General features: G+C 36.6%; 2 protein-coding genes and 1 long non-coding RNA gene across 5 annotated transcripts; 1 reads left to right on the forward strand and 2 right to left on the reverse strand.

Moving 5' to 3' along the window:
• Window positions 1-2,244: 2,244 nt before the first annotated feature.
• Window positions 2,245-59,986, forward strand: FAM171B (family with sequence similarity 171 member B). The gene is made up of 8 exons (XM_037523679.2): window positions 2,245-2,567; window positions 38,535-38,768; window positions 42,037-42,129; window positions 44,166-44,324; window positions 47,274-47,444; window positions 50,111-50,227; window positions 55,069-55,192; window positions 55,429-59,986. The coding sequence occupies exons 1-8, from the start codon at window positions 2,345-2,347 to the stop codon at window positions 56,765-56,767; spliced, it is 2,460 nt and encodes an 819-aa protein (XP_037379576.1). The 5' UTR covers window positions 2,245-2,344; the 3' UTR covers window positions 56,768-59,986.
• Window positions 36,864-71,421, reverse strand: LOC119256013 (uncharacterized). Of its 3 annotated transcripts, none has more exons than XR_005127606.2 (6): window positions 71,069-71,421; window positions 51,355-51,520; window positions 50,099-50,221; window positions 46,184-46,235; window positions 40,803-40,869; window positions 36,864-37,976 (listed from the first exon to the last, which is right to left on the reverse strand). It is a non-coding gene; the product is annotated as an uncharacterized LOC119256013 (long non-coding RNA). The 3 variants fall into 3 exon arrangements; XR_005127604.2 differs by lacking the exon at window positions 71,069-71,421 and adding an exon at window positions 64,183-64,254; XR_005127605.2 differs by lacking the exon at window positions 71,069-71,421 and adding an exon at window positions 64,083-64,176.
• A 2,881-nt stretch (window positions 71,422-74,302) lies between these two features.
• ZSWIM2 (zinc finger SWIM-type containing 2) lies at window positions 74,303-95,766 on the reverse strand. Its single transcript, XM_037521865.2, has 9 exons — window positions 95,527-95,766; window positions 93,652-93,728; window positions 91,748-91,788; window positions 82,373-82,583; window positions 80,769-81,020; window positions 79,917-80,001; window positions 78,678-78,790; window positions 78,260-78,413; window positions 74,303-77,343 (listed from the first exon to the last, which is right to left on the reverse strand). Exons 1-9 carry the CDS (start codon window positions 95,689-95,691, stop codon window positions 76,576-76,578), a joined length of 1,866 nt encoding a protein of 621 aa, XP_037377762.1. The 5' UTR covers window positions 95,692-95,766; the 3' UTR covers window positions 74,303-76,575.
• Between the last annotated feature and the right edge of the window lie 48,413 nt (window positions 95,767-144,179).

The following is a 144,179-nucleotide window of genomic DNA, read 5'->3' on the forward strand; positions in this document are numbered from 1 at the left end:
TTGCACAGTACTTTGAGAAGTCACTTCTATGCCAAGAGAATACAACTAAATACCTCGCAGTTCACCTTCTCTGCAATCTGTGTTATCCTTTGTAAGGTTACACGAGTTAATCAGGCTTTTTATGCCACTGGCCTCTGTGACTCACCTGTGGCCTTAATCATGTTAACGCAGAAGCCTCATGGGAGTGGGGCACGAGTGCCTGGTTGTGGACACCTGGAAAATGGGTGCGTGTACATGTGCAGGTGTGCACACCTGTTCCTAGGAGGAAGGGAATAAAAAGGCAGCAAGAGGGCGGCTCAAGGTGCTGTCTTCCTGCTGGCCTGTTTCCCTTGCTTACTATTAAAACCTGTGAAGATGGTGCCAAGGGCTCCACAGTTCCCTTTTCAACTGTTAGAACTGATGGTGACCTTCCCTTGCCTGAGATAGTTGCAAACCACCCTTTAATCTTCATGACATTTGTTGGGTAAGGAAAAATGTCAGGCTTTTCTGCCCTCCCGCCATCAGGACAGATGATGGATCCTTGTGGTCCTGAATGCATGCCTGATGGCGGGCACCTGGAATAGGGTGTGGGCATAGGTAGATGGGATTCACCTGGGCTAAGACTGGGCTTTTAAGGGCGGCGTCACGGGGACGCCAGCATCAGCAGCAGAAGCCGAGCAGAAGCCGAGAGAGGGCCGGAGAGCCCAGAGTGAAGAGCTGCGGGAGACTGGGAGGCCTGTCAACTTCCTGGCCCCCCCAGCATCTCTGCCTGCCGTGTACCTGGTAATCCCAATAAAAACCTGAAAAACCACTGAGGACTCTGACTCCTCCTTTACCCGGTCTGCTAGATCCTAGAAAACCTGCTCAGTGGTCATTCCTGCCCCTACAACATTATAGGCAGTTGCCCAAGATCTCAGTCTGACAATTTGAGTGTCATACTAAATATGCCCATAGTTCTCTCTGCTCCCCACCCAATCAACCAACCATCTCTGTTGATTCTATCCCTAAATACTAACTATCCCACTTATTTTCCTCTCCTTTACAAGTGTGTAAGCTTTGGGCATTTATCTCCTTGTGGGCTTTTGCAAACACCTCTAAATTGGTGTGTTATTCAATCTATCCTGAAAATCCATCTTCCATAATAGAAAAGTGATCCTCTTAAAATGCAGTCTGGTAGCAAGTCATTGCTTCATAATCACTTGCAGTATATATTTCAACTTCCTTATATAGCATCTGAGATTATTAACAGGATATCATATATAAACTGCCTGAACAGTGCCTGGCATACAGTCAGTACTACGGAAGTGTTTGCTAATTTTAAAAAAAAAGACCTGATCTCCACTTTCCTTTCAATCTAAAACTCGCTGTCTTATTCATTGCGGTTTTCTGAGCACTCTGTGCTACCAAACACCGCTGGCTTTTACATACACACACACACACACTTTCTACATCATGATCTGGTTTGCTGCTTTCTGTGTGGAACTCATTTTTCTTTCACCCCCTTTTGTATATCACAGTCAATTTTCTCCCATTCAGTGCAACCTTTCACATTGTGGTGTTCCTTCAGTTGCAATCACCACACCGGATTTTAATTTATATTCCTCTGCTCTAACAGGTAGCAGCTCCTTGAATGCAGGGGTTGTGTCTTATTTCAAGCACCTGACTAAATACTGGCAGCAGTTAGCATCTGGTATAAACTCAAACTATTTTTGAACAAATGAAAAGTGTATGCTGCAATTAGACAAAATGTGATTAATAATTCACACACATAAGTGTGCATATAGCCACTTGAGCAGAAGAAATTTTAGTAAAAACTGGAAAGCTGCTCTTTAATTTCTAGCTAACCAGTCATGGCTGTAAGACAGCAAGGTCTGCATACATGGTTTGAGTGATTTGGCATTTGACCCGTTGGTGTCAAATTGAACCTTATTGAGCAATTCATGGACCACCTACGCTTTCACACTGGAGTCAGGTGGGGGGAATTCCGTTCCACTTTCAGCCAACTCCCAGGACCTCGGTAGGGGCCGAAGAGTCCCAGAGGCTTTCTTTTCTCTCTCATCCTCGGAAGCCCCGTCCGGCACAGCGCCCAGCACTTAGTGGAGCCTCCCCTCGCAGCAGCTGGCGGTGGTTGATCGTCCCCGGGCCCCGCGCGGGGTTGGTCCCGCCCCGAGCATCACGTGCAGGAGGCTGCTGGCTCCCCCCTCCCCCAGGGCCCCCGCCCCAGCCTCCTCCTCCCGGTGAGGGTGTGCGAGGCGGACCGCGCGAGGGGGAGCGAGCGAGCGGGCGCTGCCGGAGCCCGCAGCCCCGGCGCAGGCTGCCGCCCGGAGCCCCGCAATATGCCGCCGCGGCCCTGTGGCTCTCGGCCATGGCGAGGCTCAGCCGGCGCGTCCCTTGCACCCTGCTCCTCGGCCTGGCCGCGGTGCTGCTGAAGGCACGGCTGGTTCCCGCGGCCGCCAGAGCCGAGCTCAGCCGCTCGGATCTCAGCCTCATCCAGCAGCAGCAGCAGCAGCAGCAGCAACGGCAGCGGGAGGAGGCAGAGGAGGAGAGGCCAGAGGTGCCCGGGGCATCCTCCACCGTCTCGGCTCCAGGTAGGTCCCGCCGCCCGGCCCGGCCTTCCCATTTTTTCTGCCGTTCTCCCCTGGCATCGCTTCCTCCCTTTCCCCCAGTCACATCGCTTCCCGTTGCCTGTTTCTGCCCATGCCCAGCTCCCCACACTGCTTGCCCAGGACTCAGCTTTGGTTTCTGAATTCTGCCCTTTGGGGGGTGAGCTTTCTAGAAAACACAGACAACTGCAGTGGGTGGGAGGAGTCGGGAGGGACAGGGGTAAATGCTGCCTTCTCCTTTCCTGCCTCAGTTCTTCCCTTTGCCCGGGGAATGACTGTACACACGCACGCGCGCACACACACACACACACACACACACACACACACACACACACACACGGTTCTCAAATCCCTTCAGCATTCTGTTCTCGATCTTTTCCTCCCCTAGACACCGAAAAATCTTGCAATAAACACCCACACAACCCTTTCACCATCTTGCCTCTCCTGCTCTATTTAAATTTAGACCGGGGGGAAGAAATCTTGATTTATTATTCATTTCTATCTCTTCATATCCTGGAGAGGGTTTAAGGCATTTTATAAGAATGTCTGATAGAATGAAAAAGACAAAATGAACTAGGAGTTTGTAACTGAAGGAAGGAGAGAAAGGAAAGGGTGACAGATAAGATAAAGTCTGTAGTGATGTTAGTTAGTTCTGCAAAAGCCTGACCCCAGAGAGGGGAATTTACTTGTTTGTAAGACTTAATGAGGCTCATTCTTGACACTATTTAGTGAGGGTGAGGCTATAACCTTTAGTATGTGTAGCTGAAACAGTCCTTCAGGTCCTGCCTCATTCCCCCTCCCAATTCAAACACTGCCAGCAAGCAAAAAAGCTGGATTATCCTTTTTAATAGCCTCTCCCCACCCCCCACCTCTTCCCTCCCTACAGTAGATACTGACTCTCTTTGGGGAAAAAAAAATCCGTTTTCTGGTTAGTGGGCTGAGGTTTCTGCAAAACCAAAGTGAATTATGTTTTCGATTTAACATCCTGCCTGAAAACATAGACACGGTGTTGAAAATGAGATTTTTAAAGAGTGGAATCAGCAGCTTATTTTGTACTGCTTGCTCATCATCAAAGAGCAATACTCGAGCATGCCAGCTGCGATGCATGACACAGTCAGGATGATTTAATTTATCAGAGTGCTCTGAGCATAGGATGAAATCACCAAAGTGTGCAGGAAAGCATGTGTTTCTGACTCCCTCTTAAACCAATTAACAAGACTCAAGTGTAGCTAAAAGTCCTGAAAGGTTTGCAGTGTGTAGTGTTTTTACACCTACCTTTTTACAACGGTACGTGCTAAAAACATAGAGCAGGTGAGGCTGCTGTTAGACCTGCTCTTTGCTAAACTTAAGGCATTAGAGATAGAGTGATTAAGAGCCCACCTTCATTATGAGAGGGATTTCTAAATTAACTATGAAACAAATGTAGGAGAGTTTTGGTTTGCAATATATTTTGATTTCTTTCAGGAATATTCATTAAATGGTCTAGAGGGCTATGATATTATATATAGGTTGTGATGAACAGCTGGAATAATATAATCTTTGTATTCTAGTACACACATCAACATATTTATGAGGGAATGTTTTTGGAAAGGGTGGTTATTTAGGAAACGAGCAGATTTTGTCTTCCTTACCTATTAATCAAGATAAAGGAACTACTGTCCACTAGATCAGCCTAGAGCCTGAAAAAAACATGAGCACTCCTGCTTTCCCTCAAAAACTCTGGCTCCCTGAGCCAATGGCAAGAAAAGACCAATTTATTATTTTACTTACTGTAATTTTGAGTTGTATAAGGAAACACAACCTCTAAACTAAGTTAAAATAATCCTTTTTGTGCATTGCGATCTCTAGATTGAAGTGGTCTTCCTGCTTCAGTCTTTATTTCTCTACTGTCTGTTCTCCCCACATAGCCACTGATCTTTTTAAAAACATTATATAGGACCATTTCTGCTCACAGCGCTCTTAAGGCTTCTCATCTCCCTCACACTAGAAGGCCAGATCCTAAAAATGGCCTGCAAAAGCCTAGATCCTTTGTAACCCCTCCCCCTCTCATCACTGGCCCTCTCTCTTCTGTAGCCGTGCTGACTTTGTTTCTTCAGTTTGCAAGTGGGTCTGGCATGGGGCTTTGCACTTGCCAACTTCTTTACATGAAATTTTGGAACTTAACTATCTTCAGGTTTGCTTCAAATGTCACTGTAACAGAGGCTGTCTTAAATAGCAATCTGCAAGTCCTTTCACACTGATCCTCTCCGCCTTATCCTCAGCCTTTCTATAGAAGCCTGACTCCCCTTACTAGAATGAATGCTTTCTGTGGTCTGAACTTTGTTTCGTTCCCTGCTACGTTTCTGGTACCCAGAAGAGTACCTGGTATGTACAGGTGCACAGAGGGTTGATGAATGAACAAATGAATGTTGGCATTCATGATCTTTTTTACCTTTTGAGTATTTACTGTTTTAAATCTAATGAAATTCTTCATTGGAATTGAGCAGAGGATATATGTAAAATAAAGATAGGTTAGTAGAAATATTTGTAAGTAGAGGCTATAAAGTGTATACATTTTGAACCTTTGATTTTTGTTAATTTTAGTGTTTATGAGACTGTAGTGAGCTAATCAATACCAATACTTGAGTCCACTTACTGGGTTCTGTCAAGATTCTTTACTCCAATGTGTAATCCTCTTATGACCTAGTAGGTTATTAATTTATCTTTTAATAGCTGTGATTGAATCTAATTTCATTCTTTGCCTCTGTAAAGTATTTTGATTCTTTGGACATGAATGAAACTACAGGACTTTTCTCAGGCAAAATTTAAAAAATTAAGACCTGTTTAGGGACTGGTATACAACTGAGCTTTATTATTAGTTCATAGAGAAAATAACCATTGATCTTGTTTAACATTCTTTGGATTTTATGATTCTGAACATTGGTCTTTTTGTACTGCTGAAAAAAAAAAGAGAGGCAAAAGTCAAACAAGGTATTAAAAATTCAGGATGTAAATAAAACAATTTCCAGTTCTCATTAATTTATAAAACATCATCTTTAGAGGTCAGAGCTACTAAAGACTAAGGTTGAGATCTGTCATATCAGTTTTCTCCAGTGTATATAGCAGGTCAGATTTCTCTATCTGCACCAATATTTGTTAGAAATAAATATTTTGAGTGGCCAGGGAAGAATTAATTTGGGGTGTTGGTGGTAACTGAGACAATGATATCATATTCACTCTGATGTCCAATTAGATGAATGCATGCTGGGGGTCGGGAGGGGAGCTGAAGAAAATAACAAGCTCTGTTTCAAAATCTCCATGTGAAACGCAGATGCAGGGCTCTCCATGAATTTTTATAAATGTCTTCTGTATATAGAGAAAGATTCTTAAGAGGCATATATCCATGGTATAAAAATTTTTTATTGTACATTTCACTGATATATATTTTTGGACTATACATACATATGTATATATGTGTAAATATTTATATTTGGGAAATAATAGATATGTAGAAATTAAATAGAATAGTATTTTAAAAAAGCCCGTACTTACCATTACCAACTTTAACAATGACTAAATTCACTTATTCCTATACCTGTTATCTCTATGTGGGATTTTTCTGGAGGGGTTGAAGGAAAAATGTACACATGTACCTTAACTGTTTCAACAAATGGATATACCCAGTAACTTTCAAGCTTATCAAGATATAGAATATTTATGTCACCCTAGTAAGTTCCTTCATAACCCTTCTCCCATGCAATCCCTGCTCTTTACCCAGAGACAGCTACTGTTAAGATTATTTTCATCATAGATTAATTTTGAATTTTCTAGAACTTCATAAAATAGAATCATATATCATGTACTTTTTTGTGTCTGGCTTCTTTGGCTCAGTCAAATTTCCATAGGTTTCATTCATGTTCTGTAGTTTATTATTTTTATTGCTGAACAGTATTCCATTGTATGAATTACTGAAATTTGGTTTATTACTTCTGTTGATGGATATTTGGATTATGTCCAGTTTTAGCTATTGTAAATGAAGCTGCTACTTTCTTATACAAATCTTTGTGTGGACACATCTTCATAGCTCTTCAGTAAGTGCCTAGGAGAGGAGTTGCTGGGCTAATAGTTATGATTTTGAAGATTTTTTTAAAAATACTATACAGCTGGAACCTCAATACAGTTTAATTAAAAATAATAAAATTCAACATAAAATATTACTCTCTACTTTGTATTAATTCAGGTAACGTGATTAAAACAAACCTGATGGAAATTTCCCATCCATAAAACTTTTTAATTTTATTTCTGTTCAATGAATTTGAAAGTCAATAAGATAAGTGTGATTAGATATCAACTGTTTTATCTAAAGCTTTGAGGTCATATGCCCAAATGAAATGATTATGATTTCTTTCCAGGATTTTAATAACCAAGGGGAGCTATTTCTTGGTGTTGATTACAGGTTGAAAACACATGCCGTTGTTTTGAATTTGAGTCCAATGTGTTTTAGTGGTGATTTTTTAATATTCTTAATGATTGAATAGAAACTACCAAATATTTTTCTGAAACTGAAGTCTTCCTCCTCAGCCTCCCTGGTGGCACAAGGGGTTAAGATGCAACCTATGAAACTGTCCGCAGCCACTGCAGCATAAGTTCGGTCCCCAGCCAGGGAGCAACCCACATGGCACAGCAGACCTCTTCTGACTTGCCCACTGCTCCCCTCAGCAGTGTATTTCTGTTGACCTGCCTGTTCTGCTCCCCACTCTGTCTCTGGTGAATCCTTTCACCTCCCACACCTCTGGCCTGTACTACAGTTCTTGTATGCATAAATAAATAAATCTTTTAAAAAGTCTTCCTCCTAAATATATCAATATTGAACTTGCATCTCCTTCAACTTTGTTTGTCTAGATTAGCTGCAGTATTATTGTCATTCATTCACTTGGTTTAGTTCTACTTAGTTTCATGTATCTTAATTTCCTTTTGTCCAAATTTCCCTAACTATGAAATGGGTACAGTATATTTTGTCTGCTATCGGTAGCAAGTATGCTTTGAAAAATTCTGGAAAATTCTGAAACTATGAAAGCTATGGTTTGTAGTGAAATACCCAAAACTGACAAAAGCAGCTTGTTTGCTTCGAAGATTCTGTTTGGAGAAGTTTCTTTAATTGACCTTTTATGTAAGTATGATCCACACACCTAAGACATAGTGAATCTGTGCCTTTTAAATTCTTTTTCTTTTATGACTGCCGTCAGGACCAGGCAGTATTTTTAAATGCTTGGTATCTGTGAGTGCAAAGCCAGCTCACTTGAACTGAAATGAGTGATTCTGAGTGCCTTTTCATGTAGGATGGAGGGTGTCCAGGAAATGGTAATTGCTTCCCATCATTACTATCATGTAATGTATTAAGCTTCTCTGAAACTTCGAGTTGATAATGCCTGTTAAGCTCTCTGTGATAAGGTTCTATGTCTTGTACAGAATTCTAGATTTAAAATTAATTTCATTTATATGTGAGTGGGATTTCAATTCTATTTAATGTGCTTTTTTCTCAAGTTGGTCTCTATATCATAACAATTTAGGGGATAATTTAACATTTGCCTTAAGCATTTGCCAGCATGATCAGTTATTATACTTCAGATTTTTTCCTATTCAGTAAAGAAATATTATTTATTAGCATATATTTTTACTTTTTTAGCTCTGCAGAAATGTAAAACAGTTACATACCCAAGCCAATAAATACCAATTCTTATTTATGCACCAAAAAGCTAGCTGGATTTTAAGTGTCCTGATCACCAGGTGCAAGCTTGTGGAAATGTCCAGCCTTAACCCAGGATTCATCCTGTGTAGCCCCTGGCTTATCTGTGGGATAAGTACTCCAGAGATGTTGTAGAATTCTGTATCTTTTGGACTTTCTGAAAAATAAAACCAAAGTCCATTAGTTCATTCCCACTTATTCACTCCTTTGCTTTTTTTGTAGTAGAAATATGACACAGAAACAGGATGAATAGATGCATGATTTTATTTTTCTAATGCTTTAACTATAACCAGGAATTGAATAGAAGCTGCAAAGGTCCTGAATTTTATGACTGATTAAATTTTGCGATCAATTCTACCCTTGTGTGCCCTCCTATGATTTTGGAAAGCATGGAAATTAAGCTGTCAAATATGGATCTGTATGGCCAAGTGGTTGTTTCTTCAAAACACTAAGCATGCTGCTAAGGTTCTTTCATATCTGCATGAGTAGGATTTATTTACAAATGTCTGGGTGGCTAAAACAAGATTACCAAAAGATTGTCCATATACTGTAAAAGTGAATAGAAGTAGGTTATCTTTTTTGTGTAAGAGGAAACCTATCACCAAGAATATGGGCATAGTAGGATTAATTTATTTTATGAAGTAAAATGAATCATGAATGTTTCAAATGTGAGTCTCATGAAAACATCAGCTATAACTAATTTGTATACCTGAAATTAAGAAAAATCTATGTACTTCTATGAATTTAAATGAACTGGTATAGGTCAAATATTTGCACTTAAAAACAAATACCTTCTTTTCATAGAATAAGTACTCCCTAAAGCATATTATATAATGTATTTGTGCTTTTAGATTCTGGATTTTTAGCAAAAAGACTTGATTTGATATTTTTTTGAAATTTCACTGTTTCTTTTTATTACTCTCATTTATAATCTTAAGAGAAATCACATAATGCATAACATGCAAAAATATTTTTCTTAAAAAATATTTTGTGTAGTGTATAAAGCAGCTTATCTGATCCAGTACTATTTATGTAAGCAATGTCTAATATCAATTAAAATATGTAGTAATTTAAAAACAAGTTTTTACTCCACAGATTATGATAAAGCTTCTTGGAATGGTAGGTTCTTGGAACTAGAAAGAGATAGAAATGACTTCCAAAGTGCTTTGCTCTTATATGCTTGGAAAGTGTATGACATAACCTGAAATACATCCACATCTTAAAAGAAATCATGTTATTACCTAGTAGTTACAAGGTCTGATAAAACTACTGAGGATAATATGATGATTTCCTTCATAGCAAACATGATTAATATGAATGAGCTTCTTTTGTAATTTAAACTTACCTAATTTATGTTTGTGAATCAAAAGTCAAAAGAATGTGTACTTTAAAAATTGCTTCTGTGCCATAATATTTCATATAGAGAAGAAATCTGTGAATCAGTAGTTTGGGAAATGTAGGCTGTAAAGCTATAGGAGGAAGACTTGGGAGACTCGGGAGAAAGGGAGCAAGAATATAACTTGCTGTGATGAGTATAGAGTGTTATTATGGGGGAGGAAAGTACTCACGGTGGTGACTGGTGACGCCTTCCCCCTTATGTGTCAGACACTCACTACCCTGTATACCCAGAAAGGCAGAAATTCTCTGGAGAACATGGGAGGGTGTAGGTGATACATAAGCACCCTGAAATTATACAGTCTGGAATTATCCAGTACCAGAGCATGTGTAAAATTTTCAAAGGACTCCTTGACCCCCAAAAGGTTAAGAAAACCTGCCTCATTAATTACGACTTGGACTCAGAAAGAAAAGAACAAAGGTAACATTCAGACTCAAATACCATTTTTGTGTTTTCTTAACAAGTGAGAATTTTGTTATTGTGCACATGTGATGGGTAAAATTAGTAAGCATGACAACAGCATAACTGCCAGAAGGTTTTAACCCTTAAAAGAGCTGATTGCTTAGGATGCAGGTAGCCTGGTTAGTTCTTTTAGCCTTTTGCTTCTGCATTCTGTGTAGAATGGTTACTGATATGCAACAAATATCTTTTGATAAATCACATGACTTTGAATTATTTTGTTATATCTAGCTCTCATGATCTAATAATCTGTGGGATACCTTATACTTCAAAATACCCTCTGTTCATAAATCTTTGGCAGTCAACCCAGAAATTCTCTGCTTCTTGGCTCTTGGCTATTCCACTGAAAGATGGGGTCACAGAGATTAAGTTAAAATCTTAATAAGGGCTGTGATGACTTTGTGAGTCATCTAATCCCCCAGGCCTGATTATAAACCTCAATCAGTCTTAACAGATGAGGGCCTATCATAGTTGTTTTTAATTCCTAAGGAAGGCATTATAAAAACCTAAGTCTCTCCCCACCTGCTGAAACAAGTATTCATCTTTGTTCTTTAAACTGTTTGGGGGGTCCAAGTAGTAATTTTAGCATATAGCAATGTAAGTCTGTTACTGAACTTGATATTTTCATCACCAGTGCTGTACCAAGCTTTCAGTATTAATCTCCCAACTTGGTGAAACCCATTATTTGCCTTACTCACTTTTTGAATTCACAGCTCGTTGGTTTCACAAACTGATTATATTGGAAGTGCTAGATGCTACAACAAGTGAATACCAGAGTGAAGAGTTTCTTTCTTTATCTTGCACAATCATTCACTTGAAAATCCAAATGGAGAAATTTGTATTTTGACACATTCTGATGTTCCAAAGATAAATAATAACATGTGTTGAGACTTGGAAAGCTGCAGCTTCAGAGAACAGCATGGGGCACAGACATGGAGGTAAAAAAGATATGGGCACCCCTGACAAGTTCAAGTCTTATTATGACTGTCTTGCTTCCTCACATAAGCACTGACTCACAGCCTGGAACTCTGTGCAGGGATGGGGAATGCAGCTGATCCCGTATCCAGTAGCTTCTACATGGATAGCTAAGACAAAGGTAGATGAAAAGATAGTGGTCCAATCTACTCCTTTTCTTTCCTATCAATACTCCTCATTAACAAAACAGTATCAAGTCTATAACTCTTGAATAATTTGCTATGTAAGGACTGTATCTGAAACTTAAGTAACAATGCTAAATCCAAAACATGTTTGATATTCTAATATATAGCCAGTAAATTTAAGTATATTCTCTCTCTCCCCTGTCACAGGGTGATCTCATCTACTGCACATGGCTTTAAATACCATCTATATGCTAAGACATCCCAGAGACACCAATTATTTTGACATCTTTATGTGGATATATCACAAGCATCTCAGTTTAACATGTCTAAAAGCAGACTCTAGATTTCCTATTGTACCTTCTAGAATAAAAAAACAAATCTTTTAACTGTGGTCCAGTGCTGTCAGTGCTGTGTATTACATGCCCAGAATTCAACTTCTTATAACTGGAAGTTTTTACCTTTTGACTATTCTCTCATCACTCATCCCTACTGTTGCTAAGAACCAATAAAGAGCTCTCCTGACCAACAAAGGAGAAAAAGGATGCTGTCCTTGCCACTTCCTCCACATTGATTTAATCCCCAACCCCTATCAAGACTGTCTCCTAAGTATTCCCCATTTGTTAACTTTTTTCCATCTTCACTGCCCATACTCTAGCTCAGGTTACCTTTGCTTTAGTTCAGGTCAGCATCTTAACTGGCCTCCTGATGTCCATTCTTGACGTTGAAAAGTTCAAAATGTCCATTCTTGATGTTCATACTCCAAGGATCAACCATGGGGGGCAACTCCTCCCTCCCCGCCCCATAGTGATTATTTTATTTTTAGGTACAAATCTTCCCATGATATTGAGAACCAAGTCAAAGTCCTGCCATGACTGATAAGGCTTTGCATGATTTCCCCCTTGAGTCTCAGATCTAATTTCTCTTCCACTTCATGACCACACTCCAGTTTTCTGTACCTTGAGTGTGACAGGTTTTATACCTCTGGGCCTTGCACAGCTTGTGTCTCCGCTTGCCACACTTCCTTGATCCAACACACACACACATACCAGTTACCTTCCTTACTGTATTCAGATATTAGCTTAAATTCCACTTATTTTTGACTTTCCATTCTGAGCTGGGTTGCCATGTGTTGTGCTCTCACGGGCATCTCCACCTTGCTCAGGTGTGAGACCCCCGCGTCTGGGCACCCCTTCTACATTTGTTTTCTCATCTAGTTTGGATGGTAGATGATGCCAGATCCAATAACTGTTTCGTTTGGGACTGCATTTCTATATAAACATTTGTTGAATGAAAAAATTAATAAAAATGTGCCCATATAGATACATGTAATTGAGTATCTTTTTTCATCCCTGTGCTTGAGATGTACACCTGAAAAGGGTACTATCTAGAAGAAAGACTGAAGGTCTTTTGGAGTGAAATGGCCAAAGCATACAGGTTTTGGATCAAGAGCAACACTGGCTTTAAAAAGTAGCAAGAAGGGAAAATGGGTATTTATTTGAATTCAGAATAACACGTGCGTATATTTATGGGACTGGAGATAATGTACAAGATTTGGTTAGTTCCTGATTTCATTCCTTTTTTCTTTTTCTAAACAAAACTCACTGAGCATCTACTTCTCAGGGATTTCATCATCACTGATTGCAGAGAACACCCAGTGGGGACATAAAGAACAGAAATGATAAGTGTGATAAGCTCCTCTAATTTAGAGGGGTTTATGGGATACTGTGGAGACAGGTTTGGGGTAAAGTAATTTAGCCTGTTTACCAGAGGCAAGCACACTAAAATGAGTTTCATAGTGATGTAGAAAAGTGGAAGGAAATAATTTATTTTTTCATTAGATTTATTTCTCTATTTCTGTGATTGTAGTTCCTCCCCCTTTATCTTTAGTATTCCCAGAATTCATCTTATTTCCTACTTTTGTGGTTCATCTTTCCAAAAGAAAAAGATAATGTGGTTTCTTCCACAGTGCCCACATTCCTTGAAGAGACCACACTGATGATGCACCGTCTTTATTAAATAAAGGAATTGAAATCAGTGTTTAAACATAAGCCTCATTTCTGTCCCTTTGGATTCACTGAGCTAATAGTTGGCACTTTTGGCCTGCTCATTGATTTGTAACAGAAATGCTTTCCCTGCCATTCAAACAGGGGTGCTACCACCTTGACCAGCCATGCTGCTCGTTGACACGTCAGTCCTTGACGTGAGCGCTCGAGCCGGCTGTGCCTGGATGGCCCCTGGAGCGTGTGTCTCCCATCTGGCAGTCTGCTGGGTATTTCCCCATTTATCATGAAAACAACTCATCTTCCTTCTTTCTCTTTCAGAAATCCCACATTTCATTTCCACACACCACCACAAGACTGAATTGTTTCAAATGGAATTTTTAATGATTGTGGTTGGAACATCTTAACTGAGACTTTTAAAAAATGTTTGCACATAGCCATTGCCTGGATTTCTGCTAAATCTGAGAAGTTTATGAAAGCTACTAGGAATTGTATGTATTTATGAAATTTTTCTCCATTAAGGTTAATCTAGAGTTGTATTCACAGCAGGAAGCCCTTTAGTTGAAAGTTATGGGCAAAACATGAGAAAGGATATCACATTTACTTTAATCTATAGACACGGATGTATTTTTGTGCATTCAGATGAAGTGCTCTTACCATTTAAAAAGCACCCTGTCAGTGTAGCTTTTGAATTTTTTTTAATCCCAGAATTTCTGTAAATCTTCCAAGCGAGGGTAACTGAGACACAGGAACAGGTGGCTTAACAGGGCAGCATATGGCTGGCTCCGGCTGTTCTCCCTCGGGCTCCATCCCCAGTGTGTCTGCCCCTCTGTTCTCAGGGTGCTTGTGTACTACGTTGTCTGTTTGGACTTCCAGAGAGCAAGGAGATTATACCACATACACCATTCAGAATGTGATTTGTATTTACAGGGAAGAGCGAATATGCAAATCTATTTATTGAAAGACTGTCTTATCCCATCAGATCCACTCCCCTTTAGACCTCATCTGTTTTAATCCTTTCATTATCTGTCTGGGAGAACCTGCAATCATGAGTCGGTTTTCTTGCTCTCCCACAGTCACCTGTCGCTGCCTGGGTTCTTATCCATATCCCACACAGTGCCTTTAGTGTCCATTCCTTTTGTTTTATTGTCACCCACACTTTTTCCTGTCCTCCAACCCCATCTGTTTGGACTGTACAGAAATCTCCCATTAGATTTCCTTGTTGTTTTCCTCTGCCTAATTTCAACCATGCCGTAATACTTGATGTATCTTCCTGAAATACTGCTTTTTATTATTAAAATTTGAGATTTTCTTTTGGGAACTCTATGTTCCTTCAACCTTTATAATAAATACTTTGAAATATACTAAAACATTGACACTGCAGTGACTATCCATATAAGCCACCAACATGCAGCAATTTTTAAAATTGTCATATTTGCTTTATTTCCACTATTTACACACAGTATTTCAGAAGCAATTGAAACTTAGTTGTATGCCTCCTGACTTTTCATCCCTAAAAGCAACTCTTAGGGGCCTCCCTAGTGGCTCAAGGAGTTAAGCACAGCACTAAAGCTATCTGCAGCCTCTGCAGCATGAATTTGATCCCCAGGCAGCCAGGGAGCTACCCACATGGTGCAGCAGACCTCTCTTGTCTCTCCTGCTGCTCCCCTCAGCAGTGTATTTTAGTCATTCTGCCTGTTCTGTTCCCTACTCTGTCTCTGGTGGATATTCTCACCCCCTGTACCTCTGGCCTGTATCCCAGTTCTTGTATGCATAAATAAATAAATCTTTTAAAAAAAGCAGTTCTTAAAATCTGCATGCTTCTCAAAATCTGGGTAGTTTTTAATGATACTTACTTGAAATGGTAAAACAATTTTTAACAGCTTTTAAATGAGCCATAAGTAGATATCAGAACTTTCAGTTATGAATGATCAACGACTCTTGCAGATTACATGCAGCAAGTTGTAAGGTTTCACTTTGTTTAGCTTGTTATATTTGTGTAAATAACATTTATGTTACACATTCACCAGGTTGTGATAATACTAAGTTTTATCTAGAGGTAATATTTCAGCTACTCTATTCTCCAAAGTGGGAGATTCTGCCAATCTTTCAATATTTTTTTCTTTATTTCCTACCAACCTTGGATCATTTCCCATTGGTCAACTCTTCACATCTACTTTCTAGGGTGGATGTATTTTGAATTTTCTCTCTGGTACCATTTTTCCCCTTTTGCTTATGCGGCTTTCATCCATCCATTTTTGATGGTGGAAATGGTAAGATGTAAAACCCGAAGAGCTGTCATTAATCTTTCTCCCCAACATTGCAGAAAGCCAGCCAGCCTTTGGACAGAAGGATGAAACCAATATACAGATACAGTTTCTGGTTCCAGTCAGTCCGAGGATCCCACTAGATAATTAACATCCCTGTCGTTTGCTTGTATGACTTCTACTTGTTTTCCATGAGTTGACAAATTCCTATGTTTTTTTCCTCAGCAAATTCTGGTTGGATTCCCTTCAACCAAAAAGTCTAATGTTATTTCCTACACTAAGTCCTAGTTCCAAGCAAATTTTCTCTCCCCATCAGCACTGTCCTACCTCTACTGTATCTCTTAATTCCAGCAGAAACCAACTTAGCTCACTTCTCCATGAAGTTTTTGCAGTCCTCATTTTTCTCTTACTAGTTCCCTTATAAGGTGATTAAGTACTTGAAAACATGGTATTTAAAATCAGTCTCTACTTGTTTCTGGAGTTCCTTTAGAGCATAAATATATTTACTCTCTCATTTTACATCCCAGAATGCCTAATATTCAGTAAGTGCTCAATAAAAGTGTGTTGATTCATCACAGGCTATGATATTACATATTAAGAGAACTATCTAAGGAACTAAGTATCTTTTATTTACTCCTTATGCCTATCACAGACTGGACACACAGTAGATACTCCAAAATTCATGTTTATTAAAAAGCATTCTTATTTGAGTTCAGGGCAAATGCTGATGGTATTAAATGAATTGGGAGATAATGAACTGAATATTATATGATGCCTTCACATTGAGAGCTGTAAGGTAGTCAAAATACACAGAAGTACAGTTTTTAACCTTGAGCTACTTTTTAGAGTAATTTTCATTCCCCTTCCTATATTTTTGTTTCCATTTTGACTTTTACTTTTTTTTTTTTAAATCTCTTATTAACACTTAGTTTTTGTCACTTTTTGGTCCTTGACGGTAACCTCGTGCCTCTCACTCCCCCTTCCCTTCTTTTCTCACTTTCATTTTTCCCCTTTCCAGTGCTAATTTAGATGTCCTTAGGATTCTATTGAGATAGGCCTTTTTTTTTTTAAATTTTTTTTTTTATAGAGGCATGTTATTTATTTATTTATTTGTTTGTTTGTTTATACATGCACTGGGTACAGTCAGAAGCGCGGGAGGGTGAGAGAATTCACCAGAGCCAGAGTGGGGAGCAGAGCAGGCAGAAGGACCGAAGTACACTGCTGAGGGGAGCAGCGGGCAGCAGGAGAGGTCTGCGCGCCATGTGGGACCCTCCTCCGGTGGCTGGGGAGCAGCCGGGGATCAAACCGGCACCGCAGAGATCGCAGGCAGCTTTGCAACCCAGCGCTCAACCACTGCGCCACCGGGGAGGGAGATAGGCCTCTTTTTTACCTCCTCAATATACTGCCCAATGATCTTTGACTTATAAAAACAAATTTCTAGGTACCTCCCTGGTGGTGCAGGGGTTTAAAAGACGGTGCTATCAAGCTATCCCCAGCCACTAAGACCTGAGTTCCATCCCTGGCCAGAGAGGTGACCCACACATGGCCAGCAGACTTCTGTCTTGCCCACTGTTCCTCTCAGCCGTGTATTTCAGTAGATCTGCCTGTTCTGCTCTCCACTCTGTCTTTGGTGAATCCTCGCACCCCCACACCTCTGGCCTACACCCCAGTTCTTGTACACATAAATAAATGAATCTATAAAATAAAAAAGACCCCCCAAAACAAATTTCTAATCTACATTGCAAAGAAGTACATGTAATTGATCAGTCTTCAGTAATTATCAAATAGAAGTTTTATTTGCCATAAAGTAATAGAGAGCAGTCATTAAAAACTAGTGACCTGCTGAATGTTAGCTCATCATTGTCATGTTGAAAAGGAAAGGCTTTGGTGAATTTGTGACATGGAAGAAGTGGAGTGTGGCTGCCCTGGAGGGAGTGAGAGGCGAGGGCTGGTGGATGGGGTTATTAAAGGCCAGGATGGAGTTGTATAGGGTGGCAGGGCTCAGGTATGGCTGGTTATGGGAGAGAATCATTTTTGTGTGCTTACACAACTGTGGTTACTAACTTTACCAGAAAAGGAATTGTTCTAGGATCCTGTGGTTTGGTGGCTAGAACATGGACCATGGAGTTTGGCTAACTGGAGTTCAAAACCTGTTTTGCCTTTTTTGGGGGTGTACTCTTGGGCAAACTTAGAGGTACTGAGACTTACCTGGCCAAAGTGTTGTTAAGGATTAGAACTGATATATGGGTAAGTCCTAGAACTTAACAGCTACTTCTCAGTTACTGTTTTTATTAGAAGTAATGTTTAGTCAATGAAATATTTCAAAAGTATGAGTATTCTGTCTTGATTTATATTCTATGATACCATGTTAATAAGGGCTGAATAGGTAGAAAAGGTAACATGTCAGTTTTACATATCAGCTTTCTAGTAAATGAAGCCGGGTTTGTTTTCCTTGTATTCCCTGTAAGTTGACTAAAAGTGTATACCTGTTTTGTTGTAAGAAGTATTAAACCATATTGTGGAATTAAATTACTGTTTTTCTTTTAAAACCACTTAGAAACAGGGCCTCCCCGGTGGCGCAGCGGTTGAGCGCTGGGTTGCGAAGCTGCCCGCAGCCTTTGTAGCATGGGTTCAATCCCCAGCTGCTCCCCGGCCACCGGAGGAGGGTCCCGCATGGCCCGCAGACCTCTCCCGCCGCCCTCTGCTCCCCTCAGCAGTGTACTTCGGTCCTTCTGCCTGCTCTGCTCCCCGCTCTGGCGAATTCTCTCACCCTCCCATGCTTCTGACTGTACCCAGTGCATGTATAAATAAATAAATAAATCTTTAAAAAAAAAAAAAAACAGATCTATTAAAAAAAAAAAACCACTTAGAAACAACATTGTCTTTGGAATATTACCTAAAATAAGCAGACTAGTAAGAAAAATACACTTGAAAATCCAAAATCAGAATGAGTTATTAATCTGAGCTTCAAGATTTCTCATATTTATTCTTTGTGTTTTGCTGAGAAGACAGATTGGCTGCTAAAGGCTGAATTCATACAGTAGTTTAATCATTTTTTTCTGTCTAGAAAATTTTAACATGAACTATGATATTCACAGAATACAAATATGCCAAATAATACTGGCTGTGATCCTTTTGGAAAACTTCGTATCGCAAGAATAAGGTTTCTTTATACCAAAAAAAAAATAATAAAAGAAAAAAAGAAAGGAAAAACAACCAATAAGGCCGTTTTGCAGCTCTCCACTGCTAGTCTTGGCATTGTGCTGAGGAATACAATTTGTCCATTAAAATGGTGTCTCTTGAAACATTGTCTTTAGCAAAGAATCTTGTTACAATGCAGATGAAGTACTGCTTATTTTTGAACACATCTCAGAGGAGTAGTAAATTGTTTCTTTCTAGCACTGTGGTTACTACTCTCCAGCAGAGAAGGGCATTCACAATCTAATGGAGGCAGCTAATTGATTATCATATTGATTAATTCTACAAGATAACTGTTCTGTGAATCCAAGGCCCATTGAGTTCTCACATTGGCATGGCATTTGTATCCAGCCAGTTTAAAATTTTCTCATGTTGACAATATTCACAAGCGAAAAACATTTTACAAAGTTTTCATTAAAAGATGTGATGAAAGAATGGAAGAGAATGAATACTACACATTAAAAGTTCAGAAATTATTTGCCATTCATTCTTATTTTGTATGTAGGAGGCAGAACTGTGAAAGCCAAATAGAATTATTTTGTATGTAGGAGGCAGAACTGTGAAAGCCAAATAGAATTCATCAGTAGTTTAATAAAATTTCCTAGTCATGATATGGGTTGTGCCCAAATGAAAGTAATAAAACAGACAAAGGTTCAGAAAGTTGGTAGGACAAAAATAAATCAGAGCAGGTAGGTAGCTTAGGGATTAGTTTTAGTCCTAAAATAAAGGATTCAGGCATGTCAAACGGATCATTTCTGCTCTGTACTTCTACAGCTAACAAATAACAGGCAGGTAGTATCAACCTGGGGCTTATGTTACAAGTCACAGTAATGACTTCCTGATGCTGGATTGATGGATAAATGTTTTCTCTTGATTGATTAGATGGAGTTGATTGCAGGTTATTTCAAAGACTGCGAAGGCAGCTGTGCAAGTTAATGGTCAGCTAGCTAAGAGATCTGACTTCTTACTCAGTTCTTAACATATGAAAGCTATGCTGTTCTTCAGGCTTTGTCAGAAGAGAAAGCACTTGATTTATCTTTTAAAAAGGTTTTTAAAGTGTTTTTTGTAGAAATTTAGAAAAATATACTTCAGAGATGGTAATTTCTTTTATCTGTAAAATCCAATAATTAAAAATTACATAGAATATACTGAAATTCTAACATGGAAAATTATTCAAGCATCCAAATACATGGGCATGTAGTATAACACTCAAATACAATATGACAAGCGCAGGCGAACATTTACTATGAAGAGTCTGACTTTTTGAAGGGACTTTGGGGCGTATATTTTCTGATCTCAAGATACTCAAAGCTTATAAGGTGGTGAGAGCATGAAGAAAGATATGGTAATATGCTCCATTAATTTAGAGGTGCTGGGGAACACGAGGGATGGGAAGACAAACTTTCAGTTACTAAGTAGGGATTGATTTCCCAGCTGTTTATGGATTAATTACCTGCTTTTATATCCTCAGTTTTAGAGGCTACATAAAAGGGAATGACTGGAAAGGTAGGAGAAGAATGTATTATTGTTGATTGTCTCTAAATGGAAGGGTCTGGAGAACATAAAGTAGGAAACAGACATGAAGATTTTGGTTTGTATTTTTATATTTACGGACATACTGATCATAGGAATATATTCACCCACTTCTGTTTATTCAAGTATCCTAATTGTGAAAGACTGCAAACTGATGGAAATAGTCTATATGTGATGAACACCTATATACTTGTCACTAAAATTAATCAAATATTAATGTTTTGCTCTTTGGCATATATTTTTCTCTCCCTCTATTTTTATAAAAATGAAAGCTAAAATCAAGTCCATTCCATCCCCTTTCCCTCACCGCACACAATTAATCCCTATCTTGAAATTGGTGTCTATCTTCCTGTTTTAAAAATTGTATGTACATACATATTATATATATCCTTTTATGGTTTGATTTGTTTCAATATGTTTGGGGGATTTTCCTTATAGATACATTTACATCACATTAATTTCTGCATAATCTAGTGTATAAATAAATGAGGTGCCCCATTGGGCAATTAGGTTTTATCTAGTGTTATGCTGTGTGGTGATGGTGTATGGTGTGTATAGTTGGGTGTATGTAGTTTATTCAAGCTTCATGAAGAAAAATGGAATTGCTGAGTTATGTTATATACATTTTCAATGTTTTTAGGTCTGTCCAAATTGCTTTTAAAAGTGGTTGTACAGTTTGCATTTTCCTAGTTACAGATACGTGTCCAATATTTTTTCATTTTCCTCTTGCACTTTTCAGTCAGTTGCCATTTTGTATGCATTGCCTGGTGTTTATTTCCACTTATTTTGTAGTTGTTTGCATCCTATGAAAGGTTGTCTTTGTAGTTTGTAAGATTCCTTTTTCTAGCTCTTGATTTGTCTTTTAATAAGGTTTTTAAAGTGTCTTTTGTGGAAATTTTGTGTTTTAATGTAACAGCATTTATTAATCATTACATTTGTATCTCTGCTTTAAGAATTCTTTCCTTAATTTCATAAGATAATTTAAAAATCTGTATTGAATTTGGAGTTTTTCTCTTCATGTGTGTTTAATCTTTCTGAAATTTATTTTTGCGTTAGGTGTGAGGTAGAGGTATATTGTGAAATAATGTGTATCTTTCAAAAATCCTTCAAAACCTACATATATTAGATTTTTTTCAAGAAATATTGGAAACTGTTCAAAACACCTATGCTTTTCATTTAGTATTTAAAGTTATTTGTATTGGTGAATCATCAATTTAAATATGCATTTTATCCTCTTAAATTACTTTACAAACTAAAAATGCTTCCAAAGCATTCAAAATTAGAATGTTCCATAAGGAAAAATGTCATTCATACTTACTATTGGTGTGGAGGATGCAGTACTAGGCTTAGAAGAATGAAGCAAAATTATTTACAAATGTGGGAAATACTGTGCTCAGTATTTGCTAATGCCTAAACAGCTGAGACCGCCACTTGAGTACCTGAAACAAAGAAAATGCTGAATTTATTGCTTACTCAATGATAAGGAGAGCTATGATGGTCAGGTATGTATTTTTTGCTTAGTAGAACTAGAAACTGACCCTACATAGGTTTTGGGGAGGAAGCTTTGAGTTTAGGGATTGAGGACTTTCAGAGATGGTGGTGGGACAACATTAGCAAGAGAAAATGGTTTCTCAGGTGAGGCTGTTTGCTGTTTGGGTTGACTGAGAGGTGGTGCTGCTTAAGTGAGTTTATTGCTGATTGGTTGATGCTCGGGAGTATCAGTCACTGATTGGTTGACTTAGAGTTGTGTTCCCTGAGAAAAGTTATCAATGATTGATTAGTTAAACGAGTTCAGACCAGATTTGTGGTTCCAGGGCTAACGTGATTCAGCTGGCTTAAAACCTGTTCTTGTGGCTACTTGTTACCATGGTTACAGACCAGCCTCTCTCAGGAATGGGGGACTTTTTATTCTTGCTGTATAATTTATTTTCAGAGTTGACTACTTAAGAAATTTTGTCATTATATAATTTATGCAGAGACGCTTGTAGTCAGATTTGGGGGTAGAAAGAAAGCAATGTCAGTTCTGTAATAAATTTGCCTTTACCTCTACAGCTTCTGGCATTGCTTGAGATAGGGAAAATAATTAAATACAAGTCCATCGAATATTCTTAAATACACCTTAATGACTAATGTTACATCATTGATACTCAGTTTTTCTACTTGAGAGACAATGTTTTAATAATGTTTTAAAGAACACCATACTGTCTCCACCACTTTCTACAGTGAGATCTTGAAGTTCTTTTTTGAATCCAATTTACTCATTTTTAAATTGGGAAAAATTATTCTTAAAATGGGTAAGAGAATGAAGATGCGTTAATATATACAAGACACTTAGAACAGTAGACTAAAGTGATAATATACACCCCAGTGTTCACTTCTTGTGTAGTAAATGTCAAATACATAAAATTTCTTATTTGAACTAAACTTTTCTATCCAGTTATTCCTGCTCAGTTAACTGAATAGCAAATTGCATGATTAATATCTTTGCCTCACAGAAATAAAAACATCAAGTTTTTCTTCTAATTGGTAACTCAAAATTGTGCATCATCTATCAAAATTAGATCTAAGAGCTTTTAGTTACCCTATTCCATATTAATTCATTTGTCATTCATACAAATAGATTTAGAATTCATATTTCCACTTTTATATAATCATTAAATATGATTAAAGTATATATTACATATAATAGTATGCATAAAAATGTAACCGTTTCTGAGCCAAAGAAGGTGATGAGTAAATAGAAGTGTGACATATGCTCCCAGGGAACCAGGTGCTTTACCTCATGCCTAGTCAATATTTAGTAAATGTTTACTCAAGTGAATTTAATCAATACCTGGCCATATCAATGTATTGGCTGTCTGCTAATTGCAGATGGTATCACATTTATGCTGTGCTATTTCACGCTGTGCGGATGCTTCATCCACTCAATTTTCATGTAACACCTGAATTTCTATTTACTGGTCAGTATTCTTTTCAGGCATCTAGTTAATCTACATTTTTCTGGAGTGTCAGAGAAGCATTAGAGAAAATGCTGAGACTTGTTCTATTTAAATATAACCACTTTCCCTGCAGGGTAAGTCTTATCTACTACAGAATGCTGACAGGAGGATTCAAGCCTTCTCTAGGAAACATGCTGAAGCGTGTGTCTGGCAGGTTCTAAATAAGTTCCATTTTCCTCTTCATTGATTTAAACATACTTTGCATGTAGAATGAACCAGGAAATAAGACTTCTATAAAAGGGAAAATGGATGTTATATTAAGTCACTTTATTTTGCAATAAATAAGATCTCTGAATTCACCGATACAGTCTCCAAACAACACAATAGTGTATGTTAGGCCCTTTGTCAGCCTATTGTTATGTATTTAATTTTCTTCCTAAGAGTGTGAAGAATTTAATTTTCTACCAAGAAGTGTGAAGAAAAAAAATTTAAAAAACAACTAGTAAACATTAGGACTGGAAAGGTAAGTTAAAAGAAAATAGAATGATTTCAAAGATTTACTGAACATTCTTTTCATGTTAACTCCCTGGGGAGACGGGAGCAGTCAGGTTGATACATCAGCTGCAGTAAAATAAAATATGAATCCTCTCCTGTTGACAGTATAAATTGGTATCATATTCTGGAAACCATTTTAGCAATACATGTCAAGAAGTGTTAAACAATTTGTAATTTGGACCTGTTTCTCCTTCTAAGGAAAATAGTTGAAAATTCAGATGAAGATGTGTTACATGGATTTTAATTAAAACATTTGCAAATGTGAAAAATCAGAAATGACTAAACATAATGTAATAGGAGAATAGCTGTGTAACACGAATACATGTTCACATACAGTCTTAATCAGAAAATGGAACATATAACATTTTTTATTGGTTTCTTTTTTCCTTCCTAGCTGTAATACATGCTCATTGCAGTAAGTCACATTATACATCCAATTGATAATAGTTAACACTGACAATTTTGTGAACTTCTTTCCCACCTTACTTTGTGCTTACATAAACATAAACAGTTATACACAGACACACAATACGTTCTTAATTTTGTTAAGTCTGTTATGTTTAGTATGCTTTTTTTTTTAAAGATTTATTGACTGATTGATTGATTTATACATACAAGCACTGGGTACAGTCAGAGGCGCGGGAGGGTGAGAGAATTCACCAGAGCGGGGAGCAGAGCAAGCAGAAGGACCGAAGTACACTGCTGAGAGGAGCAGTGGGCGGCAGGAGAGGTCTGCGCGCCATGTGGGACCTTCCTCCGGTGGCCGGGGAGCAGCCGGGGATCGAACCGGCACTGCAGAGACTGCGGGCAGCTTCACAGCCCAGCTCTCAACCGCTGCGCCACTGGGGAGGCCCCCTGTTTAGTATGCTTTTTATAGTGCTGGATAGAATCCAGGTTACTTCTGAGAAACTGGATTAGGAAATATTTTTATTTTCTCTATTTGCTAATATCAAATTATATATATATAGAACATTAAAAACTAATGAAAAAATGCTAAATGGACTCAAACCATGAGTTATCCAAATACCAGGTATCTATATATGAGAATGAAGAAATAAATGACTAGAAAGTGGCAGCTATCAGTGATTAAAAAAGCACTTAACAATTAGTATCCATAGATGTGTAGCCACCAAGATTAGGTTTGTTTCCTGTCAGCATCTGACATTGCTCATTCTCTGCCCTGTTCATGCTTCTAGGGATGTGGCACCCAGGGGCCATGGGCAAGCCATAGGATAAATGTGTGCCCGTTTCAATCAAAGATAAGCAATTCTTTTATATTAAAAGAAACAGAACCACTGGACTAAAGAGGATGTCTGTAGGTTGTGTCCCTACTTCTTTGGGATAGACTTATTTTTCATCCTAAGTCAGTGGTCCTCAGCCCTGGCTGTGCATCACAATCATCTGGGACCTTTTAAATGCCATTCCCTGGTACCCATTCTTCACTGGACTGGGGTGGCATCCCAGTTGATTTCAGTGTCCACAGGTTGAGAACTGTTGTCCTAGGCCAACAAAGTTGAACATACTGGAAAAAGTCACAATAGTAACCCATTATGAAAACTGATCATTTTTATAATATTTTCAGTTAAAACTTATTCACGCAATCACTCGTGTTCTGAAAACAAGTGTTTACAATAGCAATTATTTTTCAAAATGGTTTCTAGGAATATTCTTAAGACAATAAAGTGAATAGTCACTTTTTAGAAAGATACACATCTGTGTTCACAGTCTTATTTCTTAATATTAAGTAGAATAATATAGTTATCTGAACTTTCAGACACTTCATATGTACTTTTCTTGAGAATATCGCTCTTTTGATTCATGTATCTATTTGAAAGCTAATTTCTTTGACTCACTGTGATTACTATAAACATTGCATATAGTGGGTATTTAATAAAAGTAAGGTAACTGCCCAAAAAAACAGGTATCCAAACTTTCTTGGTCACAGTTCCTTTAGTGTCTCAGTAATAATGATTATTATTATTAAGGCAACATTGGTTTACAACACTATGATTCAGAGGTATCAGATCACACCCTTCAGGTATATGCTCCTCACACCACACCAAAGGCACCATTGTCTTCCACCAGAGTTCATCATACCTCCTCCCCACTCAACTTTCCCTCATCCATATCCCATTCTGGTACCCTCAGGTCTACAGTCAGATTTCTAGTGTTTGTTACTGGTTTAGTTTTATCTGACATTTTGTTTTTTCTTCCCTCTATATTCCACATGTATGTGACACCATTTTGTATAGGTCTTTTCTCCTTCAGACTTATTTTGCTTAGCATAATCCCTTCCAGATCTGTCCAGGTTTTTGTAATGGCAAGAGCTTATTTTTTTGTTTTTTCAGTAGCTCAGTAGTACGCCATTGTGTGTGTATATATTACATCTTCATTTGTCCTTGGGCACTGAAGTTGTTTCCATAACTTGGGTATTGTAAATAGTGCTTGAGAAAGTCCCCATGGAATAAAATGGAAATTTTTTAGTAAAAAACTACATATTTGCTAACACTTAGTGGGGTATATTTGTATATTAGATACTTGGGATGAGATTGGGTATTGCCTTTGTCATTTCCTATTCAACATTCATTTTTATGCAGTGCACATTTTTTTATCAGAGCAATCACTGAACAGCCAACTTAAAGATAAAATGTCATTGATTTGATTGTAGAATATTAAATCATGGACTCTCTTGAGTTTGTCTGGTGTCCAACAGGTATTAGTATCATTGTACTAGCATGAAAATTTTAAATATCTTTTGGCATTCCTTTGAGTTGGCTGTCACCTTCAGTAGCTTTGAGCATAGATTAGGTACTGGCCTCATATGTCAGGCTTTTGAAATATTTCTATTTTAGGTACTACAAGGGATTTGTTTTACTGTTTATGGCTTATTATGTTGTTGCTTTAGATATTTAATTGCTAAGCCTCTGCGTACACTGTAGGAGAAAACTAGTCACACTATTTCTTTGAAGCATTAACATGTGGACTATTAAAAACAGGTACTTAAAACTAATTAATTAAATTCAAGGAACTGTATCAAGTACTCTGTAGTACTATATCCTTTGATTTTGAGATGTTGTTGAAATTTGAATGCATCTTGGAAGCAATAATAAAGAAAATGCCCTGCTACAGTGTAGATACACTACTAGGCTGCCTTGCTGATAGGTTTGAAGATGACTATTTTTCTGCACAGGTTTCTTGGCAGGTGATAGAGGCTGCTGGCCTTTCCAGTTGGTACAGACAGCAGATAAAAGCCCACAAAAAGCCCACCAAAACCCTACAATAAAGCATGTTCTGGAGAAATATAACATGGACTCAGGCAATAAATTCTGTTACTCCAGGTCCCCTGGCATAGAGTTGTGTAGCTCAAAATAGTAATCACACTTTATAATTATTTGCTCTTTGGGGATATTACATCACTTCTAGAAAGCTGATGGGAAATAACCAGTTTTTGCACACAACACTAATGATAAAGGACTGATGACAAAAATCTACAAAGAGCTGATGAGACTCAACAAAAACAAATAAAATAATCCTGTCAAAAATGGGCAGAAGAGCTAAAAAGAAACTTCTCTGAAGAGGAAATGCAAATGGCCAGCAGGCATATGAAAAAATGTTCAGCATCACTTGTAATCAGGGAAATGCAAATCAAAACTACAATGGGATACCATCTTACACCAGTGAGAATGGCACATATAAAAAAAAAAAAAACTAGCAACAATAAATGTTGGCGAGGGTGTGGAGAAAAAGGAACTCTTCTGCACTGTTGGTGGGAGTGCAAACTAGTCCAACCAATATGGAGAGCTGTGTGGAGATTTCTTGACCTACTAAACATAGAGCTTCCATATGATCCAGCAATTCCACTCCTAGGTATTTACCCAAAGGACACAGAAGCATCAATTCCAAAGAGCACCTGCACCCCTATGTTATAGCAGCACAATTTACAATAGCGAAGCTTTGGAAACAACCCAAATGCCCAAAAATAGATGACTGGATCAAGAAGATGTGGTACATATACACCATGGAATATTACTCAGCATTCAAAAAAGATAAACACATGAATTTGCAGCAACATGGATGGCGCTGGAAGGGATCATGCTCAGCAAAATAAGCCAGAAAGAAAAAGAAAAATACCGGATGGTCTCACTCATAGCAGGAATCTAGAAAACTTAAATAAGGGACCAGGAAAATGAATAACTATAAGAAAGAAAATATCAAAATCAAACCACTATGAACTAGAGACACTCTATGGGGGGTGGGGGTGGGGAAAGGAAGGATTGGGGTCAAAATAAGGGGATTGTAATTGTATGGGGAATATAAAAATAAAAGTTAAATAAAAAATAAAAATTAAAAATTAAAAGTCAATGGTACTACAAAAAAAAGAAAACTGGGGGAAATAGTTTGGGGAGATAATTGTGGGGGGACATTTCAGTTTGTAAATTCTTTTCATTATTTTGATATGTAAATAACAGTAGCTTGATTCCCATTTTGATCTGGATGATATAGTCTTCTCTAGACTTCATGCATCAATTATACTAAATTGGGAATACTGAGGAACACTGTGTTGTTACGTTGCAAAAGATGCTAGAGTAGTCTTGTCCAATTCAAGTAATTCACACTTAATTCATTGCCAAGGGGGAATTGTATCTTTGCAACACATCTCATCTGATTTCCATTGTTCCATTCATGACAGGAAACCATGACATCAATGACTGCAGGGTCTCCAAATATCTTATTCTTTCTCCCACATATCATCAATGTATTTGAAATGTATAGAGTTGCCATAGGAACCTGGCCTAGGATCCACATAACCAATAGGGTCTATCAAGAATTCCCACCAAAACAGGTTATAAAGGAAGCCCCAAATCCTTCCTGTGCAGACCTTCCTGTCTTGCCCACTGCTTTTCTTAGCAGTGTATTCCAATAAATCTGCCTTTTCTGCTCACTGTCTCTGGTGAATTCTTTCACTCCCCCATCCCACCCACCCCTGCCTCTAGCCCTACCCTGATCTCTCTCCCTTCAACACTTGCCTCACTAGGTTGTATGGTTCTTCTGTTGCTCCATGCTCACTGCCTTTGTATGTACAATTCACTCCTGAACAATACAGGCTTGACTGCATGGGTTCCCTTACATGTGGATTTTCTATAAACAACTGATATAAACTTGAAAGTACCAATAAATCAAGTCTAGTACTGTAAATGTATCTTTTCTTCCTTAAGATTTTAACATTTTCTTCTCTCTACTTTACTATTTTTTGTAAGAAAACAGTATATAATACATATAACGTACAAAATATGTGTAAGGGTAAAGCTTCCAGTCAATAGCAGACTACACTATTTAAAGTTATGTTTTGCAGTAGTCGGGGGGGTCATCACCCCAACCCTGAATTGTTCAAAGGTCAACTGTGATGCACTTAATAAATGTATATTGAGCAAATTTAGGTGAGTGAATAACTATAGGTGGTTCTAACCCAGGATGTGAAATTGGAAAGAAATACAAAAGTCAGGACGATAAATGCTTGTGGAGTGAGCTCGATCAGGTTGATTTATTGCTGCTGAGGACAAGAGTCCTTTGGGTAGGCAAGAAAGAACTGAGGCCAAATACTAATGGTTCATCCCTCTCATTTGTTCCCTATTGAGTTGTCTGCAGTGTGTTCCTTTATAAGTTGTAAGGACTCTTTTTATGTTACCCATTTCATTAGTTGTGATGAATCACATTCACTTAAGCCCCTAGTTTTAATGGAAAAGACGTGTATTTTATTTTTATTTTTCATCTTGCAGACTATATCCTTATTCTATCTCTTTAGTTTCATCCTAGAATTAACAGTTCCCTCTAATTTTAAATAACTCTGCTGGTTTTGCTCTAAACAGTTTTTTTCCTCCTAAACTCTAATGTCAATGAGAATATTGGACTAAGTCTACTGCTTAAGCAATTTGAAAAGACTTTTTTATTTTGCTGAAGTTTTTAAAAAATTCAGCATGCTTTTTTGCTCCTTGAAAAGAGGAAATTGTTTTAAAGATTAAACTGTGGAAGCTCTTTCCACTCTGCTTTAAGGAAGGCAGAATAATATGGTGCTTTCTCTTTGAACCTCTGTTTTTGTTCTCACCCTTTTCTAAATGTTCAGCCCTCCTTTCTAATTAAATAGGGAAATTGTGCTGCTGGCCTGGGGGAGAAAAAGTTGTAAAACTTCTTTGTTGGTAATTTTTTGTAATAGTAAAAGCAAAGGTTTTAATTAAATCTTTGCTGTAATGCAGCTGCTTTATATTTAGCAGGCTTTGCTACTGATTTTCCTGTCAGCATTTCCAAGGTAAATATTCTTAGGAAGAGTTAAACGTTATATTCAATTTCAAAAGTAAAAAGGAATCTTTATATTTATTGTTGTAATTATTTTAAATATCACTGGCAACTATGGGGTTAAGCTAAAAATGTTACCACACACTGGGGCTGGAAAGCTGGATGTAAATTCCAGTGAGCTCTGTGGAAAACCTGTAATTATCATTCTTTCCCCCTGGTGCTTATCCACTCTGATCTTATCTCTTTCCCTGCTTTCTCTACTTCTCTGTCCTTTCTCCTTTTTTTCCTACTCCTCCTCTTCCTCCCTTTCTTCTCCACCTCTCTTCTATTCATCTAGAATCCATGTGCTAAACTCCCTACTAAACTTGTGTGAAACACAGCCTTTGTTTGAAAACATTGGTTGTCAACACCATCTCTCTTGGAGAAGACAAATACACACATGAGTAAAACATACACAGACAATAAATAGCTTGTGCTTTTAGACTACTCAGCAGAGAAGATCTCATCTGACTGGGATAAGGGCAAATTTATTTGCTGGGGGTGGAGGGCGGGAAGAGTAACATCTGAGCAGAACTTTATTTATTTATTTATCTATTTATTTATTTGCTTATTTTTAATTATTTATTTATACAAGCACTGTGTACTGTCAAAAGCGCAGGAGGGTGAGAGAATTCACCAGAGCCAGAGCGGGGAGCAGAACAGGCAGAAGGACCGAAGTACACTGCTGAGGGGAGCAGCGGGCGGCAGGAGAGGTCTGCTGGGACCCTTGCCTGGTGGCCGGGGATCAAACCAGCGCTGCAGAGGCTGCAGGCAGCTTCGCAACCCACTGTTCAACCGCTGTACCACCGGGAGATCCAGGAGTCGAACTTTAAAGGATGGATTAGATTTTTATTTTTTTAAGAAATATTCTTTTTTTTAAAAAAAGATTTATTTATACAAGAACTGGGGTACAGGTCAGATGTGCAGGAGAGTGAGAGGATTCACCAGAGATGGAGCAGGGAACAGAACAGGCAGATTGACTGAAATACACTGCTGAGGGGAGCCGTGGGGAGACAGGAGAGGTCTGCTGCGCCATGTGGGTATCTTCCTGGCCAGGATCGAACCCGTGCTGCGGAGGCTGCAGACAGCTTCACAGCGCTGCGCTCAACCGCCTGCGCGACCAGGGAGGCCCAAGGATGGATTAGATTTTGACAGGGATGAGAAAAAGGATGAGCTAGACAAAGGAAATGAGAATGTAGCAGTTAAGTGAGCTGGCCTTGGATAGTGACCAGTGACCCATTTACCTGATGTTATAGAGGAGAGGTTTGCAGATTTTTTTCTGTAAAGTGCCAGAGAGTAAATATTTGTCATTGTAGGCCATACGGCCTATTATACAACTGTCAGTTCTGCTGGTATAGCAGAAGCAGCCATAGGCAATACATAAATGAATAATGAGGCCGTGGTCCAATAGCACACTATTTCAGGAACACCTGTTGGGTCAGACGTGGTCTGCATTCTGTAGCTTGCCAGTTCCTGATGGAGTATGAAAATGGGAAGTAGGCTGGAAAGGGAAGTGGTGGAATGCCAGGCTAAAGAGTTGGGAATTAATATTCTCTTTAGTAAACCGTCATTGCTATGTCTCTATAAACATTTTAAATATAAACACATTTAAGTATAGAACCATATGTCATCTATTTATTTCTTAAGATATTTGTATAGCTAGTTCTACACTGATTTCTGTGACTGAATATTTTGCATGAAAATGGAAGATGTGGCGTGAAGGAGGTCTCTGAATGACCCAAGGAAAGCCTGATTTGGGTAGTAGAAGTTTGGCATCTTTTGTGTTTTCATCAAAAAAGTTTCTGCTGTAGTGGACAAAAAGTCAAATGATGTGAAACAGAGATTTAATGCACAGGTTCTTTGGAAGTCTAAACTCAAATAATGGACATTTTTCCTATTCAAAAAATAATACCATTCTAATAAATATATTAGATCCATACTTTTTGATACTTTTTTTAAAACAAATTTATTGAGGGAAGACTGACACAAAAAGTACTATATATTTTTAATGTATACAGTTTGATGCTTTCATGAGTTTGACTATATTAGGTTCTAAATATAAGTGAGATCATACATTATTTGTCTTATGTTTCTGGTTTATTTCACTTAGCATGATGTCCTCCTGGTCCATCCATGTTGTAAATAGCAGAAATCCCTTTTATAAAGGCTGAATAATATTCCATTATATGTATGTACTACATTTTCTTTATTCATCCATTGATGGACATTTGGGGTTGTTGTAATATCTATTGAGACTACTGCTGTAATTAACATGAAGTACAGCTGACTCTCTTTGAGATTGCTATAATCTCTGAGATTATAGGAATCAGTACTGGAAATACATATTTCCAAATTTCTGCATAATTTCATAGATGACTACAGACTCTTTCTCTTGCCTATATTTCAGTATTGATTTTTCAAAAACTTCCTTTATAGTGCTATCAGATAACTCTATAGTATTATTTTTTCCCTTGTTCTTCCCTTAGAATATACTTCCTCAAAGCAAGATTGTTATTAATGTTCGTAGCCCCAATTCCTAGCTAGTTCATTACTAGTCAAAAGTAAGCAGTTGGTAAACATTTGTTGGATGAATTAATGTAGTGAACACTTCTAGTTGTTCCAACCAGCTATTTCATTCCACCATATTTTTGCGCTCTTCCTTTTCTAGGTCTCATTATAATGTATAAATCTCAGTTTGAAATTTATTTCATTGTTATTACAGTTTTTAAATTCTGTGATCTGCCTATAAAAGTTCTTATACCTAACTGTTTTTATTTTGTTATATTTTTTAAATACTTCATTTTATTTGGGTATTTTTGCTGTTGAAAAGTCCAAAGACTGTCAAAAATTTTAATTTTTCAAAATGTTTAGTATGGTTTTTTTATACTTTATTTGTAAAGTGGATTGAAAATTGTATATAAAATGAAATTATTGTACATGCTTGAAACAAAGGAAGAGTAGGTTAGTTTCTGTACTGTCAAAATGTGAAAATAAGGGGACTTCTCCATAGGCACAATTGTAACTGACATAAAAATAACAACAGAGTAGTATGATGCCAAATGCTCTCCAAAGGAAGTGGGGTTGTAATTTATCAGCCCACCTACTTCTAGATGTCATCCAAATTAAGAGCAGTATTTGTCTCCTATAGCAAAACCATGTTTTTTGAAGAACATTTCCTTATTTTTAGAAATTTAGTGATTCTCACTACTCAACAATGCTTCTAATCATGTGCTAAATAGTTAAATTTTTCTCAGCCATCTCAGGACCTTACTTATTGATGTGTATTTTATTTTTACTTGTTTCAACATTTGGATTATATGTTTCCTTTGGGTGCAGTTGAAATCACTTGATATTAAACCATTTTTAAACCAATGGTGACATGTTGAAAAGAAGATTATGTGGGCAAGACATAATTATTATAATTAAGTGACAGAGAAATAATGTGGGCATGGAAAGCTGAAAATTAACACTGGAGTAGAGTAGGCAGGTTGTGGAGACAAAAGCACTTGTGCTTGAAAATCATACATTTAATCCCAGAATCTGCCCAGTCTAAATGCCAAAGGATTTTTGTTGGAGGAGAGAAGTAGTAAGGGAGATTGTTAAGGACATGCATTTCCTGGCTGCCAGTACTGTTTGCCTGAACAAACTGTTGACATCACAGGAGTCAGAAGCATTCTGTTTGTCACGGGCAGGTAATAATTATAACTTTTCCTTTTATTTTGAGGAAAAAGAATTGTTCATTTTCTAATTGCTGTGACCAGGCTTTCAGCTTAATTGAGAACTTTGTTGTTTTGTTTTTAATGCATTTTGCTATGATTTGCACTGGGACTAGAAAAATCAGGTTAAGGGAAAGGAGGGACAAGAAGCTCAGGGGGTCCACAAATGAGCACTGCCTCTGCAGCATTGTTTGGTGGGGAATAAACTAGCAAATATGATGAAAACCAAATACCTGTGGCTCATCAATGACAATGTGTGGAGTAAAACACATGGGACTTGGAATGAGATGAACTTGTCTTTTTATTTCTGACTTTACGCTATTACCTCTGTAATTTTAGCCTTCATGTCTCTGCCTTAATATGAGTGAAATGTCTTGCAGGTTTATTTGAGGATGAAATTGAAAACACATGTCAACTTTCTAGCACTAGGCCTGGGGTATATGTGTATATCACACAAATATCATTAGGCGTTGTTTTTCGTTTTTCCAGCTTGAGATAGAGGGGACCCTGCTGGTCAGGCCTATGTTATGTCCTCAGTTTCCAAAGTGGTCCAGGGTAAAGATGTGTGGGATCTTCTCAGAGAGACACTGATTTTGATCATCATGTGGCCTTTGTAAATCTTTTTCTGAATTTGATGCTTACTTTCTCATCAAATTTTTTGTATTACCATCAATATCACATATGAAAGGATAAACTCATCCATTCTGAATTAGAAAAAATGAATGAACTCAACTTTAGAATGTCAGGAGGCTTTAGTGGGTCTTTTGGCAATAGTACTTTTTATAAGGATGGAACAGAGGAATAGAGAGAAGTGTTTTTATTTATGAATTTAGCTTAAGATCATATACATTGGAATGTGTCTATAAATCCAAAAGCTCTGGGAATTCCTGAAATGTTTGGAAAAACTGAATTAATAAAGATTCCCTATTGTGTCCTACTCCTAAATATGCTATTGAAGGAGCTATTATAGGTACATCTGGTTTAATAAGACCCATTATCGAATTTTAATAGACAATTTTCATTCCCGTTTAGCGGTATACAATACTTCCTTTCATATGGTTTATCATATTGTTGAAACACAGCCTTATCCTTCTGTTACAAAAGATAGCCTATTAAATATCCTGTATTTACACTTGTATCCTATATCATTTAAGATGGTTGCTTTGCAAGCAAGCACCAAAATTCTCTGTGGTTATAAGAAATAGACTTTGGGAAGGGATAGTGATAGAGCTCACAGATCCTTTGGTCAGGCTGTGCAATCCTGTTTCTGGAAGGAGCGGGGGCAGGGAAGTGCTGGAAATCCCAGTGGATAAGTAGCTCAGGGACCTTCTGAGATGATTCAGCTCCAGTCGCTGTGAACTTCTGTATCCTTTATTCACATTTCCAGCTCTTGCCTGACCAACCTGCATGAATCAGGTGCTTTATGCCTGAGGCTCAGTAAATTTTGTCTACAAGATTCGTGGTCAGGCAGCTGTGGGAATATTTTGAATTGAGCAGCAGCTAGCTACTTGTCCCTACACATAATAGTTTTTTACTCGGTGGGCCTATTAAAGTACATTTGGTTTAGGGACGGATCATGTGACCTAGGTTATAGCGTTTTTATTTTTTTAACCTTGGAGTTTACATTTCCCATTTGAGTTTGAGACCATGCCTTGACTTGATTGTGTTTGTGTGTGGACACTTTTAAACTGATGTTACATAACACCTTAAGTTTTCAATGATAATTGCAATCATGCATTCTTTGAATTAATTTCAGCAATGTGACAGACTCCACGACACTGTTACACGAAACAAGGACAGTTTTGGAGTCATTCACAGATGCACTTGAGGCTAGACAGCGCCTGTGACTGAGGCTTTGGGCAGTTTACATAACTTGTTTGAGTCCTCGAAAGCCTTCATTGGTAAAATAAATTTGATATTGTATATTTTACAAAGCTTTATGGAGATTTTTTTTATACATAGTGTTTGATACCAGGTAGTTACATTGTTTTTTTATTTTAAATCGTTGCAAACATGATTCTACTTATTCTGGATTGCAGTTGCAATAATTGGCAGAAGTGAGGTCATGACAGAAAAATACTTAATTAGAAGAACAGTTGGAGTTAAGGCCCAAGGCATAGTTGATCTTTTAGTACCAGATATTCTTGAATTTTTCAGTTGAAAGAAATGATAGTCATAACTACCCAAAAACAAATTAACCTTCCACAAGTTTGTCTATCATTGAACTAAAAAAAAAAAAGCAGAGGTGTGGATAAAAGTTATCTATATTTTGCCTCAGAATCTCTTTTCCATATTTACACTTGAGTATATATGAGTTTTTTTTATACATTGGCATTTTTATAGACAGATTAATGGAATCTCATTTTAAGATATGACTGACCAGAATATTATTCTCTATTTTCTCTTTTCCGTAATTCTTCACATCTCCACACTCTAAAACTGGAACTAGAGTTGTTTTTAAGAGTATAATCAGGCAGTTGCAGCACAACAGCTTAAGAGGCCAAGCTTTGGAGGAGCAATGACCCAAATTTGTGTTTCCTTAAGCTATTGTGGGTTGGCAGGGCTGATTTGCAAGCATGTGTAATCCTGAGTCACCAATATAGAAAATGAAGAAAACAACAGTATCTGTTTAATGAGGATATTTTGAAAAAGAAATGGAATGATGCATTTAAAAATTAACCCTCAACATTTTAATTTTTAAATTTTCTGGTGAGAGTGTAATGGGTATAATTTCTTTTTTGCTGAAGTAACATTGTACTATTTCAGGTGTTCATCATTGGGAATCAACACGTGTATATTCGACATTAAGGTCACCATCAAAAGGTCAACTCTATCCTTCAGCACCATATCATTGTCCCCCTTTTTCTAATTACCCACTTTCTTCCCCTTTCTTTTCTGGTAGCCAGTGATTGGTCTTATAATCCAAAAATTTTGTATTATTGAGTTCATCTGTTTTCTCTGTATACCACATATGAGTGAAATCATAAGGTGTTTGTCATTTTCTGATTTATTTACTAATCATAATTCCTTTTAGGTCCACTCATGTTGTACAAATGGCAGAATTTCTTTTTAATAGCTGCATAGTATTCCATTGTATATATGTACCATATCTTAAATTTTTTTACTGAGGTATCATTGGTTTGTCAGTGTTGTGGAAGTATAGGATTGCCCCCATTAGGTGTAATCACTACAGTGTACCCACTACCAAAGCACTGTATTTCTCCAGCAGAGTCCATTGTGTGCTTTCCCCCTCCTGTTTTCCTCTCCCACCCCAAGTCTCAGTTCTATGGCCGTCTTTCAAGAGTTGGTTTGAAAGTTTGTTTTTGTCTTACCCTTTGTTTGGTTTCTCTATATTTTACATATAAGTACACCATCTGTACAGCACATCTTTATTCGTCAGTCAATGGACACTTAGGTGGCTTTCAATGGCTGGTTACTATATATAGTTCAATACATTTTAGTTCATATTATGGTTATAATTAGCATATTAAAGAAAATACATTATGCTTATTTTTAGATTCTTGAAAGGATCAGAAAACGAAGTTCTTGATTTTATCTTCCCTGGGACTAGGCAATTATTACCGTAGTTCTAGTTGTACTAAATATGTCTGTTATGGTACAAAAGCAATTTCATTAACAGTATTAGATAAAGCATAATAATAATTTAGTAGCAATATGTAAGGCTCAATCAATGTGCTGACTGGGATTTTTTAGCTGACACAGTTCTTAGTGTATGATTTTGAGTAAAACCGGGTTCATGCCAATACACAGCATCATTAGTCTTTATGTGCTATTTCTTAGCAATGGACCTAGTATTTGTGGCGTTGTCTCCAATTGTGGAGTGATAGTTTTTATTAATGATATTAAGGAAAAACCACACACTATTCTGGGTATGCAATTTGCATTATTTCATCTTACTACCTCAAAGTAGTTACTATTCTCCCAGTTTACAAATGAGAAAGTGAACTTTGAGCAGTGAGAAACTTAAGGCCACATGTCTAGGAAATGGCAGAGATGGATCTTGACTGACTCCAAAGTCCATTCACTATGGAAAGCAGCATCTTTGGCAAAGGTCAGTTGTGATACAGGCTTTGCAAAGCACTTTCATGGTAGCAACACGTTTCATGGTAGTAACACGACATCCCATTAGCAAGTTCACGAACACAGTGCAAAGATCTGTAAGGATAGAAGTTTAAGTTGAAACAAGCTAGAATGCTTATGTTCCACAGTATTAGTATTTTTTTTAATAGATAATACATTTTGATATTTTGCCCTTTGGAACTGAAACACCTGCTGCTTTCCAGATGGCAGAAAAAAATAAAGGAGCTAGCCATGGTGAAACTGCATTTTATTCTGAGAACTTTGACATTTGGTATTTTGAATACCTTAAATCTATATAACTTCAACACATTAGAATTAGTGAGGCAAAGTAAAAAATAAATTTTCCTGGAGAGACAACCTGTCTTTCTGTTACCGTTTTCCTTTACTGTTCTAATTGGAAGAACAAATGGAATAATAATGTTGGGCCTTAATAATAATGAATTCAATTCAGTTTTAGAAAGAATAATGAATCATTGGAATGTTTTTATCTCTCCTTACTATTCATTTATGCATATGCATTTCCTACATTTATCAAGTTTTGTACTGCCATTCAGATGTCTGAATGACATTTTAAAGTACAGTGACACATGCATTTTAGGATCCAATATAATTGCTGGCATTTTTTTCTTGCAGTGTCTGTCTTTACACTGAAAGTCCAGGTCAACGACATCATCAGCCGTCAGTACCTGAGTCAAGCAGTTGTAGAAGTGTTTGTAAACTACACGAAGACAAATTCCACGGTAACTAAAAACAATGGCGCAGTGTTGATAAGAGTACCCTATAAGTTAGGACTCAGCTTAACCATTATTGCTTACAAGGATGGCTACGTGTTGACACCTCTGCCTTGGAAGACTGGAAGAATGCCAAGTAAGCACTTAAATTGCTTTGTCTTACTAAATTTACATGATTTTCCTCTGCTTTGGGGCTTTCTTTTTCTGATAATTAAAAATGAAAATGCCTATTTGAAGCCAATAGAAGGAGGTTAGTTAGAAAGAGTGCTGCCAGTTTGAAGAAGACATGAAGTTAAGTTTTTCTTTGACAGAGGCTTGAGGCAATCCTGAGCAAGTTTTTCTCTGGTATACAACTTGTCTGCAGGTGGGTGAGGGGCTTCTGTGCTTGAAGAGTCAGAAGCAGAGTAGATGAGGCAAATAATTTAGATTATGTTCCATCTAATAAGGCAGTTATTAAAGATTCTTTAGCACAATAAATGTAGGCTGTTTAGAAACAATTTACTTATCAATGTACAATGAATATGCCAACAGCAGGGCTCAAATGGACTCAGGGAGACTCACTATGAAGCTGTGGTTGAAAAAGATGGGGTAATTAAGATATACTGAAGAATTGGTAATTATTGTGGTAATCATTTCACTATTTGTATACAAATTAACACAGTTTACATCTTAAACTTAAATGAGGTTCTATGTCAGTTATATCTCAGTAAAGCTGGGGGAGAAAGGGAACGGATAGGATTTAGTGTTACTACTTGGATATTGGGGAAGATGGGCCAATGGTATAAACCAGTATGTGTTCTTAAGTACCAGAAGTAATAAGTAATTAGGAAAAAGTGAAAAGAGAACTCTCTTAGGACAACAAAAACAAATTGTAGGGAAATTTTAAAAAAGTTAAACAACAGTGTGGGAGGAAATAAAACTACCAGATGCTACTGATACACCTAAAAAAATCCAAAGAAAATAAAACCTTGGATAACTGGTTTCTAACAAAAAGCATTATGCTTTTTGTTAGAAAGCCTGAATATAGTAAAGATTTCATTAAGTTTTTTTTTTTTTTTTTTTTTTTTGACAAACTTAACAGATGAATGTGTAAAAGTAGCTGGGAATCTTGTTTTAAAGAATATTTGCTACAGTTTGTTATTCCACATAGCTATTTTGTAGCTTCAATTGAAAACTGTGGTACTGTATATAATCTGTACTGTGGTACAAACCAGAGGCTGGTAGGTATATAAATGAAATCTGTGATAAGGCACCAACAGAAATAATTGAGAAAGACTAAACATTCATTAAATAGTATTGGGATATATATATTTTGAACTATTTGGAGTACATTAATTTGGATCCAGATTTCAAAACATTGTTCAAATGTGGAAAATCAAGTATGTAAAATCAAATATTAAATAAGAAAATAAATTCTCTGTTCTTTGAATTAAGACTTTTAAACTTAAAGGCACTAAAAGATGTCATACAAGGTAGATTTGAAGATGTTAAAAAGCAACTCGTATATCAAAACATAAATTAAGAGCAAATGAAGGTAGGAAAATACATTAAATAGGGGTGAACCTTAACATACAATACAAATTAGTGAGAAAGTCCTGCCTAAATAAGGTAAATAGACAAAGTAAGACCTACCAGTTTTCAAACTAGGAACCACAAATGACTAGTAAATAAGACAAAATGTTTTATTTAAAAGTTTGCACATCTAGGAAATTTTTAAAAAGTGAATTCATTTTGGACTAAGGGTGAGGTAAGATCAGTATCCTCAAACTATGTTGGAAGATCAAATCAGTGAAATTATCTTAATTTTGAAATGTCAGTCTCCATAACTTCTTACCCAGTATTTCCCCTGCTAGATCTGTCCTAAAAATAGACATACAAAAAGTGGACAGATATTTGTACCCCGGGATATTGATTCAAATATTTTGTAATACTAATGAATATAGAAACAACCTAAATATACAATATTAGTATAGTGGCTAAATAAATCTTTATACTTGAGGAGTGAACTATGTGAACTTGGATTATGTTATGAAGTGTTTCCATTGATGGATATAAAGTCACAGTATTAAGTGAAAAAAGCAGGTTAAAATATTGAGTATACAATATCATATTTGCTACTTAAAAATCATGGAAAAATCTAAGAGAGCTACTGAAATATGAGTGTTCTTACCTGTGGTGAGATTGTGATCATTTTCTCATCTTTCTGTATTTCTCAACTTTTCCACTTAAGTTAGAGACTTTTTTCAGTGAAAAGAAATCAGAGTGTAAGTTTTAGTGAAATTCAAAAGCTTCTCAAGTTTAATAGCCTTAAAAAGCTGTCAAGGCTAAATTTTAATTACCCAAATAAGGGATCGTGCCCTAATTATAGCCTTCTCAAGGTCCCGGCTACCAACTCCTCTAGTAAGTCCATTATACAGTCCAAATGTTAATACACTCAGAGTTGAAATTATACTTTTCAGTAGTTCTCTTTTCCTATTTAGGAAAAGTGTATTTTATTTTACATCCACCCATACATGAAATACTTGTATTTTGCCCTCCCTTTTTTTGTATTCCTTCACAGCTCTTTGAAATATCACAATATGCCCAAGCAAACATGTTTTATCCTCACAAATGATTTAGGGATCTGATGTCATTTCTATCTATTCTAAATATTACATCAGAGAGAGAGCTCAGATGAGGGGTATGAGCTCTGCAGACCTTTGCAGAATGGGTAAACTTATTCAATGTGTTCTTGCTTATAAAATGGATATTTTCCCAGTTTTTTACTCTTGATCTTGATGCAATTTATCCTTTAAGTGAGCTGCACTTACTCCCCCAGCAGTTGTTTCAGGGGCCTATCCTTGTAGGGAGGCCTAGTTTACTGTGTTACTTGTAAAAGTTGCCTATGGGCATTCTCTGTGTTAAACCTCTTCTTCTTCTGACAAGTCATAAGTCTGGTGGCCATACTGTATGAAAAGCATCGCATTCCTATATGGAAAGTTAAAGACGTGAATGTAGTCTATAAGTGAACCTTAAATTGTAGAGCCAAAAAAAATTTTTTTTAATTATAAGATGGAAATTATTAATTATATAGAGAAAATAAAGTGGTTTAATCATTTAGCTTGGTCATATGTATCTGAGGTAGGAGTACCTCAGTAGTTACCTTGGTACAAATTGTTACATGAAATAGAAAAAGATTAGTTAAATAATGATACCCAGCCTTTCTTTTCTCACTTAAATTGAGTGACCTTATTTTTTTCCCTTTTCATTGTATTTTAGATTCTTTGTTTTGCTTTCTCCATCACCCGGGTGGTTTTTTTTTTTTTTTTACCACTTCTTAGGACCTGCTGGAACAGAACTATATTTGTCTCAGTTTTTCTTTCCCCACATTTGATAAAATTTTCTAATTGTGCTGTATTTCACAGTATATTCATCAGTTACACTTTCACTGTTCCCGCAAAACCAAGCAAATATATGGCTGTTTGAAGACACTGTTTTAATTACTGGAAAATTAGCTGGTAAGTACATTCAAAGTGATTATTATATAATTCTACTTCTTTACTAATCATTCTGGAAAAATCTAAGTTGATCAGGGATGATTGTACTGAATATAAATTGACTTGAAATGATGATTCTTATTTTACTAGTGAGCTACAGTATATAGAATTTTGTGCAACAAGAATCATCATTTGCTGTTGCAGTCCTCCAAATGGCACATTTAACTTTTGGAGGTATTGGACAAAGTGTCTGAACTTTTCAATATCACACTCTCTCCCTTGAGCTTCAGTAGCTAGTGAGATTGGGAAAAGGACTGAACAGATCTCATTTGGACATGCTAATTCCTGCCTTTGGCACTAATCTTGCTGCCTGTGTGGGAAAGGGATGGAACTGAGTAGTTAAGTATTTGTTGAGCAAACATGACCTTTCCCACTTGCATGTCCCAAGGGGGAGAATACAAAAGACTGTTTTGAGCCTGTTTCAAGCTGTAACCTCCAGTTCTACTTTACCAATGAAGAGAACCTTGATCTTTACCTTGTCTCCTCACCTCTCAACTAGTCCTTAGAGGAAACCCGAGCACTTTGTGACTCTCATAGCACATTAGAGAAAAACTCTAAATGACAATTTCATTCTCCCTCATTGGGAAATTGATATTTAGTAGTAAAGCATAATAGGAATGACTGGTAAGGGCAGAAAAATCCTCACAATCTCCATTAAGAGTCAAAGTTAAAAGAATTGTGAGACTTTTCTTACAGAAAATATTGATTGCTTAAAATATTAAAAATGAAAACTGACACTTTGGAAAAAATTAAACTAGAGTTGGGCTTACTAATATTAATTTATTGAATGAGACAATATAGCTCTTGTTCTTGAAATGCTGAGACACTTAGCAGAATTTTGAGTCACTGAGTTTGCTGGTGCATGGCAGAATGAGTGGATGTGAAATGGTCTAGAGGATGAAAAAGAAATAGGAACTATATACATGCAGAGATCTACATTTTACGTTGTTGGGGCCTTAGTGAAATCAGGGTCTCCATAGTTCCTTTTGGTGATTGTTTTGTTTCGATACATTCATATTCCTTAATGGTCTCATCAAATTCCATTTACAAACTATAATTTGTGCTGGAATACACAAATGGATTCATGTGTACATGTCCATATGCCACCCCTCTTCTGGATAGTAGCATATGGTCAGTCTTATTAAATTCTTAGATCATTTCCTTTTACTTCCCCAAGAGTTGAGCCATTGGTAAAGGCTAAGCAGGGAAGGATGGATGTTTGAAGAAAATACATTTCTTAGAAAATACACATCCTCACTTCCATAAAATGCTAATTTTTCTTCCAAGATTTGATTGGGAAGATGTTCAGTTTGAACAATGAAAATGTATTAGTCCTGTGCAAAAATGTAACTGTGGGGAAAGAAACAGGAGAAATTGCCCATATTCAGGAATGTACAAAACTTTAGATAAGTTCAGCTGGATATTTTGCTTAGTGCATATGTTTTCAGTTGTAAGAAATTTGGGTCTTCAACATAATTATCCCACATAACACTAAGTTGTACATAATGCCTGTAAGTAATCAGAAGGTATCAGACTGTACCTTTAAACAATCAAGCAAGAATAATAAGTTATGTTTTTCTTTATATCCTTCAACTATTTTCCAGGGATGAGAATATTTCATTACTTATTTTCTTGTAACTTTAAAAACCTATACTTTCTTCATGATAGTTTTACATGGTGTTTCTCATGATTTTTTAGTTTAAATGCTTGAAGTTTTGACTGTTTTAATTCCAAAAGGGCAGGATTATTAGGAAAAGGAGAAAGGAAATAATAGGCACCTATCTAGTCATAGGCAGGCAGGAGAACCATGACTTTTGAGTTGTTAAAGGGAGGGTTCTTGTTTATTCAATTCTGAATTTAAACTAATATTTCTAAATATCACTACCAATTCAACTATAACTGCTAATTACAACTATGTCCTTTAAAGCAAAATGTCCTGATTAATGATGCTTTGCTTACATTTTTGTCCATTTGTTAATGAGGTTTCCTTTTTTCAGATGCCAAATCTCAACCAAGTGTTCAGTTTTCAAAAGCCTTAATCAAACTACCTGACAACCATCAGATTAGCAACGTAACAGGCTACCTTACTATTCTACAACAGTTTCTGAAAGTGGACAATTTTCTTTATACAACTGGAATTACTCTCAATAAATCAGGTATTACTGAATTTCTTTCTGAGAAGCAGTATATAAATCATCAAATGCTGTTCAGATAGTTGCTATTATTTTAAGCATTGGAGAATACGTTATTTTTACACAAAATCTGGTTAATTACCCAGTTGATAGAAGTATCTGAGTAGTAATGTTAGGCAAAAATGTTTATAGATTATAGTAAGCAATTGCAAATTTTCTTATATCTTTGCTATTGAGAAAATATATACTGAAAATGTATCTAGATTCAACAGCACTACTACATTTACATGAGGATATCATGACCCAAATGTTTAGAGAATGATAGGATTTTACCTTTAACACACCTAAGAATTATGTTCATAAAAACTCTATACTCTGTATCTCTGCCATTTCTACCACTGATTGCAACATCATTGTTTAAAATCCCTACAGACAATCTAACTTTGGGTTCTAATTTTAAATCTTTTGGGAAATAGCCAGAAATTAAAGTAATAAGGGGATGTAGGTGATTTGGTGAGATAGTATCAGCCACAGGCTTTTTAAAAGTCCTATCAGAGCCCCAGCCAGATGACCTGCACTCTTGTGCGGCAAGCCCGCGTTCCCTCCTGCACGCACCTGTGGCTAGCGCTCACTGACAGGTGAGCGTACATTAATTCTCCAGACTCCTCGAGGAGAACAACTCGAGTCAGATTGTGTCCCCAGTGGGACTGAGCTAGAGTTGCCATGGTGATAATCTGCTCATTAACACATCCTCTCTTCATTTCCTTCCTTCCCGGTCTGTACTTCTCTACTCCGGCAGCAGTAGGTGAGCAAGTGTTTCTTTCAGGGTCTGCTTCTTGAAGCTGCCAGTCTAAGACACTTGCTAAGATTTTCCAGATGTGAGTCAAAATAACATTCACAAGAATGTACCAGTGCCAACTGTTACAAAAATGAAGCTCACATGCACTGGAGTTTTGATGGACCAGATATATTAGGCACAGTGGTAAGGGGTCATAATAGGCTCTGCTTTCCAACATTCCCCTATCTCCTCTTTTTAAGATTGTTCTAGTAAATGTTGGCTGTTCTGCTGAGAATACTAATACTTTAAAAGTTCCAGGGCAGAGCCATCAAGTGGGGATGCCTTTTTATTATGCCCAAATGGTAGCCACTGGCATCATGTTGAGCTCTTGAAATATGGCTAGTTCACTGAGAAACTACATTGCTTATTTCATTTAAGTTACAGCATGCTGCAATTGGCTACTATATTGGATCGCACCATTCTAGACTTCTGTGAATGTGGAAGTATAAATGTTTCCTCCTCAGCTTTCAATCGGCCTTATCCCCATGTGTGGGTCTCATCAGTGAAGCCACTGACTACATAGAGATGGAAATAGGGTTAATCACTTTACAAAACAGTGTGATACAATAGATTACATAATACTGGTGCTAATACTGGATTATTTACCAGTGTTACTAGTGTTCCCTTGTTCATTTTATGGTAGTGTTCAGGAAGTTTACAAAGGCTAAATCTCTCATAGTTGCCTAATAACTGAAGACATACATCAGATATGATCGCAGTGAGGATGTGTCCTTTCCTTGGTCTGCAAAACCTAAACTACTTTCACCTCGCTCTACCCTCCAATTCCATGACCATGCCAAGGTCACTTCTGATTTGGGGGCTTTCAGCTTGATTCTTCTGCCTGGAAAGCTCCTCCCTGAGATCTTTGCATGGCTGGCACCTCATTTGGCCATAGCTCAGACAGCCTTCCTGACCACCCAATTACATTGCCTTGTAGGTTTCTTTTAAAGCACTGATACAGACTGAATACAAGGGGAGAAAAGAACCTTTGTAATAAGGATTGTGAAAAATACATTGCAGCCAATTTGAGAGATCACATACTCACTGTTTTTACTGTCCAGATTACTGTGTGGTACCAGTAGGGATTATGTAATTATCTGTTAAATAAATGAACAAATGATTAATCAGTATATTTTAAAATTATCAAATTATTCAACATCTATAACCATATTTTATTCATTTAAAATAGTCATCTAAAATATTTTTGTATATATTATACAATCAAAAAGTTTTTCTTTTTATTGAGGTAACATTGGCATATACAACATTGTATATGACTTAGGGGAAGAAGTCCATACTTTGTCAGATGTATGTTAGCATTCCACTCCTACCATCCTCTGAGAGTCTCAATTTTACAGTCCAATTTTTAGGGTTTACCTTGATTTAATTTTGTCAGTTCCTTTGCTGATTTTTTCCCCCTCCATATTCCACTTGAGTGAAATCTCCTGATTTATCTCACTTAGCATAACCCCCTCTAGTTCCCACAAATGGAAGCGTTCATCTTTTTTTTTTTATAGTGGAGTAGTTATAAATCAAATCTTTAAAACCTTAGGCGAAATGGCATAGCTAATTCTTCCATGAACTTTCACCCAACTTTCTAAACTTTTAGATATAAGTAGTATATAATAACTGAAGTCTGTTTATATTATTTATTCTATCTTATATTCTTTCTAAAATTAATCAAATATATAGCAAGTCATGTTACTTTAATCATCTAGTAAGTGATTAAAAAGGATTTTGAATTAGAATGCTTTTTTTTTACATTACATTAAGAAATACAACTGGGTCTGGTTGGGAGGATGTGAAATGGTAGAATTTTTACTTGGTATGATACCAATCAGATTTTTTTTTGGTTTTGTAATTTTTTTAAAATAGCATTCAAATGAATCCCAGCGATCTTTAATCAGATAACTCAAAATTAGGTCACGTAGGCTCATATGAATATAACAATGTTACATGATATATAGCCTATATGTATTTGCTATATCTTCAAAATCCTTAATGAGGATCAAGTATCTATTTGATATTAAAATAACCCTGGGTGAAAGAGATATTTAAACCCAAAATAATAATTTATTATGTAACTACAACTTATATTTAATGTATGGTGTTCATACATAAACCTTTTTTTTAAGGTTTTGAAAGCACTGAATTGATCCCTCTGGCTGCAATATGTGTAAAAATATATTCTGGAGGAAAAGAATTAAAGGTAGATGGCTCTATTCAAGTTTCTCTCCCCCTTCTACATACAAATGATATAAGTGCAGGGGACCACATACCTGCCTGGACATTTGATATGGACATGGGTAAGTGAACTAGGTGAAAATATTCTGAATTCTTTTGAATATTTGAGAAATGTTTAAAATGTATGCATTTTTCAAGATATAAGGTTTCTATATTTTAAGAGAGTGTTAAAATGTAACTGATATGTAATACTACAATTTTAAGCACTTTGTCAGTGCCCAGCATTGGTCCCATTTAGATTCACACAACTGGAGAAAATGATGCCAATTTAACATTAAAAATTAGCATTATTGGGCCTCCCAGGTGGCGCAGCGGTTGAGCGCTGGGTTGCGAAGCTGCCTGCAGCCTCTGCAACGCCGGTTCGAACCCTGGCTGCTCCCCGGCCACCGAGGAGGGTCTCACATGGCGTGCAGACCTCTCCTGCCGCCCGCTGCTCCCCTCAGCAGTGTACTTCGGTCCTTCTGCCTGCTCTGCTTCCTGCTCTGGCTCTGGTGAATTCTCTCACCCTCCCGCGCTTCTGACTGTACCCAGTGCATGTATAAAACAAACAAACAAACAAACAAATAAACATGCCTCTATTAAAAAAAAAAAAATTAGCATTATTTAGTCATGTTCCTATGCCTATTCTAGATCCCCTAACATTAAGTAGAAATAAAATGTATTCCTGCTGTTATGGGGTTTGTTTTGATAGGGAATATGAACTTAAAGTACTTATATAAGTCTTGAGTGGGACAGGTTACAGAGCCTAAGTAACATAACAGGATTTGATTTCTCTCCCTGTTGAGACCTCTCCGGGCAAGAAAGCTGCAGGTATGCTAACTTTATACTTGTCCAGTTAAAATTTATATACATTGTCCAGGTATAAAGTCTAAGGGAAAGACATTCTTATCTAACAACTATTGCACAAACTCTTGCACTCAGTGTAGAATGGAGTTTGATACCATCTCAGAACTAACCTTTGTGGCCTGTGAGTGGATTGCAGAGATTTATTTAGGCATTGATGACAAGTTTGAGCCCCCAACTAATCATATGGACAGAGAATAGGGGGCAGTATATCCTTAAAGGAGATTTGGAATGAGATTTCACTGTAACAGGAAGCCAAAAATCCCAACCCAATGCTTACTATGGAAGGTAAGCACTTTTTAAGAAAGAGTGGAAATTAAAAGTGGTAACTGTAAGAGAATTCTCAACATTCTATTTTATGCTCAATATTTCATTGCCAGTCACCAAATGCTAGGGGCATTTTCCCCATACTAAGCAGTTCTGACACCAGCTAGCTAGGTATCCTACAAGTCAATTCAGACATTATCTTCCTGAAATGTCAGATCTGCAGTTAAAGGCTTAGTACCACAGATTACCCCTTGTCCTTAAAAGTCTGTCACCTGTGCTTCTGAATGACTATAAATTGAAGGTTCCCATGATCACCTCCTGGAGTTGGATAATTTGCTAGGACAGTATTATACAAGGATGCAAGTCAGGAACAGCCAATGGAAGTGGTACATAAGCCAAGGTATGGGCTGGATGCATCCGTGCCCTCACCTCTGGCTTTCATTCTCCCAGGACCTCCACATGTTCACCAGTTATATCCTCTGAACTATGTAGGATATAACACCAGTTATATCCTCTGAATTCTATTGAGTTTCATGGTGTAGGTATGAGTGATTAAATCATTGACTTGGTGATTAAACTTAATCTCTTGTTCCTTTATGGAGGTGCTGAGAGTTCAGACCCACTAATCACTTGGTTGGTTTCCCTGGCAACCTGCCTCTTCTCCTTAGGGACTTTCCAAAAATCAGGTGATTAGCAAACTCAGGTGTAGTTGAAAATAGATGTATTACCTTTATAGATGCATACCGCCAAGGGGTTAAAAATGATATATACATATATGCCTATATATACACATCTATACTATATAAAAATACAGACTCACACTAGCATACTAATCCGGACCTAAGTTTCCTAATTTCTTGAGTTATAAAGCTATCTGCACTGAGTCCTGATTGTCACAATTTAAAGAACAGTAGGTTGACTTATTCCCATTAAGTTCCTCTACCTTATTCAAAACATTGTTTTATACACACTTATAAATAGCTTTGTTATGCTGAACTTCAAAAAACTTTTCTCTATGAATGGGATTTTGTTGGATTAGGTAGCATTTTTATTTATTTATTCATTCATTCATTCATTCAAGCACTGGGTATAGTCAGAAGCGCGGAAGGGTGAGAGAATTCACCAGAGCGGGGAGCAGAGCAGGCAAAAGGACCGAAGTACACTGCTGAGGGGAGCAGCGGGCGGCAGGAGAGGTCTGCGCGCCATGTGAGACCCTCCTCCGGTGGCCGGGGAGCGAACCGGCGCTGCAGAGGTTGCAGGCAGTTTCGCAACCCAGCGTTCAACCACTGCGCCACCGGGGAGGCCCTCGGTAGCATTTTTAAAAAGTTTAGTTCTATGTCGTAATATCCTATAACTATTTAATCAAATCCAAGAACATGTGACAAACACTTATTGAATTTCAACACTCAATATGTGCAATTTCAGCATTATTTGAAGAGTCTTGATTTCCCTAAATAAGCCTATATCCTTAGTTTATGATAATGCAACAGTTTTAATACTGTTTGAAAGTCATTAAATACTTTGTAGAACTAAAAATGATACTGTTAGTAAATTATCAACTCTAAAGATACATAAGCTATAATTAACTGAGTGCATTTTCACTTACCTTTCTTTTTAGGTGTCTGGGTAAATCGTGGTCGGGGAATCGTCAAAGACCATAACGGTCATTTAATGTGGACCTATGATGCTCCACATTTGGGCTACTGGATAGCAGCTCCAATTCCAGGAACTAGAGGTATTGTAAAAATGAAACAAATTCAAACAGTCATAGCTGAGTGATATTAACAATCTATATTTTAACCATTGCCACTTACCTGCTCTTACACTGGAAAAACTTCTAGTCTCTTGAACTCAGCTTTACTCCTTTTCATGAGAAAAAATTATTCTATGAACTCTAGTTTCTTTCACCTATGCTGGCTTATGAATATGTGACATTAAAGTTGAATCAAATAGTTTTTTAATGTACTTCATGTTTTCATGAATAAATCCTGCACAGATCATTTAGAGCTTTTAGCTGAATGCTAAATTTTGGGGCATTGTTAAAAAATGTATTAGGATGCAGGGGGTCACAGAATCCCAGGGAAGACTGAAGAATCATTCTGTAAGGCAGGACTCCCAGACGATCGAGTTAGCAGGCCCACTTGATTGTATTTGCAAGGTTCTGCTGCATGATGGCAACCCTTGACAGTTTTTTTTCCACACTGTTCCAGATCATTGCAGGGATGAAGAATTTGGTCCACTCAACCCTGCATCATGTATGCTGGCTTATGAATATGTGACATTAAAGTTGAATCAAATAGTTTTTTAATGTACTTCATGTTTTCATGAATAAATCCTGCACAGATCATTTAGAGCTTTTAGCTGAATGCTAAATTTTGGGGCATTGTTAAAAAATGTATTAGGATGCAGGGGGTCACAGAATCCCAGGGAAGACTGAAGAATCATTCTGTAAGGCAGGACTCCCAGACGATCGAGTTAGCAGGCCCACTTGATTGTATTTGCAAGGTTCTGCTGCATGATGGCAACCCTTGACAGTTTTTTTTCCACACTGTTCCAGATCATTGCAGGGATGAAGAATTTGGTCCACTCAACCCTGCATCATGATATGTTCCCAAGAAAAGACAGGTGAAACCCAAATGAAAAGTAGCCCAAATCCCCAATTTTTCTACTAGTGATGATGTATTGATATTCTAGGAAAAATTAGTACTTCCTTTTCCCCAGATTTACATGGTACCAGATTATCTATATAATTTATACTTAAGGAAATCCTGTGATCATCTGAGTTCTTAAGTGTTAAAATAGCCAAACATACAATGCCTATTGTATCCATTAAATCTCCTTAGAACAAAGAAAGCACCTCACCTGCTGTAGTCTGGACTGGTTGTGATAGTAGGTCCCTGGTGCCTTCTGACCTTTGGGGTGTTCACTGGAATAAATGGAGTCGTGTCTTCACTTTCCCTGCTGCCAGCTTTGCTAAGTCAATATTGTAGCCTTCGAAATCTTGTTTCTTATTTCATCCTCCTTTATCCTGTGGGATTTGTATGTTTACAGAAACAAAACGAGTAAAACCTTTTTCAGTGAAGTTTTGGAAGAATGTTTAAGTTGAAGAAATGTCCTTCTTTCATCTTTAATCATGTGTCAAACAATTCTTTTTGGTTTATCAAGTGTTTTTGCTCCCAACTGAGGGGTCACTATGACCTGGTTATTCTGGTCAGGAGTGGTTCCAGTGCACACCCTGACCGAAGATGGATGACATTTTACATGCATTTCTTTGCAGCATTCTATCAACTCATCTTATTATAAATGTCTTTTAATAACTTGAAGGCCCTCAGTTTTTTCTTTAAAAGCTTTTAAAGAATTTTTTATTTTTTTATTTTTTATTTTTTTTTAAATTTAGCTATTTTTTCCTTTTTTTAAAAAAAATTAATTTATACAAGCACTGGATACAGTCAGAAGCGCGGGAGGATGAGAGAATTCATCAGAGCCAGAGCGGGGAGCAGAGCAGGCAGAAGGACCGAAGTACATTGCTGAGGGGAGCAGCGGGTGGCAGGAGAGGTCTGCGCGCCATGTGGGACCCTCCTCTGGTGGCCAGGGAGCAGCCCGGGATCGAACCTTCGCTGCAGAGGCTGCGGGCAGCTTCTCAACCCAGCGCTCAACCGCTGTGCCACCGGGGAGCCCCAACATTGGAGTTTTTAAACCATGCCAAGAGAAGCCTTTTCAGTGAATTCAAAATTTAGAATTCCCATAGAAAAAGAAATATGAGCCATTAATGAGATATGACCAAATGGAATGTTTTCTATTTGAACTTAGCACTTAGAAGATTATTTATTCAGCAACCTGAGGGTTATACTTTTGTTCTTCCTGATGCAAGATATCATGCAGTCTTGCCAGCTGTCTGGCCTTATCTTATTCGAGATTTGCAACTCCAATGAAATATTGATGAAAAAGAAGAATTAATATTTAATGTACTTCAGCCCAATGTGATCCAAGTTATTTCATTTCTAACCAAAAATAACCTAAGGAGAACATACTTGAGTTTTATAGAGAAGTATACTTTTATTCAGGAATAAGATATTTTTATGATTATAAAAGCTGGAAGTTTTGTTTCGACTTTTATATCAAAAGATTTTGTGTGAATTAGCTATCTTTTAGTGATCCTTTTGAAAAACAGCACATTCTACAATTATGTCAAAGGGATACTGTACTAGAAATATAGATAACACGACTGTAGCTCTGACTTTGATAGTAACTAACTGGGTGAGCTTGAAAGAGGTACTTACCAATCTGAGTATTAATTTTTGTTTTTAATTGCAAGAGTTGGACATAAGGATCCCTAATGTCCCTAAACATTCTTACAGTGAGTTAAGTTACTGTAAAGTCAAAACTGGCCCTAATAGGAGCTAGTTAGTGTCTTACACTGAGTGGCTGACAATTTTTAAATATGCATTTTCAAATATTTGAACAAAATATAAGTTTTAACCTTTCTAATCCTTCTAGGCATGCACAAATACATGCAGATCAATACTTCTTGCTAATGTCATATGTACAGGGCAAACCCAACAGCATTGGCCTATTTTTTCTCATTTAAAAACCATTTTTATTTGTATTAAATATAGATGATAGAGATTTAAAGGTTAAATAGATTCTCAGGGCCCAAATAAAAATAGTTTGTCTACTCAACATCCCAAATACAATTCCTGCTCCCAGAAGTATAACCATTGTCAATACTATTTGGCTGAATCTGCTAGTGTTCGTATCCTAATCTATAAATAACATGCTTTGCTACTTTTAAAACATTAGTTTAGGTATTATTGACTATTGATATTTAATATAGAAATATAAAGCTGTAATAGCTTTTATAGCCCCCTAAAATACTTTATTCAAATTTTTGGTTAAATCAAAGTTTATATTTTTATTAAGATAATTACATTTTCTTTTGTTCTAAATTTGTCTTTCCTGGAGTTAGTAATTACATTCTTCATAATTTTCTGTGAACTTTTGCTATTTATTTCACCCTATAATCCTTTTCCAGCACTGGCCTATTTTAAACATGAGTTTTATCGGTATCCAGTGGAGTGGATTGTTTGCATTTTTCTATTGTAGAAATATATTCATACATTAAGAGAAGTGGAATTTCACCCAGTTATGCTCAAACTTTACTTTGTTGCAGATCTGATTATGAATCTAGAGATTCTGTTCAACTTGACAGCCTCAATCTGTTTTCTCATCACCCTGAATACTTATTAGAATCTAGTTGATACATATATAAGTCTCCTGGTCAGTAATTTTGAACACAATGAAGTCTTAGTATTTTTGAAACAGATCATTCAAGATTAGTTGCCCAATAGCATTCATTTTGTGTGGAATCCTAGGGCATTTTTGGGCAGTAAAACCTATCACAACAACACACACACACTTGTAAAGGATGACAGTGAGTCGACTATACCTGTGCTGGGCATGCTTTTTGGGATCCAGTTACATTAGTGTCTTCTTATGTTAGGGTCCAGGCTGAAGAAGTTTCAATTTTTAATCCTTCAAATCCTAGAATTTTTTGTTTCTTTCTAGTGCTTTTATCCCTGTATACTTTTAAGTCAAATGCAGCTAGTAACATTCAACACCCTACCAATATTCTATCTCAAAACCTCTGTACAAATTTCAAATTTGAACTTTTTCCCACCAAATATTTTGCTACTCCGTAACTCTACTCGCCATTTTTACTGCCCCCTAAAATAATTTTCTCACTACCTGAAACCAGTGTTACAAATTTTAGGTGGTGGTTGTAGCAGCATTGTGTCAATTTCTGTATCAGTAAGCTATTACTGTAGTAACAAACCAACCTGCTATCATAGCAACAAAAAGAGCAAACACCTATTTGCTATTTACATTACTGTTGGGCTTGGCAAGTCAAAATTCAGTTCAACGATTTTTCTTATTCCATAATTTAGACTGGAGGAGTAGCAACTCTCAGAGATATACTATTTACATATCAGGAGGTCTCAGCAAGAGGGCAGTGCCATATCATGCATCTCATTTAGGCGCTCACATTTCACTGGGCAGGGCAAGCCAGTTAATTGGGTAGGTAAATGCCTCCATTAAAAAAGGGAGGTTCTGGGCCTCTCTGGTGGCACAAGGGGTTAAGACGCAACCTATGAAGCTATCCGCAGCTACTGCAGCATGAGTTCGATCCTGGCCAGCCAGGGAGCAGCAACCCACATCACGCAGCAGACCTCTCCTGGCTTGCTCGCTGCTCCCCTCAGCAGTGTAATTTGGTCAATCTGCCTGTTCTGCTCCCCACTCTGTCTCTGGTGAATCCTCTGGCCTGTACCCCCCAGCTCTTGTATGCATAAATAAATCTTTTTTTTAAAAAAAGGAGGTTCCATATTCCCTGTCCCACCTAATAAGTGTGTGTGGGGGTCCTGTCATCTGCCCACTAACAAGCTCACAAGACCTGATATGGGAGGAGAACAAACAAGAGAGTGAGTGTGTGTGTGTGTGTTTATGTTTGGTCTGCCTCACTCATGGTATGAACATTGAGAATTTGATCTAAAATAATTTCTGTTTATATGAACCATTTAGGTTCAGGTATAATTGGAGATTCAAAGGACATAACTGCCTACCACACAGTGTTTCTCACAGCCATACTAGGAGGAACAACAGTCATTGTCATTGGATTTTTTACTGTACTACTTTGTTACTGCAGGTAAGAATATAATGCTTGTGTATAAACACAGAATACTACATATTACGGAATCATGTCAGTAGTTTTGTGTAGTACAAAGTTTAATTACAGAAATCAGTTCACCTTTAAAATATGTAAATTCAAATAATGATAGATATGTTCTAACAGTAACATTGTATGGGATGGTTTTTAAAAAATGAACCCTCTTGATCATAAGCTTTAATCTTTTCTTTCTTTTGGCTTCTCTTTTACTTAAGGGATAAGTGTGGTACTCCACAGAAAAGAGAAAGGAATATCACCAAACTTGAGGTTCTCAAAAGAGATCAAACAACTTCAACAACACACATAAATCACATTAGTTCAGTCAAAGTTGCATTAAAAGCTGAAGAAAAGTCACAGTTATTCAATGCCAAAAGCTCCTCATACAGCCCTCAAAAAAAGGAACCATCAAAGGCAGAAGCAGAAGAAAGAGTTTCCATGGTAAAAACTCGGGACAATTTCAAAATCTACAATGAAGATGTTTCGTTTCTGTCAGTCAATCAAAATAATTACTCAAGAAACGCAACCCAGTCTTTGGAGTCCAATGGAGGGGCCAAACATATTAGCAATACTCTATCTTCATCTCTAGGTGATGCCCAAGAGGAAAAGAGGTACCTCACAGGTAATGAAGAGATCTATGGGCGTTCCCACATTCCTGAACAACTTATGCATATCTACAGCCAGCCCATTGCCATCCTTCAAACATCTGACCTGTTTCCTACTCCAGAGCAGTTACATACTGCTAAGTCAGCTACTTTGCCAAGAAAGGGACAGTTAGTCTATGGTCAGTTGATGGAAACAGTAAACAGAGACACCTTCACACAGACATTGCCCAAAATGCCAATGCATTCTCATACACAGCCCCCTGATGCCAGGGAAGAAAATATCCCACTTGAAGGTCAACAAAGCTTGCCATCCCAAACTACTGCAGATTGGAGCCGGTATTCAAACAGTTTACTAGAATCTGTCTCTGTTCCTGGAACACTAAATGAAGCTGTTGTCATGACCCCCTTTTCATCAGAGCTTCAAGGAATTTCTGAGCAGACCCTTCTAGAACTGTCCAAAGGAAAGCCCTCCCCTCATCCCAGAGCCTGGTTTGTGTCTCTTGATGGGAAACCAGTTGCACAAGTGAGGCATTCCTTCATAGACCTGAAAAGGGGCAAGAGAACCCAGAGTAATGACACTAGTCTAGATTCTGGGGTCGACATGAATGAGCATCACTCTAGCAGGAAACTCGAGAGGGAGAAAACTTTCATCAAAAGTATGCATCAGCCGAAGATCCTTTACTTGGAAGATTTAGACCTGAGCAGCAGTGAGAGTGGAACCACCGTATGCTCTCCTGAGGACCCAGCCTTAAGGCACATCCTTGATGGAGGGAGTGGAGCTATTTTGGAGCACCCTGGGGAAGAGTCCCCAGGAAGAAAAAGCACTATTGAAGATTTTGAAGCCAATATATCCCCCACTAAGAAAAGGAGCAGACCACCACTAGCCAAAAGAGACAGCAAGACTAACATCTGGAAGAAGCGAGAGGAACGCCCACTGATTCCCATAAATTAACTTTAAGTGTGGTTGTTGCTGCTGTGTTGTGCTGTTTATTCTTGCTTCTTGTAAATTGCAGTATGAACTTCCAAAGAAGTTGAGACTGAGCAAATCTCATGGTCCCTGGACATGTCTCGAGCAGAGTAAATAGTAAAATGGTAGTTCAGTAATGAGAGACAAGGCTATAAGAAAAGCTTTTTTTCTGGCCTATTTTCATTATTTTTAGATGATGAATTTGAAGTATCCAAGAGTTCAAAATGTTATGTAGCTCCAAGCCGTTAGTTATCTGAAAATGTTGCTCAGCCAGCCAATTTACCCCTGATTCTTTTGAGAACAGTGAAGTGTATTGCTAAAGTTGCTTCCAAAAATGTTGCCTCTCTTTTGACAAATACCCCTGTAAAACATCTAGAAATGAAACTGTTCTTCAGGCATTATACTCTTGTGATTTAAATGTTATGTTCTTCCCAGCCAGACTTGAAAATAACTTGGTAACTGTTTTGTACTGATGTTTTTAGAGTTCAAAAGCCAAACAAGTTTTTTTCTTTTTGCAATAAACAGTATATGTACCTGTATATTCCCAAATTAAACCCCATGCTCTTAGGGAAATGTCAGTTGTTTCTGCATGTAACCTCACAGAATAAATAAGGTATTAATTTGTTACTTAGAAATCTCAGGAGTGAATGTTCTGATACTGAATTTTTATGTATTCTCTACATAAAAGTACAGTCAATGAAAAAATTTTTTTTAAAAGAACCCACATCTTGAGCTTCAAACTCACTAATAAATATTGGCTAAAATCAGTTTTAAGACATTTCGTCTATCAAAAAAAATCAACTACTAAAAATCAATTTTAACTTGATTTAAATATAAATGAACTCAACTAAAAGTTTCTAGTGTACACCCCAAAACTAAAATATATGATGATAAAGAAAAGAGACATTTAAGTTTTTTTCTAAATGTCAAGAGCAGAAAAGAAATGCTATTTCACTGGGATTCAATAATATCCAGAAGCAATTTTTTTCTGTTGACATTCTTAGAAGATGTTTAAGGGAAATTTCAGTTTTAAAGGAAAAGTAAGTTTTTTCTTAAATCATTTATAGCCTTTGTAACCTTCTGCCTCCCCCCACCCCCAGATTAGGAAGTAATATATCCACATTCTCTTTCTAATCTCACAATTTGTGTCTTGAGCTCTGAATTATCACTCATATGTCCTAAAAATAAATGTTCTTAATTAAAATCCATCCATTTTTTCTTAAAAATTTCATGAAGGCAAATGTCTGAAGTAGCTTCCACTTTCCTTTAAGGGAAAAATGAAGTTAACCTGCTTTATTTCTCATCCCCTATTATTCAACATGGGAGCAACATAGAGATCCAAGTCATGTAAAACCAAAATTAGCCACATTAGCTTTAGTCAAATTATAGGAGGTAATGAAACAACAGTTCTAGTCCCAAGATAGTAGACTTCAGCCAGTTTTTCCCTGTAAACACTTCTGAAACATCTAACCCATCAGTTAACACTCCTACCTTTCTATATTAACCCAAAGAACTTAATCTAGGGCAAAATTTTGCTATTTTACTCCAATCCACACAAGAAGAGAAATGTTTGGGGTAATACATAAATCTACTGTTTTGGGGGGTAGTATTAAGCCCAAAATTAGAGACTGCTTTTTGGACTTTACAGAAAGATGAATTAAAATTGGCATAAATGAAAGTGAGTTGGAAAAGGTTAAGGAGTCAGTACTCTGCTGAAGTGCCTTTGATACAGACTTGCTTTATTAGAAGGACATGATAACATCTTTCTTAAATGTGTGTTTTCTTTCTGTAAAATTAAACAGATGTGCAGTTTTTATTAAATTATTAAAATATACAGACCTAGTGTTTCACGTTGGAACAATGAATTTTGCATGCAAGTAGCATTTATCTTTTGTGGTTTAATTCTTTTTAAAATCTAGTTTATACTGATACATTGTTTATGTTGGAATGAAGTTAGAAACTATATAGTAAAATACTGAACTTCAATATTAAGTGTCTATTTTTCCCACCTTTAAATAAAAATGTTTCATCTCTCTGATTGGTAATTTGGTAATGGAATTCATGCATTGTTGGTAGTGGACCACCTTGGTGTGCCACATATTCATTCTTGTGTAAAGGAAATGAGAAGATGTATCCCCAGGGCTTTTCTAGAAAAATTTTGATTTCAGATAAAACCTTATTTTTTTATACACTGCACATTCTGTTCACAATTGGGAAGTATAGGCAGTTTATCTTTTCTAAACAAAAATGTGTAACTCTCATTTGTGAGTGGTTCACAAAATTCCTGTTAAAAAACCTGAAGCCATCTACTTTTTCTTATCCCAAGCAAAAATAAACCTACACACATTCAAAACTTTCTTAAATTTTTTAAAATTGAAAACCAACACAGTTTTTTGCAAATGTAAACCTAGAGAATTTTGGTCACAAGTTGTTAACATTTGTGGATCCTTTGTATATACTTTGGATATCTTGAAAGCAAAATTATCCCTCAATTAACTGATGGATTCATTTACTAAAGCACAGTTATATGTATTTTTGAATACATATTATGATCTTGAGACTTTATAAAATTCATTTTTATGACATTTATGCAGTTGTATAGGGATTATGCCCTTTTATAATAAACAGTATACCACGAAGGTCACAAATGTTGAGGAATAAAAGCACTTCTTTGCTTTGGCAATCATTTCAGATCACTTTCTGTGTTTGAATCCTCTGGTATTAATACATATTATAGAACTTTAGGGATCAGTGGCTCAAATAGTGTCCCTCAAAATTTTCTAGAAAGGTGAAACAAAGTTACATTCAATTATAGGATGAGTTACTCCTTTCCCCGTTACTAGGATTGTGAAGTTTTGACTATTAATTTCCATCTCAGACCTAGAGTTAACATTTTGCCCTCTTGTTTCCAAGTGTTTCTATCTTTTGTATTCTTCCATCAGAGGAATTTCACATTTCCGTGTATTGCCATTACCATTACTATATTTACTGCTGAAAACTGTAACAATTTGGAAAATTTGTAAAATGTTAAATATAAACCATTAAAGATAATAAAACATCTCTAAAGCTGTATTTGCTGCATTGCTTAATTTGGAATAAACTATAAAAGAGTGATTACATCTAGCAAATATTCAACTATTATTTTCCCTGCTTACACTGACTATAATAAAACCTTTTGAAGACTGTTTAATGAACTTGATTTCTTTGTATTTCATGTTCTCTAAAGTACACATTTTTACCATTAAAGGTATAGACAAATTATTTTTCATTGGATAATGAAAAGATGTGTAGATAATTTAGAAGAACAACATAAATTGCAATGTCCAAAATACCTATATGAGAAAAATGGGAGCTATCCCCTCCTCCACTTAAAAATTTGAATATTAAATGATACAAAGGCTATTTATATTCCAGATTGTTACCCTTCAAGAGTGCTTCTACTAAGTTAGCTGAACATATTTAAGTGCAGACAGTTTGTATTTGGGGGTTTTTGAATATCAAAATCACTACCCCAGCTGCCATGGTTTTAGATATTTTATATAATATGTAAATATAGAGTACTAGAAATACCACTGGCCACGTCTAGTTGGAATTGGAATATGAATTTACTCACAAAGCAGAGATTATTATCCCTATCACTGGTATTGAAACACACTTCTATTTGGTTCCCTGCTGAGTACAATTAGGCAGTGGCTCCCTTTGATTCAGGTCCTGGTCTCCATCTAGCAGAGTCTAGTGTCTTGATAGAAATGGTGCAAACTCTAGAGAAGTCATGCAGACCCAGACCCACATGCAACTAGTGGCAGTGAAAAATAGACTATAAATCATCAGAAACACCTGCTGCTCATCCCAGCCTCATTTTGGAGGGAAATCAAAACTAGAAGACTTAAATGTAAGAAACTACAGGAGAGGTAGTTGGAGTTAGGAGATAGTCTGGTCAGTTTACCAAGAATAATTCACTTATTAATACTTGATAATTGTGACAGCCAATCAGGGAAACTTTCCTTGAGTTACATGCTAGAAAATATTAAAATAGTGAATACCATAGTAGTGATTCATCTTTTGGCCTTTTAATTGGTACATTTATCATAATACATCGTGAAACAATAAGCATTAAATCATTACAGTGTTAGTATTTGGGAAGTATGCCCTGTTGTCTTAGATTTGTTTGCTTCATCAAATTAAATATGTCCTTGACTTGTGTTCTTTCTCTTCTTTTTATTTGGTGCCTTTATTTTGTGATTGTGGATTTCTATTTACTAAGTTAATGAATTTTTTCTTTATAAAAAATAGTGCCAAAAATCGTTTAGCCAAAAATTATCTAGAAATCAGTTTTGCCTGGTAATGTTAAATGTCAAAAAGTCAAAAGCTTGAAAAACATTTTCATTAAATACATATGGAAAGTTTCTTAGGGGAAAGTCATAACTATTTTTTTCTAAAATAGCTAATCTTAGAGATCAGTTTAAAATTATCTATGTGGTTTGTCAAAACATTGCAATAACACTTTTCTCCACTTTGTTATAGTAGATGAAGATCTTGCAGTTTCTGTTAGGAAAGTTCACATGTTGAAAAACATTTTTTTTTCCCTTACAGTGACAAACCTTTCTTAGTTGAACTCTATTTCATGGTTTTTAAAACTACATGCTATGGTTGTAAAAAAAATATTCTACCGTCCTCTAGGGACACCCCAATTTCCCATATGATTTGGTCATTTTTTTCTTCAGGTTGACTAGAAGTTTCATAATTTATATGTTGACTGGTTCTAATCCTTGTAGGCCTTATTAAAACACCAGACAAACTGCCGACAGTGTGATTCAAAACAAACCATGTAATTACATTCCCAGGAGTCTCTGGGCTTATTACACTTGGACAATTTAGTTGAAAACATTCCCTAAATATGATATTAAAAAGCATAATTGTTGCCATTAAGCCATGAGGAATAGATACATCAAAATAATTTTAACTTTATATACCCCCATATATCACTCTGAAAATAGATTTCTAGGTTTTAAATACACTTTTTAAAGCAAATTTATTAAACTTAAACTTATTACTATATCTAACATTCTATAATAGTGTTGTTTTGAAACCATGATTTCTCATTTTATAACTTCTAAAAGATCTGTTTATTAATTGTAGAAATGTGTAATTATTGATATACTTTTATAGATATCTCATTTTTTTCATTTACTGTTTATTACTGAGTGTTTGGTAACTGGGTGACTAGGGGAAGGCATGAGAGTAGATCTGTCATTTTCTGCTAGCTATTCCGGTTTATAAGGACCAGCGGAAGATGTAGGCATTCTCCTGTGCACCTTTGACTCAATCTTGGATTAGGTATTAGGTAATGGGAGATGTTAGATCTGATGAAGGCAATGAAGATTTGGGGAATTCCAGGCAGTTTGAAACTGCAGGTGAAGGTGGGATGTAGGGTGAAAAAAATATTTTCACTGGTGTCATTAATTAGATAATATATAATATAGAAAATAATACAAATATATAAAAATAGCCATTTTATAAATAAACTGATATATATGCATTCAAGTTGACAGAAAAAGATAGTAAATTCAGTGTCTCCTTTAAATTTCATAAATATGATTCTCCCACTTTACATCTCAAGTTGGGTATAAATTCAATTTTTGCCAATAAAAATTTAAATGCAGGGTAATCATTTTATGTTAATTTATTCCCTCAGTAAATTTGATTTTTTCTATATTGTATTTTCACAGTGTAGATATTCAATAAATTTTTTATAATAAATTTTATTTTTATATTCCCCATACAATTGCAACCCCCCATTCTGACCCCAATCCCTCCCCTCCCGCCCCCACCCCCAAAAAGTGTCTCTGGTTCATAGTTTTTTGTTGATTTTGATTTTCACTTTCTTATAGTTATTCATTTTCCTGGTCCCTTATTTAAGTTTTCTAGATTCCTGCTATGAGTGAGACCATCCGGTATTTTTCTTTTTCTTTTTGGCTTATTTCACTGAGCATGATCCCTTCCAGTGCCATCCATGTTGCTGCAAATTGCATGTGTTTATCTTTTTTGAATGCTGAGTAATATTCCATGGTATATATGTACCACATCTTCTTGATCCAGTCATCTATTTTTGGGCATTTGGGCTGTTTCCAAAGCTTAGCTATTGTAAACAGTGCTGCTATAAACATAGGTGTGCAGGTGCTCTTTGGAAGTGATATTCAATAAATTTTTTACAAATAGGAGCAAAATCCAGTATGATTTCAAATTATGGCTCCTGTAAACTGCAATTTCCTCATATGCTTTAAGGATATGAGTGACAGTGCTCACAATAGAAATAATACATCCTTACACGGCTGATAAGAGACTTAAACAAGGTGGTATAGAAAAAAGCATAGGTAGACCAGGCAAATTCTATTGTTCTATGCTACTATCACTGATTAATTTCAAATTAAATTACAAGGGGTAACTCATGAGTCAAACTTATCAACCAATGGTATTATTTCCAATAAAAACTGATTTTTATCACTGCAAACTAACCCCTATATCACTGATAGTCAATATATCAAAGTGTAGCCCCCAAATGCCAGAGTTTTCATTACAAACCCCATTTGCTATGCTTTTTCATGAGGACCACTAATTACCAGGGAAAGAAGAGACCACTACAGATATTGGGGAACGTCACAAGATTAGGATAGTTCTGCTTAACTGCTCTCATAAAGCACTTGCCTACCATAATTCATATTAACTCATAATTCAATAACAGCTCAGTCCTTTAAAATGATTTAGGAATAATCATTAAATACCAATGAAGGAGAGGGTTTTTATAGGCCTACTATCTAGTAATTTATGAATCAAAGGAAAATTGGTTATTTTGAAACATCCCCTACCTTAGTTTTTCCTAAAATTTTGTGAATCTAAACTTATATAATTTTGAAGTTATTATATAATTTCCTTCAGAAAATAATTGTTTCAAGAAATGTTTTGTTCTCATCACTGATATTTTGAATACGTCAACCTTAATATCTGGAGCCCTATTTTAAATGTTGTCAGGTTAGAGAATACTACATACACAGAACAGCAAGCTATAAAACCCACAAAGTCTTGCTTTCTTCACTGTTTCCTTCTCCAGGGAAATGGAGGGGGGCGGATTATCTGAGGTCATAGAGGGCAGTGGTGCTCAGAGAAGAGTAGTGGACATGGTTTTCCCCATGAAGAAACCTTGTCTGTCCAATTTTTCTGTTGTTTTGTTTTCAAATAAACCTCGTCTATGAACTTACTACCAATTACCTTTTTGAAGTTGCAAATATATTCTAAAACTTACAGGAAGATGGACCAAAACACTGAGTAGGGTCTTTCCTGTTGTCCTGAAGAGTTAAGTCCACAGAACAACAAAAGCACACATTTTAAACAATAGAACCCACCGTTGTCAGGCCAAACATTTCTGAAGTTTTCTGAGAGTTGTTCTTTGAGCAGAACTTTTACTAACTCTTCTATCCTCCACCCTTCACCTCACAATGGGAGAGGATGAGGAACACAGGAAGAGAATGTTTATGAGGAGAGTATGTTTATGAATGGATCTATCCCCTCACTTTATCTCCTGTAGTGAAAGAAACACTTTGCTGGTGGCAGTCTCCCAGAAGCATGGGTGGGGAGAACAAGAGAATCACTGGTGAAGTTTGCAATAAGGAGACACAGACCTCTCTTTCCATGACTCAATTACCAGCATATGCTAGTGCAAGTGGGAGAAAAACCACTGGGGGGAATCATAGTGATGCCACCAAGACTGGTTCAAATTTAGCACACATATCTAAGGACTGCCTATGATCTGCTCCTGATAGCAGGGAACCATGTGGGTATACTACACTGTGCTTTTTCTCTAACCTTCTCCAAGTCTCCACTATCTAGGAGTTTGTGCACACATCTGGCTCCCCAGGAATGGGCCCCTGGATGGCCTGGCTCTGATAGACAAAGAACATCCATATGACAACAGTAAACAAAGAACAGATTAGTGGTTACCAGAGGTGGGGGGAAGTGAACAAAATGGGTGAAAGTGGTTAATAGGTGCAAATAACTACTTATAAGTCATGGGGATAATACATATTATGATGACTAAATAATTCTGCATTATACATTTAAAGCTTGCTAATAGAGAAGATCTTAAAAATCTTTGGAACTATGTGTGGTGATAGATGTTAACTAGACTTACTGTGGTGTCATTTAAAATTCAATAAAAATTTTAAAAGCCCAAGGAAATACAGATCATGATACCAGACTAGTTAGCTAAGGTTTTCATGCTATGTCTTGAAGACTTCTCCAAGGCTTCTCCATCCAGGTTTCTTAGATGGTGATAGTTTTAAGAAATCATTCCCCAGACCCTCAACCTTCACAAATGTACTCTTAATATCGGTATGATTGAATACTTGTTAGTTTTCTGCTTCTCCTTTTCTAATCCCTTTTCATTTTACAAGATATTACCATATAAAGGGATAATTTGAGACTTGCTGACTATTTGAATGGATTCTAAAAACGATGTTTCTATGTTCTTGTAACTGCCAAACGTTTGTGAAAATTACAAGTGTGTTACACGTGTTGGTAAAATCTATAAAAAGGTTCTCAACTCCAAATTCAGATAAAAATTACTATTTGTAAGCATGAATAAGCGAATTACTTTTTTGTTTACCTTAGAATACCTGGTGCAGTACACTACATAAGGTTTATAAATACTGAGTAGATTTCCTTACCCCATTTATTGAACAAATGAAAAATATTTAAACCTTGAAATATTCTGTAATATTTTAAGTGAGGTCAAAAGCACATTATCATTTGTCACTATAAAAATGGAAAATCTTGGCTTCAATGTTTTAAATGAATTACATCTAATATCTATAATAAAAATATAATTACATATGCTTTTTAATGCATTTCTTAATGTAATGTTAGATTTAAATTATTACTTTAGCAAGGGCATGATGAATTAAAGTCTTCAGTGTGAATAATTGATTTTTACCTGTAATTAATACTTTCTAATTTGTTTCAACTTTATTATCTCAATTGTAACTTCAAATTAAATTCCAATGGCAGTTTTTATAAAAATAGAATACTGAAATTTGTTTGATACATGAATGCTTAAATCAGCCTTGAGAAAGAAAAGCAAACCTGAAGACATTGCATTTCCTTTTTCCAAAGTTAGGGTTATCAAAACAGTATGTGTTCATATAAAAATAGACACGTAGGTCAGTGGAACAGAGATCCCAGAAATAAACCTGTGGAAAAATTGTCAATTTTTGACAAAGGGGATACATGCAGTAGTCCCCCTTATCTATGGGGAATATACATCAAGACCCCACTGGATGCCTGAACCAAGGTAGTATATATAGGATCTGGTATAGGTTTTTTTGTATAAGTATATACCTATGCTAAGTCAATTTATAAATTAAGCACAGTAGGAGATTAACAACTAATAAAATAGAAGAATTATTATAACATTCCATAATAAAAGTTATGTGAATGCGCTCATTTTTATTGTACACAATATTTCAGACTGTGGGTAAATGAAATAGTGGAAATCACAACTGCAGATAAGGAACTACTGTATACAGCAGCAAAAGCATTATCTCCTCAGTATACTGCTCAGCTATAAAAAAATAAACTCTTGCCTTTTGCAACAACATGGATGGAGCTGGAGAGGATAATACTACGTGAAATAAGTCAGAAGGAGAAAGAAATACTAGATGGTGTCACTTACATGTGGACTATAGAGAAAGAAGTCAAAGGGTAAAAAAAAAACCAAACCAATAACAAGCCCTAGAAAGCTGATGTAGAATTGAGGCTACCGGAGGGGGAGGTGGGAGAGCAGAGTGTGGAGGGGACACAATGGGCTATGATGGAGGACTATGGCTGCACTGATTGTAGGTGTGGTGTGGTAACACATACCTGAAGGGTGTGATACTATATCTCTAAATCATATACAGCATTGTAAGCCAATGCTGCCTCAATAATAAGAAATAAGTATGTATATACAATGAATAAATGGTGTTGATAAACTGAATAGCCACATGCAAAAGAATTGAACTGTTGTCACACACCATACACAAAAATCAGCTCCATATGGACCAAAGACTAGAGTGTAAGACTTGAAACTGCAAAACTAGAAGAAAACATATGGATGAACTACCTGACATCAGTCTTGGCAACTCGTTTTTGGATCTGACACCAAAAGCAGACAACAAAAGCAAAAACAAGACTACATCAAACCAAAAATCAAAACCAATCATCAACAAAGTGAAAAGACAACCTATTGAATGATAGAAAATACTTGCAAATCATATGTAGGATCAGGGGTTAATATCCCAAATGTATCACAACCACAATGACTGTTGTGTTATAATGGCAATCATCAAGAAGAGGCAAGTGTTGGTGAGTATGTGGAAAACCCTTCATAAGGGCTTCCTGTGCACCAATGGTGGGATTCAAAATTGGTGCAGCCACTAGGGCTCAAGAGTAACATGTCATGGTGAATACTGTAAATAATACTGTTTTATATCACTGAAATTTATTGAGAGAATGTAAATACTGTGTGTATATAAATAACACTATATGGGATGATTCTTTTCACAATGTTTATGTATATCAAATCACCACAGTGTACATTTTAAATGTGTATAAAATATAATCTTATTTGTAAATTATATCTCAATAAAGCCAGAAAAAATTAGAAAGTTCATCTTTAGTGCGTTGTGTGAATTACTAGAAATTGTAAAGCTAAATTCACATATGTTACATTAAAGATAGATTCTTTCAGCCCTTTTTTTTCCTAGACAACATTCTTTTCCATTAAATCATGCAATACTCTGGTTAAAGTCTAGAAGAACTCTATGGCTTCTAGGAAACCAGGTGTGATTTTTAAATCATCATTAAAAATTATGAATTCTCTTGGAAAGCTAAAGAACATATGTAGATATTATGCATTTCAGATTTAATTTTAAAACACTTTAAATATCAGACAGAATACTAATTATACAGAGGAAATGTGGGATAATATATTTTAAACCTGTCAAAATAGTCAATAGAAAGTTAAAAACAATACATTGTTTTATATTTTTAGTGCACAATTTCTTAGCAGTTCCCAATCTATAATAAGCAGGAATTATCTATAATAATCTAGTATAATCAGGAACTGTCTTTATTTTTTTAAAAAGCTTTCTTATAACAAAAGAATACAAATTAGTGCTGGTGCTGTTTTCCAAATCCATGTCACACTTATAATAGTTGCATTATTTAAAAAATAACTATTAATATATAATCAGCACTAAAAAAGTTGCTGAAATAATCAGGATAAAAGTATTTTATTATTTTCCTTCAAAATAACTGCATGTATGAAATTTTGTGTTTGAAAACCAACATTAGACTCTTATTCTATTTCCCTCTTTGGTAATAAGCATTTAGAACTTTAGCACTTTTAAATAACTATATAAAAAGATATTAAACACACTGCTATTTATATTTTAAATAATCAGTGATATGGATGTGTGAAACTGAATAATTACTAATTTTAATGGTTTGATGAAGTGTAAAAGTAATTTTATTATTTCTCGCCTACATGTGTTTTTATTCAAATTATAAATGAATGGTGGTATCTTTTAATGACAAAATTTTATTACTTTTTATTTTCTTGAGGTAATATGGGTTTATAATACTATATATTGGAAGAGAGGTATTATAGTCATTATACCTTATCTAATTCAGGTATCACTGAAATTTTCTCTAAGCACACTTGTAGTCCATTATTATTTTTGAAACAAAAGCAACTACTTAAAATATTTAAATTTTCTTCATCACCTTGCTATGTTATACAATAAGAATAATACAGTAGCATCTAACTACTATATTAAAATTGCATCTGAGGCACAATCTGATCTTTAATGTAACATCTCCCAGTCCTGTGTTGTCAGAATGTCAAATATTTGAACAAGCACGCATCTTGGATGTGTGTTTCAATTATGAAACAGATGGCCACCAAACAGTACAATTTATTTCCCAACGGAACAAAATTTCATTCAATGCTTTCCAGTGATTTAAATCTCTGTGCAATGCCAAATTGTCCTTTATAAGAATTGATGTTGCTATTTATAGCTTGAAAAATGCTTCCTCCACCATAGAGAGATCACTCACCCAATGACATTTTAACTTTAAAAAATCATCTTCAAAGAACACATTAAAGGTAGAACTTGTTTCACAGTAGTCATTACTTAGAAAAAAGCATTCCCATCAGTTTTTAATCTTCTAATTGCTTTTGGAAATGTTCCTACAAAAATTACCTCTGAATATTTCAGTAGATGGCTTCTTTAAATAAAATATTTATTACCATATGTACAAGCAAAACACATTCTATATGTAATTAATCATACTAATATTTATGAAGGTATTATAATATTATGAAGGTATGAGTTTAAAACAGAATAATATACTATTACTTCAATTAAAAGGAGAGAAAAAAACAATCATCATACTAGGAGTAAGAAAATATGAAATTTTTTTCCCCTTCTAATTTTGACTCCTCACCTTGAGTGAGACATTAAAACCCTTTTCACTTCATTTTCCTCATTAAAAAAAAAAAATCCTCTCAAAAGTCTTCAGTTCTGATTAAAGCAAAGGGAAATTAAGAGACCACAGAAGGTTTGAATGAAATGTTGGCCTCCTGTCTCCTTCATGTTTTCTCGCTGGTACCTTCTCTTGGCCACCTTCACCAAATTCTCACCATACCTGGAACCTCACGAACCTGCCCCACCTCTTAAATCTCTTCTTCAGGTACTACCTTGTCTGATCCACTTCCCATTTTTTTTTTTTTTTACCTTCCCTGCCTAAGAAATCCTATCTTTATTTTCCAACTCATTTGCTCATTTATTCTATTTTATGAGCCAGATTTTCCCTGTATTTTCTTTTAGTTTAGATTTTGAGTTTCTCATCATTTTTTCCCATGTTCTCCTTTCTCTCAAACTTTCTTGTGCATTTTCCTGTAAGTGCAACTGCTGACCAAAACAGCAACCCTAAGTTTCTCTATGGTTGCACATGGATGACTCCATGCAGTTAAGAATCATCAAACTCAGTGGAAAAGTGGGAGCAAATTCCAGATTGAATTGGGCTGAAGAGAGAATGGTAGGTGAGAACACAAACAGGGGTTACACATATTCAAGAAGGACAATTATGAATGAAAGGAGAGAGATAAATAACTGGAAGGGGATGTTTGATATCAGTTTACAGCCAACAAACTTAAAATGACCTTAAAATTTCCTGAATTTCTATGTTTCACTAGTCAGTCCATTTTCCATTTCTTTAAAGAAAATCAAATTCTTATTTCTTTCCAATGACCTCAAACCTCTATTGTTTCTCACTCTGCTGACCTAGACTGCTACTACACCACCTCCTGCCAGTCAACATTCAACCTTACATAAATCTACAGTCCCTCTCTATCCTCTTTCCTTCTTTCATAGCTACTACAGCTCTATATTCTATTATGGACTATCCTGCCACCTGTGCTCTTGCTCCTTCCCAGGATTGTTGCCTTATTAGTTATCACCCACAACAGCTGTACCTTCAGTGATATTTAAATAAATAAAAAATCCATGAAACAAACATCACCTTCCAGTTATTTATCTTGCTCCTTTCATTCATAATTGTCCTCCTTGAATATGTGTAACCCCTGTTTGTGTTCTCTCTTCAGCCCAATATGGAATTTGCTCCCACTTTTCCACTGAAACTCCTAGCAAAGGTCACTTATGACTTCCCAACTGTTAAGGCAAACTTGCATTTTTTTCTCTTAACTTTACTTCACCAGTCCTTAATAGTTGACTACATTTTCTTTGAGTTTCTCATCATTTCATAACACCACAGATTTCATCCTCCCCCCCAAACATGGCAACCTGTCTTCATAATTCAACACTTCAACAAATATTAAAGAGCAATCACATGTCAATCATTGTATGCTGAGCATATGGGAATAAACAAGAAAACAAGGTCCTTGCCTCCAAATTACCTTACATTTTAAGGGTGGGTTAAGTAATTTCATACAGTATTCAAAAGCATTAAGATAGGTGAACTATTGTTAAATTCTAAATGAGAATATTTCTCTCTTAGCCTCCATTTTCAGTATCCTCTGAGTTTTAAATGTTGGAGCTCTTCAGAGCTATGTCTTCACTCCTTGGTTGATATTTAGCTATCATATAGCTTCCATCTACATGCCTATGACCGCTAAAAGATTTATATTTCACCTTAAACATCTGAGTTATAAACATATATTTAAACACTTACCTCAAGGATACTGGAGGCTCCATTCTGTTGTGGCTAGATGTAACGGCAGGAAGGGACGGAGCAGGTTCTCAATGATTCGACCAGACGGGTGAAGGAGGAGTCCAGGAGCCCTCAGTGGCTTTTGCAGGCTTCTACTGGGATTTACCAGGTACACTGCTGGCAGGGGTGCTTTCTGGGCTCTCCCGCCTTCTCTGGTGGTCTTTGCCTTTCTTTCCGCCTCTCCTTCGCTCACATTCTCTCTGCTTCTCTACTCTACTGGCCTCCCCGAGACACCACCCTTATAAGCCCAGTCTCTCAGCACAGGTGTATCCACTTAGGCAGGCCCACACCCTACTCCAGGTGCCCGCCATCAGGCATGCATTCAGGACGGCAGGGTTCTGTCATCTATCCTAACGGCTGGAGGGCAGAAAAGCCTGATAATCATTTTTACTTACCCTACAATAGACTATGTGGTCCCTCTGTTGCTGTGACTGAGACTGGATGATGCTAGAATTTTTTTTTACTGCTGGGAGTGACATCTTCAATAGTGAAGCACTATTGTCACTGCTGGAAGCGACATCCTTCACGTGTTCTCACTTTTTTTTTTATCGGAAGTCGTCAGGGAGCTCTGACTACAATGGGGTTGGGAGGTGCAGTTTCCCCTCCTATGCCCAGGAACTTTCATATTAGCGCTTTTATCCATACGCCCCCACAAAAAAATCGTTGTAGAGTTCTTTTTCCTCCTTACCCCCTAAACGTTTCTATATCTAATTTTACCCATTTAAAACGATAGTAAACAAAAGACGCCAGAATTGGCGTTCACAGAAGGACCTGCTGTCGTGGCTACCCAGAATGTATTGAGGAGAGAGCCCGCAGCTTTTTGAGTGTCCTTCAGCTGCAGAGCATTACCTAGGCCAAGAGCACGCCCTTCTCGGGCCAGCAGATACTTATGACTGATTGGTGCAGGAGTGTATTATCAAGGCCTTACTGTTCTACTTTTCCCTCTGCCAAATTTGGTTTTGTTTCTCCAGGAAAGGGACTAGATGAGGAGTGATGATGAATAAAGTATCAAAATTTTAAATAAAGGCAGGATTAGGTGCCTTCTTTCCACAGGTATTAATGCCTAATAACTAGCTTGTACAACAAATTTTATTTAAGCATCTGCTTTTTCAGGAATGAACCTACACCTGATTACTGGTGCTTTGGCGCTGGGTTGGTGTGGTAACGTGGTTTGGTAACATTGAAGGGGTGCCTCTGAATTATATGCAGTGTTATAAACAAACATTACCTCAATAAAAAAATACTGCCAAGAAATTACTTGTCTAAAAATCAGAAAAATAAATAACTTATGCCAGCTTAAATTGGAGGGATGTCTGAGAAAGAAGGTGATAAATTGGGACTTGAGAAATCATTGAGCCCAGGTGGCAGTGAGGGCCTTGTTATTGGTAAGTGGAACACAGACTTCCCTGGTATAAGGTGAATTACCATTATTAAAGCCTCTCCACTGGTGAATCATGGCAATATACCACTGGGGGAGGGGATTATGCATTGACTGGCTTAAAATATCAGGTATTTGAGACATACTGGGGAAAGCAACTATAAGGACAATGGGAATGGATGGCTTGCTAAGCTGACTAGTATACCAGAAAAAGATCATGAAAAGCTGAGCGTAATTGAAACATGAAAGCCAACACACTCCTGATATTTAAAAAAAAAAAAAAAAAAGTACTTTCCTGCACAGGAAGGCAAAGGAAGTTAGAACCAGGCATTTATGAAATGGTAGAACTCCAGATAAGGTTCAAAGCCCAATTAAGGCAGGTTATTTGTGACAAAAAGAGGGTCTGGCTGGAAAAAAATGGAGTCCTGACTTTGAATTAGAATATATGAGTGGATGATTCTGAACATCTTGATCCTCACACTCTTCTGAACTTTCTGCATTTCTGGAAATGCAGAAGTGGGCCACTTTTTTTTCTTAAGGGTTTGCCTGCCCACTCCTCTTGCTTGAAGGCAATGTGGAGTCCCCTGCTCACAGACATGTGCCCTCCTTCAGGATTGGCCTTTAGCTTTGGAATGATCCTCAGTCATATAATTAGGGTTAAGTCACAACAACACTCAGCCAGAGATATGCTGGTGCTAATAAAGCCTAATATCCTAATGAAGCTGCAAGCCTGATTCAGTGTGTATTGGAAGTATAGAGGAAAACCTGCTGGTTTGAAATATGAGAGAACTTAATTAAGGAAGAAGAGAAGATTGGTCAGGGGAGTTTATTGACTTAGAAACATTTTGGTGATACTGGATTTAAAAGGTGAGGACTTTGGGTGATGCTGCATGCTCACTACAGAGATGACTCCTTGAGCAGTGTGCCAAGATGAAATACCAAAATGCCACAGTGGACAGTAGACCAAGGGATTGAAAAACCCATAGAAAATGGCATGCTAAAGTGAATATACTTTGTAAGGCTAGGAACACCAACACTATATTATGATGTTCCATTGGGAACACCTGAAACATACACCACTTACCAAAATCATCACTGTCACTAAAGGTTCAGTGGTGGCCTTCTTCTATAACCGAGGACTGATGGGAGAAGAGGATGTTACTACTTGACTAATAGCAATGGGGATCACTGGATCCATATAAAGTCCATTTAAGTACTTAAATGTCAAGCTACAGGTAAATGAAATTATTGTAGCAGCCAGGAGATCTGACTCATGAGGTGAAGATGGTTAACCAAATGGAGTGTCAACTAGGAACAAAACAGATGGGACTCTAACAAAGGTATTCTATTCAGCTGGAACTATCACAAGAAATGAAAGAGGCTATTGTCACAATGCAGTGCCAAGCTGAATGGAGCTGAAGGGAATTATGTCAAGCAAAATCAGTCAGGAAAATACCAGAAAAATACAAAGAAAAATACCAGATAGTGTCTTTTATATGTGCATATAGAGAAACAAAACAAAGGGTAAGATAAAGACAAACTAGTAACAAACCTTAGAAATCTGACTATAGAACTGAGGCTTCCACAAATGGAGAGATGAGAGAGGGAAGGGGTGAGAAAAATGTGAGGAGGGAGCTCAATGGACCACGGTGGTGGGCTATGAATGCTTTGGTGGTGGGTGTGGTATGGGAACAACACAAGAATGGGGAGATTCTATACCTCAAAAAAACAAGCAGTGTCATAAACCAAAAGTTACTCAATTAAAAAAATTGTTAGACACTCAATAGTTAGGTAAATAACAAGGAAAAATGCTAGAAAATATCTTTAAAAATAATGCACATGCTTTAATATTGATTGTGTCAAAGAATTTGGCAATAGTTATGTTACAGATACTAATGTGGCATAACAGAGAATTTATTTTATTTTCATTTGATGTATAAGAAAATGCCTTTAAGGAAATTAAGTAAAAAGAAAACCACCATCAGGATATTACTATAGGTTTACTGTAATTATTAGTACACAAAAAAATGCATAGAGTAAGATAGTGACCCAGTTTCATTCATTTGCATGTGGCAGTCCAGTTTCTCAGCACCATTATGAAGAGATTGCCCTTACTTCATTTTATGCTCTTATCTCCTTTGTCATAAATTCATTCTCCATATATGTGGGGGTTTATTTCTGAGTTCTATTCTGTGTTACTGGTCTGTGTGTCTTCCTTTCCCACAATATCATACTATTTTGACTATTATCACTTTCTAGTTTGAAGTTGGGGAATCTGATACCTCCATTTTTGTCCCCCGCTTCAGGATTTATTAAAAATATTCAAGTTTTTTTAAGTTACACATAAGTTACGATATTTTGGCTCTATTTCTTTGAAGAATGTCATTGGGATTTTAATAGGGATTGCATTGAATCCATATATTGCTTTAGGTAAAATGATCACATGCAAAGGAATGAAACTAGACCACTGTAATACAGCATACACAAAAATTAACTCAAAATGGGCTAAAGACTTAACTATAATACCTGAAACCATAAAGTACATAGAAGAAAATACAGGTGACAAGCTCTTTGACATTAGCCTTAGTCGTGTCTTTGTGATTACAACTCAGTGGCTAAAGAAACAAAAGCAAAAGTAAACATATGGGATTACATCAAATTAAAAAGTTTCTGTATAGTGAAAGAAGTCATTATTAAAATGACAAGCAATTTAATGAATGGGAAAAGATATTTTTAAAGTATGTATCTGGTAAAGGGTTAACATAAAAATACATAGAGTGAATAAAACTCATCTTCATCATCAACAACAACAAAGCAAACCAAATAATAAATGGGCAGAGGATCTGAATAGATGCTTCTTCAAGAGGAATTACAGATGGTCAATAGAAACATGAAAAGAAGTTCAGCATCCATTTTTATTAAGGCAATAGAATTCAAAACAATGAGATATTGCCTCATACTCATGAGAATGACTTTGATCAAAATGACAAGAAACAACAAATGCTGGCAAGGATGCAAAGAGAAAAGAACCCTCACACACTATTGGTGGGGATGTACACTGGTACAGTTATTATGGAAAACAGTATGTATATTCCTCCAAAAGTTAAAAGAAATACCATATGATCCAGTTCTCCCACTACTAAGTATGTAACAGAAAGACAAACAAAAACAACAAAACAAAACCCAAAACATTAGATTAAAGAAATATATGTATCCCTACATTCATTGCAGCATCAAGAGTTGGAAACAATGTAAGTGTGTTAGATGGAGACAGAAGATTTGGCATATACAATACACATAATGGAATACCATTCAGCTATCATTAAAAAAAAATGAAATTCTATCATTTGCAACAATATGGGATGGACTTAAAGTGTGTTATGCTAAGGGAAATGAATCAGATGGAGAAAGACAAATACCATATGATTTCACTCATATTTGATAAACAAATGAACTAACAAAAACAAACAAAAACAAACAGACTACATGAAGAAAACAGTGGTTACCAAACAGGAAGGGGGAAGTGGGGTGGGTAAATTGGATAAAAGGGGCCAACTGTAGAGTAATCACTTTTTGGTAATGAGAATAGTATATACAAATGTTGATATAAAAGTCTGTATACCTGAAACCTATATAATGTCACAAACCAATGTTAAATAAAAAATAAAAGTGAAATATAAAAAACACAGCTATCTAAATAGAATCCCTGCATGTTATATTTTATTGAACAGAATATTTGAAAATAGTTTCTTAAAAGCAAGGAAAATATATTTCTTTAATTTGAAGTTTTTTAATCAATGTAAAATCAGATATAAAAGTTCTACAATTATTCATAATTCATAGCAATTTCAACATACTTATCAAGACACCTAAAGCCTTCAGTCTTATAAGGAATGGGGTCATTTCCTTTAAGTTTAGTTATTCATAGACAAGCAGACAAAATGACAACAGAGAATTCTATATACATTTGTCAAGTGTATAGTCTTCATGTTCTATAAATAAAATATTTTGTGCTCAATATTCAAATGTTTTTTGATATTAGCCAAAGACATATTTTCATAACTGAACTCCTTCCAATATTAAAGCTATCTCAGTAGTTTTTGTATTTAAAGGGTGAGCTACAGGCCTTCTTGACAGATGACAGATGTCTAACCCTCCCCAAACAATTATTACACCTTTTAGCCAAACTAAGATTTGTTGTACCCCAACTGACAATGAGATTTAAATCTTCTGAAAATAATGTATTTGATCGCCTGTTGCCATCTTTTATTTTAGTATCAAGATTGTTTAGTTTGCTATTACTTTTACAGTCTTTGTTCATTTTATGACTTTGACCAGAATGGAATTTTTTATTGATACATGAACTTTCCTTTGCAGTGGGACATGTAACATTCTTGTGATCAATAGAAGGAAGGAATGTTTGAGATGAAATTTTCCCATAGGATCTAGAGGGCAAGTCTTGAAGATACCTGGGGAAATGTTGGCTTATTTTATATTCATAGATTAATTTTCTTGAAATTGAATCTTCTGATTTGATAGAATTTAGTTCATCTATTTTTGTATTTTGATAGGTTTCTGTTGGACTTTGGGGTGTCTTCAACTTTTCAGAATTGCACTGAGGTGTGCAAGGTAAAATCCCATGTCTATTTTGTTTTAAGACTAATTTGGTGCCAGGAATAAATAGTTCTGGTTCCTCCTCTTTTGACAGATGAGTGATATCCATACTTGAGACAGGTGGATGTGAGCGTCCATTCACTGCTTTATCTTTCCAGATTAAAGGATTAAATATAACTTGTCCATCAATAGGGCATGAATTGCATTTGTGGAATAACCAACTGTCAATACATTTCCTATGAAACTTTAAAGAGAAAGTTGTAAGTTAATAGAGATACAATCATCTTGTTTTTGATGTATATTTTCTATGTAAATTTTCATTATTGTGTTACTACAAAAATTATTTAACAAAAATGGAAGGTAATAATAATTTGTCAAGTTTTATGGAAATAATTTGGAGAGGTTCATTTAATAATGTCTTAGTTCTGGACTGATTTCCATCTTCAAGGTTAAAATGAAGTCTTCTATGAATATCATGTTTGTAATTTTGTAATGTTAAAAATGTACTACTTATTCAAGCCATTAATTTCATTGCTGCTTTCTAATGAATGAAAATTATTAAGTAATTTAAAAAATAACCAAGTAGAATTGAAAATGAATTTGATGCTTCTAACATATAAAATAACAAATGACATTCTTGGGAAGAAAACAAACTATTAGATATTTTAAGTAAGTGTGACTCAATCTATACATTATCTTTATTGAAATAACTGCTTCGGAAAAAAACCTACTCACTGACTATATAGTGATCGGTAACATTACACTTTGATTCCAGAGAGGTTATTTGAAATAATGAACTTTGTCAAATTATGCAGTTCTGTGTCATCAAAACAATCACAAAAGTACATTAAAAAGTTAGTATTCTGTAAGCTTTTCCTTTTTTATAGGTAACTGACATAGATAAAAGAATATAACTTAGAGTGCCATTTTATCTTTCCTAGATAGAACATAAGAAAGGAGTCCTGTCCATGGGAACCTATCTTGAGGGGGTAGAGCTATTTTCTCAGCAGTCTTTTCTATAGCTTTTCTATCTATACAGTCCAATCTGAAAATCTCTGCATATAATACAACTAAAAAACGAAAGGCCAGACTTAAATTGTTACTTCATTTGTGAAAACTGCACCTTCAGTGAAAATCAAACTAAAGTGATAGATTTCTACCTTGTGAGCACATGGTAGCAGTCTTGTATATTGGCCAAGACGAAATGCCTTCAAACAAAGTCGACATTGGTAGCCTGGAGCAAGCAGCTTACTATTCTTTGTGATCAGTAAAAGAGGCAGTGATTTTACCACGTGTTTTGGTGTGTAAACCTGGCTGAAGGAGAATAAGCAGAGAGACATAAATATGCATATGCAACTGCAGAACAGGAAGTAATCAAAGGCACAGGTAAAAACTTCAATATAAATAATACAAATGAACACAGTTTCCTTGAACTGAAACCTTATACATTATAAAATGATAAAAAAAAACCCTATTGTATCAATATTGAACAAGACAGATTCAACCTCAATATCAGTTTCAAAAGTATTTAAATATCACAAGTCATACAAGAACTATATATTTTACTGAGAATCTCACCCTTGCTTTTCTTTAAAATGTGGCATCTTTTCTTCTATCTCTTTTTGAATATCTATGCATTTTACAATATCATCTGATCTTTTTTCTAATGATCTCCACTTTTTATTTCTCTTCTGTAATTGCCAAAAAGTAGATGTTACTTTGCAAATAATGGAAATTTTTATTTTGTGGATTAATATTAGTAGACTTCACATCAGTAACAATATAATACACAATAAAGACATCATTTTTAAGTATAGCTGTTATATTAAAAATTTACAAATATTAGTGAGCTAATAGTTACACAACTACCATAATTTCACTTAAAATATTTAAAAATATTAAAAATGATAATTATGAATGTTTGTCTTGTGTAGTAAGTAGAAGGTAGCATTATTATTCAGCACCAGGAGATATTTAATTTTTAAGTGTATACTTCAAATGATTACAATAAAATTCCAGGAATTTCATACTGTTGATGTAAGAAATTTTTAGGCCATAAATGTCAATATGTTATAAGTCATAAGTTATAAGTTGACATAGCTTTTAAAATTTAATTTTCAAGTTTGATGGCTGCAATTCCTATCCATATGATGTACGTACAATGTCATCAGGTTTTTGTTGTGTTGGATTTTATAAATTTCTAGTATGAGAACTGGTTGTCTTGTACTTCTCTATGAAAAGAGTTTTCATAAAAATATAGCCTTGGGTTTTTATTAAAAATTAATCAGCAATAAAAACAAACCAAAACAAACAAACTAATCAACTCTATAAAAGGTAATGGTGGGCCTCCCCGGTGGCGCAGTGGTTGAGCGCTGGGTTGCGAGGCTTCCTGCAGCTTCTGCAGCATCAGTTCGATGCCCCGGCCCCGGGCGAGGGTCCCACATGGTGCGTAGACCTCTCCTGCCGCCCGCTGCTTCCCTCAGCAGTGTACTTCATCAATCTGCTTGCTCTGCTCTCCCCTCTAGCTCTGGTGAATTTTCTCACCCTCCCATGCTTCTGACTGTGCCCAGTGCTTGTATAAATAAATAAATAAATCTTTTTTTAAAAAAAAAAGGTAATGGTTCATGGGTGAGCTGGTGGTGGGAGGACTAAGGTGAGTAACCAAATACTGTATAAAAATGAACAATGTAAAAAAAATGACAACTAATCAGCTCTATTCTAGACTGTTTCCATTCTTAGTATTCTTAGATTTGTTTTACTTATATTTGCAACAGGACAAACATAAACATCATATGAAATTCAGGATGGATACTGTACCTCACGAAAAGTAAATGAATGAGAAAGATGGCAGCAGCTATCAAAACATCGCTGGCATAAGTGATATTCTATACATTCTGTGCACCTAAAAAGCAAAACACCAACATATACCAAAATTTCAGTTATTTTGATGGTTTTAGTGAAGAATTCTTGCAAAATTTCCTGAAAACTATGTAGATATGGCCCAGTCTATCTCAACTTTCAGCTGGTGTTAGCTTCCTATTGCTACCATAACAAATTACAACAAATCTAGCAGTTTGACACAAATTATTATCTTAGTTTTGTAGGACAGAATTTTGATGTGGGTTACACTCAATGGGTTCACAGGGTTGCAGTTCTTATTGGAAGCTTTAGATGCTGTTTATATTCCTTATCTTAGTTTGTGACTTTTTCTTCCATATTCAAAACAATTATTGCAACATTTCTCTGTACCTTTCTTCCTTAGTCACATTTCCCTCTGCCTTGCTTCTCTGCTTCACTCTTCTGGTTAGATTCCTTAAAAGGGAAGCCCTTTTAAGAATAGTTTTGATTATACAGAGCCCATAGAATAGAGAACAATCTCTCTCTATTAAGGTCAGGTGAATAGCAACCTTACCTCCACCTGCAATCTAATTCCCTATTACAGGGAACCTAATATACAGATTCTAGGCATAAGGATGTGGACATACTTGGGAGGGTATTATTTGACCTATCACATCCCTTCCTTGATGTCTTCCTGGAATGTTTTAGCTTTTATTTATCTTTCTCTAAATTCCTATAGGATATACAGCCTATTGGAAGAAAGCAGGCTAACTGCCCAACTACATAAAGTTAAAAAATATATATATTTATAATATTTCTCAAGACACTTACTTATAACATGTCCCCTCAACTGGAAACTGTTTACAGTTATTACAGGGAATTCCAAGGTGTCTGTCTAGTCGCTCTCTTTCAGCTGTAGTCATAAGTTTGCCAGAGTTTTTGAATTCCTCTAAAATTAGTTTTAATGGTGCAAACTCTTTCCTACATAGAGGACATTTTAACATCGATGTGGTCGATATCATGTCTTGATAATTCATTAAGATCTTCATGCATTTTATATGAACACTATTGCCACAGCCAAACCTGTCAAAGATAAATTTCAAGTTTATTGTTTGGACACAACAAAGTTGTATAGATTTATATAAATAAAATTTTCTGTGTTACCAGCTTGATTTCCCATAAAATTTGACTTTGAACTGATTTCCAGATACAGGTTGATTAACATAAATAGTTTTATATTGATCTTCGTTAATTTAGCAATCAAAATTCTAAACTCTCTCCTATTCCAATGAAATAATGGTAAAATACTTTCCATCACTAACATAATTTTCATTTTTCAAAGTGATAGTAAGTATTGTTTTGACAAAAAGGAAAATTTTAACAGTTATTATTTAGAAACAATGCATCACTGAGAAAAGGGATGTCAACTTATTTTCCTAGAAATGATACAGTATGTGATAGAATTCAAAAATAGCTACTGGAATAAATAACGCTGTTGGAAAGAGTTAATAATTTAAATATATACAACAGAAGCAGTCACATGAAAAACTATAATGATAATGAAAATTTTGGCAAATCATCAGGAGAAAAAAATATTCAGTGGCAAATGGTCACATTTTCCAAGTCCAACTTGATAGTCCCTTAAAGGATAATAAGAATATCACACTCTTAACATTGAGCATAAGTAAAATTGTGAATTATTTAGATTTAAAGATGGAATTTTTAAACAATGAGAAGTATTTTTTATCATTTTAAAGTAAGATACTTCTTTCACTTTTTAAAAATAAAATTACTTTCAGGAAATTCTTTCTAACTACTCTAAACTATTCATTTATTCATATGTATAAAACAAACGTGAAAATTATCTTACTTTAATAACTAAAGATAAAAAAGGTAATAAAGAGGAGTTACATTTCAAATATATAAATATAAATATATCCCAGAGGGTCTCCCTGGTGGCACAAGGGGTTAAGCTTCAGCACTATGAACAATCCACAGCCACTGCAGCACGAATTTGATTCCCGGCCAGGGAGGTGACCCACATGGCGCAGCAGACCTCTTCTGACTCTCCTGCTGTATTTCAGTAGATCTGACTGTTCTGCTCCCCACTCTTGTCTCTGGTGAATCCTCTCTCCCACCCCCTTGCACTTCTGGCCTGTAACCCAGTTCTTGTCTGCATAAATAAATAAATCTTAAAAAAAAAAAATATATATATATATATATGTATATATATCCCAGAAGAATTTAGAGTAAGAACAGAACCCCACAGAAACTCTTACAATAGTTATGTCAGGAAACAAAAAGTGGCTAATTATAAATAAACCATAGGTAAAGGTTTCTCTTGTTTCTCTAGCAACATATCTCAAAAGAATCAATTATAAACACATGACAATTTTTTCTTAAATTTTTAAGATTCAAAGAAAAAAACCTGTCACCTGCAAAAAGTGACAGGAAGTTTTTTCTCTAAAAGCACTTCTTGACAAATAGGGCAGATATCCTCTGAACCAATTTCCTTCTGTTTAACACACCCATCTTCTTCAACATGCACATTTTCATCTTTCATTTCACGTTGGGGTGTTTGAAGTCTATGTATCCCCCGAAGTAAGTCGTCAATTTCTCCTTCCACGAGACCTAACTGTAAAGCAGCTAGTGAAAAAATCCCAAAATGTTAACTCAGTGGCAAAATTGGAGATACAGAAATGTAACTTACGTTGCAGGTTAGAATTCTCTTTCAAATATTAGAAAGATGAGTTTGGTTGAATTATTACACTGACATTTACCACTTTTTTGTACGCCTTTCAGAGCCAAAAGTTAAGAAAAAAGTTGAAATTGTCTATTTTTATCTTATTACTGAAAAAAGTCAGTGCAAATAGTGTATTATAAGGAGTTTCGATTAATTATATGATAGCATTCATCCTTGGATTAGTGTTACAATCAACGTTTTGACTTGTTCACTTTTTTATAAGCAGTTTATCAACATGCAAGAGTATTAACAGAAATGGGTACAAATGCATAAAGGGGAAAGAGACTTGTAAGTAGTTAGTACAGTTAATATTTGTTAAATGAATAAGTGAATGAATGGATAATGGAAGAATAAGACTCAATTAATTGTGTTTATTTTCCTGTCTTAGTTTTCATGTTTTTATAAGAGCGTCTTGGTAGCCTAAGCACAATTAGTCTTCCTCAGGACAAGCTATTCAGAAATATATTGTCTGTACTCTTCAGATGTATGTTCTTTGAATTCTGAATTTTCTGCATTTTGCTATCCTGATAAGAAGTTGTGCTTTAAGTGTATATAATTTTTATCAGGGCATTATAAATTCTGTATTCCCTCTTCTATCCCAATGCTCCTTTCCCTATCACTACCCTTAACATGCCATAATCTAAATACCAGCTGTTATTGGTCCTCCTGAGTTCTATTCATCTTATTCATTCTTTAATATAGAGATATCAAGCAGAATTATAACAGTAGAAAAACATTTGCAAAGAGGGACAAGCCTTATATTTATGAAGCGTCTGTAGTTATATTCCAGTAAATAAATAGCAAAATACAACTCACACATGAGTATAAACAGCAAACAAAGCAAAAGAAGAATTTCAATTTAATTAACATTAAATAAAGCGAGTCAAAATAAGAATAAGACGGGGGGGGGGGGGGGAGCGGAGCAACATGGCGGCAAGGAGACGCTGCGAGTAAGATCTCCCATTAAAAAAAGTTAATAGGGAGGAAAAGCGGCAGGTCCCAGTGAGAACCGGGACACGGCGGGATACGGAAGATAAACGGACGACTCCAGCAAACTGCCCGAAGAAGAAAGTTGCCATAAAAGAGGACCAGAAGGGAGGGAAGCGCAGAACCCTGCTCCCCTCTCCCACCCACAGAGGCGGCACTCTCCGACCGCAGAGAGGAGGAAAACAACAAACCAAAACGGCCAACAAGAACAAACGACGCAGCAAGCGGGACTGTGAGTGGAAAGGAACTATTTCAGCCACCACACCCCGTGAACAGGAGCTGTGGAGAACCCTGCAGGATCCGCCGCGGAGGTGAGCTCCGGGCGCCATTGAAGAGAGACCCCGCCCAGGAGGAGACCAGCACCAGCACACAGCCCCGGCCGCCCGGTAAGCCTGCGCGGAAAGCGGCGCGCTGGAAAAACAGACGCGGATCAGGATTGCGCGGGAAAGCGGCGCGGATCGCGCTGAAAAGCAGTGCGGTTGAAAAGCAAACGCGGGTCCGGATCGGATCGCAGCTGCCCAGGTCCCCGCGCCTGCGACCTAGGCTTGCGGGGAGACGCGCGGAGGCCCTCCCCGAGTGAGCAGGAATCAGGCGCCCAGGCAGGGGAGCGGGATTCAAAAGGCGCCATTCCCGCGCCACTGATCTGGGCTACAGCCCGCGTCCTGGAACTGAGGGCTTTGGAACTGAGACCCGGGGCACGAAATTAGGGGCGTGGGTTCCCCACGACGGTGGGGCACAAGGCAGACACAGCACCCCAAAGCCGTTGAGGTGTACCCTACCATCCCTGCTCTGCTCCCTGTCCCACAGGGTGGAAAATCAGCTCCCCAAGGGCTCTAGGAGATATCTCTGGCGCCACCTAGCGACTTGAAGCCACCACAGGCTCCTGAAGGAGCTAGTGGCCAGCTGGGGAGTTAGCCCACGCTGGGCCCCTTCCAAACAAGTAGTCTGAGCCCACAGGGAGAGCGAGCACCCACAGCCGGGGCAGACCAAGCGCGCAGAAGAGTGTGCCTGAGACCGGACGCGCAGGGAGTGTGTCCCACATCACCATTATAGAATAGGGACATTTCTTCAGTAAAGACTACCTGCAGAAGGCTTCCTCAGGAGCCAGAGGTGAGCAGGGGAAGTTCGCCCACGCCAGACCCCCTCTGGCCTGCAGTCCAAGCGCAGAGGGGGAGCAGGAACCCACCGCCGGGGCAGACCAGGCGCACAGGGGAGTGTGTCCCCACATCGGCATTTTAGAACAGGGACCTTTCTCCAGTAAAGACTGCTTGAAACTGACAGATGACTCCTGGAGGAACCAGAGGGGAGCAGAGAAGCCCACCCAAGATGCCGGCCAGTCCCAACAACACAGTGTCCCAACGCATACGGCAAATTAGAAAACAGACAGTAGGGAGGAGAAGAACCACACGCAACCTAGCAACTCTCCAGAGAAAAAGCACACCACAAAAAGAAAACCAGCCCCCAGATTGCAACGACAGTAACTTGGAAGAACTTCTGAGCCTTCCAGAAAGAGAATTTAAAATTGCCGTGATTAAAAAACTGACAGAAGTCATAAAGGAAAACAATGATAAGGGAAAAATAATCAACGATCAGAAGAATGAAATTGAGTCCCTAAAGAGGGAAGTAAAAGAAATGCAGGAGATCAAAGAATTAATGGAAGAACTAAAGAATTCTGGGAAAAGCAATGAAAGCAGAATTGATGAAATGGAAGAACGAATAAGTACTCTTGAAGACACAGAAATAAAAAGAAAACAGAAAAGGAAAGAGAAGTACGAAGGAAAAAGAATGAAGAAAGACTTCGGGAACTATCTGACTCCATGAGGAAAGGAAATATAAGAGTTATAGGAATACCAGAAGGAGAGGAGAGAGAAGTAGGAACAGAGAAAATATTCAAAGAGATAATTGAAGAGAACTTCCCAAACGTGAAGGAGGAGCTGAAAATTGATATACAAGAAGCAAGAAGAACACCAAACTTCCATGACGAAAGGAAAAATACAGCAAGACACATAATAGTAAAGCTCCCAAGAATCCAGGACAAGGAAAAAATAATGAAGCTGGCAAGAGGGAAGAAACAGATAACATTCAAAGGAAAGCCAATCAGGCTGACATCAGACTTCTCCGAAGAAACACTACGGGCAAGGAGAGAGTGGAGGGACATAGTCAACAGACTCCAAGAAAACAGATGCCAACCAAGAATACTCTATCCCGCAAAGCTCTCCTTCCTCTTTGAAGAAAGAATATGGACTTTCCCAGACAAACAGAAACTCCGGAATTTCATTGCAACTAAACCCCCACTCCAAAAAATACTATAAGGAGTCCTAAAGCCAGAACCTCAGAGGGACGAATAACAATGAAAGAAGGCCAAAAAAAAAAAAAGTTATTAAAAGAATAAATAAATAAAATCAAAGGAAAGACAAACACAATGGCAAATACAGATGTTAACATATCAATATTAACTCTAAATGTTAATGGACTAAACTCTTCAATAAAAAGACACAGAGTTGCAGCCTGGATTAAGAAACAAAACCCAACCTTTTGCTGTCTCCAGGAAACACATTTAACTACAAAAGATAAAAATAGGCTCAAAGTTAAAGGATGGAAAACAATCCTACAAGCAAATGGACCAAAAAAGAAAGCAGGAACAGCTATACTTATATCAGATAAAACAGATTTCAACCTCAAAAAGATAAAAAGAGACCCCAATGGTCACTACATTATGATCAAGGGGACAATACTTCAAGAAGAAATAACATTAACATATACTCACCAAACGAAGGAGCACCAAAATATATCAGACAACTGTTGTCCTCTCTGAAAACAGACATCAGAGAAAACACATACGTAGTGGGAGACTTCAACACACCACTATCAACAATGGATAGATCAACAAGACAAAAAATAAGTAAAGAAACCAAAGCTCTAAATAAGGACCTAGAGCAATTGGGCTTAACAGACATCTATAGAACACTAAACCCCCAAAAAACGGAGTACACATTTTTCTCAAGCGCACACGGATCATTCTCCAGGATCGATCACATACTGGGGCACAAGACAAACATCAACAGATACACCAAGATTGAAATCATATCAACCATCTTTTCTGACCATGAAGGCATCAAACTAGAAATAAACCATAAAAAGAAGGCAAGGAACTTTCCTACCTCATGGAGATCAAAAACCACACTAATGGAAGACCACTGGACTAATGAGGAGATGAAAGAAGAAATTAAAAAATTTTTTGAATTGAACGACAAGGAGGACACCAATATCCTAAATGTATGGGATGCAGCAAAAGCAGTAATAAGAGGAAAATATATAGCAATAGAAGCTCACATCAAGAAACAAGAAAGAACTCAAAGAAACAACCTAATCTCGAAGCTCAAAGATCTAGAAAAAGAACAACAAAAAAACCCCAAAACCAGTAGAAGAAAAGAAATAATAAAAACCAAAGCAGAAATAAATGAAATTGAAACTAAAAAAACAATCCAAAAGATCAATGAAACCAAGAGCTGGTTCTTTGAAAAAATCAATAAAATAGACAAACCCCTAGCCAGGCTCACGAAGGAAAAAAGGGAGAAAGCACAAATAAACAGGATCATCAATGAAAGAGGAGAAATCACAATGGACACAGCAGAAATCAAAAGAATAATCAGTAACTACTATGAACAGTTATATGGAAACAAGTTTAACAATCTAGAGGAGATGGACAAATTCCTACAACTCTACAATCACCCAAAGCTAGATAAAGAAGAAATAGAACACCTAAACAGACCAATTACAATTAGCGAAATTGAAATGGTAATCAAAAACCTCCCCAAAAACAAAAGCCCAGGACCTGATGGATTTACAAATGAATTCTACCAAACATTCAGAGATGAATTAGTGCCTACCCTTCACAAACTCTTCCAAAAAATTGAGAAGGAAGGGACAATACCAAACACGTTCTATGAAGCCAACATTACACTAATACCAAAACCGAACAAGGACAACACAAAAAAGGAAAACTACAGGCCAATCTCCCTAATGAACACTGATGCAAAAATCCTCAATAAAACTTTAGCCATCAGAATCCAACAATGTATCCATAAGATAATTCACCACGACCAAGTAGGATTCATTCCAGGGACACAAGGATGGTTTAACATCCGAAAATCAATCAACGTTATCCAACACATCAACAAAAAGAAATATAAAATCCATATGATAATATCAATAGATGCTGAGAAAGCTTTCGACAAAGTGCAACACCCATTCATGATAAAAGCCCTTGAAATTCTTGGGATACAAGGAACATACCTTAACATCATAAAGGCCATCTATGACAAGCCAACAGCCAGTATCATTCTCAATGGTGAAAAGCTGAAAGCAATTCCATTAAGATCTGGAACAAGACAAGGATGTCCACTCTCACCACTGCTTTTCAATATAATACTGGAAGTCCTAGCCAGGGCAATAAGACAAGAGAAAGACATCCAAGGAATCCAAATAGGAAAAGAAGAAGTCAAACTATCACTATTTGCAGACGATATGATATTATACATAGAGAACCCCAAAAACTCCACAGAAAAGCTAATTCAACTCATCAATCAGTTCAGTAAAGTGGCAGGATACAAAATCAACATGCAAAAGTCAGTAGCCTTCCTATACACAAACAATAAATCTGAAGAAGAAGAAATCAAAAAAACCATCCCTTTCGTTATTGAAACAAAAAAAATCAAATATTTGGGAATAAATCTAACAAAAGAGGTAAAGGACCTATACAAAGAAAACTATAAAACACTGTTAAAAGAAATAGAAGAAGACACAAAGAAATGGAGAGATATACCCTGCTCATGGATTGGAAGAATAAACATTATTAAAATGGCCATCCTTCCAAAAGCAATATACAGATTCAATGCTATTCCAATCAAAATTTCAATGTCATTCTTCAAAGAAATAGAACAATTATTGATGAAATTCATATGGAATCACAAAAAACCCCGAATAGCCAAAGCTCTCCTGAAAAAAAGAGAAGGGAATGGAGGCATCACACTCCTAGACTTCAAACTATACTACAAAGCCATAATCATCAAAACTGCATGGTATTGGAACAAGAACAGACATACAGACCAATGGAATCGAATAGAAAATCCAGAAATAAACCCACAGATTTATGGTCAACTAATATTTGACAAAGGAGCAAAGACTATGCATTGGAGCAAAGAAAGTTTGTTCAATAAATGGTGCTGGGAAAACTGGGTCGCTACATGCAAAAGAATGAAGCTTGACCACTACCTCACACCATACACAAAAATCAACTCAAAATGGATTAAAGAACTAGACATAAGACCTGAAACCATAAAATATATAGAAGGAAATATAGGCGAAACACTACGTGATTTGCACATCAAAGACATCTTTACAGACACATCACCCAAAGCAGTGATAGTGAAGGCGAAGATAAACAGCTGGGACTACATCAAATTAAAGAGCTTCTGCACAGCAAAAGAGACAATAACAAAAACAGAGAGAAACCCCACCAACTGGGAGAACATTTTTGCACCCAACACTAATGATAAAGGACTGATCACAAAAATCTGCAAAGAGCTGATGAGACTCAACAACAACAAAGAAAATAATCCAGTCAAAAAATGAGCAGAAGAGCTAAAAAGAAACTTCTTTGAAGAGGAAATGCAAATGGCCAACAGGCATATGAAAAAATGTTCAACATCACTTGTCATCAGGGAAATGCAAATCAAAACTACCATGAGATACCATCTCACACCAGTGAGAATGGCACATATTAAAAAAACTAGCAACAACAAATGTTGGCGAGGGTGTGGAGAAAAAGGAACTCTTCTGCACTGTTGGTGGGAGTGCAAACTTGTCCAACCACTGTGGAAAGCTGTGTGGAGATTTCTGGACCTACTAAACATAGAGCTTCCATATGATCCAGCAATTCCACTCCTAGGTATTTACCCAAAGGACACAGAAACATCAATTCCAAAGAACACCTGCACCCCTATGTTTATAGCAGCACTGTTTACAATAGCTAAGCTTTGGAAACAACCCAAATGCCCAAAAATAGATGACTGGATCAAGAAGATGTGGTACATATATACCATGGAATATTACTCAGCATTCAAAAAAGATAAACACATGCAATTTGCAGCAACATGGATGGCGCTGGAAGGGATCCTGCTCAGCGAAATAAGCCAAAAAGAAAAAGAAAAATACCGGATGGTCTCACTCATAGCAGGAATCTAGAAAACTTAAATAAGGGACCAGGAAAATGAATAACTATAAGAAAGTGAAAATCAAAATCAACAAAAAACTATGAACCAGAGACACTTTTAGGGGGGCAGGGGCGGGAGGGGAGGGATTAGGGTCAGAATGGGGGCGCTGCAATTGTATGGGGAATATAACAATAAAATTTATTATCTAAAAAAAAAAAAGAATAAGACAGACACGGAATAAAAACCTATTGGATGCAATAACAAAATATGTTTTGTTTGCTTTATGTTTTTTTTTTAAAGTTATTTGAAGGCATTTTAGATCTTGCAAGGATTATTAGATGTACAGAAGAATGCAAACAATTTCCTTATTTAATTTACTAAGAATGAAGAATACTATAAACTTTGTATCTGACATTTTTTCCTGCTTTGTGTGACTTAGTTTTCTGCCCCATTATTGTAGGAATATTAGCATTTCAATATATTTCTGTGCATCTTTAATTATTTTCCTTGGGGACTTAAACAGATATTACTCTCTCTCTCATTATATACTTTAAATAATATGGTTAAATATACCTAAAATATGAATTCAAGAAACAAACAAAACTAGCAGAAATTGATAGATTGATAAAATTAACAAAAGTATGTTAATGACCAGTTTGGTAATACCAAAAGATAACAGACACAAAATATTAATACTTAACATTAAAGGCAAGAACAGGTGGCATTTACTAGGCATTGTATTTAGTATTTAGAAGAAATACCTGGTACAAAATCTGTTTTGCTGGGAAACTTCTGTTACATACTAGAAAAACTAATACTCACTATTCAAAAACTGCTATGATTATAATACAATTCCTGAGTAATTATCTCTGTAGTCTTCAAAATTTACTCAGGTTGAAAGGATTCACCAGAGACAGAGTGGGGAGCAGAACAGGCAGATCTACCGAAATACACTGCTGAGGGGAGCAGAAGGCTAGACAAGAGAGGTCTGCTGCACCATGTAAGTCACCTCCCTGGCTGGCTGGGGAATTGAACTCGTGCTACAGTGGCTGGTAATAGCTTGATAGGGCTGTCTTTAACCCCTGCGCCACTAGGGAGGCCCCCCTTCACTTTTATTTTTGTGTGCTCTAGAAGTTACACAACTATACGCCTGACTCTAAAGAAATTAAGTAGTGAGATAAAAACTATTCTTTGAACAAAAATGTATTTGCATGAACATTTCAGTCAATAAACATTTCTGAATAAAGTTATGTGTACTATCAAGTGACTAATTCTGTGATGTAAAAAATTACATTTGCTGTTTTCCTTGCAATTAAAAATTGTCAGATACAGAAACAACCATGAATCTTCATTTGTAACACAAGAGGGATTTTTTTCTAGTAAATAACTGGTCCTTGGTTTCACTTTTTTTTTTTTTTTAAAGATTTATTTATTTATACAAGAACCAGGGTAACAGGCCAGATGCATGGGAGGGTGAGAGGATTCACCAGAGACAGAGCGGGGAACAGAACAGGCAGACTGATGAAATACGCTGCTGAGGGGAGCAGTGGGCAAGACAGGAGAGGTCTGCTTCGCCATGTGGGTAGCTTGCCGGCAGGCCGGGATCGAACCTGCACTGCAGAGGCTGCCGACAGCTTAACTGACTGCACCACCAGGGAGGCCTGGTTTCACCTTTTTAAATTAAGTTGGTTTGAATTTGAAAGTGGCATATAAAGTTAAATTTTTTGTTACATTGGAAAGAATGTTCCAGTTGTTTTGTGTAAATTCACCTATGAATAGTCGTCAGATTGTCTAATTTTAAATTTAGACTCTAAGTAATAAAGTATTAATTTTTTTACCTTCAAATTAATAGAAAGAAAACTTACATTCATGACTCCTTGGAAGCTTGAATTTCTTCAACAAGATCCTATTATTCACAGACAGAAAAACAAAATGCACATTTATTTTTGATATAACCTCAAACAATATAATTTTAATTTTAGAATAGGGATAACATTACAGACTTGATTTTGCTGAAATTATTATGAACAAATTTAAAATTCTCATATGTTTTCTATTATAGTAGCTGACTTACATTTTGAAATACACATGTGAAAAGTATGATAAATGGAAAGAAAAGACATTTTCAGTAAAGAGATGTGCCAGAGAGAAACCATGTATGTTTCAATGAGACGTTAATGAAGGAATTTACATATAGACAACTCTTCTTATAAACTTCCCCAAAAGTTTCTTGCTTATGGAAATGCAGTATTTTTCTGGATAGAATACCAAATGATGTTTTTTTCTATAAATACACCATTTCAATGTATGACAGGAAAAAAAATACTTTTAAATGTCACCAATTAAAACACAATGACTTTTTGAAAATGGGGATATATATTATATTCTTACTTAAATACATTAAGTATATTCAGTATACTAAATACTTGAATTATATTTCCACTTAGATGTTTCATATACTATAAAAAAGTGAGGAGTTATACTACATAAAAATCAGGACAAAATGAAGGCACTTGTCTTGAGGAAGCTAACATAAAACAAAAATGGGACAAACCTATTTTATGTGTAATAATAAAATCATATTGCAAGTTTTGGAAGGACCATATTTATCTTTAATTATGACAAACAACTTATGCTAATAGATACTCAATAAAAACTGATCAAAACAAAGAATAAATAAAAGCACTAGAAATATATTTATATTTTTTTACCATGTAAATTTTTTTTTAAGATTTATTTTTTCATGGCCTCCCTCGTGGCACAATGGGTTAAGCACCTCTGGCCTATACCCCAGTTCTTCTATGCATGAATAAATAATTTTTTTATTATATATTACTTAAAAAAAGATTTATTTATGCATAGAAGAACTGGGGTACAGGCCAGAGGTATGGGGGTGAGAGGATTTACCAAAGACAGAGTGAGGAGCAGAACAGATGGATCTACTGAAATACAGTGCTAAGGGGAGCAGCAGGGGAGAAAGGAGAGGTTTGCTGTACCATATATGGCTAGCTTCCTGGCTGGGGATGGGCAGCTGTAGCGGTGATAGTGCTGAGACTTAAGCTCTATGCCACCAGGGAGATCTAAAATAAATTATATTTCTAAAGCAAAACATTAGAAATATGAGACTCTATTCTCAATTTATTGTTTAATTTTTCCCCTTAAGTATCAATTGCAAGTTTTCTATAATAATAACATTAATGATTTATTGATATAAGTAGAGGTAGATAAAGTGAATTTAAACTAAAGGGAAATAATTTTTGTTTTTCATTTTTGGGGATTTCCTTACAAAACGGTTCTGACACTAGAGGAAAAATTTCAGATTTGACAGTAGTAATCCACTTATTTTATGTTTTTTTATAGTTCTACTTCCATCTTGAAAGATTTATAGTCAAAAACTTTGAAAAGGAAGATACTAAATTTAAAAAATATAACGAACCATGTACTGATCAACGGTGATGTAAATCAGGAAGCTTTTTAGATAAGATTTCATATTTGTGTATAGCAAGAATCTAAAATTTTAATTTTTTCTAATTAAAAAAATTCATCCTCAAAACATGTAAAGGTGGTAGTATACTGGTCCACTTAAACCTTAATTCTTGGAATGAAAAGAAATACCTAAAGATATTTTAATAAACTAAGACTATTTTACCTTTATATTCTCCCATTACCAATTTCTTTAATCTTGCAGAATTCAAACTAAGAAAAAGGCAAAACATATAAAATGCAAAGATGTTTCTTTGTGGAAGATCTTTATTACAAAGCCACTTACCAACATATATGCTTACAAAGCTCCTCTCCTTTCAAAAATGTGGAGCAGTTACAAACATGAGGATTTCCTAGAAAAACCTTTAAAGGAAAAATGTATACTTAACAACAACAATAACAACAACAAACTCCAGTTAAGAGTAACTAAGTTAATGGATAATTGCATTAAATTAGATTTTAAGAGGTAATTTACTTTAGATGACTTCAAAAGTCTGAATATAATCTACTGGGACATCTTAACTTTTGGCACCAGCCTGAGTCACTTCCACATTCTTTGCCCTGGTCAATAATTTGCATTATCAGTTAAGACCTTTTTTTTAAGAACCTACACTCGGGCAGGTGAAAATCTTATATCTGTTGGAGCAGGCGGTTAAGCGCAGCACTGTGAAGCTGTCCGTGGCCTCTGCAGCACTGGTTCGATCCCTGCCGGCTGGCGAGGGTCCCACATGGCGGCAGACCTCTCTTGTCTTGGCCGCTGCTCCCCTCAGCAGTGTGTTTTTCAGTCAGCCTGCCTGTTCTGTTCCCCGCTCTCTTTCTGATGAATCCTCTCACCCTCCCACGCCTCTGGCCTGTACCCTGGTTTTTGTATGCATGAATAAATAAATCTTTTTTTTTTTTTTCTCTTGACACGCTGTCTGGGCATCTTCCTGGCCCGCAGGGAATCGAACCAGCGTTCCAGAGGCTGCAGACAGCTTCACAGCCCTGCGCTCAACCCGCTGCGCCACCGGCGAGGCCTTTCATATTGATTGTTTTGAGGTATATTTGGCATATAACATTAGTTTCACATGTACACCATAATGATTCACTATTTGACATAGTGTGAAATGATCACCACGGCAAGTTTAGTTAACATTCATTATCACATACAGTTAATTTTTTTCTTTACCAATAAGTCTTAAGATCTACCCTCTTAGTATCTTTCAAACATACAATAGAGTATTATAAACTACAGTCACCAAGCTGTACATTAGATCCCATGACTTAAGGAAATCTAAATTTTAAAGCTTAAAATTGGTGTAAATTTCTTTCTGAGAGGAAATTCTGCCTTGAAGTGGAGCTGAAAACCTCTGTGAGGTTGTTCATCTTTGATTTTTGTTTGTTTTATAAATTTGAATTGGTGAGTTTAATTTTATTTAGCAAGTGTAGTAATTTTATTCATCAAGCTTATGTTGGCTAAAACAATTTATTAAATTGAGCAATTGTTGTAATGAAGTAAAAAAAGAATGTTTTCAATAAACTAAGGCTAGCAATTTGTATTCGGTAGTTAAAATGTATGACACTAAGTTAAAATTTTCCTTAGCACCTCCTGGGAGGTGCTAAGGTGAGATTGATGGCTGATTTTTGAGTGCTGAGATTGGGATATCAATTATGAAATATCCGTGGTCCTTCAACAAAAATTTAAAAAATAAGTTTTATGCATTAAAAATCTTTCCGAGGCATCGGCATTTAAAAGTCCTGTTATAACTTCCGAGTAACTAAATAGTAAAGAAAAAAAAAAAACAATTTGTTTAGCAAATATCTAGTTTGAAAACAGATTTTTGGATTTTCATTTCATATTTGAGTCATAGAACTAGTGATAGCTAACAACAGTTCCAAGAACGTACTAAAAGCAAACCATATATTCATATAAAACGTCTCACTTTTTCAAGTTTCAGATCAGTGGCTATCATTTTACAAGAACCCTAAACTCCAACAATGAAACTTTAAAAAACAAAACAAAACACATTTTCCTTTGCAATCTGCACATGTTTGGGGCCATGGGCGCGCTGTGACAACCAAGGGTACGCAATGATTACGAAGGTGGCTACATACGGGGTGGACCTAGGGGGCCCCAGGGGTCGGCGGAGCATTAGGGGAGGCGAGTTGGGGGGGTAGTTACTCGGAAATCCCTGTTCTCCGGCTCCTCCTCCCTCAGCAGGAAGCCGGTGGGGCCGATCTCGCGCAGAAGGTAAATGTTGCTGCTCAGCGCCTGGTCTTGCTGCCAGCTGAGTTGATCGCTCAAGTGTCTTCGCCTTTCAGAGGCTTTACAGCCTCCACGGAGCATCTTGCCTGGTTGCGGGAGAAGGCAGCTCTGCGAAGCTCTCCGCCGCGCCCACCGGTCTCCATAACAACCGCGTGCTAGCCGGTTGCCTCGGAGACGGTGGCTGAGCTGCGTTGTGTCCCGGCGTGCCTTGCGCCGAGCTGGGGCGGGGGATCCAGATGTGGGCGGGTGTGAGTTCCGCAGCCCCCCGCCCTGGAAGCGATGCTCTTGACTGGGGAGTGTTTCTAATAACCACTGACTGAAAGGCACAGTAGTCAACGGCATCCCGTTCCTTTTCCTGGTTCCTCGCGGGCAGAGCTCCAGAATTCTCTGTGATTAGGACAGTTACTCGACCTGGTTATTGGGCTCTGGATGCGAAGATTGTCCTGCTATGATTCATTGTCTTTTTTTTTTTTAAATTTAAATTTTATTTTTATATTCCCCATACAATTGCAACCCCCTTATTTTGACCCCAATCCCTCCCCTCCCCGCCCCCCACTCCCCATAGAGTGTCCCTGGTTCATAGTTGTTTGTTGATTTTGATTTTTACTTTCTTATAGTTATTCTTTTTTCCTGGTCTCTTATTTAAGTTTTCTAGATTCCTGCTATGAATGAGTGAGACCATCCAGTATTTTTCTTTTTTTTCTGGCTTACTTCGCTGAGCATTGATCCCTTCCAGCGCCATTGCAAATTGCATGTGTTTATCTTTTTTGAATGTTGAGTAATATTCAATGGTGTATATGTACCACATCTTCTTGATCCAGTCATCTATTTTTGGGCATTTGGGTTGTTTCCAAAGCTTCGCTATTGTAAACAGTGCTGCTATAAACATAGGGGTGCAGGTGCTCTTTGGAATTGATGTTTCTGTGTCCTTTGGGTAAATACCTAGGAGTGGAATTGCTGGATCATATGGAAGCTCTATGTTTAGTAGGTCAAGAAATCTCCACACAGCTCTCCATAGTGGCTGGACCAGTTTGCACTCCCACCAACAGTGCAGGAGAGTTCCTTTTTCTCCACAACCTCGCCTTTCATCCTCTTTATCAGAAAACCCTGATAGTTGGCATTCAACAATTTGTCACAAATATCTCCCAGCTGCTCACTATGTGCAGGCAAAATCTGAGTAGCGCTTACCCCATCATGCACACATGTTGAAATCAGCAACTGATTTCTTCCACCAACATGTGTTACTCTTCCCCCTCTCCCTCAAGGCATATTACAATCTACATTTTCTAATAAAAGATGAGTTGGGGTTCAGCATGAAAGAAATTCATTCAACCACAATTTGTCCCCCCCAAAATTCCATCCTTTCCCCATACAATCCTATCTATCTAATCTATCAATCATCCATCTATCTATAAATCATCTACGTATATCTATTATTATTTTATAATTATCTTGATGAGAACTTCATAACACATCATAGCAAAAAATTGTTAAAATTGTTATAATAACAATAGTTGCTCCAGATGTGATAAGCTATTTTCTGAGATGCCATATATTTAAGACACATAAGCCATGTAAACTTAATATATATTCATAAAATTTCATTTTGAGAGATGATAAATGTAACAATATTCATGCTTTCACAGAAGTTAAAAAGAGAAAGCACAGATTGCTAGACAGAACTTCAGTCTAGCTGTAAGACATTTGTTTATGAAGCTGTCAGTTAAGACTTTAAAAACATTTTTATATAGCCAGGTGACTATGTTTGCTTCATATGTTTGCTTCATTTTTTGAGAGTGTACAGATGGGAGTAATATTTTGCAAATATTAAATCAGGGAGTTAAATTTCTTTTTCAAATTTGCATGTTCTCCAAGTTACATTTTGAAGAATATTGCCCTAGGGAAGAGGGAAGTGATTAATGTTAGAAAAAGTCATTGATAAACTTTGGATTTCATGAATTTTTAGCCCCTGTAGCAATATAATTTGGCCATGAAAGACAAGAATTAAAAAATTCTGTAGCTCTAGATTAAAATATAACCTGAGGGAGAGGGGAAGAGTAACGCCTCAGTGGAAGAAATTAGTTGCTAATTTCAACGTAATGTGTGCTTGTTTGGATAAGACTGGGAGTAGGTGGAATATGGGATTCCAACACTGAGGTGGGTTTGGGAAGGTCGAGAACACCTGGTGCAGCTGTTAAGGTGTTAAGCTAAATTTTTTACCTTAGCATGGTGGTAGGTAGCATGCTAACTGTGGAATAGTATTGTTATTAGCTGTTTGAGTTATTTTATCCATCCAACACAATAACAAGCCAGGAAAAACATATGAATTAAGCTTCAAGCAGCAGAGAGTTTTATCCATTGGCCAAGGAATGGAGACGGGAGCTCAGACTTTAAAGGTCTTCTCCCTAAACTGGAGAGAAGAGGGACTTATATGGAGGAAAACAGAAAAGGTGAGAGGCTAAAGCATAGGTGTCAGCAAGATTTGAGAGGAAATAGGCAAGGGTTGCAAGGAACTACATTCATACTGTAACAGGGTGGTCCCCAGGAAAGGGGGAGGTTCCCTGCCCCACCCAAGGGAGGGTGGAGCTGAGCAGGAAGAAGAGAAGCAGCAGAAGAGACTGAGGAAGGAAGCAGGATGGAGCCTAGAGACACGTGAAGAAACTGTGCTTGTCTTTTGGTCGTGGACTGGGTGACACAGATGTGGGTGAGACTCATGGGGAGGTGACAATGGCAGCTTTTATCTTGATGTTGATTTTGCTCTTTTCCTTCCGGGCTTGTCTGGTTGTTTTTGACCCTTTTTTGTGGGTCCCCACTGGAAGATGCTTTAGACTTGTGGCAGGCTTTGGGGCCTTGCTCTGGGCCAATCCCATCTGGATGGACTTTTACCCACGAGGGGATGGGTAACTTTGGGTGCTTCATTTAGAAACTAGACTCTTTGCCTTACCTGTGTTGTTTCCTAGTTTTATTAAAGTTCCTTCCCATTAAAGTCTCATATGTTTTCTGTTGATGCGGCGGATGGCAGAACCCATTTAGAATAGGCAGGTTTGCGGGGTTTGGGCTGCCCCTCTCCCTGTCCTATAACAATACCCTTTTTTCTTCCAAGTTTTGTTGTGACCAGACTGGTCATAGTACTGGTGGGCAAGCTTTTTACTGTGGCAATGAGTCTGTGGCTTAACCCTGTGGCTTCTACCTCCCCCTGGCTTCAGCTGGTCTCTGTCTGGTTTTCTATGGTTTATTCTGCAAAAAAGATAAACAGGAACAGATCAAGGAGGAGAAACTTACAGTACCAGGCCTGGTGCCAGTGTCAGGGAGATAGATAACTAGGAAACTTTAAATTTTTAGCTTAGTGCTCTAACACAGTGTGAGCAGTGTGCAGAGATGCCAGTGGAAGACAGACACTGGATGAAAGGCCCCAAGAATTAGACACACACTAAATACAGGTGTTTGCATTTACATGCAGAAAATGGGCCCAAAACAAAGGCAGACAAGAGGATGTGAAACTCAACAACTTCAAGACTGGAAGTAAACAGAACCAATGACTCCAGTGGGAGGTGCAAAAACGATACTTTCTGTTGGAGGACAAGGATGAAAAAAAAAAAACTAAACTAAAAAAGGAGGCACCACAGTTCAGAAACCTGGCTTACACAAGGAAGTGGAGGCAGAAGAGATTAGCATAACCATCCACACAGTTGCTGAAACTAGCATCCTGAGGGAAGACACCTAGATTACAAAGTATAACATGCAAGCAGGTATCAGACTGCAGTCTAGAGCACAGGCCAAGGGTAAGGATATGGAGACTGAGCCCACTGTAGAATCTCAGGTCCCTTTCAAATACTACATAGTTACTCAAAATAAGCAACTAACTGACAGCTCACGAGGAGTGACCCCTCCCAGAGGAAGACTGTATCAGTGCAGTCTCTACACAGGCTCAGGGCAGCAAACCTGTGCCTGTGCAGGTGCCTCTTTTCACTAACTGTCTCTTTGCAGGGCAGCAGCTTCCTACCTGCCCATAACCTGTCAAGGCCCCGCCGGCAACCATGCAGGCATCTCTCGCATACCTGTCCCTTCTGGGGCAGCTCTTCCTGCTCGCTTGTGTCTGTGCAAGTGTCTTTAACTATTTTATCCTTTCCCTAATAAAACTGCCCTTTAAATGTAACTAACGTCTCTGTCTCATGGAGAAACTCGCCTGGGAAACTCCCCGCGTGTCGCTGAAACGGGAGCTCTGGTGAAACCTTTCCTAGAGTGAACCCAAGGACCCCGCAGGGGTCAGTCACAACTCACTGACCACCAATAGGGAGGAGTAGACTGGGCACACTGCAAAACCGATCAGGAAGAATCCAGGGGATGTGCATTCAAGGTCTTATCCGTTGTCATCAGACACATGGTTACGTAAGCTTCACTTTCCTCATACTCAAACTTTTTTGGAGGGAAATGGGATGGGTGGTATCTGAAACACTGAAGTATTTTACCTTTAATAGTGACCTAGGCACTCTTGAAATTCTTCTCAGGTTGACAAAAATTTTATACAGGTTTTTTCCAGATGATAGATGCCTGAACTCCCTCTTTTTAGAAAGAAGAAAACTTTATAAACTTCAGAAAACTTTCAACTCTAAGTTGTTTCTCTATCCTTTTGGTATTAAATCTTTTCCAAGCCTTCTGCTAGTTTGATAACCCAGTGATGTCTCTCTTAAGGATCTGGGAGCCATTCCTTAGAAATGAAATCATTAAGAAGGATAATGCATTTTTTGGGTCTCCTTGGTGGTGCAAGGGGTTAAGCACCACACCATGAAACAATCTGCAACCTCTGCAGCACAAGTTCGATCCCAGGCCAGGGAGCTACCCACATGGTGCAGCAGACCTCTCCTGACTCACCCACTGCTCCCCTCAGTAGTGTATTTCAGTCAGTCTGCCTGTTGTGTCCCCCACTCTGTCTCTGGTGAATCCTCTCATTCCCCCTCCCCCACCCGCATCTCTGGCCTGTACCCCAGCTCTTGTATGCATAAATAAATCAATCTTAAAAAAAAAAGGATAATGCATTTTTCATTGACAATAGATGCCATTTATCTAAAGAAGTTAAACCAGACTATCGACTTACTAATTTTTTTTTTTTCCTCTGTGGTTAAAGCGAGTGCTGGCTAGCAAAGATGATTAGATCATTTACAGAGCAACCATAAGCCAACTATTTGCACATCCAAGTGTAATAAATAAATTTGCAGCTCAATATGAGTGTGAGTGGAACATTTATAGTTGAAGATGCTAAACTGAGTAGGTAATGGCAGTGTCCCTTCTATATAAAGAGTCAATAAAAATAATTTTAAATAAATGAAAAAAATTGAGCCTCTGACACTGAAGAGAAGTAGAGAGGGATTAGAAAGGGAAAATTCTAATAATCCTGTTAGGATCAAAAATAGGCTGCCCCAGAATGTGCCTAAGTGGCATGATAATTATTTTGAATTGGAAGAAATTAAGGAAGAGAAAATTCAAGGGTTTTTTCCCCCTAATTGTCTAACTCCCTAAAAATAGGAAATTTTCTTGTGGTATTTTTGGAGGTGAGAGACAGACTTATCACCCCATTGTAGGTTACTGCAAGGTCTGTTTTTGATGCATATGTAGATAAACCCTGAAAAATACCCTTTTCTTTAAAGTGCAAAGTCCTTTCTTCTGTTTTTCTCTCTCCATTTTATTTTCCCCTCTGTAGAAACTATATAACCTCACTGGAATGACCAGATGAGAGGTTCCATTATTCTATCCAGAAACTTCCCTGAGCATGTAATTACAGTGTCTTTTCTCTTGTTAATTTCTCCTGTCAATTTGCTTATTTTTCAGCACATGGACCTAGAAGGGTAGAGGAAGATTATTTTCCTTCCCAACAACCTTAGTGACCTTTGTCCTTGTATAATCCCCTCCCCTGTAAATATGTCATGTTATATAGTAAAAGAAATTTTGTACATGGGGGGCTTCCCTGGTGGCGCAAGGGGTTAAGATGCAACCTATGGAGCTATCTGCAGCCACTACAGCACGAGTATGATCCCAGGCCAGGGAGCTACCCACATGGAGCAGCAGACCTCTCCTGACTCGCCCACTGCGCCCTCAGCAGTGGATTTCTGTCAAATCTGCCTGTTCTGTTCCCCACTTTGTCTCCAGTGAATCCTCTTACCTCCCGCACCTCTGGCCTGTACCCCAGTTCCTGTATGCATAAATAAACAAATCTTAAAAAAAAAAGAAATTTTGTACATGTAATTAAGGCTTACTAAAATTTTGTTGACTGAATTAATGAAAGGGAGATAATTTTGTTCATCCTACTCTAATCACGTAACTTCTTTAAAAGCAGAATTTTCCTTGACTGATGGGGTCAGAATTGAAGCATTATTTTCTTGTTGATCTTGAAAATGGAGGGAACCACATAACAAGAAATACTGGGGTCTTCTGGAGAATAGCTGACTGACAGAAAGAAAACAGGGACCTCAGAGGTATAGCGATAAGGAATGTTATTGGGGCATAAGGTAAAACCTCCCCACTCCATATTTGACTCTTTTAAGACTGACTGGATGAAGACATTAACATCAGACAAATTAGTAGGAGAAAAGGACAACATTTAATAACATGTATGGAGAATTTACATGTTTGTAAATTCTAAGAATGGAGTGGAGCCAATGGATTTATTTTGTACATAGGGGCCTGAAATATCAAGGAGAGAAAAAAGAGGAGAGACTTTACATGACAGAAAAGAAGGGGTTACAGCTTGTCTAGTCTGAGACTAAAGATGATATTCTTACAGAGGACATGTTCACTGATGAGTTTATACCTGGATGAAATCCCACCCCACCAAACTACATGCTTCTAGGTCGTAAATGGGGGAGCAGTGATTGCTTCTTTGATTAGGGGGAAAAAAGCTCCTCAAGTTTTCATTGTTCTTAACTTAAAACAATGTGCATTCTTTAATATTGGTAATAGGACTTGCGGAGGCTCACAGGATCTTGATTGCCTGTAGTTCTCCATAGCAAGGTGACACTTAGTGGAACAGCATACTGAGAAAACCACATCTGATCCTTTTGTGGAGACTGACTTCACACTAGCAACCTAAATGAGGTTGAAATGAGATTTATCCCCAGAACTATAGCTAGAGTGTGGTCTGGTTGACATATTGAGTTCAGCTTTGCAATTCCATGAACAAAAGAACTAGTCAGGTCTGTCTTGACTTCAGACCTGTGAACTAATAAACAGGTGCTGTATTAAGCCACTCAGTTTGTGTAATATTTTACAAAACAAAGAAAATAAATATGGAGCCACTGGAAAATTTCAACACATTACTAGAAGAAAATGTGCTGATTGATGAAAGGGGTAGCAAGTAAAAGTATGAACAAGGAACAATTTGCACCTTGTAATCTGCCAGCATTGAGTTGGACAATGAAATCACTGGGTGGTTCTAAGTAAAAAATCAATTTATTATAGGAAATGTATAATAGTTAGCCATAGAAAGTCATGTGATTTTTGTAGACACTTTCCATGATATCAACAGTCTATCTGATGTGTCTCTCTGGTTGCATTGACACTGTTCTATTCAAATACCACAGATCAGTGTTCCATATTTTCTTCTATTTTTTTTGCATTTATTTACTCTTTATACCACAAGAGAGTCAGAATCAGATGCTTTTGTTTTAACTGCCAACTACATCTCATGTCTTCATGCCTTCATGTCCTTAGGACACCTTAGCGTTCTTTTAAAAAAGGCATACATGTGAAAGTGTAACAGGGTGGTCCCCAGGAAAGGGGGAGTTTCCCTGCCCCACCCAAGGGAGGGTGGAGCTGAGCAGGAAGAGGAGAAGCTGCAGAAGAGACTGAGGAAGGAAGCAGGATGGAGCCAGGAGACCTGGAGGAGGCACATGGAGCCTAGAGACATGTGAAGAAACTGTGCTTGTCATTTGGTCGTGGACTGGGTGACACAGATGTGGGTGAGACCCGTGGGGAGGTGACAATGGCAGCCTTTATCTTGATATTGATTTTGCTCTTTTCCTTCCGGGCTTGTCTGGTTGTTTCTGACCCTTTTCTGTGGGTCCCCACTGGAAGATGCTTTAGACTTGTGGCAGGTTTTGGGGACTTGCTCTGGGCCAATCCCATTTGGAGGGACTTTTACCCACGAGGGGATGGGTAACTTTGGGTGCTTCATTTAGAAACTAGATTCTTTGCCTTACCTGTGTTGTTTCCTAGTTTTATTAAAGTTCCTTCCCATTAAAGTCTCCTATGTTTTGTGTTGATGCGGCGGATGGCAGAACCCATTTAGAATAGGCAGGTTTGCGGGGTTTGGGCTGCCCCTCTCCCTGTCCTATAACAGACTTGGCGACCACGAAGATTTCGGACAGAGCCATCCGTGGTTAGTCAGCCCCATGGGGAAATTGGGCTTCCCTATGGCACTGGCTACCATAAGCGCAAATATGATTTTTGGTTTCTCCAGTGTGTTTGTTTCATATGTCGATTTGCTGTAGAATAACTGGCTTGGGCTTTGTGACGATCTGTGTGTCTGTGTGTAATTTGTTTGTAGTGACTTGCTAAGAGATTTTAATTTGTGGAAATTGTTCTGTGCCAGTTTTACTCAAAAGATCATCCCAACCTCCATATATTCGATCTTCATCACCATGGAAATGGTGGCAACAAGTGAAAGGGGGGAATTGTTAGGGGGAAAAGGATGTCCCAAAGCAAATTCCATATAGGCTTTGTGGACTCCACCCCCACCCCAGGTCAAAGCCAAAGACACTGGGAACTCCAAATCCCATCACCACCAAAGGGAAGGTGGCTGGGACCTGAGGGTGGGGTTAAGCAGCCAGGTGGATACAAAAGGCAGACACGTGGGCTTTGGGGGTCTCTCCATTTTTGGGCTCTTGGCCAGCAGCAGCGTCCGGTCAGCTCTGAGAGTGACTTTGGGGTTTCCAGGTCGTCGGATCGGGTAGGACGCATTAAAGACTTTATTTCCCTATTTTCTCCCTGAGTTGTACATTTTCCTTATTTCCTTTTCTCTTGTAAATAAACCTTTTATTAACCCTTTTGCATGTGTCTGTAGTAGAGTATTCATAAGTCCCTTTAAAGCGCGCGGGTGAGGACCCACAGCCAGGAACCCGTTTAATATCGGGGTTGCTCTATAACAGCTACCATGTGGCCAGATCAAAGATGGCGTCTGAGGCCACTGGGCGGGCTCTTGTAAAATTCAGAGGTTCTTGTTGCTAGGACTTTGGAACTTTTTCTTTCTTTTTGTAATCTCTGCTGTCTCATTAGCATTTCTAAAGGCAATAATGGTTCTTCAGTGGTATGTTGCTTTGTCTTTGGCTACTTCCTGCTCTCTGCCTGATGCATTTTGCCAGCCAATTGTGGAGCAGTGGTGTTTAAATTAGCAAATGTATGCCTGGGTGTTAAGGAAAGAGTAGCCTTAAGCAGTAACTGGTAATTGCTGGTAGCCTTGATGGATTCTTGGAGATAACTTGAATTTTTGCAAAGTCTGGATCAGAAAAATTAACAAGATTTTGTCTGAGTCTGAAAGGATTTGCTGCTTTGAATTTGTCTACACAATTTGTTTTGGGCATGTTTGCCATTTTGAATCCTGGATTTGTTCAATTGCTGGTGTAAGACAAGATTCTAAGTTTCTGCTTCCTACTGAGGAAGGTCTGTTATGGAAAGCACTCTTTAGGGTGCATCATGTAACTATACCAGGTTTTCATACCTGTGTTGTTGTCCCTCCCTAGTGTGGGGGAGGTGTAATCTATGCTTAGATGTTGAATCTGCTCTTTCAGCTTCTGTCCCAGAGTGGCTAACAGAAGTAAGGAGATGACTCCTTTTAATTGAAAGTTAATTACTGATAATTTGATTTTTCTTTTTCAGGTTCTATTCCAGGAAACCCAAGGAGTGCCTGCTTGGTGGCTAACAAGAGATGATTCCTTTTGCTTAAAAGTTAACTGTTACTTTTATTCTTTCAGTTGCTGTACAGAATACCCCAGGATTGACTTCTAATAAAAAGTCTTCAACACTGAAAACCCTAAGGTGATAAAAAAGGTCGTGTAACCCTTGTGATTAATAAAACTTTTCCTTCCTATTTCCAAAGTCTTAGGTTTATAGGATGACAACTGGAAATTTTTCTGCCAGCAACACTCCACATTTTTTTTGGACTTTGACATTTTTTTTCTGAGCCTATGGAGTAATGTTGTAGAGCAACCCCGATACAAAACGGGGTGCCTGACTGTGGGTCCTCACCCGCGCGCTTAAAAGGACTTATCAATGCTCTACTGCAGGCACACGTGAAAGGTTAATAAAAGGTTTATTTACAAGGGAAGGGGAAATGAGGAAATGTACAGCTCTGGGAGAAAAGTGGGAGACAAAGTTTTAAATGAGTCCTACCCGATCTGCCGATCAGGAATCCCAAAATGGCGCTCTCAGAGTTCGCCGCCAGCCAGGAGCGGTGAAGCCAGGAGGCGAGCGATCGCGAGCCAGAGAGAGCCCAAGGCCCACGTGTTTGGTTTTTTATATCCAACCTGGCTGCCCAACTCCACCCTCAGGTCCCAGCCACCCTCCCTTGGTGGTGATGGGATTTGTCTTTCCCAGAGTCTTGATGGCTTTAGTCTGGAGTGGGGGTGGGGTCCACAAAGCCTGTATGGGATTAACTCAGGACATCATTTCCCCCTAACAGTAAAACTGCAGTTACATAACATATTCTACGTGGCATAACTAAAAAAAAAAAAACTCTCTTTGTCTATATGTTGTATGTATGTCCTTGTGTCTGTCTTGGCCTAGAGAGGTTGAAAAATTGGTATACATGGTGCCCATAGACGTTGAAAAAAAAAAAAAGTCTCCAGTTATGAGAAAAACTAAAGGTTATGGTTTGATTGTCAACATTGTGCTACTGAACTAAGCCGGTGCCTTCATAGACATTGAATATTGTTGTTTCTGTTAATTTTCTGATATTTATGGCAAAGCTTCCCAGAAATCTAAATTCAAGTACAAATTTGGTAGCCTGTCATTTGGCTGATGCAAGGAAATTTTGTGGAACCTCAGTAGAGCTCCTGAGACACTCCACAAAGTTTCTTCCTTTCCTCGTGGGAAGGAATTAGATGAATTTGTTCTATTTGGCTCACCTAGTAGAGTAAAACTAGAAGGGAAGCATTGTCACTTGGGAAAACGGGTAACACCATGACCTGATATGGATGTAAATTGTCAATGATGATTGTCACCTTGTAATATTGTATACTTCAATTGTTTAATATCTACAGAAATGGTTTCTGAAAATATAGGGAGAAAAGGTCTCAACAGATTCCTATTGATGGAACTGTTGAGAGTAAAAGTTTTCTACTAAGGACTGAATAGACTTGGAAATACACCTCATATTTACTAAGTTTTCCTTGACATAATACTGATGATTTTTTGCATTTTGTTCTAAATCCACAAAGTTTTCTTGTTTTGGTGACCAGGATCTGCAGCAGGGTTGTAATTTTTTTTTCTTTTTTTTCCAACAAAGCTAACTTGTGTTTGCATTTTCTCTCCCCTTGATACCAACACAGCATAAATATAGTGGTAGTAATCTTTTACTACTTATCTCAGAGTCTGTTTTTGCATAACTTCCATAGGGATTTTGTTTAAACTGAAAAAAATTGGACATAAGTTTCATTGTGTGGCTTTGTGTGGAGTTCTTCCAGAAAGTTGAAACAGAGCTGAACCAAGAAGAGGAGAACCTGTTTGCTTTGTTCGTAGGGTTCCAGAGACATCCAAAGAAGGTGAGGAAGCTTGCCTCCATTGGCAGGACTGGACAACCTGGCCAACGAAAAAGCCCTGGTACCCTCGAGAAGAGGAAGCCCAGGTGGAGTCTGATGAGACCAACTTTGTACCTGAAGCATACATCGACCAGATACCAATGGTTTGCTCTGATCCTATATGGAGTATTTCAACAAAGCCAGATAAAAATTGCTGTTAGTTATTTCTGCCCTGTGATTTTATGCAAAAATAGGAAAAATGGTTTAAAAGTAGATTTAGTTTGCAAACTTTTGCTATGCTGTTAAAGGTTTGGGATCAAGGTTGAGAAAATTTGTGTTTTTGACATATCTACTGTCTTGTTTTAGCTAATGCTCCGGATTTTTTTTTCTTTTGGCTTGGATAATGGACTATTTTTAAGTAATGAAACTGTCATATTGGACATTCATGGACAATGCTGCTGACTAATTGTTGCTTCTCTTACACACATTGTAACCCTGAAAAAAGACTGTCTCCTAAGACTACACCCTGAGATTTGTGCCACCATAGATATGGTGGAATAAAAATTAAAAGGGGGAATTGTAACAGGGTGGTCCCCAGGAAAGGGGGAAGTTCCAGATTCCCTGCCCCTCCCAAGGGAGGGTGGAGCTGAGCAGGAAGAGAAGAAGCTGCAGAAGAGACTGAGGAAGGAAGCAGGATGGAGCCAGGAGACCTGAAGGAGGCACCTGGAGCCTAGAGACACGTGAAGAAACTGTGCTTGTCTTTTGGTCGTGGACTGGGTGACACAGATGTGGGTGAGACCCGTGGGGAGGTGACAATGGCAGCTTTTATCTTGATGTTGATTTTGCTCTTTTCCTTCCAGGCTTGTTTGGTTGTTTCTGACCCTTTTCTGTGGGTCCCCACTGGAAGATGCTTTAGACTTGTGGCAGGCTTTGGGGCCTTGCTCTGGGCCAATCCCATTTGGAGGGACTTTTACCCACGAGGGGATGGGTAACTTTGGGTGCTTCATTTAGAAACTAGATTCTTTGCCTTACCTGTGTTGTTTCCTAGTTTTATTAAAGTTCCTTCCCATTAAAGTCTCCTATGTTTTGTGTTGATGCGGCGGATGGCAGAACCCATTTAGAATAGGCAGGTTTGCGGGGTTTGGGCTGCCCCTCTCCCTGTCCTATAACAAAAGGGTAACATTTTGAATTAAGTTGTAGTCTATGCAACACCTCTATCATTCACTGTATAGTTTTGCTGTGATTAGCATTTACATATTTATGATATTTTAATATAATGAATAGTGACAAAAAAGTGGTGGAATCCTTGTGAGAATGATGAGAGCACAGGAAGGATGAATGTGTATATTGGGGTGTGGGTGAGAAAAAGTAAAAGTTTAAATTTCCAGAAATAAATGGAAATAATTAAGTTGTTTGAAGATATAGACATAAAAGTAAAAAGAATCAATATAAAGTATTTGCCTCTGAGGAAGGAGAAACAGGGATAAAGAGGACAGACACCACATGTGCTTAGTAACCAGTGATTCATTAAATATGTTCATTTAAAACTCTGATTAAAATAAAAATTAAGAGGATTGCATTGACTACTTTTAAATAAATAATTTTCATAGATTTTGGTAAGCTATTATTTAGGGACAACAATATCTGCTTTCAAGTAATTTCTTTTTAACTTGCTTTACAGACATACTGTTTTTTGGCATGTGTTTATAATAGTTTATTGTGTGTATGTCTGTATTAATTACAGGTTAATTTAATGTGAAAGTCTTTTAAAGAGGTAGATTCCTTTGTAGCACTAGAATTCTGCTTTTATTCCACTAGGTGGCGGTATGGCACTGTGAAACTGAGTGTTGTTGGGTAAACAACATTCATTGTTCAATCATAAACATGTTTTCATTTATTTTTCCAAGGATGATATGAAATTTAGATTTAATAATGTAATCATCTTGTGCATCATCATAATTACTGTCTACAAAATGTTTATTTCAATTTTATTTATTCAAATTAATGTCGGTTGCTTACATTAATTATTTTGGTGCTGATCTCTATCAACCAAATAGAAAAAGGAAATAATCACACACAGGAAAGACAGACATAAGATGTTTCTTGAATCTACATTTTGAGTTTTCAGTCATTGGCCTTTTTCTTCAATAGACTAAGGAATTTGGTTAAAAGAGAATATCAAATCTATCCCCTTTCTGTTATCTAGCTTTTAAATATGCTTTAAAAGATATGAACAGTAATTGATTAGTGCAGTGTTTTATGGCTAAACTTTCTTGTTAAGAGTTGGTAATCCACAAAGTACTTATTTTTAGTTTTTTTCCCTACCTACCCAGTGTAGACTCATTGGCTTTGATTTTGTGTTACCTTGGCCTTGATTCATCTGAACATCAGATTTGTGGGTCTGCTAATCCTAAGTGGCCTGTTCGGCCACCATTTTGTTACCTGCAGTCCTGCATTCCTATACAAGGTCAGAACTGCCCGGTCAATCAGTCAGAGCCAAACCCTACAAGGTGCCTTTCAAATCAACCAAGAGCTTAAAGCTTGATCACTCTGGGAAGCATATGCATCAGGACATGTGACCAGGAACACCTGAGGGGCTGAGGACCTATGCATGACAAGGGACCCCAGAAGCTGATCAGTGGAAAGCCTTGTTGATAAGATTAAAACCATGGCTGGGATCTAGGGCTTGATCTCAATTACAACACCAAGTCATCAAGCAGAAGAGAAGTGCTTGGAGGGCAGACTCACAACCTCTGATGCTATAGATGACACAGCACCTTTTCTAGTTTCACCCCTCCCTTTTCTCTTTGTCCTCCTTCCTCTCAACTGATGCTGTATAATTATTCCATCAAGGATCATGCTCTTCAGCAGCATCCTGCGTTATGTAGCCTAATCCATGACTCCCGTTTTGTTTTATCAGTGTGGTGTTGCCCAAAGCAACACAGATTCACCTTACATTAAATAATGAAAATGTGCCTGAGGTCCTATTTTCACAGGAAAGAACTAGAAGGATATTTGTGGAAGTCGTTTCATAACTGAGTTCTATTTTTCTTACATGAAACATGTCATTTCGTTTAATATAAATGTTCCAATGTTTTAAAGAAAAATGACATTTTTTAAAAAATGACATTTTAAAATATTTTTCAAATAATAGCACATGAAAATGCATCACATAAAAAAATTATAGGCCAATATTCCAGAAGAACATTGATTAAAAAATCTCAATGTTAGCAAACTGGACATAACAATATATTGAAATGTTCACACACTGTAACAGGGTGGTCCCCAGGAAAGGGGGAGTTTCCAGGTTCACTGTCCCACCAAAGGGAGGGTGGAGCTGAGCAGGGAGAGAAGAGGCTGCAGAGGAGACTGAGGAAGGAAGGAAAAGGATGGAGAGCCAGGAGGAGACTTGGAGGAGACACATGGAGCAGAGAGACACGTGAAGAATCTGCCCTTGCCTTTTGGTCGTGGACTGGGTGACACAGATGTGAGTGAGAGACCCGTGGGGAGGTGACAGTGGTAGTTTTTGTCTTGATTTTGATTTTGCTTTTTTCCTTTCAGACTTGTCTGGTTGTTCTTGATCCTTTTCTGTGAGTCCTCACTGATAGGTGCTGTAGACGTGTGTCAGGGTTTGGGGACTTGCTCTGGGCCAATCCTGCTTGGGTGAACTTTTACCCATGAGGGGACGGGTAACTTGGGGTGCTTGATTTAGAAACTATATTCTTTGCCTTTCCTGTATTGTTTCCTAATTGTTTTAAAATTCCTTCCCATTAAAGTCTCATATGTTTTGATGCGGCGGATGGCAGAACCCATTTAGAGTAGGCAGGTTTGCAGGGTCTGGGGTGCCCCTCTCCCTGCCCTGTAACAACACCATGATCAAACGGGATTCATTTTAGGGATGAAAGGATGGTTCAGTATTTGCAACATTTGCAAGTCAATCATGTAGTATACATCACATTAACAAAATGAAGAATGAAAATGAGTGGTCATTTCAATATGTGTGGAAAAAGTGTCTGACAAATGATCAAAAAATTCAACAAAGTCTGTATAGACAAAACATATCTTGACAAAATAAAAGCTATATGACAATTCTACTCCTGAGTCCACAATTGAGTCCACTCCTTACTCAATTGTCAAAGGCTCAAAGCATTTCCCTAGTGTCAGTAAAAAGAGAAGGATATTCATTTTTGCTGACTTTATTTTAGAACTAATGATGGAGGACAAGAACAGAAAGACTGAAAAGGAGGTGCCCCAAGACCAAAACATGACTCACACAAGGAGGTGGGGGTCGAGGGGAATAACATGATTATTAACCCAGCGGTAGAGCACTAACCCTTAGGCACCAGAGCCTTATTAACCCTTATTAACCCTTAGGCACCAGAGCCTTATCACAAGGCATAAGGCCCTAGCAGGATCAGACTGCTACAGGGAGTGGAGCACACACCTGAGAGTAAAGCTATGGAGATTGGGCCCACCCTGGAATCTCTGGTCCCTTCCTGGTTTTTGCCTAGTTATCCCAAATCAGCAACAAACAGGCCACTCACTCCCCTCCCAAAGAGAAGAGGACTATATCAGTACAGTCTCTGCACAGGCTGTGGGCAGCACTCCCACTGACTGCCTGTGACTATGCAGGTGCTTCTTTTCACCAACTCTCTCCCTCTGCAGGGCAGCAGCCTCCTGCCTGCCCGTGACCTGTATCATATTGGGACTTCTCCTCACTGACCTCCCTCAGTGGAGGCCGCTTTCCTCAAGGCCGCCCACCTGCAACCATGCAGGCCTCTCAGCAAAACCGGTCCCTTTCCCTTTCCCTAATAAACCTGTTCTTTAAGTATGACTAACGTCTCTGTCTCATGGAGAAACTTGCCTGGGAAACTCGCCACGTGCCGCTGAAATGGGAGCTCTGGTGAAACCTTTGCCAGAGTGAACCCAAGGACCCCACAATCTGAAAACCTACCTCACTAGCAAATCAAAATAATTGCTTGACACAAAGTCAATACACAAAAATCTGTCACATTTCTATATACTAACAATGAAGAAGGAAAAGGAAGAGAAATTAAGAAAACAATGCCATTATAATTACATCAAAAAGAATAAAATATACATACTACATTTAATTAAAGACTTATATGCTAATAATTATAAGATACTGTCAAAAGAAACTGAAAACCTTGTAAATAAATTGAAAGATATTTTATGCTTTTTAAAAAGATTTATTTATTTATGCATAGGATAACTGGGGTGTAGGCTAGAGGTGCAGGGTTGAGGGGGTTCATCAGAGAGAGAGTGGGGAGTAGAACAGATGGTTCTATCAAAACACACTGCTAAGGGTAGCAGCAGGAGAGACAGGAGAGGTCTGCTGTGACATATGTTGGTGAGTTCCCTGGCTGGGGATTGAACTCAGGATGCAGCCAGCAGTGCTAGCAAAACAGTGCTGAGACTTAACTCCTATACCACCACAGAGGTCCTATTTTGTGCTATATGACTGGAAGAATTAATATCATTAAAATGGTCACATTACCTAAAGCAATATACAGATACTATACTAAATACCAATGGTATTTTTCACATTGATAGAACAAAGAATCCTAAAATTTGTATGGAACTACAAAGGACCTTGATTTCAGGCTATATTACCAAGTAATAATAATCAAAACAGTATGGTACCTGGTTCAGTGGAGTTATGAGAATGAATTCCTGTTTATGGTATGATTGAAGAGTAAATGGGACATGTGAAGGTGAAGATAGTGAATACACCATGGATTTTATTTTGATGACAGATGGCTATTCAAATAAAGGGAACAAGAGATCATGGTGCTCAGTGCTTGCTAAAGCCAGTTGACTAAAGAATGTGCTTATATTGGAAAGTAAATCAGCAGTCTCAAAATGAAATATGTATGCTTCTTAAGGGTCACAAAGACAAAGTAAATGGGTAAGGAACAATTTTAAGAGAGTCAACATCCAGATCCTTAATTCCTATGTTCACTTCTTAGCATTTATCAAACTGACAACTTCTGTTAGAATATCAGGCTTATCTTTCTTTTTCCACTTTCCCTACGTCTCTCAATTGAAAAAACAAAATCACATCTTACATATGACCTAGTTTTCATTATCACAAGGGTGTGAGAATCTCTGGGACAAAAGGAAAATCTGTATTGGTGTCTCTAATAAAGTGAATGTCTTTAATGGCTCAGAAATAGCTCCTTTTGAAAACAAGGTCATTTCTAATTGTTCTCAAAACAACTAAATGAGCCAATAGATTATTAAAGTATACTTTTTGATAACAAATCATGTGATTTCTAGCCTATAACCTGAAAGGAGTTCAAATTTCCATTGCCGTCTGTTCTGTTCACACTGTTAAGTGAACAATTTTGGCTCAATTTTATAAAACAGCAAGAAATTACAGAACTAAATCCACACTGAACACTGACTTATACCATAAACAATATTTATTCATTGTTATATGAACTAAAACCAAAACAAAACTGTGAGAAAGAATTTCAAAATGTACAAAGTTAAATGTTGGGAATCAGAAGAGCACTGACAGTGAGGGTTGAAGAAGCACTGACTGGTATAGGAATGAGAACATATGAAAAGGAAGGGGCTTAAATTTTATGCTGGAGTAAATAGAGACACAATGGGATTGCTGCTCCCGGGTTTTAAGGTTCTAAATAGAACCTTACATAGATATAGACAGAGATCTCAGGTGATATCTGCTGTCAAATGAAGCCAAGAGTCTGACTCTAGTTTTCTTTCCAGATTTGTAATTCTTACTAAGGCATTCAAGACAACAAAGATTATGATTGGATGGATCTTGAAAAGAGCCTTCTTACCAAATAGTGTGACGCGATTCAATACATCTAAGAAAACTCATCTTTTAGGGAATAAAGTCTTGACCATTTTCTTCAATACAGAATGCTCAATGCTTAGATCACCTGCTAGACAAAGGGTGTACAATTATTTTCCACTGAACGAACTGGCAGTGATTGGAGGTATTCAAGACTTCCAGGTTTTCTTCACTTAACGAATTTTAGGTGCCAATTTGTAATAAACTTATTTAAATTTATATATACTTTTTGCTCCATATAGAATGAAACAAAATAGGTTCTATTTTTATAAATTACATTTGTAAAAATTCAGTTTGAAAGGTCATTTCCAAATAAATTTTATCTCTTCCATTACCTAAAAGAAGGGATAGAATTGTTATATTAGACCAAGTGATAATGTTATTAAATTGTATTATAAATACCATATTTAAATTATTCATCCATAGCAATATGTATAGAGTTTTTGTGTGTTTGGAAGACAGCAGAGAATAAGCTAAAAGTGTAAATCAGATGTGATGTCATGAGTTGAAAATGCCACAGATTTAGCTTTTAGTAAGCACAGGATGATCATGTAAAATAAGACCACTAGCAACAATTTCCAACTGACATTCTTGGGAACATGGGAATGACATAGAAGTTAAGAACTATTTTCAGTTGAGTTTTGATGATATTTTCTGTCAATTAAATAACTACAATTAACAGATGTTACTGTTCAGTTCTTTCATTGCAAACTTAAAAAATGCAACTTCAATTCATTTTAACTAAATATGGGGATTTATTGGGCCATGAAAGGGGGGAGTCAGCATGAATGTAAGCTTCAGCATTACATTCTGAATGTAGGAAATGAATGCAGTTGAATGCAGAAGCTTAAATAGTGTCATGAGGATGCCTCTCTTTCTTCCTCTCTCTTTTTTTTTTTTTTTTTGTGTTGCATTTGTTTCTGGGCAAATTTCTCCCAGATGGTGGCTAAGAGCGCCTCAAGAATGCAGGCTTGGTGGGTGCTCAGTAACCTCAAGTTCTCAATGAGAAAATGGGTCTTTTTGCTTACAGTTTTAACAAAAAAGGTGGGAAGGTGTTTATGGGCCTTGCATGTAGTATGTATCAAGCTAGGAAATATTCATGATGGCGAGAACTATGTGATACTCTGAAGTTACCAGATCAGATTTCTCTGGATCCCTGTAGAAAAAGACTGGTCATAGAGACATTCCTACCTGAACCACAAGGATTGAAAATCCCCCAAATAACAGACAAAATAATATGACCTCTATAACATTTTCACATATTTATCTGAGCTGATTGACTACATTATAAAAATTGATCTCTCAAATAGGCTAAGTAGTTCTAACAAACAAAATTAAATGTATAGTAGGGCAGAGAAAAACATTGAAATATAGGTAAGAATTCAGGGAACATAGGTACCTCTTCTTTTTAAGATCAATCAGAATTTGACACACACACACATATATATATACACACACAATAAAAAAAATTAAGTTTTTTACAAATGGTGGTAACTATTGAGGAAACTTTAATTTTGACACTACTATAAACATTTTAGAGATAATATTACCATGTTTTTCACTGTTTTAAAGAATGAATATGAATGCTCTCAAAAGGATTTGAATATTTTGGTCTTGAACATTTTATCACTGGTCAGTATATCTACGTTTTTAGAAAACACAGAATTTACTATCTTGGTTTTGTAAGGAATAAAAGTGAAATGTACTGTCAACTGTAAAAGAATAGACAAAAAAAAAAAATCAAGTCAAATATGGAATTGCAAGATTGCATCTCTTTCAAATGCTAAAAACTTACTGAGTTGGAAAAAGTATAATTGAACATATCACCCACTTGCCAAAAAAGAAAAAAAGATGCCTGACTTGGATTTCATCCAGGAAGACATCTGTTTGCCTGGAACTAATAATAGTACAACCCTAATTATGTGCCAAACAAGTTATTTTAACAAAAATGCTTTGTTTTGAGACGTTAAGTTTGGTTACTCAGCAGAACTGCTGTTTATGAGCATTATATTTAAATCTTCAACTAGGAAACACATATCCCATTGAAAGCAAGGTTTGAAAACTTGCACATTTTAAAGATAGAGTAATGAAATGCACTTTATTGCTAAAGACATCGTAAGACAAACCAATTAATAGATGCAAGGTACAAGCAATGCATTCAAAGTTTAGAGATTGTCCATTGTTTCACAAAACATAAATATACATTAAAATGCATATCAACTGTTTCTCAAAGTAAAAATTCTACTACACTCATTTTGATCCCATTATTTCTCACTCCTGCTTTTTCCTCTAAAATTTAAAAACATTTGAATAAATTGAAGAAGAAATATTCAAATGTGTGTCTGTTTGGTCTATGTGATTTTAAACACCTGTATATTGTAAAGCACAGAAATGATCAGATTTTTTCAGATTCAAATTCACTGTTGCAGATACTTAGTATGTGGATGCTTAGTGTAAAATGTACTGCCACGTAAACTAAACCAAAAAGGATAATGTTGCAGGAAAAATCATTCATAAGCCTTTTAGGTCTATTGCCTAATTTTAGTGACTATGTTCAATTTCCATAGTGCCAACACTGCTTCCATTTAACCATTTGACCAATGGCTAATACTCATTAAAAACGTGTCTCGTGGGCCTCCCCTGGCGGCGCAACGGTTGAGTGCTGGATTGCAAAGCTGCCCACAGCCTCTGCAGCGCCGGTTCCATCCCCGGCCACCGGCGAGGGTCCCACATGGCGCGCTGACCTCTCCTGCAGCCCGCTGCTCCCTTCAGCAGTGTATTTCGTCACTCTGCCTGTTCTGTTCCCAGCTCTGGCTCTGGTGAATTCTCTCACCCTCCCGTGCTTCTGACTGTACCCAGAGCTTGTATAACTAACTAACTAACTAACTAACTAACTAACTAAATAAATCTTTAAAACAAACAAACAAAAAAGTGTCTCGAATTTTATCCAATATGACTATTGCTCAGAGGTATCATCTAAACCAGAAGTGGGAAGAAAAAGTGTCACTTTTAACAAAATTAAGTACTGGTGTTTAACGATCATAGAAATATATAGTATTCTATATTTTACTTTCTTGAACTGGAGTATCAAATATATTATTGAAGAATTATGAAGAGATTAACACCTTAAAATTAAAACAAGATTTCTGATGTGAGAAATTTGTATGTAAAGAAATTTTGTCAGATCAAGATTTCTAAGTTTTTAATGCTGAAATGTGGCTGCTATAAATATTAATCATATTTTTACATGGATTAGTTATCATCTAATGCCACATACAACTCTAGTTGCTATGCATAGAGTGTAGCCAGAGGTATATATTTTGTGACCAAATCTGACTCCACTGTCATAACCATGGGAAACAGGTTTTGAATGTAACAAATGCTGAGATTATTCCAGGCACTTTCTGGAGCACCTGGATTTTTTTTTTTCTTAATTAACTACTGTCAAGTGAAATGATTTTTCAGGCCTAGGCTAATTTTGGAATAGAATCTTAAAAATGGGTTTAATTCTAAATTATGTGGACTTTCAAAACATGCTAAGGGTCTCAGGGACAAATAATAACAAGAGCAGTTGAAATACATTACTATTTTCTTTGCAAAAATTTTTTTTTGTTTTATTCAAGTATAACTTACATATAGTAAAATTAAAATTAATCCAGTTTTAGTATATAGTTCTATGAATTATGACAAATTCATATAGTAGATTAAAATCATCCTAATCAAGATAAAGGTATCTGTTGTATGAAAAATCTTCATGCATTTTTGTAGTCAATCAAGATCCTCGCCCCCTTCCAACTTCCTGAAAAACACTGGCTTAATATTTGTCCATATAGTTTTGCCTTTTTTAAAATGTGGCCTTTTTGGGTTTGCTTTCTTTACTTGGCAAAATGCTTTTGAGATCCATCCACATTATTGCATCTATCAACAGTTTTTTTTTTTTTTCTGAGACTCACCTCATTTTACTGTTACTAGAATCCAGTTTACATACTCAAAATTGATCTGAATCAATCATAGTATTCATTTTTCTAAGTAACCTGTTTCCCATAATCCACTGTACCAAGGAATGACTCACAGTAGAGGGTTAGAAAAGAATTCTAAAAGCAAACTGGACTCAAAGAAAGGCAGGGGCAGCCATACTTAGATAAAATGGATTTCCAGGTAAAAAAGGCAACAAAAGACAGGGATGGACACTATACAAATTAAGGGAACAATACATCAGGAAAACATAACACTCATCAATATGTAGTCACCAAATGAAGGAGTATATATATATATATATCTCAATTGATATCAAATCTGAAAATAAACATGGCAGCAACACATTAGTGATATTAGCCTTAAATAAAAAATTAGACTACATAGGCTTAACAGACAGTTATAGGGTGTTGAATACACATTCTTCTCAAGTGCACATAGACATATTCCAGAATAGACCACATATTGGGTCATAAAACAAGTTATCAACAAATTCATGCAGATTGAAATCGTGCTAAATCTCATCTTGGTGAAACTGACCACAAAAGTATCAAACTAGAAATCAACCACAAAAATCAAAGCAGTAAAAACCTCTAATATGTGGAGACTGGATAAAATATTACTCAATGACTCTTGGGTTAATGAGACAATCAAATAAGAAATTAAAAAATACCTCAAGGTAAATGAAAATGAGGCTACAACATACCAGAACCTATTATATACAGGAAAAACAGTACTAAGAGGGAAGGGTATAGCAATACAGACCCACATCAAGAAACAAGAATTCAAATAATCTTATTTGTCACCCTAAGGAACTACAAAAATATGAAGAAACAAAACCAAAAGCCAAGTGAATGAAGGAAAAAAAAATTACAGCAGAAATAAATGTAAAAATAAAAAAGGCATCCAAAATATAGTGACATCAAAAGCTGGTTCTTTGAAAAAGTATAAGCAAAACAGATAGTCCTCTAGCTAGGTTCATGAACAACACAGAGAAAATCAAATAAATAGAATCAGAAATGAAAGAGGAGAGGTTACAACAGAGATTTCAGAAATTCAAGGATCATAAAAGATTACTATGAACATGAATATGCTAGTAAAGTGATTAACCTAGAAGAGGGACAAATTCTTAGAAAAATTAAACCATCTGAGATTGAATCAGGAAGAAACAGATATGTGGTATAACACTAAAAGAAGGTACCTGATTGAATGAGAGAAAATACTTACACGTCACACATCTGACAAGGGGCTGATCCTTAAAATTTATTTTATTTTTTTTTCTAATAGATTGTTTCTTTCTTTCTTTTTTTTTAAAGATTTTAGTTATTTATTTACACAAGCACTGGGTACAGTCAGAAGTGCGGGAGGGTGAGAGAATTCACCAGAGCCAGAGTGGAGAGCAGAACAGGCAAAATGACGAAGTACACTGCTGAGGGGAGCAGCGGGCGGCAGGAGAGGTCTGTGCACCATGTGGGACCCTCGCTGGTGGCGGGGATGGAACCAGCGTTGGATAAACACCCAGAAATAGGATTTCTGGATCCTATTGTATTTCTATTTTTAATTTTTTTGAGGAACTTCCACAGTGTCCTTCATATTGACTGCACCATTTGTACATTCCAAACACTAGTGCACAAGTGTTTTAATTCTACATCCTTGTCAACACTTGTTTTCTGTTTTTTGATAATAGCACTTACAAGTGTGGTGATATCGCATTGCAATCAATATATACTTTGATTTGCATTTCTCTGATAATAATGGATGTATGGCACCTTTTAAATACCTATTGGCCAGCTGTATATCTTCTTTAGAAAAAGTATCATCTCAAGTCTTTTTCTGTTTGAAAAATTAGGTTATGTTGTTTGTCAATACAGTTGTTGCTATACAGCCACAGGAGTTCCTTAAATAGTTTGAGCTTTAATCCCTTATAATTGTGCAAAAGCTTTTTGATTTTATGTAGTCACACTTTTCTATTTTTACTTTTGTTGCCTGTCCTCTTGGGGTCACATGAAGAGATCATTGCCAAGACGAGTGTCATGAAGACTTTCACAGATATTTTATTCTAGGAGTTTGAAAGTTCCAGTTTTTACATTTAAGTCTTTAATGTACTTGGAGTTGATTTTTGTGTATAGTGTAGGTTAGATAAGGGTAAAATTTCATTCTTTTGTGGATGCAGTTCCCAACACCATTTGTTCAGTGTCTTTTCCCCACTGTGTATTCTTGGCACCCAGTTGAAGAAAGTGGACTGTATGTTTGTGGGTTTATTTCTGCGCTTTTTGTTTTGCTTCATTGGTCTATACATTTGTCTTTATGTCAGTAATGTGCTGTTTTGATTACTATAGGTTTACAATATATTTTGAAGTCAGGAATTGTGAGGCCTCTAGTTTTATTATTCTTTCTCTAGATTGGTTATTAGGAGTCCTTTGTAGTTTCAGATGAATTTTAGGATTATTTTTTCTATTTCTGTAAAAATATATTGGGGTTTGACAGGGATTATATTTATTTTTATAGACTGCTTAGGCAGTATGGATAGTTTAACAATATTATGCCTTTCAATCCATGATCATGACTATATTTTTATTTATTCATCAATATATTTCTATTTTTTCATCAACAGTTTTCAGTATATATATTTTTGTCTCTATGATTATTTTAAATACTTTACTCTTTTTTAATACTATTATGGATAAAGATTGTTTTCTTTATTTCCTCTCAGATTGCTTATTGTTAGTGTACGAAACCACAACTGATTTTTATATATCAATTTTGTATCCTGCAACTTTACTGAATTAATTAACATTGTGTGCGTGTGTTAAGATGGGACAAGGAAACCTGAATGTGTGATCATCAATATTGTGCCTATTGGAGTCTCCTTTGAAAATGAATACAGTTAGGTGGGGATAAACCTTTTGCCACATTCATGTTGATAAAATTATATGCTTGAATTTTATAAAAAGTTTATAAATTTTTGCATGAGCTCTTAACTTTTAAACAAAATGGATTTCAGACTCAATTTCCAATAATCATAATAAGTAAATTCTTTTGATAAAGTCATTTGCCTTAGTGATTGTAAGAGAATAATTTATTGCTGGTTATGCTTTTCTTGTTACTTTCTTCAGTTTATCTTGTTATAGTTTCATTGTCTGGAAGGACTGAAACTTGCAGAAATGATTATCTGTGCCATAACAAAAAAGATTAGCAGTGACAGCTTTCTAAAATATATGTTTCCTACCAGAGAAGGCCTTCTCAGCCCACTTCCTTTAGTGATATCTGGGGAGGATCTGATAAGCTTTATTCTGCTTTACACAGGTTAAAGGGCATTGTCTTCCCTTTCACTCCAGCAGCCAACAACAAAGCCAGGCATATGTTATCACCATCACACAGGAAACTGCGGGCTTGCTTGTGTTAAACAGAGCACAAATACAGGAAAAGTGTCTGGCAGGTTAAAAGCTGGTAGAGCTGTGCTAAGAGCATATTATGCTAATAATATTACAGACAAAACCAGAGATAGCGGATGAGATTTCAGCATAAGGTACTCAAAAATCCTTAAATATTTAAAAAACTGTACAGAAAATAACCATTTTATCATTCTCTTTTCTGAATAATGATCCCATTCATTTTTAAAATAGGAAAATAGCAGTTTAATTAAAGACAGTGATGTTAGGAAATAACAAAATTTCTCAAAATGTATAACTAAAATTTATTAATTACAAAAATTTGCTCCTTTCTGTTTTGAATGATACACATTTTTCACTGTATTTTTATTTCAAAAAAGAGGGGATTTCCATTTTGTGTATAAAAATTTTGTCATAAACAAAGAATTTGTCACTTTGAAAGAACTTATTTCTAAAAAAGACTTATTTTATTCAGGAATTTTATTTTGTATCTATTAATTGGGCTATGCATCCAGTTTTGAAGAGTTGCCTGAGCCATGGGGAATATATTATAAAGGTATCTATCATAGCTTCATATGACAGCAAATTTGTTAAAAATAAAGATTTAAAATGCTTTGCACAATGACTTCCAAGTCGCTTCTTTTAAAAAAGATTTAAAACAAACTTGATTATAAAAGCTTATGAAGAGAAATAAAAATAATAATACGGTCTCTCACATTGATATAGCCAGTGAACACTTTGATTTGTTTCTATCCATCTGTATTTCCATAATATATTTTAAAGGTATTGGTCAAGCATGCAATACACATACACACAAATGTAAATATGCTTATAATTCTGATGATCAGTTTCCCTTAAATATTAGTATCTTGAAGATTACCAAGAATACAAAAAATGAAGATGTGTAAGAATGGCTGCATAATTTATATATTCAAGAACAATTGTGTACAAATATCTTTCTTGGATTCGTTCAGATTTTCTGGTTACTTTAGGGAGGGTGCCTCCCTATATCTCAAATCTTTCTTATGTCCTGATTAGGATAGCCCAAGTCACGTGGATAAACTATTAGATTTAGTGCACCTGTTAAGATGCATATGACATTAACATAAATTAATTAAATATCAAAATATAACATTAATGTTTCAAGAGGATAGTTGATGGTGTTCTATAGGAAGTGTCATGGTTCTGTATAAATACAGCAAACATTTCAGTTTGGACTTGAGCAGGAAGAAGTTGTAGACTCCTGGAGAGGCTTAAAATATCTATCATTTAAGTGTCAGAGCAGCATTATGCTGGTCCTCTGCCAAAGTGCAGAGGGAGAAAACTCATGCTTGAAGTAATACAGAGTTGATAAGTATAAATAGTACCTAAAAATCCTACAATGTCTTTTTTTTTTTTTTTTTTTTTTTTAAAGATTTATTTATTTATTTATACAAGCACTGGGTACAGTCAGAAGTGCGGGAGGGTGAGAGAATTCACCAGAGCCAGAGCGGGGAACAGAACAGGCAGAAGGACCGAAGTACACTGCTGAGGGGAGCAGCGGGCAGCAGGAGAGGTCTGCGCGCCATGTGGGACCCTCGCCCGGTGGCCGGGGATCGAACCAGTGCTGCAGAGGCTGCAGAGGCTGCGGGCAGCTTCGCAACCCAGCGCTCAACCGCTGCGCCACTGGGGAGGCCCAAATCCTACAATGTCTTAAGGTGTGTTTTCATTTCTAGATATGTTATAAACCACAGCAGGGCCATATGTGATATCTATAAATTTGTTTGTGTTGGAAAAAAACTATGCTGGTTGAGCATTTTTGCTCATAGGACCCCAAGAAAATTCTATTAGGTACACATTCATTCTATTCTCTATTGTTTCTGAAGAACCAAACACAAACTCCAAATGTAGACCACACTTTATCAGAAAGTGCTTGTCACTTGCTGGAAAATTACTGTATGCCTTTTGACACTAAAGAAAAATTTTATTGTTGCTTTTACTTTCTTTTCTCCTTCATATTTTGTTTTTTTCCCCTGTCCTCTCCCAATATACTCTATTTATTTAAAGAAGAAGATCTGACAACCAGATTTTTAAAAAACCAAGGATAGAGAAACTAAGTATTTTTTGTCACTGAGCATATAACATGAAAGAAAGCATTATTTTAATATACATGAGAATAACTGTGTTTTGTTTAACTCTAGCTTTCTGTTGACCTTATCAGGTTTTTGCCACTGGAGAGTTCTATTTTTTTTCTCTTACTTATGGCCTTGTTTGTCAAATAGTTTATCAATGAATAAGTATATTTAATGTCCCTGCTCCCTCCATAGAATCTTTCTTAAAAGAAAAACAAAACTACAATACAAAGAAAAGTCATAACTTGGTTAAAAAGCAAACTGTCCTATTTTTATTTAGGAAAATCATAATAACATCAAAAGACAGAATAACATCAAAAGACGAAAAAAGAAAAGACAGAATATTATTTAGCTAGTTCAGTTATGTGTTGGGCTGATCTGGACACAACAACAAAGAGAACAGTCTTTCCCTGCTGCAGCCCAGATGTTACCAGGCTCTTGAACCTGGGTTTAACTGACCCAGGAGAATCAATTGGCTCCTAGAGTAGCCCTGCTTCTGGCCTTGTGGAGATCAAGGAAAGCCCTTTAGCAAGTCTGAGAGCCAGATCAGGGTGTCTCGGGCAAGCTGGGGAGCACATTGGCAAAAACCTGAATTGTGCAATCTTGGACTGTTTTTTTCCAACTTTCTCAAGATCACATGCTTAAATTGGGCCATGCAGCTGTGTGTGGGTGGAGTGCTTATACTCAGAGGTCTTAGGTCTGAGGGGTGCTGGTCAATGATATACTATTTCTTCCCCCACTCCCAGCCCTGAGAAACTTCATAAGTAATCCCTTGAGGTTAGATGGTAATCTGATATTTTTCACCCAAAATGATAAAACAGAACTTGCATTTTCTTGGTATTATACATATGTTGTTTGTATATTAGAGAGTTTGAAAAATGTTTACTTGCATTTAGAAATTCAATGACAAATTCTGTATCTATAGTTTTATATCAAAGAAGAATTTCAAACTTAGTTATCAGTTTAAAGTCTGTGTTTCTGTAATATTAATCTATTAACATTTTATAGATGCTTTATAAAAGTACTGATTATTTTAATTATTAAAAAGTCCCTCATGTTATCCTTTGCTTAAAAACACTTTTTGAAAAACTCCTAATTATATTTGCCACCGACCTTCTTTGAACTATGGAACAGATGTTTCAGCACATTTAAATAAAGACTTGGTCCTTAGAACAAAGTAAACCTAGCAAGTTCAAAGGACATTTTGTTAGAGAGTAGTTATTATGGTTCCTAGGAACATTATTCTGTTTCCTCTTGGATCCCAAAGATATTATATTTTATTGCTAAGTCTACTAGCTGCCTCCTTCCTTCTCCCTCTCCCCCTCTCTTCCTCTACTCAAGGCAAATAGCTGACAATAAGATTGCATTCAATGATGTTACTGCATTCCAAAGTTATTTTTTGCCAAGAAGAGTAGAATATATCAATCAGAATAATCTAAAACTTACAGTTAACATCAACGACATTTATGAAACTACTGCAGTAGATGTGATTTACTCTAGCAGAATTCTAATTTTATAAATCTCAGCTAAGTTTTAAATATTTTTCTAGCAATTCATGTTCCAAAAATATATTCTTGTATAAAAAATGGAAAAACATAATTGCTACAATTATGTTTTCAGAGTGGGACTTAAAGATTTATTTTATTAATGACAATGTTGTCTCATTTGAAACTCTATTTAATTTGAGGTAACTTTTCATTTCTTATGAACCTACTCAAAACAATGCCAAAGAGGAATCAGGTGAGGGGGGAGTGATGCACCCAAATTTACTTGCTGACATTAAGAATATAACAAATATTTGTGTATGTATCTTGGATTGTGTAATACAAATTACCAAGAACTTTCACTTTTATTTATTAAATCTTTAATGACTGTTCTTTAAAGAAATGTTTATTGACCATTATTAAATGCCTAGTACAGAGTTGCTTCAAAGAACAAATAGTATTTTGGAGGCACTTTTCTCATTCTCACAAATCTTGGACAAATATAAATCCTCTCTGTAGCGTCCTTCCTGGTGGCGCAGGAGTTGAAGTCTCAGCAGTATCAAGCTATCATCAGCCACTGAGGCATGAGTCCAATCCCAGCCAGGCAACTAACCCATATGGTGCAGCAAACCTCTCCTGTCTTGCCCGCTGCTCCCCTCAGCAGTGTATGTCAGTAGATCCGCCTGTTCTGTTCCCCACTCTGTCTCTGGTGAATCCTCTCCCCTCTTCCCACTGCACCTTGGGCCTACCACCCAGTTCTTGTATGCATAAATAAATAAAAATAAATCTTAAAAAATCCTCTCTGTATTGAAAACCTGATATTACAGATTCAAATAAATAAAAATTAATGGAATATTAGCTTACTGTTATGGAAAATTACTAACTTACAAATGTAGGTAGAAAAAGAAGGGAAAAGAAACAACAGAAATAGAAGGTAATTAATTAAATAGCACTGGTAAATCCTTACATAACAATAATAATTTTAAATAAAAATGGCGTTAACTCATCAATCACAAATACAGTTTAATGGATGAATAAGAAAAGAAAATTCAACTATATGCTGTCTATAGGAGACTCACTTTAGCTTTAAGAACACAAAAAGACTCAAAATAAAAGGAAGATGTTTCATGAAGTGAAAACCAAAGAGCGGGGATAGCTATACTTACATAATTCAAAACATCTCATTTAAAAGACAAGCCAAAAATAGTAAGAGACAAGACCACCACAATATAATGATAAAGAGATTAACATAATAATTGTAAATATATGTACACCCAGTATCAGAATATTAAAGCAAATACTAATAGACATGATGGGAGAGATCTACAGTAGGACAAAAAGAAGAGAGGACTTCAATACTCTAATGTCAACAATGACTAGATCACCCAGACAGAAAGTCAATAAGGAAATGAGCACTTGAATCATGCATTAGAGCAAATGAACATAACAGATTTTATAGAACATTCCATCCAGGAGCTGCAGAATACCCATTCTTCTTAAGTGCACATGGAATTTTCCACAGCAAAGATAATATGATAGGACATAAAGCAAGTCTTAGCAATTTTTTTGAAAAAATTATTTATGCATACAAGAACTGGGGCAAAGGCCAGAGATGTGGAGGGGGTTGAGAGGATTCACCAGAGACAGAGTGGGGAACAGAACAGGAGACTGACTGAAATACACTGCTGAGGTGAGTAGTGGGCGAGACAGAAGGTCTGCTATGCCATATGGGTAGCTCCCTGGCTAGCCAGGGATCAAACTCATGCTTCAGAGGATGAGGATAGCTTCACAGTGCTGTGCTTAATCCCTTGCACCACCATTGAGGCCCAGTTTTAGCAAATTTGAAGTTGAAATCATATTGAATATCTTTTCTGATCAGATGGTGTGAAATTAGAAATCAACAGGAAAAACGGTGGGATATTTACAAATATGTGGAATTTCAACAACACATTGTCAAACCGCCAACAGGTCAAGTATGAAATCAAAAGGGAAATAGAAGAATATATTAAAGCATATGCAAATGGAAACACAACATACCAAGACCTATGGTTTGCTGCAAAGCAATTCTGTGAAGGAAGTTTACAACAATTAAAGGATATATTGAGAAAACAGAAAGACTTAAAATAAACAACCTAACTTTGCAGTACAAGGAACTGGAAAAGAAGAACAAAGCCTAAATTTATCAGAAAGAAGGAAATAACAAAGATCAGAGTAGAAAAAAATGAAATCGAGACTAGAAAAAGAGCAGGAAAAAAGCAGAGGGGACCGAGAGCTGATTTTTCAAAGATCAACAAAATAGACAAACCTTTACTGAAGAAAAAAAGGGAAAGGTCTCAAGTAAATAAGAACAGAAATGAAAAATGACATATTATAATTGATATATTTATAATATAATTGAGAGTACATAGGGCTATAAGAGAATGTTATGAACAATTATATGTCAACAAATTGGACAACCTAGAAAAACACATAGATTCCTAGACACATGCAACCTCCCAAGACTGAATTAGGAAGAGAAGCTGAACAGACCAATAATGAGTAAGCAGATTAAAGAAGCAATCAAAAATATCACAAAAATGAAAACCTCAGGGCCAAATTGAATCAATGGTGAAATCTACCAAACATTTAAAATAGAATTAGGGAACTCCCTGGTGGCTTAGGGGCTAAGTCTCAGCGCTATTACTGCTACGGCCTGAGTTTGATCCCCAGCCAAGGAGCTAACCCACAAGGTGCAGCAGACCTCTCCTGCCTCACCCACGGCTCCCCTTAGCAGTGTATTTCAGTAAATCTGCTCCCCACTCTGTCTGCTCCCCACTCTGTCTCTGGTGAATACTCTCACCCTCTATACCTCTGGTCTACACCCCAGTTCTTCTATGCAAAAAATCCCCCAAAATAAACCAAAAAACCCCAGAATTACTGGCAATCATTCTCAAACTCAAACTTGAAGTGCAGACAACAGTTCCAAAGACGTTTTATAAAGCCAGCAAGATCCTGATACCAAATCAGATAAATTTCACTAAGAGGGCCTCCCTGGTGGCGCAAGGGGTTAAGACACAACCTATGAAGATATCACAGTACGAGTTCAATCCCCGGCCAGCCAGGGAGCAACCCACATGGCGCGGCAGACTCAGGATCTTATTTTGGTCAGTCTGCCTGTTCTGTTCCCCACTCTGTCCCTGGTGAATCCTCTCACCCCCCCACACCTCCGGCCAGTTCTTGTATGCATAAATAAATAAATCTTTGAAAAAAATAAAATTTGGTAAGAAATCTACAGACAGACCAACATATCCTGATGACTATGGATATAAAAATTCTCAACAAATATTATTAAAATATCATTTGAAGAAATAATAGTTGAAAACCAAATTCAACAATATATTAAAAGGGTTATATATCATGACAGTTAAGTAAAAATAAAAACAGGAATATGTTCCAAGTGAAAGAATATAAAACCTCAGTAAAAGACTATAATGAAATGGAGATAATTAATTGACCAGATAGGATCAAGAAAATGTGGCATATATACACAATGGAATATTATTCAGCAATCAAAAAAGATAAACTCATGCCGTTCACAGCAACATGAATGGAGCTAGAAGGAATTATGCTCAGTGAAGTAAGCCGGAAGGAAAAAGAAAAATATCAGGTGATTTCACTTATAGCAGGAATAGAGGGGAACCAAATAAGACATCAGTGTAAAAAAATAATACCAGTACAAAACACAACAAAGCAAAAACAGACAATCATAAATCAGAGACATACTGCAGGGGAGGAGACAGGAGAGGGATCAGAGGGGGCGGGGAGGAGCACAGGAGACTGTGGTGATGATGCACGTGTGCATTGGTGAAGGAAACTCTATGAGGACTAATGTTCATAACATTCAGGAAACTCACCTGAGGGGTGAGGGGAAGCAAATATTGTTTAAAAATGAACAATGATGTAAAAAATAAAAAAAATTAATATAAAAAATTATTTGACCAGATAAAGAGTTCCAAATAATGGTTACTGAGTTCAGGAGTACAATACATGGAGAACTTGAGAACTTCACAGAGAAACAGGAAATATAAGTACTACATAAAAGTCACAGATGTGAAGAACATCAGATAGACCAACAGTTACATAATAGGTGTTCCAGAAGGAAAAGGAAGAGAAGTAGGAGGATGAGGAGTGCAGGAATAAGGTGAAGGAGGAGAGAGAGAAGCCGACAACTCGACAACTTATTTTAAGAAATGATGGCTGAAAGCTTCCATAACATGAGGAAGGAACAAGACATTCAGTTCCAGGAATCCCAGAGAGGTCCAAAAGATGAAAATAAAGAGAGACCCACACTAAGAATCATTATAATCAAGTTTGAAAAGTTAAAGACAAGGAATCTTTGAAGCTAAAACATAAAAAATAATTTGTTACATACAAGGAAACTCCCCCCAAACTGCTATCAGATTTTTCAGTAGATTTGTTGGGCAGAAGGGAATGGTACAACATATTCAAAATGCTGATAGAAAAAAATTGCCAAATATATTATATCTGGCAAAACTGAGGTTCAGAATTAAAATAGAGTTAAAGAGTTTTCTAGATGAGAGGTTGTGGAGATAAAGGAACCCTCTTACATTGCTGGCGGGAATGTAAACTGGTCAGCCACTATGGAGAACTGTGTGAAGGTTCTGCAGTCTACTGAAAATGGATCTACCATGTGATCCAGCAGTTCTACTCCTAGGAATCTACCCAAAGGACACAAAAACATTAATTTGAAAGGACACCTGCACTGCTATGTTTATGTAGCACTACTTACAAGAACATACAGAACAAGAAAACACCTCAAATAGGATAAGGGATTTTGAGAAAGAGGAAAAATTTAGATGCATCAGACACCCTGATTTCAATTTATATAATGAAACTACACAGTTATCAAATCAGTACAGTACCAGATTAAACACACATAGTTCAATGGCACAGAACAGAAATAAACCCAGACATGGATGGTCAATTTATAGAAAAGGAAGCAAGAATATGGGTTGGGAAAGGACAGTCTCTTCAATATATGGTGCTGGGAAAACTAGACAGCCACCTATGAAAGAATTGGACCCCGTTCTATACCAGAAACACAGATCAATTCCACAAGGATTAAAGACTTGAACGTAAGACTTGAAACCATGAAACTCTAGAAGAAAAGAGCAGTTAAGTTCCTCGATGTTGGTCTTGAAAATGATTTCTTAGATTTGACACAAGAAACAAGGGGAACAAATGCAAGAATGAGTACTAGAAATTACATCAAATTAAAGGTTTTTTGTGCAGCAAGGGAAGCCATCAGAAAAATGAAAAGGTAACAAACTTAATAAGAGAAAATATTTGCACACCATATATCTGGTAAATGTTTAATATCCAAAAATTAACATAAATCACTCATACAGTTCAATAAGAAAATCACAAACAATTCAATTAGAAAATAGGCAGTGGGCCAGAATACAATTTTATTTTTATGTATTTTATTTTAAAGATTTATGTTTATGCATACAAGAACTGGGGTACAGGCCAGAGGTACAGGGTTGTGGTGGTGAGAGGATTCACCAGAGACAGAGTGGGAAACAGAACAGGCAGACTGACTGAAATACACTGCTGAGGGGAGCAGTGGGCGAGACAGCAGAGGTCTTCCGTGCTATGTGGGTAGCTCCCTGGCAGGTAAGGGACTGAACTCGTGCTGCAGAGGCTGCGGACAGCTTTACATTGCTGTGCTTAACCACTTGTGCCACCAGGGAGGCCTTACAATTTTATTTTTAAATTGATTTGGCAAAAAACCATAATCATGCATTTCTTTTTTTTTTTTTTAAGATTTATTTATTTATACAAGGGATGGGGTACAGACCAGAGGAGCTGGTGGGTGAGAGAGTTCACCAGGGTCAGAGCAGGGAGAAGAAGCAGCAGATGGAGCAGCGGGTGCGACAGGAGAGGTCTGCCATGCCATGAGGGAATCTCCCTGGCCGGCCAGGAATCGAACCTGTGCTGCAGAGGCTGCAGACAGCTTCACAGCACTGCCTGCACTCAACCGCTGCGCCACCGGGGAGGCCCGCATTTCTTAATGACAGCTATTGTCCCTTAATGCTTTTTTTTTTTTTTAAAGATTTTATTATTTTTTATTTATTTATACAAGGACTGGGTACAGTCAGAAGCGCGGGAGGGTGAGAGAATTCACCAGAGCCAGAGCGGGGAGCAGAGCAGGCAGAAGGACAGAAGTACACTGCTGAGGGGAGCAGGAGAGGTCTGCGCGCCACGTGGGACCCTCCTCCGGTGGCCGGGGAGCAGCCGGGGATCGAACCGGCACTGCAGAGGTGCGGGCAGCTTTGCAACCCAGCGCCCGGTGTCCCTTAAGGTTTTGAGAAATGCCTTGTTAGGTGATTTTATCTTTGTGCCAACGCTGTAGAGTGTATTTACACAAACCTAGATGGTGTAGCCACTGCATACCTAAGCTATGGGATATGGTCTATAACTCCCAGACTGCAAAAGTACAGCATGTTCCTATACTAAAGACTGGAAGCAATTATAACACAATGATATTTGTGTATTTAAATATGTCTAGACATTTAAGGTATAGTAAAGTACAATATGAGAGACAAAAAATGGTTGACCTATAAGACCTGCATAGGGCACTTACAAAGAAAAGAACTTATAGGACTGGAAGTTGCTCTGAGTGTGTCAATGGTTGGGTGCCCAGTGAATGGGAAGGTCTAGGACTTTACTAAACACTACCATAGTCTTTATAAATACTGCACAACACAGCTATGTTTGTTAAATTTTTTTCTTCAATAATAAATTAACTTTGGCTTATGATGACTTTTTTACTTTATAAGCTGCTTTTTTATTTTCATTTCCTAAATTACTTTTATTTTTGTTTCCAAGTTAATCACTCAACTTGGCCTCTAACTGCAACATGAGCGGTAGATTTTTATACTTAGAGGCCATAAACATAGCACCATGAAATTAAATCAAGTAGAAGGGAAAATGATGCTACCGAGAGACAGGATATACATGAAATGTATGAGGCTACTGCTGGTACTATGACATCACTCAAAAATACAAATTTTGTTATCACCATTGTATATGTGGTCCAGTATTAACTGAAATATTATTATTATGCAGCACATGACTATGTATGGAAATGTGTTCAATGTCTCTAAAAATCAGTACTAGCACAAACATAAAGCAAAACTGGATTCACCCCAGACATACTAGAATGACTTCTCAAAAATACAAGAAACAATAGGTGCTGATGAGGGTGTAGGGAAATTGGAAACCTTGTGCATTTGTGGAGGGAATATAAATTGGTATAATCATAGGGGTGCAGGTGTTCTTTGGAATTGATGTTTCTGTGTCCTTTGGGTAAATACCTAGGAGTGGAATTGCTGGATCATATGGAAGCTCTATGTTTAGTAGGTCCAGAAATCTCCACACAGCTCTCCATAGTGGTTGGACCAGTTTGCACTCCCACCAACAGTGCAGAAGAGTTCCTTTTTCTCCACAACCTCGCCAACACTTGTTGTTGCTAGTTTTTTTAATATGTGCCATTCTCACTGGTGTAAGATGGTATCTCTCATAGCAGGAATCTAGAAAACTTAAATAAGGGACCAGAAAAATGAATAACTATAAGAAAGCTAAAATCAAAATCAACAAAAAACTATGAACCAGAGACACTTTTGGGGGTGAGGGGTGGGAGGGAGGGTTGGGGTCAGAATGGGGGGGTTGCAATTGTATGGGGAATATAAAAATAAAATTTATTATTTAAAAAAAAATAAATAAAATGAAGGTTAATAACACCTTCCTGAGAGAACTTGCTTGGCCCCATATATGGGGAAAACACCCTTTGCTGTCTAGTCCCTTATAAAGCCCACCTTGTTGTAGTACTGAAGGACAGGCAAAAAAAAAAATAAATAAATAAATTGGTATAATCATTAGGGAAGACATTATTGAAATTTTTCAAAAAATTAAAAATACAACTGCCATGGTCCAGCAATTCTACTTCTAGGTATTGATTCAAAGGATATGAAATTACTATTTTCAAAAGATATCTGCACTCCCATATCATTGAAACATTATTTACAATAGCCAACACATGGAAATAGCCTAACAACGACAGATGAATGCCTAAGTTAATGTGGTGTTTATATACAATGGAATATTACTCAGCCATAAAAAAGAATATCCTCTCATTTGTAACAGGATGTATGGACCTTGAGAAAATAACTCAGACAGGCAAAAATAAAAGTGTATATTATCACTTATATGTAGAATCAAACAACCCCCACCAAACTCATAAAGAATATATTAGTGGTTGTAAGAGGCAGGATGTGGGATGAAGGATAAGTGAGTAAGGTAGACAAAGGCAAACATTTCCAGTTATAAGATTAAGTCTTGGTGTTTTAACATACAGTATGGTGACTATAGTTAATGCTACTGTATTGCGTTTTTGAAAGTTGTTAAGGTAGTATCACTTGAAAGTTCTCATCACAAGAAAAAAATTAACTATATGATGATGGATGTTAAAGCTATTGTGGCAATCATTCCAGCAATCTATCAGATTGTTAAATTGTACATCTAAAATTAAAACAATGCTATATATAAATTATAACTTATCTAAACAAAAACAAAAACAAAAAAACAGGTACTAAGAACTGATTTAACTGAGGAAGTGAATGATTTCTACAATGAAAACTATATGCCTTGATTAAAAAATGGATTTTGATGAAAGAAATTTGGAGACACAAATGGAGATGTTGCATGTTTATTGGAATACGAATATTGTGAAAATGTCTATGCTACCCAAAGTCTTCTATAGAGTCAATGACATCCCTATCATATCAAAATTCCAATGGCTTTTCCCCCCCAGAAATAGAAAAAAATACTAATACTTACATAGGACCACAAAATACTCTGAAAGTCAATAAAATCACGAGTAAGACTAATAAGGCTGGAGTCACTGCACTTCCATATTTCAAACCATACTATAAAAATAGTAGTATAATTAAAATAGTATGGAACAGGTATAACTATAGGCTAATGGATCAAAAAAGAGAAATCAGAAATAAATCCACACATATATGGTCAACTAATATTTGACAACAGAGTCAAGAATACTCAATGGAAAAAAAGATAATCTCTTCATCAAATGGTGCTAGAAAATTGGATAAACACATGCAGAAAAATGAAGTTGACCCTTTATCTTTAACCTCAAAAATTAACTTGAATTAAAATCTTAAATATAATACCTGACATTTCAAAATTCACAAGAATTTAACAGAGGGATGCAGCTCCTTCATATTAATCTGGTCAATGATTTTTCTGGATTTGACACCAAAATCACAAGCAACAAAACCAAAAATCAAGTGGGACAGTGTTACACTAAGAAGCTTCTGGATAGAAAAAATAATCAAGAATCTTTGGCAGAATAATATTTCATTTCACAATTTCATGTTGAAATAATCTGATGCTACGCAAACTTTGGCATGACTAAATCCCAGGGGATGGTGACAGTGAATAAAATTAATTTTCAGAAAATGAAAAAAGGGTTGTATATATTTCCTTGACAAGGAAATAAATGATGAAGAGACTAAGACTAAGAATATTTATCAAAATAAATGTAGTAGGTTAAACACATTATTTACTATGCCTAGAGTGATCTCAAATGAATGTTCTCAGAAACTCTTCAATATTGACAGAAACAGATGTACCTGAGAGAATAATTCAGACCTCAGATGATTAGAGAATAAAGCTTTTATTATTTACAGTAATTTTGGTAATAAATCAAAGCAATACAGTTAATCTTCAGTGAAATATTTAAAACTCTTTTTAATAACCATGACAATGCTAAATAAATGATTATCAAACATAACAAATTAGAATCTGGTTCTCCAACTTTTGGGTACACTCTCCTTTAAGCAAAGTATATATGGTCTACAATAACATTTCCCATAATATTTAATAATAATGGCCATAATTTGAATCACTATTCAGCCATTTATTTAATCTTCATAATATTGTTAGTAGAATTACCTATATTTTAAAACTTAAAAATTGAGAAAGCATAAAACTAAATAGGAATAGATTGATTCACAGTTTCCTAGGAAGCCAAAACTTGTGTTTACATTTTAATCTTAGAATTCTCATCTCATCCACTTTGTGCCAACCCTGACTCTACCTGGGTCTCTTGACCGGCTACTACCTTTGACCACCAACCACTCCTACACTCTGTTTGACCACAATTAAGTGTAGGTTTCCAAACCTTAAATGGCTTTAGGCTAGGCTCTACTCTGTGTTGCCTGTTTTCTACTTTGTAAAGTTGTGTAGTAATTTTACCCAGGATCAAACTCCTCAACTTTCTTTATCTTACAGCTATCCAGAAAGTGATAAGATATCAAACTTAGTATTCAGGTATATTTGTGTGAGTGGAAGGGGTGGTGAATGAAAATCATGGTAGGAAAAAGTAGATTGTCTAGGGTATCTCATAGGTCTTCGGTTATGGAGTGATCCTGGTCATTGGGTGATCCTGTACTTTGCTCTAATATTAATAAAGTATCCACTGATTGTCATTTTCATCTTGGTCCTTTTATTGATTTCTTTGTCCTCCTTCCTCTCAGCCATGGGGGAAAGGTGTGTGATACAGGGTTTGTTGATTTATGGCTATGTATCATAAAATCATTAAAATATCTTAAAAACCTTGCTTTAAATGTCTTTTGTTGATTCCCCCATTATTCATCAGTATTGAAATGCTTTCACTTTTAGAAAATTTTCAGTGAAACGATTTATTGTAAAGGCCATATTACAATAAAAAGGTCAATCTGTAACTATGGTAATTTCTTCTAATTTTGCTGTTGAATGAATCACATGAGGAGAAAGCCTTGATATAAATATTTGATTATAATGCCAATATATTGATCACCATGAGGCATCCTGATTGATACAAGGAAAGCCTATCAGTTATTTGTGTTGTATTCAGTCTCTTGCTACAAAGAAATCTATTATGGAGATTTAGAAGTGTTGAGGCTGGGGAGAACATTTCATCATCAAGAGATCAACACAGGTTGATTTATAACAATTGTGATTTCACTTTGATAAAAAATTACAGATTCAGAGACTTAACCTTGTCAATATCCTAAAATTAGTCAGATGTGTTAGATGATTCAGACTGACTAAATTCATAGGAGACTTAAATACGTAAAATAGAAAGCTTTATATAGTGTGTTATTTGACAGTAAGAAATGTAACAGCCAACATAACCTCGTGCTCCTGTTCTCGGGACATAATGTTTTTTCCCACAAACCAGAAATGCACTTGGTGAACACAGACACAAAATGAGTGTCATATGTGACCTGAGTGTTTACCAGCACCTCTACAACAGAAATAAATTCTCCACTCCAGACTTTAGATGGTGAGAGCCAGCATTTGTCTTTCTGGGTCTGCTGCTAAAATACTCCTCATGATGTACATATTTTGTATTTGTATTTTAAAATTTAGTCTAGGTATAAATTAATCTTTTTGGGAACTTCTTTATATTATGTTCCAATTTATGGCAAATAAAGAAAAAAAGCTGAATTTGACCACGGTAGGGGGAAATTTATACTGATTTATCTTTATCAACTATAGTTTCACAATGAAAATATACTTAAGGAAATTAGATTTAACAATTACTGTCATTGATATGATCTTCATCAGCTAAACTTTTAGGCTATACATGAATATACAGACCTTAGAATTGAGAAAATTACCAAAAAAATTCTGAAGAAAAGGAAAGAATTTTTATATTAATTTAGGAAAAGAAGAAACTTAAGAACAAAATAACAAACATGATAATTAAAAATTGGGTAGAGTATCTGAACAGACAGTTCTCCAGAGAAGACAGAGAGATACCCAACAGACACTGTAAGATATTCGTCTTCTAGTATTAGGAAAATGCAAGTCAAAACAATAAGAGGGCCTCCCTGGTAACCTTGGGGTTAAGTCTCAGCACTCAGCCCACTGCATGGCCCAGGGAGCCAACTCAAATGGCAGAGCAGACCTCTCCTGCCTCACCCACTGCTCCCCTCAGCAGTGTATTTCAGTAAATCCACCTGTTCTGCTCCCTACTCTGTCTCTGATGAATCCTCATAACCCCCTGCACCTCTGGTCTGCACTCCAGGTCTTCTACACAAAAATAAATAAATAAAATCTTAAAAACAACAACCACCATACGATATCATCTCATATCTTTGAAAATGGCTAGTATCAAAGAGACGAGAAACAACAAATGTTGTCAAGGATGTGGAGAAAAAGGAACCCTGGTACCTTATTGGTAGGAATGTAAATTGTTGCTCTTGTTATAGAACAATATGGAAATTCCTCAAAAAAACTAAAATAGAGATTCCTTGTGATCCAATTAGCCTGCTTCTGAGTATTTATCTGAAAAATAAGAAAACACTAATTTGAAGAGATCTATGTAACCCCATATATCACAGCATTATTCCCAGTGTCAACAGCTGGAAAAAATCTGAGTTCCCATGAAAGAATGACTACATAAAGAAGTGTTATATACACACAAACAACTTGACTATTCACAACAACAAAAAAGTGAAATCCTGCCATTTGCAACAATATGGATGGACCTAGAGGGTGTTATTCTTAGTGATGTAAGCCAGGAGGAGAGACAAACATTAGGTGATTTCACTAATGTGGAAATAAAGAAACAAAACAAATTTTAAAAGCAGAACAAAACACAACAAACTCTTAAATGAAAACAACAAAATAGTGTTCACCACACTCTTGAATTATCAGTGGGTAAATTGGACAAAAGGGTTAATTGCATGGTGAATGGCAGACAAAACCTGCACTGGTCAACATTTGTTAGTCCATACAGATGTTGACATAAAATGCTGTACATCTGAAACCTATGTAACATCATAAACCAAGGTTACCTCAATAAAAAAATTAAAAAAGAAACTACATGTTTTTAGAAAAAAAAAGTAAATACCATATATGTAGCATAATTTCAAAAGGTATATTACTTTAAAATTTAGAGAAAATTCCAAAATTATGACAAAATATATACATACTTGGATGTAAGATGAATCAATCTTGAACTGCAACCTTAGGAATTTATTTACTAAAGTGCCTAAAGAACTTCATTACAATAGAATGCAATCTGTAGATAGCCTCATAGTTACAGTCTAAATTAAGTATTAGCAGTTACTATTGTAACACTGCCAAATAATATTTAGTGTTATATATTTTTTCTGATGGGAAGTTGTAGAGTGTGTTCTAGAACTAGGTAAAACTTATTAGCAATATTCTGCCTTCCCACTGATAACCCTGATATAAATCAACATCAGGGAAGAGAGTTTCTTATTAGGTGAATATAAACTGAAAAAAAGGATAGGTATGTTTACTCTTGTTTAAATCCATATTTAATCTGCCTTTTTATATATACCATGTATTATTAGTTATTGATATAATATTATATTTTCCCCTCCTAGAGAGGTTCATGAAGTCATGGGATTTAATTTTACTAATAACACATGTTTAGTGGTACAGATATCTCATCATATTTTATATATAACACATGAAACATAAAAACATTTTATAAATACACTAAAATAATTTTAGGATTATTTCAGGAGTTATATTGCATGATTTTGGATGAGTAATCAACAACTGTTTATATTTATCTTTTAAATTTAAGAGTAATTTAAATAAAGCATTTGTTTCTAAACCTTCCCAGTCTTGACATCTCTGTAGGTATATTTAATGTCAAACGTCAATGACCCATCCTGTTCCTGCATAGATCTTTAGTTCCAAAACACTTCAGTCATCTATTCCCTTAGTCACATCCTGACCCTTTTAGTAACTCTTACTTCTTTCCCATTTACAAGTTAAAGTCAAACTACTAATTTAATATCCTTATAGTTCAATGGTTCTCAGTTTTGGGTGCACACTAAAGTTACCTGGAAACATGTTAAAAATCCTGATGCCCCAGGTAGGCCACATTCTAGAGAATTTTTGTAATCCCTGGAGATGAATCAGTAGATCTTGGAGCTCCCCAGATCATTATGCCTCCAACATCGAGAACCACAGTTTGGACTCTTCTATTTAATTCACTACTTTGTAGCACTGAACGTTCAGCTGTCTTCAACGCTCATTCCTTTTCTTGGTAAATTCACTTTTTATTTCATTCCTTAGTACAGCACCAATCCTGAATCAACTCAATGGTTATCCTTCATGCTTCAGCAAATGGACAATTTAGCACTGGTGGCAAAAAATCACATCATAGGTCAACACTGGTACTTCCTTTCCAATCACACTTCAGTTCTTAGAGATAATCAGACCAGGCTTTCTTATTTTTGATAGTCATTTTATGCACCCAAACACCACAATACTTATTTTGCAATATTCTTTACTTTTCTCAAATGAAAAATTATGTGGATTTAAGAATTCAAACTAACATTATATTTCCTGAGATAGCAAATGTTTTAATTTTATCCACCTTCACCTAAACTTTCTTTTTTATTGTTTTGTATCTCACAAATGGCATTTTCATTCAGCAGGCAGAAAAAGGAACATTTCTGCTGAATTCTCTTTTTCTTCTTCCTTTCATCATCAAATATCTCAAAAATCCTGCAGTTTCTCAATATAAAATTTTGTCCACTTCTCATATTGCTACACTTATGGCCTTATATTGAACAACCACTTACTTTCTTCTTTGATGCTGTGACAGTCTCCAATAGGTTTTCCTGCTTCCAATCTGGCTTCTTTCCAAACAGTTCTCTACTGTGGTATGTCTCACTGCCTACTAGATTGTGTCATTCTTTTATTAGTTTATTGGCTTTATCCTGTGATGAAGTCCAAATTTCTGAATTTAGCTTAAAGGTTCTCTGTCATTCTCTGTTGCCTCATATCAACCATCTCACAATATCCTGCTGCTTACAAATTTTAAATATTTGTCCACTTCTCAGGAATATTCATTGGAATGTTCTTCCTTTCTTTCATTTGGCATCACATTCCATGTGAAGCCATTCTCTTAACATTGGGACTAGAAGCCTCTCTGCTTTGCTTTCCTTTTATAGCATGGCATTTCCCCCATTTTTTTTATTTTTCTTTATAAGTACTCCTCACTAAACTGGAAGAAATTTATATTTAAAAATTGTAAAGTTAATTTTTGATCTATCGAACTGGGTCTCTTACAATGAATTCTTTTTTTACATGTACAAAGACTTTATATTAACTACATTCTAATGAATATTTGTAATCTAGGTAAGTTTTGTGAATTTCATTAAAAGTACTGTTGAAACTTTAACATAGCATTTACATTTCACTTAGCTGTCACAAGAGGGAGTAAAAACTCTGTTAAACATGATATATTTTTAAATGTTTTCCAAGATAACTTGTATGAAAAGAATCCTCTAAAGGTCTAGTGACAAAATGATTTCTTTGTCTAATTCCTTTTTCATACTTTAATTTTGAATAGACAGGAGACTGTATTCAAATAATAAAAACTAAACTCATAAAATTATTATAATGCTTACATTTATCAAGAGATAACTTTGTAGAAGTTTGAAAAGATCTGAACATAAATTTTATATTATTTGACTAGAATGTCTGAGCAGGCATGTTTTCAACATATTAGTGATTGCAATCAAAGCTGTACTTTATTGATAATGATGCAATGGAATGATGACATATGTTGCTAAATTGGAAAATAATCTTTCAGAGGAACGTCTGAAATTCACTTCCTAGCATATCTGCCTTTATAAAAATTTGATATTTTGTCTTCTGATTTTATTATATTCTTTAAAAAGCAATATGTTAATGTACACTCAAACATTTCATGTACCTCGATATTACACAAACCATTAAGTAATTTGGGGGATATAAATTTAAAAATCTTCTGTGAAAGTGCTGACCTTTGAAAAGATTTTTTTTTTAAACTTCTTTTTTTTTAATTTTTTTTTTTAATAGAGGCATGTTTTATTTATTTATTTATTTATTTGTTTGTTTGTTTTGTTTATACATGCACTGGGTACAGTCAGAAGCACGGGAGGGTGAGAGAATTCACCAGAGCCAGAGCGGGGAGCAGAGCAGGCAGAAGGACCGAAGTACACTGCTGAGGTGAGCAGCAGGTGGCAGGAGAGGTCTGCGCGCCATGTGGGACCCTCCTCTGGTGGCCGGGAGCAGCCAGGGATCGAACCGGCGCCGCAGAGGCCGCGGGCAGCTTCGCAACCCAGCGCTCAACCGCTGCGCCACCGGGGAGGCCCTGAAAAGATTTATAAGAAATAAAAATTTGTTAAAACCTCCTCTTCAGAGCTTAAGTCTTCATAGAAAGATCATATCTGGATGATTGTCTTATATTTTTTGATAGAATGGATATAATTTCCCCTGAAGTTTAATTCTTCTCACTTATAAATGAAAATGTATAATAGTTATTTAAGGGGAAAAATCACTAAATTTACTATTAAATAGATCATATGCTTACCTTTATATATTTAGGATAGACATTGTGATAAACAACTGCTAAACTTTTTTAAGTTTAAATAAGCTATTGATGGTTTGTCTCAATAGGAAATTCCCACAAGGATAATATGTAGAAAGCAGATTGACTAATGATGTAATTTATGTAGCTTAATATAGTTATCTTTTCTTAGTTTTGGTAAAATGTACAGATATTAAATGGATTCTAGAAATTTTATTCTGTGGAAACTTTGCATAAAAATGTGCTCCTTTGTTGGTCATTTCTAGCTAAATTCATCTGAATAATTTTGCTGCCTACTTTACATTTTAAACTTTAATTTTGTAGTGGAAACTGCAATGTGCAAAAGCAGCACTTGTTATTGTCTCTAATGCCTTAGCTATTACACATGTCAGCTTACTGAAGTTCTGGGAATCCTGAAAAAAACATAGTGCATCCCCACTCCACCCACTACTCCTAAAGTTTCCCACAGTTTTTTCTTTTCCCTCATGTGGCTTAAATTTATTAAAGTAGGAATAGTAAGAGTCATCTGTAATAAAAATTCAACAGAATTTAGTCTGAATAGCCTCAGAGTAGTGAGGACACAGTCACTTTACATGGAAGAATACAAGTAATACTTTAATTTTAATAGCACAATTCTGAAACCTCATATTATTAATTAAATTGCTAACTCACTAGAATTATCCTGTGGAAAAAAGTTTCAGTACATGTCTTATAAAGGTAGAATAGAATATCAGTGGAGTGGCTCTTTAATAGAACCATAATTTTGGTTATTGAACTTGTAATGATGATAGAAGCTTAAGGTATACATAATAATTTATCTAACATAAGGCCATTTAAAAGAGATACATGTAAATTCAATTTAATTTTAAATTCAATAATGTATTCTTGCCTTCAATTATTGAAAAGATGCCTATTGAACATCTACTTGCCTTAATTTTGATGCAGTTTGTTTAAAATAAACTTAAGGTGATTTACATAAATGTAAACAACTGATTAAGAGAAAATAATTTGAAATTAATAGATGAATCAAGTAGAAATAAGGAAGCAAAAATAAGTTGGAAACAGGAATTGAGAATTTCATATAAAATAAATCCCCTGACATTTTATACCTTGTTTTTGGAGAGTGTAGTTTTTTTTTTTTTTTTAAGATTTTCTTTCTTTCTTTCTTTTTCTTTTTCTTTCTTTTTTTCTTTTTTAAAGATTTATCTATTTATGCATACAAGAGTGGGGTACAGGCCAGAGGTGTGGAGGGTGAGCGGATTCACCAGAGACTGAGTGGGAAACGGAACAGGCAGATTGACCAAAGTACGCTGCTGAGGGGAGCAGCAGGTGAGCCAGGAGATGTCTGCCTTGCCATGTGGGTTTCTCCCTGGCCAGGGATTGAACTCGTGCTGCAGAGGCTGCAGATTACTTCATAGTACATTGCTTAACCCCTTGTGCCATATTTATATAAGAACTAGGGTACAGGCCAGATGTGCGGGCGGGTGAGAGGATTCACCAGAGACAGAGTGGAAAACAGAAAAGGCAGAATGACCAAAATACACTGCTGAGGGGAGCAGTGGGCGAGACAGGAGAGGTCTGCCTCGCCATGTGCATTGCTTCACGGCTGGCGGGGATCGAACCGGCACTGCAGAGGCTGTGGACAGCTTCACAGCGCTGTGCTCAACCCGCTGTGCCACCTGGGAGGCCTTTTTTTTTAAGGCAATAGAAAAGAAGAAAAAAAAACAAATAATTAAAAAAAAATTATTCCTCATAATATAAAAATAATGGAATTTCTCTATAGAAGCACAACTATCTATGATATCAAGAACATATAAAACTGCTATTTCTCCATTGGGTTTTCATGAAAAAAATACTATATAAATTAATAAATATTACCCTCAAAAGTATTTCTATAGGGTTACTACTTCCTTGTTGTCACATGTTAAAGACTTAGCTAAGGAGAGCGGCAAATAGGTATATAACTAAAATATAGCACAGTAAGTTTTATGTTACAAGTAAAGTAAGATATTGTGGGTATTAAAAAAAATCTACCAGACCAAATGTCCCCAAAGAGAAATTACAAGATTTTTTTTGGGTCCTAATCAATAACATATAATAGTGAAAGATTCTATAGGTCAAAATTTAATTCCATTCTCATAGGCCCTCATTTCTTCATGCCTGAACTTGTGCAGTAGTCTCCTGGTTAGTCTCATAACCTTTAACTATTCTTTATATTGCTTCTAGATAGTCATTCATTGCTTCTAATCATAGTCATTCACAGTTTCTACATATTCACTGAACTTAACCTCACACGATTTGTGATTTAAAATTTATTACAAAATACATTCCAGATTCCTTGCTCTACTTAATTCTTCCCATGATTAGACTACAAACAATATCTATAAATTGTACACATTTTGAGATATAATCATTTTAAAAGATAATTGTATTTTTTCTATTTCTTGTGTCCACTCCAGTGCCTTGAACACAGTAGTGCTCAAAAATACTTGCAAAGGCATAAATGAATTCAGCTGGCTAAACAATGTAATATCCCCTTAACTTTCTTGTAAGGCAT

The sequence above is a fragment of the Talpa occidentalis genome, unplaced genomic scaffold (genome assembly GCF_014898055.3).
Source record: "Talpa occidentalis isolate TD23 unplaced genomic scaffold, MPIMG_talOcc4v2.1 talOcc4.3, whole genome shotgun sequence".
Lineage (NCBI taxonomy): Eukaryota > Metazoa > Chordata > Mammalia > Eulipotyphla > Talpidae > Talpa > Talpa occidentalis.

Bases quoted from the DNA above. Each gene is read 5' to 3' on its own strand.
- FAM171B (XM_037523679.2), top strand. From the start codon at position 2,345: ATGGCGAGGCTCAGCCGGCGCGTCCCTTGCACCCTGCTCCTCGGCCTG. The intron at 38,769-42,036 runs GTAAGCACTTAA...TGTATTTCACAG, and splicing joins GAAGACTGGAAGAATGCCAA to TATATTCATCAGTTACACTT. The intron at 47,445-50,110 runs GTAAGTGAACTA...CTTTCTTTTTAG, and splicing joins GACATTTGATATGGACATGG to GTGTCTGGGTAAATCGTGGT.
- ZSWIM2 (XM_037521865.2), bottom strand. From the start codon at position 95,691: ATGCTCCGTGGAGGCTGTAAAGCCTCTGAAAGGCGAAGACACTTGAGC. The intron at 80,002-80,768 runs GTAAGTGTCTTG...TTTGCTTTTTAG, and splicing joins GTTGAGGGGACATGTTATAA to GTGCACAGAATGTATAGAAT. The intron at 77,344-78,259 runs GTAGAAATCTAT...TTCTCTTTAAAG, and splicing joins TGCTACCATGTGCTCACAAG to TTTCATAGGAAATGTATTGA.